The sequence below is a fragment of the Zalophus californianus genome, chromosome 10, assembly GCF_009762305.2.
Source record: "Zalophus californianus isolate mZalCal1 chromosome 10, mZalCal1.pri.v2, whole genome shotgun sequence".
Classification (NCBI taxonomy): domain Eukaryota; kingdom Metazoa; phylum Chordata; class Mammalia; order Carnivora; family Otariidae; genus Zalophus; species Zalophus californianus.
In genome coordinates this window covers 106,653,942-106,790,403 of record NC_045604.1, presented here as the reverse complement: position 1 = coordinate 106,790,403, position 136,462 = coordinate 106,653,942, and the positions used below count along the sequence as shown (strand labels likewise).

General features: G+C 49.2%; 7 protein-coding genes, 1 long non-coding RNA gene and 2 pseudogenes across 17 annotated transcripts; 6 read left to right on the top strand and 4 right to left on the bottom strand.

Annotated features, from left to right (window-relative positions):
* Positions 1-19,958: 19,958 nt before the first annotated feature.
* Positions 19,959-20,163, top strand: LOC113932267 (annotated as a pseudogene).
* A 6,604-nt stretch (positions 20,164-26,767) lies between these two features.
* PILRA (paired immunoglobin like type 2 receptor alpha) lies at positions 26,768-45,243 on the top strand. Of its 2 annotated transcripts, XM_035722331.1 has the most exons (7): positions 26,778-27,032; positions 27,365-27,754; positions 38,048-38,257; positions 43,759-43,789; positions 44,391-44,440; positions 44,648-44,703; positions 44,881-45,243. In XM_035722331.1, the coding sequence occupies exons 1-7, from the start codon at positions 26,978-26,980 to the stop codon at positions 45,013-45,015; spliced, it is 927 nt and encodes a 308-aa protein (XP_035578224.1). In that variant the 5' UTR covers positions 26,778-26,977; the 3' UTR covers positions 45,016-45,243. The 2 variants fall into 2 exon arrangements, with proteins under 2 accessions (XP_027468116.2, XP_035578224.1); XM_027612315.2 differs by lacking the exon at positions 38,048-38,257 and having other exon boundaries at positions 26,768-27,032.
* On the top strand, positions 38,279-43,752 carry LOC118356036 (annotated as a pseudogene).
* A 511-nt stretch (positions 45,244-45,754) lies between the features above and the next one.
* On the bottom strand, positions 45,755-78,161 carry ZCWPW1 (zinc finger CW-type and PWWP domain containing 1). Of its 4 annotated transcripts, XM_027612485.2 has the most exons (19): positions 77,731-78,161; positions 77,461-77,479; positions 75,378-75,454; positions 71,515-71,573; positions 70,656-70,879; positions 70,096-70,174; positions 69,157-69,241; positions 68,706-68,863; positions 68,380-68,502; positions 62,693-62,809; positions 61,828-61,948; positions 61,122-61,197; positions 60,612-60,716; positions 59,438-59,521; positions 58,525-58,591; positions 57,991-58,094; positions 47,646-47,706; positions 46,999-47,133; positions 45,755-46,243 (listed from the first exon to the last, which is right to left on the bottom strand). In XM_027612485.2, exons 4-19 carry the CDS (start codon positions 71,540-71,542, stop codon positions 45,936-45,938), a joined length of 1,875 nt encoding a protein of 624 aa, XP_027468286.1. In that variant the 5' UTR covers positions 71,543-71,573; positions 75,378-75,454; positions 77,461-77,479; positions 77,731-78,161; the 3' UTR covers positions 45,755-45,935. The 4 variants fall into 4 exon arrangements, with proteins under 4 accessions (XP_027468286.1, XP_027468285.1, XP_027468284.1 ...); XM_027612484.2 differs by lacking the exon at positions 77,461-77,479; XM_027612483.2 differs by lacking the exon at positions 77,731-78,161 and having other exon boundaries at positions 75,378-75,457; positions 77,461-77,688.
* A 127-nt stretch (positions 78,162-78,288) lies between these two features.
* MEPCE (methylphosphate capping enzyme) lies at positions 78,289-83,608 on the top strand. The gene is made up of 4 exons (XM_027612479.2): positions 78,289-81,120; positions 82,352-82,570; positions 82,749-82,875; positions 83,004-83,608. Exons 1-4 carry the CDS (start codon positions 79,417-79,419, stop codon positions 83,054-83,056), a joined length of 2,103 nt encoding a protein of 700 aa, XP_027468280.1. The 5' UTR covers positions 78,289-79,416; the 3' UTR covers positions 83,057-83,608.
* A 1,019-nt stretch (positions 83,609-84,627) lies between these two features.
* On the bottom strand, positions 84,628-85,823 carry PPP1R35 (protein phosphatase 1 regulatory subunit 35). Of its 2 annotated transcripts, XM_027612314.1 has the most exons (4): positions 85,509-85,823; positions 85,176-85,428; positions 84,960-85,096; positions 84,628-84,875 (listed from the first exon to the last, which is right to left on the bottom strand). In XM_027612314.1, exons 1-4 carry the CDS (start codon positions 85,725-85,727, stop codon positions 84,702-84,704), a joined length of 783 nt encoding a protein of 260 aa, XP_027468115.1. In that variant the 5' UTR covers positions 85,728-85,823; the 3' UTR covers positions 84,628-84,701. The 2 variants fall into 2 exon arrangements, with proteins under 2 accessions (XP_027468115.1, XP_027468114.1); XM_027612313.1 differs by having other exon boundaries at positions 84,628-85,096.
* LOC113932842 lies at positions 85,372-87,041 on the top strand. Its single transcript, XR_003523145.2, has 3 exons — positions 85,372-85,449; positions 86,673-86,795; positions 86,878-87,041. It is a non-coding gene; the product is annotated as an uncharacterized LOC113932842 (long non-coding RNA).
* Positions 87,042-106,014: 18,973 nt separating this feature from the next.
* On the bottom strand, positions 106,015-110,830 carry C10H7orf61 (chromosome 10 C7orf61 homolog). Its single transcript, XM_027612305.2, has 3 exons — positions 109,680-110,830; positions 109,174-109,491; positions 106,015-106,482 (listed from the first exon to the last, which is right to left on the bottom strand). Exons 1-3 carry the CDS (start codon positions 109,731-109,733, stop codon positions 106,249-106,251), a joined length of 606 nt encoding a protein of 201 aa, XP_027468106.1. The 5' UTR covers positions 109,734-110,830; the 3' UTR covers positions 106,015-106,248.
* Positions 110,831-110,983: 153 nt separating this feature from the next.
* TSC22D4 (TSC22 domain family member 4) lies at positions 110,984-121,825 on the bottom strand. The gene is made up of 5 exons (XM_027612304.2): positions 121,129-121,825; positions 119,673-120,706; positions 117,188-117,354; positions 112,027-112,075; positions 110,984-111,634 (listed from the first exon to the last, which is right to left on the bottom strand). Exons 2-5 carry the CDS (start codon positions 120,432-120,434, stop codon positions 111,425-111,427), a joined length of 1,188 nt encoding a protein of 395 aa, XP_027468105.1. The 5' UTR covers positions 120,435-120,706; positions 121,129-121,825; the 3' UTR covers positions 110,984-111,424.
* A 3,230-nt stretch (positions 121,826-125,055) lies between these two features.
* On the top strand, positions 125,056-133,521 carry NYAP1 (neuronal tyrosine phosphorylated phosphoinositide-3-kinase adaptor 1). Of its 5 annotated transcripts, XM_027613948.2 has the most exons (8): positions 125,230-125,422; positions 125,866-125,914; positions 126,442-126,593; positions 128,108-128,463; positions 128,926-130,443; positions 131,333-131,551; positions 131,766-131,875; positions 132,454-133,521. In XM_027613948.2, the coding sequence occupies exons 3-8, from the start codon at positions 126,526-126,528 to the stop codon at positions 132,703-132,705; spliced, it is 2,523 nt and encodes an 840-aa protein (XP_027469749.1). In that variant the 5' UTR covers positions 125,230-125,422; positions 125,866-125,914; positions 126,442-126,525; the 3' UTR covers positions 132,706-133,521. The 5 variants fall into 5 exon arrangements, with proteins under 5 accessions (XP_027469752.1, XP_027469747.1, XP_027469749.1 ...); XM_027613951.2 differs by lacking the exons at positions 125,230-125,422; positions 125,866-125,914 and adding an exon at positions 125,056-125,189 and having other exon boundaries at positions 131,336-131,551; XM_027613946.2 differs by lacking the exons at positions 125,230-125,422; positions 125,866-125,914 and adding an exon at positions 125,056-125,189.
* Positions 133,522-136,462: the final 2,941 nt, after the last annotated feature.

Below are 136,462 nucleotides of genomic sequence, written 5' to 3'. Positions count from 1 at the left end.
GAGATGCCTGACACACAAATGAGGTACATACAGTCAATCGATGCCTTCTCAGAGCCCAGGCAGAGTCTCAGGAAGGGGCCAGAACTGTATGCAAAATCTTGATGAGAAAAAGCAAAGTCCCAAATAAACAGAGACATATACCATGTTTATAAATCAAAAGGCTCCCTGTTACTGGTCTCAGGAATTCAGCCGGATAGGGATCAAACCATTCTGAACACCTACGAACTCAACAGGAGATCGAAGAAAAGAATAGCAACAACTCTCTGAACAGAAAAGCAACCACTTACTGGAAGGTAGGACGTGTGAAGTGAATCCGAGGCGATATTCGGGAGGATAGACAGCGGGGGAGGGGGCCTCGTCGGCCGCTTCTGGCAAGTGCTAGAGCCGCGGAGCACAAAATCGGAACTTTTAGAAGTCGGCTCCTCTGAGGGACGTTGCTCCAGTGGCTAAGCGGGGGGTGGAACCCTCGCGGGACAGTGTGGTCTCAGGACCCTCGGGGTCACAGAAAGACCGGGGGTGCCTGAGTGCGGCAGAGCTCCCAGGTATCAGAGCGGGGAAGCCGGCTGCAGAGACGGAGCCGAGGCGCGGGCTCTCAGCTCAGGGTTGCCATAAACTGATCGGTGACACAGTCGGGCCACTGCTCCTCCAGCAGGGACCCAACGAGCGGCAGATCCGGGGAGACTCCCCTTCCTCCCCCGGGAGGAGCGGCGCAGGAGCGCACCGCAGGGATCTGCTGGGTTTGGAGACTCCACATGGGGTCGGGTGCCAGAGATAGAAACGCTCGGTCACAGGCCGGGTGAGCACGGAGTGCGGCCAGAGACCGGGGAGAAGGGAGTGATTGGCTGCTTTTCTCTGGGGGCACACTGAGGAGCGGGGCCCCGAGTTCTCGGCTCCTCCCAGGCGGAGATTGGGAGGCCGCCATTTTCACTCTCGTCCTCCAAAGCTGTACCCAGAGCTTGCAGGGAACAAAAGCTCCTGAGAGCAAATCCGAGCAGATTACTTAGCCTGGACCAGGCAAGGGTGGGACAATTATGCCTCAGGCAAAGACATTTGGGAACCATGGCAACAGGCCCCTCCCCCAGAAGATCAGGAAGAACAGCCAGCCAAGACCAAGTTTACTGATCAAGGAGAACGGGAGAACTCCAGCGCTAAGGGAATACTGCACATAGAATTCATGGCTTTTTTTTTTTTACCATGATTCTTTAGTCTTTCAAAGTTAATTTTTTTTAACTTTTTTTTTAATTTTTCTTTTTCCCTTTTTCAACCAACATCTTATCAATCCCTTTTTTAAAAAAAATTTTTATTTTTCATTTTTAGAGGCATATTCTATCCCTTCATAATAGTTACCCTTATTTTTGGCATATATATATGTGTGTATATATATATATATATAGTTATCTCTTTAAAATTTTGAGATACAGTTTCCTCTAACAGATCAAAATATTCCCTAAATCTCTAGTGTATGGCTTTCTTCTAGTCTCCTGCCTGATCACATTCTCTCCCTTTTCTTTTTTTAATCCTCTCCTTACTTTTTTCAAACAACTTCTTATCAATTCCTTTTATAAAATTTTTTATAATTTTCATCTTTACAGTCATCTTCCATCCCTTCATATCAACCCTCATTTTGTACATATATAAGTCTTTCTTTCTTTAAAATTTTGGGAGGCACTTTCTTCTAACAGACCAAAATACACCCAAAAGCTAGTGTGTGGCACTGATCTATGCACCAGCCTGATCATATTTGATCATATTCTGTTTTTTTGTTGTTGTTGTTTTGTTCTGTTTTTGTTTGTTTTTATCTTTTTCTTTTTTTTTTCCTCTTTCTTTTTTCTTTCTTTCCCTTTCTTTTCCCCTGGTTTCAGGTCTTTTCTGATTTGTTTAGAGTATATTTTCTGGGGACGTTGCTACCCTGTTAGCATTTTGTTCTCTCATTCATCTGTTCCCCTCTGGACAAAATGACAAGACAGAAAAAATCACCTCAACAAAAAGAACAAGAGGTAGTACGATCTGCCAGGGACCTACTCAATATGGACATTAGTACTATGTCAGACCTAGAGTTCAGAATCATGATTTTAAAGATAGTAGCTGGGCTTGAAAAAAGCATGGAAGTTATTAGAGAAACCCTTTCTGGAGAAATAAAAGAACTAAAATCTAACCAAGTCAAAATCAAAAAGGCTATTAATGAGGTGCAATCAAAAATGGGGGCACTAACTGCTAGGATAAATGAGGCAGAAGAGAGAATCAGCGATATAGAAGACCAAATGATGGAAAATAAAGAAGCCGAGAAAAAGAAAGATAAACAACTACTGGATCACGAGGGCAGAATTCAAGAGATAAGTGATACCATAAGACGAAACAACATTAGAATAATTGGGATCCCAGAAGAAGAAAGAGAGAGGGGGGCAGAAGGTATATTGGAGCAAATTATAACAGAACTTCCCTAATGTGGGGAAGGAAACAGGCATCAAAATCCAGGAGGCACAGAGAACCCCTCTCAAAATCAATAAAAATAGGTCAACACCCCAACATCTAATAGTAAAACTTATGAGTCTCAGAGACAAAGAGAAAATCCTGAAAGCAGCTCGGGATAAGAGATATGTAACCTATAATGGTAGAAACATTAGACTGGCAACAGACCTATCCACAGAGACCTGGAAGGCCAGAAAGGACTGGCATGATATATTCAGAGCACTAAACAAGAAAAATGTGCAGCCAAGAATACTATATCCAGCTAGGCTATCATTGAAAATAGAAGGAGAGATAAAAAGCTTCCAGGACAAACAAAAACTAAAGGAATTTGCAAACACGAAACCAGCCCTACAAGAAATACTGAAAGGGGTCCTCTAAGCAAAGAGAGAGCCTAAAAGCAGCGTAGACCAGAAAGGAACACAGACAATATACAGTCACAGTCAACTTACAGGCAATACAATGGCACTAAATTCATATCTTACAATAGTTACCCTGAATGTAAATGGGCTAAATGCCCCAAAAGACACAGATTATCAGATTGGATTAAAAAACAAGACCCATCGATATGCTGTCTGCAAGAGACTCATTTTAGACCCAAAGACACCCCCAGATTAAAAGTGAGGGGGTGCAAAACAATTTACCATGCTAATGGACACCAAAAGAAAGCTGGGGTGGCAATTCTTATATCAGACAAATTAGATTTTAAAGCAAAGACTGTAATAAGAGATGAGAAAGGACACTATATCCTACTTACAGGGTCTATCCAACAAGAAGATCTAACAATTGTAAATATCTATGCCCCTAACATGGGAGCAGGCAATGATATAAGGCAATTAATAACAAAAGCAAAGAAACACATTGACAACAATACAATAATAGTTGGGGACTTTAACAGCCCCCTGACTGAAATGGACAGATCATCTAAGCAAAAGATCAACAAGGAATTAAAGACTTTAAATGACACACTGGACCAGGTGCCTGGGTGGCTCAGTTGGTTAAGCAACTGCCTTCGGCTCAGGTCATGATCCTGGAGTCCCAGGATCGAGGCCCACATTGGGCTCCCCCTCAGCGGGGAATCTGCTTCTCCCTCTGACCCTCTTCTCTCTGTGCTCTCTATCTCTCGTTCTCTCTCTCTCTCAAATAAATAAAATCTTTAATAAATAAATAAATAAATAAATAAATAAATAAATGACACACTGGACCAAATGGACTTCACAGACATATTCAGAACATTCCATCCCAAAGCAACGGAATACACATTCTTCTCTAGTGCCCATGGAACATTCTCCAGAATAGATCACATCCTAGGTCACAAATCAGGACTCAAATGGTACCAAAAGATTGGGATTATTCCCTGCATATTTTCAGACCACAATGCTTTGAAACTAGAACTCAATCACAAGAGGAAAGTCGGAAAGAACTCAAATACATGGAGGCTAAAGAGCATCCTACTAAAGAATGAATGGGTCAACCAGGAAATTAAAGAATTAAAAAAATTCATGGAAACAAATGAAAATGAAAACACAACTGTTCAAAATCTTTGGGATGCAGCAAAGGCAGTCCTAAGAGGAAAGTATATAGCAATACAAGCCTTTCTCAGGAAATAAGAAAGGTCTCAAATACACAACCTAACCCTACACCTAAAGAAGCTAGAGAAAAAACAGCAAATAAAGCCTAAACCCAGCAGGAGAAGAGAAATAATAAAGATCAGAGCAGAAATCAATGAAATAGAAACCAAAAGAACAATAGAACAGATCAATGAAACTAGGAGCTGGTTCTTTGAAAGAATTAACAAGATTGATAAACCCCTGGCCAGACTGATCAAAAAGAAAAGAGAAATGACCCAAATCAACAAAATCATGAATGAAAGAGGAGAGATCACAACCAACACCAAAGAAATACAAACAATCATAAGAACATATTATGAGCAACTCTATGCCACAAATTAGATAACCTGGAAGAAATGGATGCATTCCTAGAGATGTATCAACTACCAAAACTTAACCAGGAAGAAATAGAAGACCTGAACAGACCTATAACCACTAAGGAAATTGAAGCAGTCATCAAAAATCTCCCAACAAACAAAAGCCCAGGGCCAGATGTCTTCCCAGGGGAATTCTACCAAACATTTAAAGAAGAATTAATACCTATTCTCCTGAAACTGTTCCAAAAAATAGAAATGGAAGGAAAACTTCCAAACTCGTTTTATGAGGCCACCATTACCTTGATCCCCAAACCAGACAAAGACCCCATCAAAAAGGAGAATTACAGACCAATATCCTTGATGAACATGGATGCAAAAATTCTCACCAAAATACTAGCCAATAGGATACAACAGTACATTAAAAGCTTATTCACCACAACCAAGTGGGATTTATCCCTGGGCTGCAAGGTTGGTTCAACATACACAAATCAATCAATGTGATACAATACATTAACAAAAGAAAGAACAAGAATCATATGATCCTCTCAATAGGTGCAGAAAAAGCATTTGACAAAGTACAGCATCTTTCTTGATCAAAACTCTTCAGAGTATAGGGATAGAGGGTACATACCTCAATATCATAAAAGCCATCTATGAAAAACCCACAGCGAATATCAATGGGGAATAACAATATCAATATCAATGGGGAAAAACTGAGAGCTTTCCCCCTGAGGTCAGGAATGCGGTAGGGATGTCCACTATCACCACTGCTATTCAACATAGTACTAGAAGTCCTAGCCACAGCAATCAGACAACAAAAAGAAATCAAAGTCATCCAAATTGGCAAAGAAGTCAAACTCTCACTCTTTGTAGATGATATGATACTTTATGTGGAAAACCCAAAAGACTCCACCCCAAAACTGCTAGAACTCATACAGGAATTCAGTAAAGTGGCAGGATATAAAATCAATGCACAGAAATCAGTGGCATTCCTATACACCACCACCAAGACAGAAGAGAGAGAAATTAAGGAGTCGATCCTATTTACAATTGCACCCAAAACCATAAGATACCTAGGAATAAATCTAACCAAAGAGGCAAAGGATCTGTACTCAGAAAACTATAAAATATTCATGAAAGAAATTGAGGAAGACACAAAGAAATGGAAAAACGTTCCATGCTCATGGATTGCAAGAACAAATATTGTGAAGATGTCAATTCTACCTAGAGCAATCTACACATTCAATGCAATCCCCATCAAAATACCATCCACTTTTTTCAAAGAAATGGAACAAATAATCCTAAAATTTGTATGGAACCAGAAAAGACCCCGAATAGCCAGAAGAATGTTGAAAAAGAAAAGCAAAGCTGGCAGCATCACAATTCTGGACTTCCAGCTCTATTACAAAGCTGTCATCATCAAGACAGTATGGTACTGGCACAAAAACAGACACATAGATCAATGGAACAGAATAGAGAGCCCAGAAATGGACCCTCAACTCTATGGTCAACTAATCTTTGATAAAGCAGGAAAGAATGTCCAATGGAAAAAGACAGTCTCTTCAACAAATGGTGTTGGGAAAATTGGACAGCCACATGCTGTCCAAGAATGAAACTGGACCATTTCCTCACACCACACACAAAAATAGACTCAAAATGGTTGAAAGACCTAAATGTGAGACAGGAGTCCATCAAAATCCTAAAGGAGAACACAGGCAGCAACCTCTTCAACCTCAGCCGCAGCAACTTCTTCCTAGAAACATCGCCAAAGGCAAGGGAAGCCAGGGCAAAAATGAACTATTGGGATTTCATCAAGATAAAAAGCTTTTGCACAGCAAAAGAAACAGTCCACAAAACCAAAAGACAACCGACAGAATGGGAGAAAATATTTGCAAATGACATATCAGATAAAGGGCTAGTATCCAAAATGTATAAAGAACTTCTCAAACTCAACACCCAAAGAACAAATAATCCAATCAAGAAATAGGCAGAGGACATGAGCAGACATTTTTCCAAAGAAGACATCCAAATGGCCAACAGACACATGAAAAAGTGCTCAACATCGCTTGGCATCGGGGAAATCCAAATCAAAACCTCAATGAGATACCACCTCACACCAGTCCAAATGGCTAAAATTAACAAGTCAGGAAATGACAGATGTTGGCGGGGATGTGGAGAAAGGGGAACCCTCCTACACTGTTGGTGGGAATGCAAGCTGGTGAAACCACTCTGGAGAACAGTATGGAGGTTCCTCAAAAAGTTGAAAATAGAGCTACCATATGATCCAGCAATTGCACTACTGGGTATTTACCCCAAAGATACCAATGTAGGGATCCGAAGGGGTACGTGCACCCCAAAGTTTATAGCAGCAATGTCCACAATAGCCAAACTGTGGAAAGAGCCAAGATGTCCATCAACAGAAGAATGGATAAAGAAGATGTGCTATATATATACAATGGAATATTATGCAGCCATCAAAAGGAATGAGCTCTTCCCATTTGCAACAACGTGGATGGAACTGGAGGGTGTTATACTGAGTGAAATAAGTCAATCGGAGAAAGACATGTATCATCTGACCTCACTGATATGAGGAATTCTTAATTTCAGGAAACAAACTGAGGGTTGCTGGAGTGGGGGTGGGGTGGGAGGGGTGGGGTGGCTGGGTGATAGACATTGGGGAGGGTATGTGCTATGGTGAGTGCTGTGAATTGTGCAAGACTGTTGAATCACAGATCTGTACCTCTGAAACAAATAATACATTATATGTTAAAAGAAAAAAAAGAAGAAGAAGATAGCAGGAGGGGAAGAATGAAGGGCGAGAAATCGGAGGGGGAGACGAACCATGAGAGATTATGGACTCTGAAAAACAAACTGGGGGTTCTGGGGGGGGATGGGTTAGCCTGGTGATGGGTATTGAGGAGGGCGCGTTCTGCGTAGAGCACAGGGTGTTATGCACAAACAATGAATCGTGGAACACTACATCAAAAACTAATGATGTAATGTATGGTGATTAACATAACAATAAAAAAGGCTCCTTGTTAAAAGGTCTAGTCTCCCCAAATGATCTACAGAATCAGAACTTTCTTAATCAAAATTCCAGCAGGCTTCTCTGTAGACACTGACCAGCTGATTTTAAATTTTATGTGGAAAAACAAAATTACCTAGAAAAGCCAAAAACAATTTTGAAAAAGAACAAAGTTGGAGGATTCATGCTATTGCATTCAAACTTATGTAAAGCTAAAGAAATCAAGACAGTGAGGGAGAGGGGAAAGAATAAGCAGAGCAATGGAACAGAATAAAGAAATAGACATCTACCTACCTACCTACCTTTCTAGTCAACTAGGTTTTAACAAAGGTGTCAAGGTAATTCAACAAGGGAAGAAGAGTCTTTTTAACAACTGGTGCTGAAACAATTGGATATTCATGTGCAAAAAAATAAAAATGAACCTTGACCCATACTTTCCATTACATGTTCTAAAAACATAAACTAGATTGTAGATCTAATGTTAAGCCTAAGACTATAAAACTTCCAGAAGAAAAAACAGGTGAAAACCTTTGTGACTATAAGTTAGGCATAAATCTCTAAGATTCAACACCAAAGCCATGATCCATAAAAGAAAACATTGATAAACCAGCTTCATCAAAATTAACAACTTCTGCTCTTTGAAAGATACTATTAAGAAAATAAAAAACAGGGGCACCTGGGTGGCTCAGTCGTTAAGCGTCTGCCTTCGGCTCAGGTCAGGATCCCAGGGTCCTGGGATCGAGCCCCACATTGGGCTCCCTGCTCCACGGGAAGCCTGCTTCTCCCTCTCCCACTCCCCCTGCTTCTGTTCCCTCTCTCGTTGTGTCTCTGTCAAATAAATAAATAAAATCTTAAAAAAATAAAAAAAACCTACAGACTGGAAAAAAATACTTGTAAAACGTGCATCTGATAAAGGACATGTAACCACAACATATAAAGAACTCTCAATACTCAATAACCCAAATCTCAATTTTTACAAACTGGACAAAAGATTTGAAGAGATACTTCATCAAAGAAGAGATACAGATGGCAAATAATCACATGAAATGAACTTCAAAATCATTAGTCATTAGGAAAATGCAGATTAAAACCACAACAAGATACAATACCGAGAGCTAGTGAGGATGCAGAGCAACTGAAACTCTTGTACTTTGCCGACGGGGCTTCAAAATGGTACAAACCTAAGTTAGAGCAAGAACATTCCAGAGGCCCTCAGGCCCGGGGTGCTGAAGGGTGTGGACTCTGGATGCCAACGGAACAAAACAACAACAACAACAAAGGTACAACCACTTTGAAAAACATTTTGGCAGATTCTTATAAATGGTTAAGCGTCTGCCTTCGGCTCAGGTCATGATCCCAGGGTCCTGGGATCGAGTCCCGCATCGGGCTCCCTGCTCCTTGGGAGCCTGCTTCTCTCTCTCTCTCCCTCTGTCTCTCATGAATAAATACATATTAAAAAAAAATAAAAAAAAATAAATGTAAATACATATGCACATATAACCCAGCAGTCCCACTGCTGTGTGTTTACCCCACAGAAACGAAAACATGGTCTCACACAAATGGCATCCTAATGTTCACAGCAGTTTTATGCGTAATCACCCAAAACTGTGGGAAAAAAAAAAACAATTGTCCACCAGCCGGTCAACTGGTGACAGGATAGACAAGTCGTGGTACATCCACACAAGGCACTATGACCAGCAATAAAAAGGAATCAACCACCGGTGCGTGTAAAAATGTGAAGAAATCTCAAAAGTATTCTGCTAAGTGGAAGAAGCCAAACCCAAAAGGCTAAGATCCCATGTATACGACTGTGAAAATTAATAAAGGGTAACTTCACTAAAATAAAGGTGGGGGGGTTGGGAAGGGAAGCCCTCTCGTGCCCTACCTGGAGCAGCGAGCAGAGCAGCGTGGAGGCTGCGTTATCAATTGCAAATCCACCGGGAAGAGCCGGGCCTTTCAGGTGGAAGCTACTTTAATACCCCAGCAGCTGGAAGAAAGGCTTTCATCCCCTCCCCCCACGACAACCCAGACCATGAGAAGCCACTGTAGCTCGAACTCCCAGGTGACTCCAATGGACTTGTTTATAACAGCCTCCCCCAGCTTCCCCCTTTCCTCTGTTAAAAAAAAAAAGTGTTCCTCTCTTTTGTTTGATGGATTTGCCTCTGATTTTGCTATAGCTGGTTTGTCACAGACTGTAATCCTCCGCTATTCCTGAACAAACCCATTTTTGCTGGTAAAATAGCTGGCAGTTTTATTTTGAAGGTTAAATTCTAGAAAAAGCAAAATTATAGGGACAGAACTCAGAGCCCTGAATGCCAGGGCCTGGAGCTAGGGAGAGAGGATTGACTACAAAGGGGTGCGAAGGAGCTCTGGGGGTAGTGGAAATATTCTGTATCTGGATTGTGTTGGCAGCTATACAACGTTATATCTCTTTTTCTTTCTTTTCTTTTTTTTTTTTTTTGAGTGGGCTCCAAGCCCAGTGTGGAGCCCTACGTGGGGCTTGAACTCATGACCCTGAGATCAAGACCTGAGCTGAAATCAAGAGTGAAGCACTTAACGAACTGAGCCACCCAGGCACCCCCCCCCTTATACCTTTTAAAAACTCACTGCTTTACAATACCTGAAAAGGATACTGTATGTAAACCAGACCAGATTCAATTTTAAGAAAGACACAGTTATCTAAAACAGCAAACAATAAGGTAATAGGAATAAAATGAATAAATCTAACAAAACATACATAAGATCTTTTTGGAAAAAGAATATAAAACCATTGAGGGATGCCTGGGTGGCTCAGTCAGTTAAGCATCCGACTCTCGATTTCAGCTCAGGTCATGATCTTGGGGTCCTGGGATCGAGCCCCACGTCTGGCTTCCCGCTCAGCAGCGACTCTGCTTGTCTCCCTCTCCCTCTGTCTCTTTCTCTCTCAAATAAATAAATAAATCTTTAAAAAAATTTCTATAGTTCAAAGGCACGATAAAATGAAATAATAAGCCACAAACAGAAAGACAGTGTTTGCAACATATATAACTGACAAGGAATCAGGTATCAAAAGATCTATTCAATGGCAAATGAAGTTAAAAATAGATATAGAAAAGAAATAAATACAAAGAGGCATTCACAGAAGAAAAAATCAAAATGGCCCAAACCATAAGAAATGTTTGGCTCAGTCGGTTAAGCATCTGCCTTCGGCTCAGGTCATGATCCCAGGGTCCTGGGATCGAGCCCCGCATCGGGCTCCCTGCTCGGCGGGAAGCCTGCTTCTTCCTCTCCCATTCCCCCTGCTTGTGTTCCCTCTCTCTCTGTGTCTCTCTCCGTCAAATAAATAAAATCTTTTTTTTTTTTTTTTAAAGTAGAATAAGAAAGTAAGAGGATAAATTAAACAGCAAATTAGATACAGCAAGAGATAAAATTACTGGATGAGCCTAAGACAGATCCAGAGATATGATTAGAATGCAGCATGGAAACACAGAGGTGAAAAATATGAAGAAAAAAAATCAAACATAAAAGACAGAAGGTTGGATGCGTCTAATAACATGAACTTCAGAAAGAAAGACTGAAAAAATGGGGAAGAAGCAGGATTTGAAGAGACAATGGTTAAGAATTTTCCAGTATGGGGGCACCTGGGTGGCTCAGTCGTTAAGCGTCTGCCTTCGGTTCAGGTCATGGTCCCAGGGTCCTGGGATCAAGTCCCACATCGGGCTCCCTGCTCGGCGGGAAGCCTGCTTCTCCCTCTCCCACTCCCCCTGCTTGTGTTCCCTCTCTCGCTGTGTCTCTGTCAAATAAATAAATAAAATCTTAAAAAAAAAAAAAAAAAGAATTTTCCAGTATGGATTCAGGAAGCCCAATAAATTCCAAGCATAATAAATATGAAGAAGTCCACAACCAGAAACAGTCTGGTAAAACAGCAAAATACCAAAAACAAAGAGAGGATGTTAATAGCAGGCAAAATGGAAAGCAAAAACAGAAACAAAACAGTATCTACAGCGTAGCCACAAGCATACAGTTAACTTCTCAATGGAACCCAAAAGATAGTGCAATGTTGTCTTTGAATTACGAAGAAAAAATAATGTCTGCCTCGATTTATACACCCAGATAAATTATTTTTAAGAGCACTAGAAAAATAAAGACACTTTCAGACAAAATAAAAGTACCAGAAAGAAGTAAGTTCGGAGGTACAAAAGGGGGTGGGGAGAAGAAAGAAGCCTGTTAGTAAATCAAAACAAATGGAGCTTATCAAACAGCAACATCAATGCCTAATTCGTGGGATTTAAAATACCAAGGTAGGGGCCCCAGTGCTGGTTATGATGGAATAAGTAATACTCCAACCCACGTCTTGCACTATTACGACAAAAACCCTGGACAGGATACCCAAAAAGCAGCTAATGGAAGACTGAAAAGTAAGTAATAACAGACAGACTGGAGAGAGAAATCAAAACTCAAGGAAAGATATGGCAGTGAGCTGATGGTTTTCTTTGGTTTTTATCATCCCGTATCTCCAGCTCACACTCAGGGCATCCTGGATCCGGGAACTACAGAGCGGGCACAGGAAGAAAAAGCTCCAAGAGAAACTCTCTTTTTCTGGTCAAGGAACTAGGACCGAGAGAGTAGGGGAGGGAAACCCTGTTTTTATTTTTAATCCCACCCAAGCCTGCCCTGAGGCAAGGTCCAGGAGCAGACATGACTACACTGGCCTCAAGAAACCAGGAGACAGAGAAAAAAGCCCTTTGCCTGATAGAAACTGGCAAAGGGAAAGAGTGGGGGGTGGGAATCCCCCTTGGTTTTTTTTCTTCCTTTTTTCTCACTGCTTTCCCTGAGGACAGATGCAGTCACAGGAAGTGCACAACACGAAGTGCAAGAGGAAACTAAAACCTTGGCCTTCTATCTTTAAAAGGAGGAAGCTTGAAAAAGGGTTCCATCAGCTTTATATGAAGCATGAAGCCCCAAGCCCACCTCCAAGATAATGGCATTGGAACCATGGCCCACAGAAGGTATGTTGGGACTTGTGGTCTGAACTTAGCTCAATTGTCTGCCAAAACAGAGAAATCAACATTCTCCATAGATTTTTTTTTTTTAAGATTTTATTTATTTAGGGGCGCCTGGGTGGCTCGTCCGTTAAGCATCTGCCTTCGGCTCAGGTCGTGATCCCAGGGTTCTGGGATCAAGCCCCGCATCGGGCCGCCTGCTCCGCGGGAAGCCTGCTTCTCCCTTTCCTGCTCCCCCTGCTTGTGTTCCCTCTCTCACTCTGTCTCTCTCTGTCAAATAAATAAAAGACTTTATTTACTTATTTGACAGAGACAGAGAGAATGAGCATAAGCAGGGGGAGCAGCGGGCAGAGGGAGAGGGAGAAGTCGGGGAGCCTGATGTGGGGCTCGATCCCAGGACCCTGGGATCATGACTTGAGCCCAAAGGCAGATGCTTAATCGACTAAGCCACCCAGGTGTCCCTCTCCATAGAATTTTAACAGGACCCGGCACCACACAGAATAATAATACTTAAAAGGTTCATGTTATAATCCAACATTGGTTGACATACAAGGAAACAGGAAAACCTCAATAGTCCCCGGATGAAAGACACTAACCCCAAGATGTTGGGATTATTAGACAAAGACTTTCATTGTAGCTATTTTAACAGCATGCCCCATGAAATAAAGGTAAAGAGTCTTGAAATGAATGGAAAGATAGAAATTCTCAGCAGAAAATAAAAGCCATAAAAAAAGTCAAACGGAAATTTTAAAGCTGACGAATATGATAACTGAAACAAAAAGTTAATTAGAAGTCTGTCAATAACAGAATAGAGATAAGGGAGGAAAGAATCAGGAAACTTAAAAACAGATCAAAAGAAATTATCCAGCCTGAACAGCCAGGGAAAATAAGATTTAAAAAAAATGAAGAGGTCTTAGAAACCCATGGGACTCTAAAAAAGATCAAACATATATGTCATTGGAATTCTGGAAGAAAAGGAGACAGAGATCAATGCAGAAAGGAATATTTGAACAAACAATGGCTGAAAACTCAAATGCAGTGAAAAACATAAGTTTAAAGATTTAAGGAGATCTGTGAATGTCAGACAGGATCAACTCAAAGACATCATAATCAAACTATTGAAAACCAAAGATAAATAAATCTTGAGAGCAGCCAGAGAATAACAAAGCTTGCATTCAGGAGAACAATCATTCAAAGAACTGCAGATTCCTCATCAGAAATCATGGAGGCCAGAAGATAGTAGAACTGTTTCAAGTGTTCAAAGAAAGAGCCGTCAACCCAGAACCCTCTATCCAGCAAAAACATCCATTAGCAGTGAAGGCGAAAGAAAGATATTCTCCCATGAAGGAAAACTTCCCGCCAGCATACCTGCCACCAGGCACCCCAAATTGTATGCTTTAAATGATTGAATTGTATGGTATGTGAATCATGGCTTGATAGAACTTTCCTTTTTCAAATGGGACAAAAAGTCTTAGTTACATGTCCTTGGAAAGGAAGAGACATACTCTTAAATCTTAGATCAAAAAGAAATTAAAAAGGAAGTAACAAACTACTTGGCAACAAGAAGGGAAACACTGTCATAACAACACCGTTGGACGCAAGGAAAGTGTCCCTTCTTAAAGGCGTTTGGTATTAAAGAAGAAAAATAAAAAAAAAAAGAAAGAAAGAAAAGATAAAGTTTGAGGATTGAGACTGTTGCATGTTCCTCAAAGCTTAACACCTTTTCCTATGGGACACACAAAAAAGTGGGCCCCTATGTATGTTTCATGCATTTTTAATGTTTAATTGCTTTTTTTAAAGATTTTATTTATTTATTTGAGAGAGATCTTGAGCAGTGGGGGAGGGGCAGAGGGAGAGGGAGAAGCAGACTCCCCACTGAGCAGGGAGCCCTACTCGGGGCTCAATCCCAGGACCCTGAGATCATGACCTGAGCTGAAGGCAGACACTTAACCAACTGATCCACCCAGGCGCCCCTTAATGGTTAATTCTTAACAGAACATTCAAGAGTTGAAAAAATACTGAAACATTAAAAAGTAGGTCATTAAAACTCTCAAAACTATTTTAAGTTTAAATATTTTATTTATACCCCAAACAGAATTTGTTATAATTTACCTTCCTGGGTTTAATGGAAGCAAACTCATCAATAATACTTCCAAAATCTACTGAGTTTTTTGGAGTCCTCTTAAGGCTCTGAGCAGAAGTGAGTGCCTCACCTGTCTCATCCTGATCCTGGTCCCACACTTAAACACATTTCCTAGCCTGCCTCACAGACACATCGGGGTCAGACAGCCAATATCTAGCCTGTGCAGCGTGGGAACAAGGATGGATATTACCCCCAGAGAAAGTAATGTAAAACTCTGTCATGCAATCTTCCGCGCTGTTTTCCCCATTTGCCAGGTGAGTGGCGAGGAACCCACAGAACTAGAGGAGGTGAAGCTGCAAGATGGAAGGAGCCTGGGTTCCTGAATCACCGAGTACAGGAGGGACGAGTTGCTGCCCCAGAGTGCCTTGGACCAGGAACATCACACTGGGATGTTGTACAATCAAGGACTGACATTCATTGTCTTAAACCATGAGCATTTTCGGCTTGCTTGTGTCACAGCAGTGGTGGGATTTACTTTATCCCGTGCATCTCAGGTCCAGGAATGAAAAAAGTTTTTCCGGTCTACATTTTCCAACCTACATTGTGGTTGTCCCTCTCCTGTAGCAGTTTTCAGCAATCGATAGGACAGATAGCCGCTGAGCACCTCACCCTTTGTGTCTACTGCATGTTTGCCAACAACACATTCACACCCCACATGCCTTTGTCCCCTCGTGAAGCAGGGCAGACCCTGATGGGAAAGAGATGGCTCTCTCAGATGCAGGCAATTGGAACAGAGAGCTTAGGAAAGGAATGCTTACAGAGTATAGGAACACGCTATTGAGACAGAGTGGAGGCCCATGGCCACTCCAGTAAAGTCACCCATTGTACCTCCAGAGAGAGCAGCTAAGTTACCAGAATTCAGAGAGAGGTGGGGAGATCGGCTGCCTGCCGGGTTGTGACCAACACCACATCCAGAGTTAGGGATCCCACCCTGGCGCCAGGCTCTAGAAAGTCTTGAACCTAAACATACAAGTGAATTTATAAAAGACACACGAACATCCGGGACTCTAAGCCCCAGGGTTGGCCCAGTGCAACCTGGAGCCTGTAACACCCTTCTGGCCCCAGAGAAACCTGGCTCCCAGATTACCCAGCGCGCTGACACAGCGGGAACTGGACCCAATGCCAGGGGTGGGGGTTGTGGCCTGTTGACACAGAAAACTGTCTTTGCATGGGCCTGTATGAAGGAAAGGAGCAGAAAAGCCACCTAAGTAACAAAAAGACTAATTAACTTGTTAAATTTTTCCCTCAGATAACTTGCATGCAATAGATTTTTGTGTAACACTTGTCCCCTAGTTGTATCGAACACCCACTTTCTTTCTTCATGTTCCATTTCACAGTTCTAGAGATAACAGACTAGCATGCTCTAAGAGTTGCAAAAGTCAACTGCAAAAGTCAATTTATCTTTAAACAATTCTTATTACATATCCATTACTACATACATGTATATGTGCACGTACACATATATATATGAGTTTGACATATCAGGTATGAAGCAAGCTACCAAAGTTGCTTTAAAATGTGGTTAAAATCATGACGTAAGTGGTAACAACTTAGATCATAAAATTTAAACATTTTGTAATATTTTCTGTAACCAGGATAACTTGTGATATATGACCCCACCACAGCAGTGTATATATTGTGTAAAATGCATGACATTTCCAAATCTAAGTTTGCTTTAAGAATTGTACGGATTGCTGCCTCAACAGACAGTGGTTTCTCCAGATGGAGATAGTAGAACTATGTTTCAAGTGTTCAAGGAAAGTTGAACAAATGTGCATGGGGACAACACAAGCGTGTGCTGAGGGTGAGACCCAGGAGGACCGAGAGAGGGGGGGCTTGCATCTGAGACGAGCGCATGGGGGTGGCGACGGCAGCAAGGACCCCAGAGGGAAGAGGCTTCTCAGAGCTACAATGATCCAAGAAACGTGGTCTAATTTGGCATTACCACCCATATGAAACAAATTCTATGAGAATAATGATCATAACATATTTAGTGATTTTACGGGGAGATGTTAAAAACAATTTTGCAATATAAATATGAAATACTTGAAGAATTCCACGTCTTTAAAACTCCTGCAAATATCACCACCCCAAAACAGATCATCCAGGCTCATGTAATAATAATACGTTGTCTTTGTTTTGCTGACTTTCATTTGTGTAAAAACACATTTCTCACTTTTGTATTAGGAAGGTATACTTCTCTGGGCAGTGAGATATTATTTGGCAGATAATGATAACTTAAATATTTTGACGTAAGGCATGGGGCTCTGGTAGGGCTCTGGCCCAGGTCTCACAACTGATAGGGGCAAACCCACCATCTGAAAGGAAGGTGACCGGCCCACAGTGAACCTGACCACAGCCCTGCAGGGCGCACCCCCACTGGCCAGAGGGACCCCAGGCACCCCCACGTGACCGCACTCTCCTCGCTCCCCCGCCCCCCCCAATCAGGATCCTGCCACCGCTTCCATTGGCTCAGCACAAGGGGGCATCAGCCCATCAACCCCCGAGGAGCAGGTGGGACCAGCACTCAGGCGGGTGTGGGGGGGAGAACGGGCCCCGCGGGCCGACAGGAGGACTTGTGCCCTGCTTTGCTACAGGAAGCCCAACTCTGAGCGATGCCACTGTGCTTTTGGTATCTTCTCCGTCTTTCTTAGAATTGGCTTTCTTATGTAATTCATGAATCAGGCAGCATCCCATCCAGCACGTAGAGATGCTCCCTCTTCTCTGCCTTCAGAAACAACATTCACCAATATGTATGAAGGAACATGGCCTTTCCTTGTACCAAATAATAACTTTTCTCCAGAGACTGCAAGTTAGTCAAGCCCCGTGACAGACTGTGTGCTGGGCACAGGACTGCGGGGGGGGTGCTTTCAGCTACCGTGCCCTGACTCTGGAGAAGCCTCTTCCCTCTGGGGTCCTTGCTGCCGTCGCCACCCCCATGCGCTCGTCTCAGATGCAAGCCCCCCCTCTCTCGGTCCTCCTGGGTCTCACCCTCAGCACACGCTTGTGTTGTCCCCATGCACATTTGTTAACCACTTCCTCATAGTTTTTCACCCTCCAATGAACGCCCAGGGCCCTGATGCACTCTGCGTCTGAACTGGGAAATCAGTGAAGCCGGTCTTCGCTGAAAGGCAGACACAGGAAGGAGGGCCTGCCAGGTGCCAACCGACCAAGGACCTGGGAGACCCCTGTGAGCTCCAGAAGCTGGGAGAGGTGGGAAGGACGCTCTCCAGGGCCTTCAGAGGGGACACAACCCTGCTGACACCTTGAGTTTGGGCCTCTGGCCTCCAGAATGGTGAGAGAATACACGTCTGCTGTTTCAAACCAAACCACGTAAATACCATGGCTGGACATGCAGTGACATGAGGTTTTGGAGCTAACATGAACTGCAGCCCCACCTCAGCTGAGATCCGCTTGCCAGTTTCCTTGGGGGCACGGGCTCAGCTCAGATTACTAAAACCATTTTACAAATGAAGGAAAAAAGAGGAAGAGGACCTACGTGTCAATCCTAATTCAGCTTAAGTTAGAATTCCGTGAAATGCATATAAGCAAATTCATTTCCTGGCTTTTTCTTCTAATTTTGCTAAGTCACCTAATGACCACCCAGGAATCCCACAGAGGGAAGTGTGCTGGAGCTGACTGTTACATTTTGGGGAATGTTGTGAGCCCCTTTCCAACGCAGCCATTATTAAAATTTAAGTTTGTGCACAACACTCTAAGAGCCTAATGCCACTGAACTGTATACTTAAAAATGGTAAATTTCGTCAGGTGAGCATTATCACAATACAAAAATTGTAATCAAGAAAAAATTAAATATATAAACTCACAATAAATTATATTTAAAAAGAAGGAAGCTCATCCCTCTCTACTTATTTTACCACATTTTACTGTGCTCTACGCTCTCGCGGTTATTCCTGCTATTGTGTCTGTAGAGCGGGAAAGGTACACCGCTGCTGTGCATTTCTTCTCGACTCAGATTCAGCGACTTCACATTGGGAGTGGGAGTGGTCTGCTCGGGCCGCCACAGTGAAGTGCCACAGACCTGGTGGCTTAAACAACAGGAGTTTCTGTCAGTTCTGGAGTCCGGGAAGTCCAAGATCAAGGTGCCGGCAAGGTAGGTTGCATTCTGGGGTCACGGCCTGTGGCTTGTACGTGGTGCCATCTTGCTATGTGTTCACAAGGCCTTCCCTCAGACTGTGCACTTGGAGAGAGAGAGGGAGAGAGAAGCACTCTTTCAATAAGGACCCTGATCCTAAAGGATCGGCTCCCCACCCCCATGACTCCTTTAACCTTCATTATTTCCTTAGGGGCGCCATCTCCGAATACAGCCGCACTGGGAGTTAGGGCTTCAACATGTAAATTTGGGGGGTGGAGTGGGGATGCAAACATTCGGTCCACAGTGTAGTAGTTAACTCAGTACTGTGGGAGTTTTTACACCATGGAAATGGGCAAACGCTATGAATCGGGGCTGCTTTTCTGGAGAGCTGTTTGTTCAACATTTATTAGCCCTCCACTGCACTGAGGTCTCCTCTGTGAGCATCCTTTCTCTCCTCCCAGCTGGGAACGCAGCAAGGTCAGGGGTCAGTCCCTGCCTCCCAGGTCTCTGCCCTCTGTGCTCATCTAGAAGCTCAGTCTGCACGTGTCAGGTTGGTCAGGAGCTGGAGTGCAGCCAGGGGCCATGAGGAGGAGGCTGACAGGTGAGGAAGTCTCGGCCACATGACACACATGAAACGTGTGAATGTGACAGAGGCCGACTCCACAGAAGGCAGGCTCTGGGTCAGACAGCTGGGCAAATGCCTTCCCTTCCCTGAGCCCGTTTTCTCGTCTGTCAAGTGGGGATAACAGCCACCTCCCTTAGAGGGTCTGAGTGGGGACAGAATGAGGCAACACAGAAAACACTGCACACTGACTGGAGAGCTACATGGATCCTCAACGCCTGACGCCCACCCTTTAAAGATGAAGACCTCTCTGCCTTCTCTCCATCCACACAAGTCAGCCCTGACTGCCCTGTGCATAAAGCCGGTGACAGGGACCCAAAGCTCCATGAGCCAGTCTGTCCTTAAGCATCTCCCTGTGTAGCAGGAAGACAACCCAGACAAGGGAACCCTGGCTGTAATGTGGGTCAGAGGACTGTTGACTTCTGTCACTGCGTGGGGAAAATGTCACCGTGCACAAGAGCAGACCCCACACCACAGCGGATATTTACTGGCAATGTGACCTTAAGCGATGTTCATAGCCTCCCACGGGACCTCAGTTTCCTCTTGTAAAATGAGGACCGTAACAGACCCTGCCTACCTCCTGGGGCTTGGGGAGACTTAACTACTGTTTTAAAATAGAATTATAGGGAAGGGGGCCGAGGCCGGGTCACCTTTACCGGGCCGGGAAGGCAGGTTTGGCCCCGGCAACCGCGCTGCCATGTGGTTCGGGATCCTGCCCGGGATCGGGGTCATGGCCGTGTGCTTGGTCATCCCCGGCTATGCCACGGCGCACATCCACGGGTTCAGTAACGGGGGCAAGGAAAACAGGGTTGCCTATTATCCGTATCAGTGGAGTTAGATGCAAAGGGATAGGCGGATCTCTGGAGTTAATCTTTACAAAGGGTTTGGAGAATGTCGATTAAGGAAGCATTTTCCTGATTGATGAAAAATAACTCAGTCATACTCATCTACCCCTTCTAGAAGGTTATGCAGTGTGTTAATGCAGTGCGTAATAAAAACAACCAAAAGCAAAAAAAAAAAAAATTAAAAAATCAAATCAAATCGTATTTGGATTTGTTTGCATCGGGTATGGTAAGACACAAAGACGCAGAAATGACTGCCGTGAAATACGAATTCATGCTCACAGACCTCTAGAAACAGGAGGCACAGAATTCTGAGCGGGGCCATGTCGGGAGGCACCAAAGTCGGTCAGGAGGCCGAGGAAGTGAAGGGGAAACAGGGGCTGGAGACGTTATCACAGTGTCTGTGGAAAAGGCAAGGCAAAGCAGAATAAGCAGGCTTGGGACTGACCAGTGGGAATAATTTCAGCAGGTTCTGGGGATGAGGGGCTGCCCTGGGGGGAATGGGGTAGAGGAATATCGCCCTCCTGGAGCATCAGATAGAGGCGGTGGTTTGGAGTGTGGGCTCTGGACTGGCTGGTGTGCATATGAAAGGCATGCTCCTGGGGCCCCTGGGTGGCGCAGTCGGTTGGGCGTCTGCCTTCAGCTCAGGTCATGGTCCCAGGGTCCTGGGATCGAGCCCCGCATCGGGCTCCCTGTTTGGTGGGGGGGCCCGCTTCTCCCTCTCCCCGCTCATGCTCTCTCTCACTAGCTCGCTCTCTCTTAAATAAATAAAATCTTTAAAAATACATAAAATAAAATAAAAAGAAAGGCATGCTCCTGGGCAAGTCTTTGCTATCTCCAGGAGCTGGCTAACACTGCAAGGAGCAGTCTCTCCCTGGTCAGTGAGGCCCCAGATGTCAAAGCATCAAGAATACAGCAAACCGGCAAAACACCCAGCACCCAGGAAGTGGGAGGTGTCATCCCCACCTGTTCCAGCATTAACTTTGGGGCCTCCTTCCACTTGCTTCACATGGGGGAGTCTTCCCTTCCCAGCTGGGCTCTCATTTCTGGAGGGCTCACTGCATGCCTGCCCCCACCCAGGGCAGGACACATCCTCTCTGGGCCCGTCCTCCCTCCTCCAGTGGAAAACAAGAGGAAGTAAACAGAGTGCTGATGTCAGCCGTGGCGCACAAGCAGACATGCGGAAGAAAAGAGACCAAGATCTGGCCCCCGGTTTCTCCTCCTTCTCTGTTCTCAGAGACCCCTTCTCATCTTCCCATACCTCCATGGCCTGCCCCTCCTCACACTCTCATCCCTGCTGCCTTTCTTTCCCCAGAACTTGGCCAGTGGCCGGATGAAAGCAGCACTGACGAATGGCCTTCATAGGAAGGGCCGTGGAAGGAGAGAGAAGGTGGGGGAAGTTAGGCTGCTGGGGGAGTTGGGAAGAAGGACAATCATTTGGGAAATCACCAAGCTCACAAGACACACAGCCCTGAGCATTGTCCAGACTCTAGACCTGCCTGGTGGAGGGAACGGGAGTGATGCGGTGACCCCCCTGAGCCTTCATTTCTTCCTTTGTTGGGTGGGAATAAAATTCCTTTTTCTCACAGGATTGCCCTGAAAAGGAAAGGTAGCAGACAAGACAGGTCCTCAAAGTCCGCGTCCTTGCCCCAGGGCAGTGGTTCTCAAACTTCAACAGCTTGGAGTGGGGCCTGAGACTTTTCCTTTTTACGAGTTCCCACTTGTGGCTGGTCTGCACTGTGATATGAGGTACGTGTGTGTGTACCTGTAGTAGGTATATATTTAACTTTTTAAGGAATGGTGCAAATAATTGCACCTCTGTACATTCCCACCAGCAGTGTAGGACATTTCCAGTGGCTTCACTTCCTTGCCAACACTCAGAATGGCTGGTCTTTCAATTTGAGCCATTTAACAGATATACAATGTGATCTCCCTGTGGTTTTCATTCACATTTCCCTAATGACTAATGCTGTTACACATCTTTTCATGTGGTTGTGAACTGTATGTCTTTCTTTGACAAAGTATCTCTTCAAATCTTTAGCTCCTATTTTCAACTGGGATTTTTTTCCCACAAATTTTGAGGGTTCTTTGTATATTTGGGATACAAATCCTTTGTCAGTTATGTGATTTGCCAATATTGTCTCCCTGTCTGTAGCTTCTGTTTTCATTTTCTTGATGGTATCTTTTGAAGAACACATTTCATTTTGAGGGACTCCAATTTGTCATATTTTCTTTAATGCTTTTGGTGTTGAATCTAAGAAATCTTTGCCTAACCCAAAGTCTCAAAGATTTTCTCCTGTTTTGTTTTTAAGGTTTTATTTATTTATTTGACAGAGAGACACATAACGAGAGAGGGAACAAAGCAGGGGGAGTGGGAGAGGGAGAAGCAGGCTCCTCGCTGAGCAAGGAGCCCTGCAGGACTCAATCCCAGGACCCCGGAATCATGACCTGAGCTGAAGGCAGATGCTAAACGACTGAGCCACCCAGGTGCCCTGGTTTTTTGTTTTTTTTTCTTCCTTGACTTAATTTTAGGACTTACATTTAGGCTGATGATTCATTTTGAGTTAATTTTTGTAGGTAGTGCAAAATATGAATTCAAGTTCATTTTTTAAATCTAAATTTCCAGTTGTTCAAAAGACTGTAATTTCTCCACTGAATTGCCTTTGCATCTTTGTTAGAAATAAATTGACCACATAATTGTGAGTCTCTCTGTACTCCGTTCTGTTCCACTGATCTATTTATCTGTCTTGACACCAATACATCTTGATTACAGTAGCTTTATAGTAATTCTTAAAGGCAGGTAGTGTAAATCCTCCAACTATGTACTTCAATTTCAAGCTTTTAGTCATTCTAAGTACTTTGAATTTCTACAGGAATTTTAGAATTGTCTTGCAATTTCTACAAAACAGCTTACTGGGATCTGGTTGAGATTGTGTTATATCTACATGTTGATTTGGGGAGAACTGACATCTGAGCCGTATTGAACACTGTTCATACATATGTATGAAATCTCCATTCATTAATCTTTAATTTCTCTCAGTAATGTTTTATAGTTTTTGTGTTCAGATCTTGCACATCTGTTGTATTTGTTTCTAGTATTTCATATTTGGAAGCTATCATAAGTGATACCATTTTCATTTGACTTCCATTTTTTGTCATTAGTATATAGAAAAACAATTGATTTTCATGTATTGCTCTTGTATCCTGTGACTGTGCTTAAATCACTTAGAGCTCTAGTAGCTTTTTTTGTCGATTCCATTGGATCTTCTACATAAACAATCAAGTCATCTGTAAATGAAGAGTTTTTCCTCCTTTCTTTCCAATATGGATGCCTTTTGTTTTTTGTTTTTTTTTTAAAGATTTTATTTATTTATTTGAGAGAGAGAGAGAATGAGAGATAGAAAGCACGAGAGGGAAGAGGGTCAGAGGGAGAAGCAGACTCCCTGCTGAGCAGGAAGCCCGATGCGGGACTCGATCCCGGGACTCCAGGATCATGACCTGAGCCGAAGGCAGTCGCTTAACCAACTGAGCCACCCAGGCGCCCTGCAATATGGATGCCTTTTGGCTCAATTCTTATACTCACAGCGTTTTAATTTATACAGGTGACTGAATGATGACACAGAGAGGGTAATGACACTGAAGGAAGGTTTTTATAACTTCATTTCCTGCAGAGAAGGAAAATGCCATGCCATAGAGGGCCGGCCACCTGGGGAAGCAGTAGAGGAGGAAGAGGCAAGACCAAGGGGGAAGGCAAAGACCACACAACCACAGGGTTGACTCAGGGCAGAAGAAATATTGGCTTGGTAGGTGAGAGTTAGATAAAGGAGGTGGTTTAGAGTATGGGCCCTGGATTGGTTAGTTTGCATAGGAGAGGCATGCTCCTAGGAATGCCCTTTGCTCTAAGAATAGGCTAGCCTTGGGAGGGGCCGTCTCTCCCCAGTCAGCCAGGCCACAAGTGCCTAAGCATCAAGAATGCAGAAAATTAAAAAAATAGTTAATACCTGTGATAAATGAATGCCAAATACATAAATACAGAATCTAAGAAAACACAGAACACTTTTATTTCTTTGTCTTGCCTTATTGCATGGGCTAGAACCTCCAACATAATAAATGGAGGTAGTGAGAGTGGATATCTTTGCCTTACTCCTGGTCTTAGGGGGGAAAGCAGGAGCAAGGTGAGGTACCACGGAGGGGGAAAGGTAGTGATGGATGTGGCCAATGAGGAAGGGAGAACAGAAACTTAAGAGACCTTAGGGGGTAGATCCAAGGTAGTATTCTCAAAATATGGTCCACAGTTCATAGTCCTCACGCGCTCTCTTCTCCTCATCACGTGGCTTCTGACCCCCACCCCCATGGCCACCCTCTGGGCTAAAGAGCTGCATTTAGGCTCTGCCCATCTATGAATCATGAAACTCCAGGCCCTTCTCCCACCAGAAGCCCCCTCTGTGAGAGCCACAGCTCAAGGCTGATCAGTGGGCCCTCTCATTGCTGTTGGGAGAAGTGAGGATGAGCAAACCCAGAGACCACACACCATCTGTGAGCAGAAAATCACACCTCACAATTCCAGGCATCATGGGGATCCAACTGGGTCCAGGGGCCTGAACAGGACATGAAATGCGCAGTTTGCACCCAGGGAGGCCATATGTGGGAGCAGTGGAGCCTGAAGCACCTGGACAACAGGTACTCTGCCAAAGTTAATCTAGTAAACATTTGTATTTAGTAAATATGCCATGCTGCCCAACGGAATGGGCTGGGACACCCTCCAGTGGGTCCAGCCTCCTCCTTGGATGGCCTGGCAAAGAGGAGACTGTCCAGCCAGGTCCCACAGCTAGTGAGACAAGGTGGGAATGGAACTCAGGTGTCACCCCTCAGACAGGGCAGGCTACCCTCTAGAGGAGCTATCAAAAAGGCAGTTGTTCCCTTGTCCTGTCTTCTGTCCACCTTTCCAGCAGTTACCATTTACCCAAGCACCTTCCACAGCCCAGAGGAGTCCATGACATTAAGGCTCAGTTTCTTGACAATGCCTTAGTTTCCTGTTAGTGAAAATACGTCCACCACACAATGTTGTAGAGCTGAAAATGAGGCAATGGATGTTTAGGGCCTGGCTCAGATAAGGGGATCCCATGAAAATGTAGAACTTCTCTTGTCGAGCCTGGGAGGAAGTGTAAGAAACACAGACACGGGCGCCTGGGTGGCTCAGTTGGTTAAGCGACTGCCTTCGGCTCAGGTCATGATCCTGGAGTCCCAGGATCGAGTCCCACATCGGGCTCCCTGCTCAGCGGGGAGTCTGCTTCTCCCTCTGACCCTCTTCCCTCTCATGCTCTCTCTCTCATTCTCTCTCTGTCAAATAAATAAATAAAATCTTAAAAAAAAAAAGAAAGAAAGAAAGAAACACAGACACAGGGAAAGGGCAGGGGCTGCCTGGCTGGCCCGGGGAGACGCATGGCAGAAAACTGTGAGGTTTGAGGAAGAAACAGAAAACGAGAAAGGAAGTCACTCTGCCTGCTGCCACCTCCAGAATACAAGGCCACTTCCTGTGATGAAATCATGCTCTCCCACCCTCCCCATCTACTCAGTAAGCCAATGCCAACCTCATCCAGGGGCAGGAGGGAGCCCAGCCTCCTACAACCTGACCAGGGAGTCACCAAAGTTCCCAGCCCCACTCTCACCCCCACCCACCACCAGTCACAGGCTGGCAGTGCCCTCCATTGGAGATGGTCCAGGGACTGTCACCAGGGTGACTGTACTGCTCCGGGCCTTATATCGCCCCTGGTCAAGGAAGGTCTGGATTAGCCAAGGCTCTCACAGCTGGGGAGGGAATCATCTAAGGAGCATTATAAAAATAGAGCCTCCTGGGAGTCACCCCCCAGAACTCTGCTCTTGGGAGCTGAGGCCCTGAGGTTGTGTGGTGCAACCAGGCAGAAGCATCCAGGAAGAGCAGAATGCTCTGTGGACTCAGTGAGACTGGAGTTTGAGTCTTAGACCTACCACTTGAGAGTCATTCGACCTGGGGCAGGGCTTCTCTGAGCCTGGGTCTCCTCAACTAGAGTGGGGGACAGAAGGACCTGCAGATCCAGTCTTGCATCTTGGGGTCAAGGAGTGGCCTCCAGAAGGCCCACCCTCACCTCTTAACCCCAGGGAGGGTGTGAGACCCCACAAAAGGAGCTGATCAGGGCAGGGAAGGGGCCTGGAAGGCCTGGGTCCTGCACAGGACTGCCGGGGGCTGCTGAAGGGGAGCCCCTGCCGGGAGGGAGAAGAACCAAGAGCAAGCTAGGAGTCCTTGCTGCTGGGGCTGGAGGTCAAGGGCATCTGACCACCAGTGGCTCCCTCCTCCTCCTCTCTAGGGGGCTATAGCTGGGCAGAGACTCATGGCTGCCTGTCATCTTGCTGCAAGAGCTGGAGCTGGTCTTGCTGCCGCCCCTTCATCTGGGAGGACAGACAGAGGCCAGGAGACACTCAGCCAATGAAAAGGAGAGCTAGAGAGACAGACACTGACTCCTAAGGAGGTAGAGATGCTGGCAATGGCCAGGAGTCGAGGCAGAAGGGAGAGGCCACACATGGCCAAGGTCAGAACCATGGCCCTCAGCGTGAAGATAGAGGCTGAGGGCCTCTGTCGTGGCTCTCTGAGCTCTGACCACAAGGAAGCACTTTTGCAACGTAGGAAAAGAAGAAACCGGATTGATAAAGGAAGTGCTGGTAACTCTGGGTACGGGTGAGTTTGGGGAAGGCTCTCACCCTCCCTTGCTCCTCTGAAGAGGCCTGATCCACGCTCTCCAGGTACCTCCTGACTCCCCACGGAGGCACCCCCTAGGGCCTCCCCTCTGGCCTTGGAAGAGCTGCTTGTCTTCTCCTCCCCTGGGAGGAGAGTGAGGCAATGGGTCTGTCCCTGCTGCTGTCTCTGCTGCTGTTGCCGACATGTCTGCAGCCTGGTGAGTGTCCGGGACACCCTGGCTCTGCCCCGAGGCCCAGCGAGTCCCCAGGAAGGGCTGAGGCTCGGCAGCTAGAGAAGGGGTCTGCTGGGGTAGCTGGCCAGGCCTCCCAACCCCAGTAAGCGACGGGCTGGTCCCATAGTGCTAGTCAGCCCCAACCCTTCGCCCTCCCCCCTACCCCAAGTCTGGCGACGGGGACACCCAGGCCAGAGAGCCAGTCCGGTATACCATCTGTCACACTACTGCCCATGGTGAGGGTGTCAGAAGGTCTGGGGTTATCTTCTTCATCTCTCCCAGTGGCTTCAAAGTCTCTCCTCTCCCCCGTCCTGCAGGTAGGTCAGAAGAATGTGATTCAAAATATGACTATGGGATCGAGCAACCAGATCACCTCTCAGCCCCCATGGGTGGCTCCGTCCATATCCGTTTCTCCTTCTATTACTGCTGGGAGTTGGCCAAGGATCCCAGAGTGAGTATAGCCTTGAGACGGGGACAGTTCCATGGGCAGGTCATCTACAACAGTACTCAGAGTTTCATCCATGAGGAATACAAGAACCGCATCTCCCTGAACTTGCCAACGGGTCAGAAGTCTGGCTCCCTGTGGATATCGAACCTGCGGAAGGAGGATGAGAATATATACTTTTGCCGGATCCAGGTGAAAACACTAAGAAACGGCATGCAGGTGTGGCAGTCCCTCCAGGGGACCAGGCTCACCGTCACCCACGGTGAGTCCAGCTGCCCCGGCAGCCGCCACACCCACCCTGCTGAGGCTCTTAAAGGCCATGGTGCCCTCGTCCCCCAGGCCTGGCCAGGCCCCGATCTTCCTGCTCACCCCTTCTCTCAGACTCCTCTCCCCACACTCACCCCCTCCCTAGGCCTCTGCCAACTTTGCTCTTTCTCCTCCATCACCCCAGGCCTGGGTTGCCCTCCTTGACCACCCCCCTCACTGCCCGCTCCTGATCCAGGCCCCCCAGGCCCCGGCCTCAGCACCTCCTGGGCTTCCCAGTTACCCTCCCTTCTTGCTCCAAGCTGGGGCTCCAGCCCTGCCTCCCTACCCCCCCCCATGCTGTCCAGGTGGACTTGACTTCTTCAGGATGTGGGCTGCCTTCCCTTTGTCATGTGTCCGTGCATGCAGCCCCAGCCAGCCCTGAGTCTTACGTCTCCCCACAGCCATGGGCTCCGCCCAGCACACACAGCAGGTACCCAACGATGACCGAGAGCCCCGGTCCCCTGGCAACACCCCATTACCTGTTTTCCCAAAACCCCCACTTCCTTCTCCTGCTCTGCTCCTCGGAACCCGGCCCACAATGCTCCCCGCCCCAGCCCCAGCCCTCCTCTCCTTCCCCATCTCCCTCTTCCCCACCTCCATCGTCTTTACCCGCCTTGCTCCCCCATCCCTAGTCCCCACCTCTGCCTGTACTGTCCCCACTGCCCACTCCGATCTCGCTGCTCCGTGCTGGCCTTTGAGAGGCGCGTCTGCAGCAGAAATAGGGCAGCTCCCACTTACTGTGCACTGTGTCGGGTCGAGCAACCTGGTATGCATCGCCCTAGTTAACCTTCCCCACGACCCCACAGTTAACAGTAAGTACTGCTGTCATCTTCCTGTTAGAAATATATTGGGACGCTGAGGCTCCAGGAACCTAAACACTGACTTGCCCAAAGCCACAGTCCTGGTGCAGGCGGGACTTGAACCCAGTTTAAGCCCAGAGCCTCCACTCTTAACCAGTAGTTGCTCAGCCTCACCGGCTGACCTGATCATATCATTGTCTTGACCTATTGTTCACCCCATAATGGGATGTGTTACATTAATAGATCTTCCCATGTTACTCAGCAGGCCGTGGGAACTTGAACCTAGGTTTGTCCCCAGAGCAGTGTGGGGAGGGCGTCTCTCTGAGGAGCAGGGACTGGAGGGTGTATTGTCTGTAGACAGTTCCTTAAAAACTAAAAATCATAGGTTTGCTTTTTACAATCACTTGTGCTGCCAAGTCTGAGCAATGCATCACTGTTCCTGGTGGGAAGGACACTCTCTGTGTCCCCACTCTTGGTAACCACTGCCCCGTAGGACCACCATACTGGTTTTAGAGCAAATAGACAGTGGCTCACAACCTGAATTAGGCAAGACAGCCTTGGATTTATATTTCTGGCACCTCCTCCATCTTCCCTTAAATGGCCTTTTTGGGGAGATTTTGGCTCTCAGACCCCCCTTCCTCCTCCATAATCCTCCTGACTTTTCTCATTTTTCAGTTTCAGTCACGTTTGCTATGAGTTTCATCAATAAATTAATTTTTTTTAAGATTTTATTTACTTATTTGAGAGAGAGAGAATGAGAGCTAGAGAGCACCAGAGGGAAGAGGGTCACAGGGAGAAGCAGACTCCCTGCCGAGCAGGGAGCCCGATGTGGAACTCGATCCCGGGACTCCAGGATCATGACCTGAGCCGAAGGCAGTCGCTTTAACCGACTGAGCCACCCAGGCGCCCAATAAATTAATTTTTTCAATTAATGCAATTAATTGGATATTCATGCTCATATATATTTTTTAAATACAGGAAAGTAATAAAAAGAAATGTTTTTACCCAGGATAAGTATCACCATGCAAAAACATCACCCTAAAGGAATGTTTGCTGCTAATAGAACTGATAAGTTTGTGGTTGGCATAATAATGTTTTTTACATACAGATGTTTTCTCACTATACTCTCCTTTGTAAGTTCCTCTTTTTATTTCTTAGCCCAAAATCCTGTATTGTACTAGGAGCTGAAAATATTTTAATTTCTCCTGATTTTTATCTGCTTTCTTTTGACAGTAAAACTCATTAATGTATTGAGGATTTCTTTTGGTATATGGTTTGAGGTAAAGAACTAATTTGATCTTTACACCAAGAAACAAATCAATCATCCCAACTGCATTTATGGAATCTTTTTTCTCTTCTTCATTGACTCATAGGCCTGGCCTTTTTGCCGGATAGCACCCACTTCTGGTCTGTCAACTCCATTTCCCTGTTCTGTCTTTTATCTTGTTGCTACCACACTGTTCTAGAGATTGTAACTTCACATGTTTCAGTGGATGATAAGACTATGTCCATCAGAACCACGTTACTTCCTCAAAAACCTTATTCTTTTGGCCCTATTATTTCACATAAATGTTAGGGTAAGTTTGCCAAGTTCTGAAGAAAACACCAACAGGTATTTTTAAAATCAGAATTGCATTAAACCTATAAGGCAATTGACAGAAATGGAAATCAGTGTAAGTCCAATCTTCCCACCCAGGAATGGCCCCTATTTTATATATACCTCAGTAACCTTGGGGGAGTGTTCTTCTAAAGACCATGTAAATATCTCATGAGATGCTTTCCTCTAAATCTTTTATTTTTATACTAATATGCAACATTATTTTTTGAATGTTCGTTTTCTATTTTCTCTAGAAAATATTGCATAAATACTGGCCAAATGGTGGGTTATATGCACGTTTACTTCCTTTCTCTACCAAATCCTACTAAAATGACAGCAAAGGGAATTTTTTAAGACAAAATCTACAAGGACAAAAAATATGTGAGTCCTGTGGTCAGAAACAATATTTGGGAAGCTAGAAATACATAGACTAATGTAACTGGCCTAGGAGACCTGGGGAGCTTAGCCGAAAACTGGCAGTGGGGAGACCCAGAAGAAAGGCGATTTTTAAACTGCAAAAGGGCGACCGCAGACCTCCCGACAGTGGGAGTGAAAGGGGGTCAGAAAGCTAAAGGACTAGGTGAGAATCTATTTAAGAAGCAGGGAAACCTCTCTGCCCCCTCCCCACCCAGCAGAGACTGGAGATTTGCTTTTCAGAAAGCATGGACAAGAGGGACTCTGGGAGCAGTACCCCAGGCATACTGGGGGCAAGGGTTCAGTCCTTAAAACTGGAGATTTGGTGAATTGATGAGACACTAAATGTCTTGCCCCCCACCCCTTAGATGCCTCCCAGGACTCCAGCAACGCAGCTGGTATCCCCCACCGAACCAAGGGCAAGAAATCAGGAGATTCTTCTCTGGAAAATCTATCTGATGGGCCCAAAAGGATCTAGAAATCCTAACAGATCCTACAGCCCACTAGCTGACAAGCACTTTCTCCCAGACCACACACACAGCTTCCAATCAGCATGGCTCTCTGCATGCTGGCCGCCAAGTGGCCAAGGACATGGGGTCTCAGCCTCACACGGAATCCTCCAGCCCTGATGATTGACCCCTCGCTTCTGCTGTGCCTGGGATGCCTGAGGCTAGATACGCCATTTTAAAACTATGATTACATTGAACACTTAAGGAATCCTTCCCCCACGAAACACACAGCAAAACAAATGGGGAGGTGGGGAGCGAAGGGAAGTACCTGGAAGACACCAAAACAATGAAGGGAGAATAAAACTCAGATAACTACCATCTTCAGAAAGTTAAGACCACAAGCATGGAGCAACAGAAGGAGCTTTCCAAACAAACAAGGAGCTCTTGGGAATTTAAGCTATAATGGCAAAAATGGAAAACCTGGTAAAAGGATTGAGAGATCAACTTGACACAAATGTCCCAGAAAGCCGACAAAGAGTCATGGATCTGAAAACTGCAGCGGGTTGGATAGCAGCCCCCACAAAGACGTGTCCACATCCCAGCCCCCAGAACCTGGGACTGTTACCTTACATGGTAACAGATATGAGTCAGTTAGGACTTCTGAGGTGAGGAGGTTATCTGAGATTCTCTGGGAGGGCCCTAAATGCAAACACAAGCCTCCTTCTAAGAGGGAGGCAGAGGGAGACTTGTCACAGAAGAGAGGGCAGTGTGGCCACAGAGCAGAGACTCAGTGGTGCAGCCTCCAGAAGCTGGAGGAAGCAGGGAACAGAGTCTCGCCCAGAGCCTCCCGAGGGTGTGAGGCCCTAGTAACACCTTGCTCTCCGACCTCTGGCCTCTAGGACTGTGAGAGACTAAACTTCGGTTGTTTAAAGTCACCCAGTTTGTGGTCATTTCTTACAGCAGCCATAGGAAAGTAATATAAAGAAAAAATGAGGATTGGTCCAAGAGCTCCAGCCTCTGAATAATGGGAGTTCCAGAAACAGAGAAGAGAGAAGGCCATGGGAAGAAAACATTGACCAAATAACTCTAGAAATTTTCCAGAACAAAGGAGTCCAGAGAAATGGGTAAAAATAAAAAGACCTACCTTGGGACACAGCAACATGAAATTTCAAAACATCAGGGACAAAAAGATGATCCAAAAAATTTCCAAGGAGGAAAAAACAGACCACAGGAAACTTGGGAATCACAATGGCTTTGGCCGTCTCCATAGTAACAGAGGAAGCTGGAAGACAATGGTTGAATGCCTTGAAATTCTAAGAGAAAATTCATTCATTCATTCATTCATTCAACAAATATTGATTGAACACCTACTATGTGTCAGGTGCTAATACGGACACTGGGGAAACAGCAGGAAAGAAAGAAAAAAAAGCAAAACATGCTCACAACAATGCCACTTGCACATAAATGTGGAAAGAAGACGGAAAAGAAAGCCAACAAATTAATTCTGTGTGTTGAATGGTGGTGAAAAGAGAAAAGGAGGGAAATGGAGCAGGATCTGGGGGATAAAGGTTGCTAGGGGTGCTACTCTATTCAGCTGGAACGGAAAGGCCCCAGAGATATTAGTCAGAGCCAGGAGGAAGCAGCCACTGCAACAGGGGGACTGAGGAGAGTTTTGAGTAGAGCACAGGATAGGGAAACCAGTCAGGGATGGGAGACACCTGCAACCAACCCCATGACTGACGAGCAGGGTAGAGAGAAGGTACTAGGACCAGAGAGGAGCTGTAGCCTCTGGGGAGATAGAGTCAACATGTCTGGGATGGTTAGTTTTACGTGTCAACTTGAATGGGCTAAGGGATGCCCAGAGAGATGGTAAGACATTCTTTCTGGATATGTCTGTGATGGTATTTCCAGAAGAGTTTAGCAGTGGGTGGGCATCATCCAAATCCTTGAGGGCCTGAAAAGAACAAAAAAATAGAGGATGGGCAGGGACCTCTGCTTCTCCTGCCCTCAGACTTTGGAGCTTCTGGTTCTTGGGACTTTAGGATCACACTGGGGCTTACATAAATGGTCTCCTTGGTTCTCAGAACTATAGGTCTGACCTGGAACTAAAACCCCAGCTTTTCTGGGCCTCCTGTTTGCAGATAGCAAACTACAACTTCTCAGCTATCATAATCACACTAACCAATTCCTCAAAACTCTACATCTCTTTCTATACCCCATTGGTTCTATGTCTCTGAGAACCCAGATTAATACAAGACCCAGTGGAGAGGGGCCAAGGGCTATGCCATGACCTACCCTCCTCTCTCCCTCTCTCTTTTTTTTAGGATTTTATTTATTTATTTGAGAGAGTGAGACTGAGAGCATGAGCGGGGGTTGGGGGGTGGCGTGGGGAGGGGCAGAGGGAGAGGGAGAAACAGACTGCCCACTGAGCAGGGAGCCCGACGTGAGGCTCGATCCCAGGACCCCAGGATCATGACCTGAGCCGAAGGCAGACGTTTAACCAACTGAGCCACCCAGGCGCCCCTCTCCCTCTATCTCCTGATGGTGACTCCCACTGGCCACTGAATAGGAACCAGTGTGTGAGAGAGCCCATGGATGGAGTCCACTAAAACCAGCCTCCAAAGGCACAAAGCAGGTGGAGAAGAGTTGGGGAGTGGATCTAAGAGAAGCCAGCTGAGAAATCCAGCCTAGTCACAGATCTACAGGAAGTGAGGGAGAGGTCTGGAGAAGAATGTTCCAGTCAAGAGGGATCAGCAAGGGCAGAGGCCATGAGGTGGGACAAGTACAGCCGAAGCAGATGAAGAAGCTGATGGTGGCAGGAGGTGAGATCAGAACAGGCAGTGGGGGCAGGTCCTGTGTGGCTCTGAAAGCCAGGGAAAGAACTTTCACTCAGCGCAATGAGTCTAGTGAGGGTTTCCTGCTGTGCTCTGATGTGCATTGTACAAGTGTCCCTCCAGCTGTTGTATGGAGAGTCAGACTGTAAAGATGAGTAAGGTCACCAGCAGGGACACCAGTGAGAGGTGATATGTGTTGAATAGGGTGATAACAAGGGCAGGGGAGATGCTGGTTATATTTTGAAGACTGAGCAGACAGGATTTGCAGATGATGGGATGTGGGGGTAAGAAAGAGAAGAAGCAAGGGTGACTCTAAGGCTTTTGGCCTGAGCATCTTGAAGGATGGCGTTGCTATTTACAGAGAGGGGGACATGGGGGAGGAACAGGCTTGGGAGGAAATCAAGAGTTCTGTTCTGGACATCTGAAATTTGAGACATTATAAGACAAACAAATGGAGGTGTGAGTAGGCAGTGAGATGCAGGAGTCGGAAGCGTGGGGAGAGAGGTGGCTGGATATGTAAATTTGGGCAGGAATGGCATGTTGCTGGTAATTAATGCCATGGGACTGGATAAATTGTCTGGGAAGTGAGTGTAGATAGAGAGGGGGTCCTAGACTGAACTAAGGAGGTCCCATGACTGTTACAGGTTAGGGAAAGGTGGAATCAACAAGAAGACAGAAGGAGCTGCTAGGGACACAGGAAAAGAACAGAGAGAATGTTGTTCCAGAAGGCAAGTGAAGAACCCATGTCGTGAAAAGAACATCGGATGCTGGACTGTCAAGTAAAATGGAGAAAATGAGGGTGTGAGAAATCTAAATCCTCGATTTCAGTGGGAGGAAGTAAATAAACACGACTTGAGACAAGTCAAGCAACAGCTATATATTCATGTGATTTAGAAATACAAGGTTAGGGCGCCTGGGTGGCTCAGTCGGTTAAGCGACTGCCTTCGGCTCAGGTCATGATCCTGGAGTCCCAGGATCGAGTCCCGCATCGGGCTCCCTGCTCAGCGGGGAGTCTGCTTCTCCCTCTGACCTTCTTCCCTCTCATGCTCTCTCTCTACCATTCTCTCTCTCTCAATAAATAAATAAAAAATCTTTAAAAAAAAAAAAAGAAATACAAGGTTAATGTCAGAAGAAATAGCTAAGGGTGGGCTTATGCAGGGGCTACTGTTTTTATAAACTGTATGGAATTTGTGGACTCTTTAAATTATGTGCCTATTGGGGCGCCTGGGTGGCCCAGTTGGTTAAGCAACTGACTCTTGGTTTTGGCTCAGGCCCTGATCTCAGGATCCTGAGATTGAGCCCATGTCCTGCTCCACACTCAGCGGGGAGTCAGCTTGGGATTCTCTTTCTCCCTCTTCCTCTGCCCCCCCACCCCGTACTCTCTCTCTCAAATAAATAAATAAATCTTCTGGGGCGCCTGGGTGGCTCAGTCGTTAAGTGTCTGCCTTCAGCTCAGGTCGTGATCCCAGGGTCCTGGGATCGAGCCCCGCATCGGGCTCCCTGCTCCACGGGAAGCCTGCTTCTCCCTCTCCCACTCCCCCTGCTTGTGTTCCGTCTCTCGCTGTCTCTCTGTCAAATAAATAAACAAAATCTTTAAATAAATAAATAATCTTTTTTAAAAAATCAATTATGTGCCTATACAAGTTTGATAAATGTTAAATTTTGAAAATAATAAAGGTACTGGTAATACTTGCACATCATTAAAAAAAAGGTCAAACAATACAGAAGGGAGTCAAATGAAAACTATATTTTTTTCTCTGTACTTTATCTCCCCAGCCACTACTTCTTTCTGCAAAATGTTCTCTCTTACAGATAATAGATATAGACATAACACAAATAGAATCAAACCGTGTACTATTCTGCTCTACAACTTGTTTACATTTGCCCGTACCACAAAATATCTCTCCTTTCAGTACATGTACAACTCTGCTTTTTAAAAAAAAAAGGCTGCAGGGCGTCCCCGCTGCAGCAATGTATCACAATCTACTTACTCAGTCTTCTGTCTTGAGTTGCTGCCACATCACAAACAAAGCTGCAAAGAACACCCCTAAACACAGGCCTTTGAACACTTGCTCAGCATTTCCACAGGATAAATTTCTAGCACTGAAATCATTGGGTCAAAGGGCATGCCTGGGTATGTTACATTTTGCAAATGCACTCCCAAAGGTTGTGTCAACCTACGTTCCCAATGTGCCGGTCCTGGGTATTTTCCTCCCCTCAGATCAGTAAGAAACATAGGCCTTTATCATTTTAACCTGCATTAAAAAAAAAAAAAATTATGAATGGAAAGTAGCGTCAGGATTACATTATCATTTTATGAAATGAATTAGAATTGCATCGTTTACCATATCTCTCTGTGTTCTAGAATCTATTTGGGAATTATTTGTTCCTTAAATTTTCATAAGAATTTACCCATAAAGGGCACCTGGGTGGCTCAGTCGTTAAGTGTCTGCCTTCGGCTCAGGTCATGATCCCAGGGTCCTGGGATCGAGCCCCACATCGGGCTCCCTGCTCAACGGGAAGGCTGCTTCTCCCTCTCCCACTCTCCCTGCTTGTGTTCCCTCTCTCGCTGTCTCTCTCTCTGTTAAAAAAATAAATAAATCTAAAAAAAAAAAAAAAGAATTTACCCATAAAACCTCCTGAGCTTGGAATCCTAATTATGATAGGTAGTTCTTTAATAGAGTTCTCACTTTTTTTTCAAGTTTATTGTTTTAGCAAAATCTACCCCAGATGTAGGGCTCAAACTCATGACCCCCAAACCAAGAGTCTCATGCTCTTTTGATTGAGCCAGTCAGGCGTCCCTAAAGTTTTTACTTCTTTGTTTACCTATCACTGAAAGTGTACTACTTAACTCCATTTTCAAAAATTTTTATTTCAGAAAATCATCCAATTCAGTTTTTAAAATTTATCAACCTATAATTGAGCATACACTCACAAATGATTTCAGCAGGCTCTTGTTAGGTTTGCAAGAGTCTTGTCTATTTTCTTGTTTGTTTCTTGTTTTTTTGTTTGGTTTTCCCCTAAATAACTACTTCCTGCATTTATTTCTGTTGTCCTGATTCCTAATAAATTTATTCCTACATAGGTTTCATTACTATTTTCCTCTGAGTCTTCTTAGGGCTGGCTTCTTTGTGGTTTTGGTACTTTTTCTGAGGAATAATATATTCTGTTCATTCTTCAAATTTCTTCTTGTTTTAAATAATAAAAGCACTTAATACTATGAATTTAGCTTAGAGTGTGGCTTTAGTCACATTCTAGGAGGTTTTTTTTTTTAATATGTATTCCTCTGGTTTTTATTTTTCTAAATAGCATGTTATATACATTTGTTTAAGACTTTAAAATTTTTATCTCAATTAAAAGATGGTTTTATTATTCCTTTCTTATGAGGGTCGACAGAAAATTTGGTCCACACTAACCAGAAGATTTTATTGGAGTTGAATTTTTTCCTGTGGTTTAGCATTCTGTCAGTTTTTAAACAGTGCATTAAACATCTACAAAGGTACAATCTTTTTGTAGGAAGTAAAGTTCAATATATATTAATTTAATCTTAAAAACATATTCCTAACATTAACTAGGTGCTTTACAGTTGTTTTGTCACTTATTAAAACAATCTAGAACGGACAAATACTGTTTGGTTCCACTTATCAGAAGTCCCTAGAGCAGTCAAATTCATAGAGACAGAACAGAACAGTGGGTGTCTGGGGCTGGGGAAGGGGGTGCATAGTTAGTGTTGAATGGGGACAGAGTTTCGGTTTGAGAAAATGAAAAAGTTCTGGAGAAGGATAGTGGTGATGGTTGCACAACACTGTGAATGTACTTAATGCAACTGAACTATATACTTAAATATGGTTAAAACAGTAAATTTTATGTTAGCTATATTTTACCACAATGAAAAAATGTTTTTTTCTTCCTGTGATTTAGTGATCCCTATTTGTCGGCCATGAAATGAGGTTCTGAGGTCACACCACTGATGGGAGGTAGAGTCAGCATTTAAGCTGGGGTGATGTAAATTCATTACCCCCTCCCTGTGTGAGAGCTTCAGAGAGTTGCTCCCCACCCCCAATATTCCCCAAACTAGGGAACAAGGTGACAAGTTTCATCCAGAAACCTCCAGTCCTCCAGGGGAGAATCTGCTAAATTCTCATGTCTTCTCAGCTGCCGAGAAGACCACCGAGGGCCCCACCACCACTGCCCCCACCACCACTGCCCCCACCACCACTGACCTCAGTGTCTTGGAAGGCACTGGGAGTTCGGCGTCTTCACCCCTGAGTGTGGGAGCTGCAGTTGGGGTGGCACTGGCTGGTGCTGTGCTCATACTTGCAATTTTGGGACTGATACTCTACCTCTGGTGGAAGAGAAGCAAAGGTAAGTGGTTCTGGGCCACACCCCCCACCAAGCTTCCCAACTGAGTGCTTTTCAGAACCACCAGCATCAAAACGACCCCAGGTGCTGGTTAAAAAATGCAGATCCCTGCTGGGCTTGAAGTGTGGGTTTGGGAATCTGCATTTTTAAAGGTCTCATCAAGTGGTGTCTGTGTCATCAAGTTCGAGAACCACTGCTCCAGACCAATCCCTCTCCACAAGTTTGATCATTTTCTAGTTTTTGTCTTTTGACTTAATCATTTCTCATCAATCCTCACCTTTTGGTTCATTTGGAGGGGAGGGTCAGCCCTGGGAAGAGTAAGGCAAGAACAGAAGGGACAGGAAGTTGGCTCAGCTCATCAAGCATTGGTTGAGGGCCTATTTTCCAGGGGCTGGCTTGTAATTGGAGATTACAAATGTAAATAAAGCATAGGTCCTGCTTTCAAGGAACTCAGGGGTGGAGGGAGGGGAGAGGGAGTGACTGCCTCATTTGGAAAGAGCTGTGGTAGGTTGGGAGAAAGGAGGGGACTCAGGGAGGACTTCCCATAGGAAGTGAGCTTGCAAGAAGTCTCAAAGAATATAAGAGAATTGGCCAGGCAAACGGTGAGGGTGGTGAGGTCACTGTCCACGCTGGTGCAGGAAATCAGTGCGGGAACTCTAAGTAGCTCAGTGCTGTGGGGGAGGCTGGAGATGGGAGAAGAGAAGCTTGTAAATGACACCCAAGAGCCTCTGATCCCAGAGGCAACCTCAGCTCTGCCTTACAGATACATCAGTCTGTGGTGGAGGGGCCAGAGGTGGGCCAGGCGGGGCCAGTCTAATGCGGTGGCGGTGGATGGAGGGAGAGAGCCAGATCCTGGAACAGTTTAAGAGGGAAAACCAGTATGACTTGGTGATTGGACTGGTGTAGAGGTGAGGGAGTAGAAGAACTCGGGTGAATGAATCCATGGTGAACCACCAAGCAAATTAGAGAACACAGAAGGTCAAAGACCATGTTTGGGGGAGAACGATGGTTCTCTAGTTTGGGATATGTTAGAGATGCCTGTGTGGCATCTGAGTAGAGATGTCCATCAGAAATGTGGATGTATGCACTTACAGCTCAAGAGGACAGGGCTAGAGGCATTCATTATTTACACCCCAACACGCTCCAATATTGACTTGAAATTCCTCTGAAGAAAATTTTCAGTGAGAGGAGATTAGCCCCATCAGACACTAAAGCACAGAGGTGAAGAGCACAGAGTCTGGACTGCCTGCAGTCAAATCCTGGCTGAGTAAACTCTGGTGCAATGATACTATTACTCTGGGCCTCAACTCACTCATCAGTAAAATGAGAAGAGTAATAATACTTACCCCGGGGGTTGTCATGACAATTAAATGTAACGCATTGAGAATAGATCCTGGCACGGAATAAGGACCACATGAGCATTAGCGCCTGCAAGTGTTAAGTTGTAATAATTAAAATGACTCGATGCTGTCATACTGAAACACAGATGAACCAATATATGAAAAGAGAAAAGCCCAAATATAGGCAGGATGAAACAGATCAAAATACATTCAGGAATTTAGTAGGTTAACAAGTAGCATTTCTAATCAATGGGGAAAGAGGAGTCATTCAATACATGGCGCTGGAACAATTGAGCAGCCATCCGAGAAAATAATGTGATCTCATAATTTGTACCAAAATAAATTCCACAGAGATCAATCCAAGAGTTAAATGAAGGGGAAAATAACCCTAGTACTAGAGGAAAGCATGTGAGACCATCTTATATCCATGGAGTGGAGATGGCCTCCCTAAGTATGACATAAAACCTAAAAGCCATGAATAAAAATATTGATAAACTCAATGATATACAAATTGTTTCTAATTCTGCAGAGGAAAAAATCACAGTTGTCCCTAGAGTGAGGATGAGGGTCGGAGATGAAGAGCTGTGATAGTCACTGAGGGAATGGAAGATGGTATTTCAGGATTCCACCCAGATGAGAAGCCAGAGCTCTGTAAAAGCTTCGCGGCCCATGATCATGTTTCCCCTCGCAGTATTCAATCATGCAGGTTTAGAAACTTCTAGAACTTGTTGGTTAGAAGTTATGTTTTCCTGCTGGCACCAGAGACCAAAAATAACAGGGTTTACGTAAGACGGAGTTTCTTGTTTCCCCTCATATAAAAGGGTGAGGAGGCGGCCACACCGTCTTTGGGGTGTTCCGTGGTGGACGTTTTGAGGGCAGCTGTCCTGCGGCTTGCGCGCCCCAGACCGCCTCCTGTGGAAGCCTGAGCCGGCTGTGTAGCTTTCTCCCTTTGTCTCATAACCATGTCCACCAACGAGAATGCTAATTCACCAGCTGCTCGCCTTAACAGATTCAAGAACAAGGGGAAAGACAGTACAGAAATGAGGTGGCGCCGAATAGAAGTTAATGTGGAGCTAAGGAAAGCTAAGAAGGATGACCAGATGCTGAAAAGGAGAAACGTAAGCTCGTTTCCTGATGATGCTACCTCTCCACTACAGGAAAACTGCAACAACCAGGGCTACATGTAAATTGGTCTGTTGATGACATTGTCAAAGGCATAAATAGCAACAATTTGGAAAGCCAGCTCCAGGCTACTCAAGCTGCTAGGAAACTGCTTTCTAGGGAAAAACAGCCCCCCATAGACAACAGAATCCGGGCCGGTTTGATTCCAAAATTTGTGTCCTTCTTGGGCAGAACTGATTGTAGTCCCATTCAGTTTGAATCTGCTTGGGCTCTCACTAACATTGCTTCTGGGACGTCAGAACAGACCAAGGCTGTGGTAGATGGAGGTGCTATCCCAGCATTCATTTCTCTGTTGGCATCTTCCCATGCCCACATCAGTGAACAAGCTGTATGGGCTCTAGGAAACATTGCAGGTGATGGTTCAGTTTTTCGAGACTTGGTTATCCAGTATGGTGCAGTTGACCCACTATTGGCTCTCCTTGCAGTTCCTGATATGTCATCTTTAGCATGTGGTTACTTATGTAACCTTACTTGGACACTTTCAAACCTTTGTCGCAACAAGAATCCTGCACCCCCATTAGATGCTGTTGAGCAGATTCTTCCTACCTTAGTTCGTCTCCTGCATCATGATGATCCAGAAGTATTGGCAGATACCTGCTGGGCCATTTCCTACCTTACTGATGGTCCAAATGAACGGATTGAAATGGTTGTGAAAACAGGAGTTGTGCCCCAGCTTGTGAAGCTTCTAGGAGCTACTGAATTGCCCATTGTGACTCCTGCACTAAGAGCCATAGGAAATATCGTTACTGGGACAGATGAACAGACTCAGGTTGTAATAGATGCAGGAGCACTTGCTGTTTTTCCCAGCCTCCTAACGAACCCCAAAACTAATATTCAGAAGGAAGCTACGTGGACAATGTCAAACATTACAGCTGGTCGCCAGGACCAGATACAGCAAGTTGTGAATCATGGATTAGTCCCATTCCTCGTTGGTGTACTCTCTAAGGCAGACTTTAAGACAAAAAAGGAAGCTGTCTGGGCTGTGACCAACTATACAAGTGGTGGGACAGTTGAACAGATTGTATACCTCGTTCATTGTGGCATAATAGAACCATTGATGAACCTCTTAACTGCAAAAGACACCAAAATTATTCTGGTTATTCTGGATGCCATTTCAAACATCTTTCAGGCTGCTGAGAAACTAGGTGAAACTGAGAAACTTAGTATAATGATTGAAGAATGTGGAGGTTTGGACAAAATTGAAGCTCTACAAAACCATGAAAATGAGTCTGTGTACAAAGCTTCATTAAACTTGATTGAGAAGTATTTCTCTGTAGAGGAAGAGGAAGATTAGAATGTTGTGCCAGAAACTACCTCTGAAGGTTATACGTTCCAAGTTCAGGATGGCACTCCTGGGACTTTTAACTTTTAGATTGTACAGCTGAGGCAGAAAGTTGTTTGTTGTGTACTCTGTTTGGTAGAAGTTTGTCTTACTGTTTCTCTACTAAGAACTCTTTTTAAATGTGTTTTGTTATTGTAGCACTTTTTACAACAAAACTCTATTTGACCAGTTCCAAACTGTACAACCTGTATGAAGCTCTTCCTCAGTGGGTTTCTTATTTCTATGTAGAATCTCCTCTCTTGCAGTGTCCTGTAAATAAAGATTACATTCCAAAAAAAAAAAAAAAAAAGGGTGAGGAGGCGGATAGCAGAGGCCAGTGTCCTCAGGCACTCAGGCTTCCATCTTCCTGCTCACTGTCCTGGCTACTGGCTTCTATCCTGAAGGTTGCCTCATGATCCAAGATGGCTGCTCAGACTCCAGCCATTATTTCTGAATCCAGGCAGGAAACAGGAGGAAGGAAGAAAGGACAAAAAGACCACAACTTCCCCTTGAATTGTATTGGCGAGGATGTAGTCATGTGTCCCACATCTATCAGGAGGGGAGCACACTGCCACCCCAAATAAAATCAAGGTTCTGTAACTGAGTAAGAAGAAATGGATGGATATTGGGTAAGCAAATAGCACCCCCGCCATAGGCCACAGCCAGAATTAAAGATGTGTCAGCTAAGTGTGGCATAAGGACAGGGGAACAGGAGAGGTCAAGGAGCTTGTGAGAGGGGAGTGGAGAGTAGAGGATCAGCGAGGAGCTTGGACAGCCCGAAAGAAAGTGGATTATTAAGGCACAAGAGTTCATGGGGTCAACGCACAGGTATAGTAAGCAGGATGGTGGTAAGAGAAAGCTGGAAGGAAAGAAAGTTGTAGCATAAAAATGATGCTGGCGTTTAATATTTCAGAGTTCTCAGTCCCAGAGATTAAAAAAAAAAAAAAAAAAAGTCCAGGGTATGGTGGAGTAGAAGGCCCTGGAGTCTGGGAGACATAGGAGTCCCGTGTGTTCAGAGGGCTGTCTCCGTGGATGACGGGACCTCCTAGGATGGGGTGTTGGGTGATGGAGGGGATGTCTGTGAAGCACGGGCCAATCCTTGGGAGATGCCACCGAGAAATTCAGGAGGATGAGGGGGGAAGAGGGTGGGCAGACTGGTGGGTTTCAGTGGCAGAGGGTGGAGAGGAACGGGCTGCGGTTCAGACCCAGGTCCCCGCCATGAGGTTCACAAGGCAGGAGAGAAACCACCACCACTAAGGAAAGCACAAAAAGCCAGTGTTTCAGGGCAGGAGGAAGCAGAAAGTCTGAGACAAGGGTGGAAGGAGAGGAATGGGTGGGCAGGGCCTCAGCAGTGGAAGGAGCAAGGTTGAGGGATGCTTAGGGAATTCAAGGAAGGGGGAAGGAGACAAAGGGAAAAGTTGAGAGAGTGGGAGGGAGGAAGGGAGAGAGAAGGTGCAGGTAAGAGCAGCTCTCCCAATTTGGTGTTGAGGACAACCACAGGACAGGGTTGGGCAGCCTCAGGCATCCCAGGTGTGTTCAGCAGAGCTGCTCCACTGCCCTGGTCTCTCTGGGGGTTGGTCCCAGAGCACACAGAGCAGGAAGGCAGGGAGGAGAGGCGCCCTCTATGGATGGCACCCTGACATACTGCTGTTCCCCTACAGATCTGCAGACTAAAGCCAGAACTGTAGCCAGGTGAGTGCTTGTCCTGCTTGGGAAACAGGAAGTCCCTTATGGGAAGAGCACAGGGCACCTATCGCTCCGCTCTCCTGGTCCTTTCCCAGTGGGTGTCTCTTTTCTCAGAGCCACTTCCCTCCTCAGCTCCCAGCCTCGCCTCCCTCCCTCCCGCTGGAGCCCTCTTCCTCTCCACCCTCCCCCCTCTCCTTCCCTCCAGCCCATCTTTTCGACTTCTTTCCTTCTCTCCAGCCCCTTTCCTCCCCTCTCTCCCTTCCGGCCTAGGCACCCTCCAGAAGACCTGAGATGGGTGGAGCTGCTGTTCACTCTCTAGTTTGTACCAACACCGCAGGGCAGACAAGACTTCACCCTTTCCAGGGCTCTTCCAACAAAGCAGCTTCTCCAGGACAATCCGCCTGCAATGGGTCCTTGGGACCTCTGCTGGCTACACGGCAAACTGCCTCTGGATCTTCCAGGAGGCCTCTAGAGAGCTTCAAATGAGAGCTCACCTCAGAGTGTCAGGGGGTCGCAGAGCCCCCACACAAAGAACCAGCCCCACACAGGTTTGAATTCTCTTCTGCTCAGCCTCTAACCCACTTTCCGCCCTCTCCTTCCTATACAGGGGATCCTTCCAAAACACTGAGGAGAAATATGAGAACATTGGGATTAAAAGTAAGTTCTTATGGCCATCACTCCCCCACCCTCCACCTTGGCCTATCCGTCCCCACACACTCCCTGCTCACACACGTGCCCCACCCATCCCTCCTGCCTGACCCTGGTCCTTACGCAGCAGATGACCTCACTGCTGGAGGCCCCTGCCCATTTCCCTACCCTGGCTGGCATGCCACCTGACCCCAGCACACCCTGATTTTTTTCTAGGACAACAAACAGGGCCCCAGCTGGAGCCCAAGCTGGAGCCCAAGGTGGAGCCCAAGGTGAGCATCTCAGACTAGGGCCTTAAGGAATTAAAGAGAAGTTTGGAGAAGGTGGGATGGAGGAAATAGAGGGACTGCTCACAGCCTCGGTGGAACCCTCAGGTGCTGGGTTACTGCTCTCAGGTGGGGACAGCTCCCCTTTCACTGTCTCACCCCCTTCTCCTTCCTTCTCACCAGGATGAAGCCCAGAACAACAGCGGCATCCTCTACGCCTCCCTCACTCTCTCCAGCTCATCACTGGCAGCATCTCCCTGCATCCCTCCCAAGGAGAGGCCCCAGGAGGAGACCCTATACTCTCTCATAAAGGCCTGATGAGTGGGACTGAAGGATGACCTCCTTAGACTAAACTGCCCAGTGGGTCACAGCTTCTGATAATAACCCCGGCCAGACACAGAAGACTCAGAAGTCAGCAGGTGTGGAAGGCCACCAAGGACCGCAGAAAAACAGAGCCATCTGCTCCAACTCCCTCTCTGCCTTCCCAGCCCTTGCCCACAAGAATAAAAGTACCTAGAATTTGCCCCAAGGCATCTAAGGAGAAAACTGATGGCACCTTCCACTTCTGTCTTTTCCTTCTCACCAAAAATGAACTATAATAAAGAGTTCACACCCGAGATCCCTCCCCCAGTCCTGGAGTTAGGTGACTGCCTTGAGGCGGGGAACAGTAAACCCAGAACGCTGGTAGCCAGCCCAGAACCCAGGGTCTGCCCCTCCTCTACCCATTCTCCTTCCCCTCCGATCATAACGAGCATGTGTCAAGTGCACCACCTCATTTAAGCATCTCCAAAAAGCTGAGCCGGGACTGGACGCACTCACCTGAGGCGTGACAAGACCACAATGGTTAGCGCTTTTCTCTAGGCCACGCACCTAGTAAGTGGCTGAGCTGGGGTCTCAACCCAGACCTGCCCTTCCCGACAGCCTTCTCCCAGGACTTGGGTGTCCCCACCTTCCCAGATCCCTATACTGTGCTGGCCTCCCATGGAAACAGGGACGTGCTACAGGGAGCGGAGGGGAGGGAGGGAAGCCCAAGGGAAGCATGTGGTTAGAGACCAACTACGGAAAGCCATAACCTGTTTTATTAACATGGAAACTGCACAGCTGGGACTTCAGCCAGGTGACTTGTAGCCGATGAACAAGCGCCACACTTAGCAGCCTCTCAGGGACCCTCTGAGGGCCTCTCCCTGCTGCTGGCAGGGAAGGGAGTGAGAGAGCAGCAGGGAGGCAGGTGCACACAGCTATTCCTCGAAGAAGGCCAACGTGAACTCCCCAGGGTCATCTCCACACTGCGGCCCCTCCAGTTGCTCTGGCTCTTTTCCAACATCTTCCAGGAGTTGCTCCAAGTCCAGGTCACTGGAGATGTCATCATCAGGGGGGACACTTCCAGCCGCCAGAGGATACTTCCAGCCTTCTTTCCCCCCGACGGGACAGACCCCGTGATGAGCTGGTGGGGTCAGGCCCTTGGGCACCATTCCAGCTTCTTTGTCCTTAGACAAGCTGGTTCCTGAGGCTTTCCTTTGAGGAGCTTTAAATTTTTTCTTAGGGCCTGGATGAAAAAATGATGAAACTGAGAGTCCTATTAGGCCAGCTGGCCTTACCTTTTACAAGTCAAACTCCTAAATTCCTATTTCCAAAAAAATCTCTAGGAAAGATGACTTTTCTCAATAGAAAGAAAATGGGCTTTGGAGTTAGAAAGACCTGGATTTAAGCCACGGATCTAGCCATATGCTAGTCCTGGGTCTTGAACAAATTTTAAACCCTTTGGGCCTTAGTCCTCTTATCTCTAAAATGGCAACTATCTAGTCATAGAGATATTGAAAGAATTAATGGGAACCAGCAAGAAGTATCTAGCCAGCTCACAGCAATACTCAATAAACGTCAGTTTCCCCCACTCCTCACCATCCTCCTGTTCTTGGATCAAATGACATCAATAACCATTATGTGCTACACTCTGCAATCTGAGATACCTAATTTTTATTCTTTTTTTTTTTTTTAAGATTTTATTCATTCATTCGAGAGAGAGAGAGACTGACAGAGAGCACAAGCAGGGGGAGAGGCAGAGGGTGAGGGAGAAGCAGACTCTGCACTGAGCTGGCAACCCGACATGGGGCTTAATCCCAGGACCTGGAGATCATGACCTGAGCCAAAGGCAGACGCTTAACCTCTGAGCCACCTAGATGCCCCTAATTTTTATTCTTTTTAAAAATAATGAGAAGCTATAAAGTTAAGAAATGATCCAGGAAGTGGAGACATGGACTTGAACCTTGTTTCCCATAGTTTTGCCCAGGCCCTGAGCCTTACCTGGCTGGTCAGGCTCCGATTTCCCATGCCTTTCTTTCCTTCCTGTTATGGGTACAGGAGAGGCTGCAGATTTATTTCCCAGAGCTCTCTTCATTGTCTTCTTTTGCAGGGTCACATCTTGTCCATCTGTTAGGCCTGTATCACGCCCACCCCCCAACCATGAAGGACATTTGTTTATTTCTCTCTAAATGACAGTTTGGCAAGGGTCCATGGACTCCCCACAGTTAGTCTCTGCCCTGCATCCTCTGCTCATTCTCAATCTAGTGAGTTTTCTCAGTTCCTTCCTTTTTCCCAAATATTTCTCTTTTTTTCTCTCTCCCTCCCTCTCCACCACCCCCCGGCCTTTTTTCGTTCTGGACCTTCTTCTTCTTATGTTTTTCCTCATAGCCTGCCTCCTCCAGGAAGTCATCCTTCTTGGCTAAGAATTTAAGACATTCATTCCACATTTAACCTAAGATTTTATAATCAGAACAGAGAAGCAAGGAGGCTACAGCTTCCCTGGTGACACTAGTAGGAATCTTGACCATTTTTGCAGAGTTTAGAGCTGAGATAGTCAGTAAGATCCGGTGACCTGCAGACCCCTCCCACTGTCTGCTTCTGCTCTGCCTTAATGGCAACACATACCTGTTCCCAGCTGGCTTGCTTACCTCTTGCCTTGGGTTTTTTGGTCTGAATTTTGGCTGGCTTGGGACTGGACAAAGTTGGGTCCTGAGAATGGGAGAGAAAAAAAAGAAAATACAAATGAAGTCATATAACTGTGTTTTTAATAGAGTGGGATGCTATAGAAATGATGGGTGGTTAGGGGAGTCACATTGGGTTCTGTAGCCTGATACTGTTTAAATCAATGATAACAAAGATAAAACTGTTCTCCTTTCCATTCTATTTGGTATTAGTCAGTACAAGGCTTTAAGCACAAGAGAAAGAAATAAAGTTAGGCCATGAGCATGATTTAAAAAAAAACTGTTAAATTAAAAGTTAAACCAAAAAAAAAAAAAAAACCAAACCAAAACAAAAAAAATAAAAGTTAAACCAATAACTAGACTCTTAGTGCTGATCACTTTATAGTGCATATAGATATTGAATTACAATGTTGTACCCTGAAACCTATATAATGTTACAGGCCAATTTTTCCTCAATAAGAAAATAATTTAAAAAAGTAAAAAATCTGTATTTCAGGACTTCCAGTTTCCAGTTCTACATGTAAGGGTTTGGAAGTCATCACTCTGTTCTAACAACAAGTAAAAAAGCTGAACAGACTGAAAAATCAACAACTCTTTTTGTTTTGATCAAAGAGGGAAGGACACAGGGCCACCAACCCTGAAGAAACAGAGAGGCAAATGCAGGAAGTCATAACTTACCAGAGCACAGACTCAGAAGCAGAAGAACCAGTCCTTCTCACAAGAACCAGTTCCAGGGCAGGAAAACCTCAACAGTACTAAATAAATTGTTCAATGCAGACAAGTCTGGGAGTTAAAAACTCCAGTGGTGCCCAGTCTTATAGGTGCTCCCAGACTTTTGTGAGTTTGACCTCCAGGAATCTGACCAGGTTTTTACAGAAAATATCAGAGAAAAATCCCTTCATGCTTCCAGCAGGAGGAGCAGGAAAGGAACCACTTTGAAATATACCAGAGCACTCTATCCTTCTGACAAAGGCCTGTTCTCAGGAGAAACTAGTTAACCACAGCCTAATCTACCAGGATATTATCAGAGCCTGACTGTCCAGAGGGAAGAGAAATATTTAACCCCAGCCCACTGTAACCATCCTGTCCCACCTAATCGGGGGTCTGTGTGTGTGTGTGTGTGTGTGTGTGTGTGAAACACTAAGAAACACTTTGAAGTTCACAGTCTGGTGTGTGTGTGTGTGTGTGTGTGTGTGTGTGTGTGTGTGTGAGAAACACTAAGAAACACTTTGAAGTTCACAGTCTGGTGTGTGTGTGTGTGTGTGTGTGTGTGAGAGAGAGAGAGAGAAACACTAAGAAACACTTTGAAGTTCACAGTCTGGTGTGTGTGTGTGTGTGTGTGTGTGTGTGTGTGTGTGAAACACTAAGAAACACTTTGAAGTTCACAGTCTGGTGTGTGTGTGTGTGTGTGTGAGAAACACTAAGAAACACTTTGAAGTTCACAGTCTGGTGTGTGTGTGTGTGTGTGTGTGTGAGAGAGAGAGAGAGAGAGAAACACTAAGAAACACTTTGAAGTTCACAGTCTGGTGTGTGTGTGTGTGTGTGTGTGTGTGTGTGTGTGTGTGTGTGTGTGAGAGAGAGAGAGAGAGAAACACTAAGAAACACTTTGAAGTTCACAGTCTGGTGTGTGTGTGTGTGTGTGTGTGTGTGTGAGAAACACTAAGAAACACTTTGAAGTTCACAGTCTGGTGTGTGTGTGTGTGTGTGTGTGTGTGAGAGAGAGAGAAACACTAAGAAACACTTTGAAGTTCACAGTCTGGTGTGTGTGTGTGTGTGTGTATATGTGTGTATGTGTGAAACACTAAGAAACACTTTGAAGTTCACAGTCTGGTGTGTGTGTGTGTGTGTGAGAAACACTAAGAAACACTTTGAAGTTCACAGTCTGGTGTGTGTGTGTGTGTGTGTGAGAGAGAGAGAGAGAAACACTAAGAAACACTTTGAAGTTCACAGTCGTGTGTGTGTGTGTGTGTGTGTGTGTGTGTGTGTGTGTGTGTGAAACACTAAGAAACACTTTGAAGTTCACAGTCCAGAGCACAGATTCATTAAAGACATGAGCTCTAGGGCGCCTGGGTGGCTCAGATGGTTAAGCGTCTGCCTTCGGCTCAGGTCATGATCCCAGGGTCCTGGGATCAAGCCCCACATTGGGCTCCTGGCTCCGCAAGGAGCCTGCTTCTCCCTCTCTCCCTGCTCATGCTCTCTCTCTCTCTCTCTCTCTCTCTGTATCTCTGTGTCTCAAATGAATAAATAAAATCTTAAAAAAAAAAAAAGACATGAGCTCTAGGGTTGTCTGGCTGGTTCAGTCAGAAGAGGGTACAACTCTTGATCTCACGGTTGTGAGTTCGAGCCCCACACTGAGTATAGAGATTACTTAAATAAATAAAATTTTTTTAAAAAGAAAAAAGACATGAGACCTAATAGTAGGACTATAGAAAACATCCCCTCCCCTGACCCTTACCACCACATTACTAAAGGCATATTTAGGGATGCCTGGGTGGCTCAGTTGGTTGGATGTCTGACTCTTGATTTTTGGCTTGGGTCATAATCTCAGGGTTGTGGGATCAAGCCTGAGTCAGGCTTCACATTCAGCGGGGAGTCTGCTTAAGATTCTCTCTCCCCTGCCCCTATCCCCACTCACACTCTCCCTCCCTCTCCCCACCTAAAATAAATAAATAAATCTTTAAAAAATAAATAAAGGCATATTTACAACTGTTTCTTTTGCCTGGTACATTGTGTCTGGCAATCAAGAAAAAACTACAAGGCATATCAAAAGGCAAAAAACACAATTTGAAGAGACAGAACAAATATCAAAACCAGACACGGCATGGAATTATCAGATTGGAAACTGAAATCAAATACGATTAATATGCAAAAGGCTCTAATGGATAAAACAGCGAGGCAAGAACAGATGGGCAATGTAAGCAAAAGGATAAAAATCCTAAGAAAGAATCAAAAGGAAGTGCTAGAGATCAAAAACACTGTAATAGAAATGCAGAAAATGTCTTTGATGGGCTTATTAGTAGACTGAACATGGACGAGGAGGAATCCCTGAGCTTGAGGTTATCTCAACAGAAAACTTCAAAGCTGAAAAGCAAAGGGAACAAAGACTGAAAAAAAAAAACAAACCCCAACATATCCAAGAATTGTAGGATAACTGTAAAATGTGTAACATATGCACAATGGGAATACCAGAAGGAGAAGAAAAAAAGAAAGAAACCCAAGAAATATTAAAAACAATAATGATTGAGAAGCTTCTCAGACATTGGTCAGACACCAAACCACAGATTCAGGAAGCTCAGAGAACACCAAAAAGGACAAATGCCAAAGAACCACATGTAGGCATGTTATTTACAAACTATAAAAAATCAAAGATAAAGAAAAAGCCCTAAGGATTAAGGAATACACTTACTGTGATGAGCACCGGGTGATGTATGGAAGTGCTGAGTCACTAGAGTGTACACATGAAACTAATATTACACTGTATGTTAACTACCTGGGATTTAATAACCTTAAAAAAAGAAAAAGCCCTGGAAAAAGCCAAAGGAAAAGAACATCTTACCTGATACGCTAAGGAAGGGGAGAAAACAGAATCATATAAAATGCTCAGTTAAAAACACTTGTGGGGTGGGGAGGGGCACCTGGGTGGCTCAGTCAGTTAAGCATCCAACTCTTGGTTTTGGCTCAGGTCACGATCTCAAGCCCTGAGTGGGGCTCCACCCTGAGCATGCAGCCTGCTTAAGATTCTCTTTCTCCCTCTTACTCTGCCCCTCCCCACCACTTGCACACACACTTCTTGTCTCTCCAAAACAAAACAAAACAAAAAACCACTTGGAGGGTGCCTGCCTGGCTCCGTTGGTAGAACATGAGACTCTTGATCTCAGGGGTTGTAAGTTCAAGCTCCACGTTGGGTGTAGAGATTACTTAAAAAATAAAATCTTAAAAACACACACACACACACACACACACTTCAGGCAGAAGAAGAGTGGAAAACAAAAATAAGAAGAAAGAACAAGGGCAACAAATAGAAAATAGTAACAAATATTGTAGATATGAATCTAACTATATTAATAAATAATCTGAATATTAATGGTCTAAATACACCAATTAAAAGACACAGATTGTCAGAGTAGATTAAAAAACAGACCAAACTATATGTTGTCTACAAGAAGTCTACTTTAAACATAAAGATATATAAATACATTATAAAAGTAAATAGAAAAATACACCATGCTAATGCTAATCAAAAGAAAGCAGGAGTAGCTATTTCATTTCAGACAAAGCAGATTTCAAGGCAAGGAAAGTTATCAGGGATAAAGAATGGCATTACATAATGATAAAGGGGTCAAATCTCCAAGAACACATAACAATCCTTAAAGTGAGCCTGACAACAGAGCACCAAACTACATAAGGCAGAAACTGACAGAACTGCAAAAAGAAATAGTTGAATCCACTATCATAGCTGGAGACTTCAACACCACTCTATCAAAAATGGATAGATCCATGGACACCAGAATATCAGGAAGGACGTAGCTGAACTCAACAACACCATCAATCAACTGGATATAAGTGACATCTACAAGTTACTTCATTGTATTCAGTAGCAGAATACATATTCTTCTCAAGCTCACATGGAGCATTCACCAAAATTTATTGCATTCTGAGCCATAAAACAAAACTTAACATATTTAAAAGAATAGAAATCATACAGTGTCTGCTCCCAGACCACAACATGGTTAAACTAGAAATTAGTAACAGAAAGATAACTAAAAAGTCCCTAAATACATAAAGATTAAATTACATACTTCTAAATAACACATGGGTCAAAGAAGAAATCTCAAGAGAAATTTTAAAATATGGAACTAAATGAAATTTAAAATATGAACTAAATGAAAAGGAAAACACAATTTATCAAAATTTGTGGGATACAGCAAAAGCAGTACTTAGAGGGAAATTTAGCATTGAACACATATATTAGAAAAGAAGAGAGATCTAAAATCAGTAGTCGAAGTTTCAGCCTTGGGAAACTAGAAAAAGAAGAGCAAGTTAAATCCAAAGTGAGCTGAAGATTGAATGAAGTGATGAGAGATCCCTGAAGCTTTTTCTAAAAATTCTTAATTTCTCTGTGTGGCTCCTGACTGGACAGCACTTTCCCTATGGTCCTTTGCCCTTAATTGTTGAGCCTAGCAGGATGAAATTAAGTCTGGAAGGGCATTTAGAGGTGATGATGTCACCTGGCCTAATCTCTTCATTTTACAGATAAGCAGATCTGGGGTTTCAGGTATTGTGACTTCCCTTAGGGCCACACAGCTAGGCTGGCCTCTTGGCACTGTTTTCTGAAATTCTTCCAGCAAATACTGCTTGTTAGCAAAGCGAGCCTTGTGTTTCCCCACCACAATTCCCATTAGTGTTTGACTTGATTCCTCAAATAGTTTTTCACCTTCAAAAATCAAATAAATTAAGTTAAAATTTTAAAAAAGGTGAGCTGAAGAAAAGAAATAATAAAAATTGGAGTAGAAATTGATGGTATTATGAGAACAGGAAATTAGTAGAGAAAACCAATGAAACAAAAAAGCTGGTTCTTTGAAAAGATCAATAAAATTGATAAGCCTCTAGCCAAGCTAACCAAGAAAAAGAGAGAGAGGAAACAAATTACTAATATTGGAAAATATACTACAGAGCCCATGAGCATTAAAAGGATAATAAAGGAATACTATGAATAATTCTATGCAAACAAATTTGATAACCAAGAGGAAATGGACCGATTCCTTAAAAGATATAATCTGTCTAAATTCACACAAGAAGAAACAGACAATCTGAATAGGTCTATATCTATTAACAAAATTGAATCAGTAACCTGTAGCCAACCTTCCAAGACAGAAAGCACCAGACCTATGGGTTCACTGGTGAATTAGGGAAGAAATTATGCCTATTCTCTATAATCTCTTTCAGAGAAAAGAAGCAGAGAATACTTCTTAACTCATTCTATGAGGCCACCATTACCTGAATACCAAAACCAGTCAAAGACACTACAAAAAAAAACTATAGGCCAATATCTCTTATGAAAAGAGATACAAAAATCCTCAACAAAATATTAGTAAATTAAATCCAACAATGTATAAACAGAATTATACACCATGAACAAATGGGATTTATTCAAGGCATGCAAGACTGGTTTGACGTTTGAAAATCAATTAATGTAATCCATCACATCAAGGGGCAAAAAAAGAAAAATCACATGATCCTATCAATAGATATAGAAAAAGCGTTTGACAAAATCCAACACCCATTCATGGTCAAAACTCTCAGTAAACTAGGAAGAGAGGGTAACTTCCTCAAGTCGACAAAGAACATCTACAAAAAACCTATAACTAGGGCGCCTGGGTGGCTCAGTTGGTTGAGCCACTGCCTTCGGCTCAGGTCATGATCCTGGAGTCCCGGGATCGAGTCCCGCATCGGGCTCCCTGCTCAGCGGGGAGTCTGCTTCTCCCTCTGACCCTCTCCCCTCTCGTGCTCTCTCTCTATCTCATTCTCTCTCTCAAATAAATAAAAATCTTTAAAAACAAAAACAAAAACAAAAAACCTGTAACTAATATCATACTTAATGCTGAGAAACTAGAAGCCTTCCCCCTAAGATCAGGAACAAAGCAAGGATGTCTCCTCTCATTACTCCTTTTCAACATCATATTGGAAGTTCTAGCTAATGCGGTAAGACAAGAAGAAATAAATACAGTTGACCTTTAAACAGTGCAGGGGTTAGGGGAGCTGACCCCTCACACAGTGGAAAATCTGTGTATAATTTTTTACTCCCCCAAAACTTAACTACTACTAGCCTACTGTTGACTGGAAGCCTTACCAATAACACAGATGATTCACATGTATTTTGTACATTATATGTATTATATACTGTATTCTTACAATAAACGTAGAGAAAGGAAGATATTAAAATCATAAGGAAGAGAATATATATTTACAGTACTGCACTATATTTATGGGGAAAAAAATCCACATATAAATGGACCCGCATAGTTCAAACCTGTTCAAGGACCAACTGGAAAACAATCTCTGTTTGCAGATAACATAATCGCCTATATAGAAAAATCCAAGAGGATCAACAAAAACTCCAGAACTAATAAACATAGCAAGGTTGCAGGATACAGGTTCATATATAAAAGTCAATCACTTTCTTATATACCAGCAATGAACAATGGAATTTGATATTAAAAACACAAAACCCTTTATAGTAGCACCAAAAAATTTAAATACTTAGGTATAATTCTAACAAAATATGTACAAGATCTGTATGAGTAAAATTACAAAACTCTGATGAATAAAACCAAAGAATTAAATAAATAGATATTCCATGTTTGTGGACAGGAAGACTTAATATTTCAACAGTTTTTCCCAGCTTGATATATAGAGTCAATGCAATTCCAAACAAAACCCAAGCAAGTTATTTTGTAGGTATCAATAAACTGATTCTACAGTTATATGGAACGGCAAAAGACCCAGAACAGCCAACACAATACTGAAGAAGGACAAAGGTGGAGGACTGACCCTAGCCAACTTTAATACTTACTATAAAGCTATAGTAATCAAGACAGTGTAGAATTGGCAAAAGAACAAATGGGTCAATGGGACAGAACAGAGAGCCCCAAAATAGACCCATATAAAAACAGTCAGCTGAGGGCGCCTGGGTGGCTCAGATGGTTAAGCGTCTGCCTTCGGCTCAGGTCATGATCCCAGGGTCCTGGGATCGAGTCCCGCATCGGGCTCCCTGCTCCTTGGGAGCCTGCTTCTCCCTCTGCCTCTCTATCTCTCTCTCTCTCTGTGTCTCTCATGAATAAATAAATAAAATCTTTAAAAAAAAAAAAAGTCAGCTGATCTTTGACAAAAGAGCAAAGGCAATGACAGTTTTTTCAACAAATATGCTGGAACAACTGGACATCCACATGCAAAAAAAATGAACCTAGACATAGCCTTACACCCTTCACAAAAATTTACTCAAAATGTATTATAGATCTAATGTAAAAATGTAAAACTGTAAAACTCCTAGAAGATAACATAGGAGAAAATATAGATAACCTTGGGTATGGCAGTGACTTTTTATATACAACACCAAAGGCATGAAAGAAACAATTAATAGACTGACTTCATTAAAATTAAAAACATCGGGCGCCTGGGTGGCTCAGATGGTTAAGCGCCTGCCTTCGGCTCAGGTCATGATCCCAGGGTCCTGAGATCGAGCCCCGCGTTGGGCTCCCTGCTCTGTGGGAAGCCTGCTTCTCCCTCTCCCACTCCCCCTGCTTGTGCTCCCTCTCTCGCTGTGTCTCTCTCTGTCAAATAAATAAGTAAAATCTTTTAAAAAAATTAAAAATTAAAAATTAAAAAAATAATAAATAAATAAATAAATGTAAAAACATCCACTCTGCAAAAGACAATGTCAAGAGAATGAGAAAAACAGCCACAGACTGGGAGAAAATATTGGTAAAAGACACATCTGATTGAGGACTGTTACCTAAATATAAACAACTCATAAAACTCCACAATAAAAAAAATAAATAACCCAATTAAATGAGTGGACCAACCATTTTAATGGGCACGTCACCAAAGAAGATGTACAGATGGCCAATAGGAATATGAAAAGATGCTCCAGATCATACGTCATCAGGGAAATGCAAATTAAAACAACAATGAAATACCACTGCACACCTATTAGAATGGCTAAAATGTGGAACACTGACAACACCAAATATTAGCAAGGATGTGGAACAACAAAAAAATCTCATTCAATGCTGATGGGAATGCAAAATGGTATAGCCACTTTGGAAGACAGTTTGTTCTCTTACAAAACTAAACATGCTCTTACCATACAATCCAGCAATCAAGCTCCTTGGTATTTACCCAAAGGAGTTGAAAACTTATGTTCTCACAAAAGCCTGTATGCAGCAGTTCATAGCAGCTTTATTCATAATTGTCCAAATTTGGAAGCAACGAAGATATCTTTCAGTAAGTGAATGAATAAATAAATATGGTACATCCAGAAAATGGAAAAATTCAGATAAAAAAAAAAGATACAAGCTATCAAACCATGAAAAGACATGAAGGAAACTTAAATGTATATTTCTCAGAAGCCAGTCTGATTCCAACTATATGATGTTCTCAAGAGGGCAAAACTATTGAGACAATAAAAAGATCAGGGGTTGTCAGGGGTTGCAGGGAGAGGGGTGAATAGGTAGAGCACACAGGATTTTCAGGGCTGTGAAAATATTCTGTATGATCCTATAATGATGTATACATATTGTTCTATATTTGTCCAAACCCATAGAATATAACAACTCCAAGAATGAATCCTACTGTAAACAATGGGCTTTGGGTGATTATAATGTGCCAGTGTAGGTCCATCAACTGTAAACAAATACACCACTCTGGCGGGGGTGTTGATAATGGGAAAGGCTGTGCACGTGTAGAGACAGGAGGGATACGGGAACTCTCTGTACTTTTTTTTAAATCTGTATTTCAGGCTGGGGCGCCTGAGTGACTCAGTTAAAGCATCCAACCTTGGTTTCGGCTCAGGTCATGATCTCAGGGTCATGAGATCAAGCTCTGCACTGGGCTCCCACTCACCACAGAGTCTACTTGGGATTCTCTCTCCCTCTCCTTCTGCATCCCGTGTCCTCCTCTTCATCCCCCACACTCTCTCTTTCTCTCAAATAAATAAATCTTTAAAAAAATTATTTATTTATTTGACAGAGAGAGACACAGGGAGAGAGGGAACACAAGCCGGGGGAGCGGGAGAGGGAGAAGCAAGCCTCCCGCTAAGCCGGGAGCCTGACGCAGGGCCCAATCCCAGGACCCCGGGATCATGACCTAAGCCGAAGGCAGACGCTCAACGACTGAGCCACCCAGGCGCCCCTTTAAAATTTTTTTTAAAATCTATATTTCATATGCTTGAAAAGAGCCTAAGGAGGCAAGTGAATACTAATTAAGACACTTAAGATTAAGTGTCCACACAGGGGAGGACAGAGAGTGAAGAGAGGCAACCTCCTATTCGCTGAAATTGCTCCAGTAAGAACCAAAGCACTACATTAAGAACTGAGATGATAACCAAGAAATAAGTTCCTAGAAATGTGATATATTAGAGAGAATAAATGAGGAAAGAGGAGAGTCCCCTTCCCTGAAGACCCCTAAGAGATAAGACCAGCGAGTCAGGGCCACCCTAAGCCAGGCACAGGATGGTTCCCTAGTAAGTATAAATCCATGCCAACCAGATGTCCTACAGGAATCCCCTAAAAGCAATTCCCAAGATCAATCTTACTTTTTTCTCTTCCTCCTCTTCCAACTCCTTCGCCTCCAACTCTGACTCTTCCTCTTCTTTCTCCAAGCAGGAATCTGGGCTGTTAGCCCCAGAAAGCCTTAAGTCTAGAACAGGAATAGGAAGGAAAGGCTAAAGAATTTATCCAATAAATTAGATGATGATTTAATGGCACTGATCCCAGAGAAGCAGTCTTCTAACTCTGCCTTTCATGTCCCAGCGGCATTTTCTCCATAAAACATGGCCCTAGATTATCACAGCACCACCTTTTCCAAAGTCCCACCGCTCTTCAACATGCACCCTCCCTTCCCACCCTCTTTTTTTCTCCGTTCCTCTCTTCACCCATCCATCTATCCATCCATCCACCCTGGACACTTGGTCAATGGCATTCATGCAGAGCCTCCTGTTAGAATCCAGAACTAGGTGGATGACACTGGATGTAAAATAAAGGTTCAGTTGCTGCCCGCATGAAGGACCTCCCTCTCTATGTCCTCTCCTCACCTCCTTCTCTGGCCCTCATCCTCCTACTGAGCCTACCTTTTCCTTCCCCACGACTGTCAGATCCATTGTATCGGCTCCAGAAACCAAACAAGTTAACCCGTTCCTGAGGCAACCGAGAAAAAAAGCATCATCCACTATCTCCCAGGGATGATTTTTGCTGTCCTTAAGACTTTAGTTATGGACTTTATATTCATATTCTATACCATTTTTACTTGAAATTTCATGTTCTGTTTATCTCAATTTCTGTGAAGATTAACTATTATATTATCTTTATAATATTTATATTATGTTATATAATTATATGCTATATTACTATAATCTCTTTCTTCCAGTTTATTTATAATTCAGTTTGTCATTCTCCACTGCACCCCCAAAGGCAGAATTTGAGGGTAAACACTGACCCTGCATAAGAGAGAGGTTAAGACACATACATCTGAGATCTAAAGTTAAATAGGGAGGTAGGATGCCCCCTACTACAAACTGTCTCTCTGTGGGATGAGAGAAGATCCCATTTGTCCAAGGGTAGGGGAAAGAATAAATGATTTTTTTTTTAAGATTTTATTTATCCATTTGAGAGAGAATGAGAGAGAGCGAGCATGGGGGCGGGGGAGGGTCAGAGGGAGAAGCAGGCTCCCTGCTGAGCAGAGAGCCTGATGCGGGATTCGATCCCGGGACTCCAGGATCATGACCTGGATGCGGGACTCGATCCCGGGACTCCAGGATCATGACCTGAGCCGAAGGCAGTCGCTCAACCAACGAAGCCACCCAGGCACCCCAAGAATAAATGATTTAAGGAGTCAAGGGAATCTGGCCTGGGAAGAAAAGACTAATTCTAAGACTAAGACAGGATGATGGGAAAGTACAAGTCACTTTTCTGTAGTACAGAGTATATGGTTTGCTTTGTGTCCCAAGTCCCAAAGAGGAGCAGGTGTGTAGTCTGAACACTCACCTGTATACTGATCTGTTCTGCCTCTTGAGCCATCGTCAGGGCTGCTCCCAGCTTTTGGTTGCAGTCCTTGTTCCTGCACTTTTTCTGAAATAGAGGAAGATTAAAGTCAATGATAAATATTAAAGAAGTGACTCCTGGGGCGCCTGGGTGGCTCAGTTGGTTAAGCGACTGCCTGCGGCTCAGACCATGATCCCAGGGTCCTGGGATCGAGCCCCGCATCGGGCTCCCTGCTCAATCTTTAAAAAAAAAAAAAAAAAAAGAAGTGACTCCAACATACTGCTACTCACCAGACATGATCTTTAACTACATTTATTTCCAGTTCCTGATATTGATCTGATACTCCTATTCTTAATCTTTTGAGCTTAGAGACACAATCTCCCTTTATCCCCCCATAACAAACCTGTTACCAATTGCTAGCAATACAGTCAACCAACATTTTGGTGTCCTCTCCACAGTAAATCCCATGGAAATTTGGAGAGGCAAGATTAAAGGAGCTCAGGTGATTCCACTTTTAAGCTTCTCACAAATTTCTTTAGATCCAGTGACTTGATTTAATACTGCTTAATTTTTGAAGGCCCCAGAGCTGCTGGGCCTCTGCTTATTTCTAAGGCTGGCTGAACCCAAAGTGATTATAGGCAGGAAATATTATTTAGTTCATTCAGTGGTTCTCAACCAAGGAAGGTTTTTGCCTCCCAGAAGATATTTGGCAATGTCTAGAGACAATTTTTTTGGTTGTCACAACTGAGGCCAGGGGCAGTAGCATCCCCTGGCTAGATGTCAGTAGAGGCCAGGGATGCTGTTAAACATGCTAAAATACATAGGACTGCCCTCCACAACAAAGAATTATCAGGCCCCAAATGGTACCTGACTGAGAAACCCTGAGTTGGTATGTGCCCTCATTTCTGCCACACCTGCCTTGGCTAAACTGTAGAAAACTGCAGTCTTCAGGAAGACCCCCTACCTGCAGGCAAGGAAGGAGACTAAGAAAAATCATTATCCCGCTGCAATCCTGGTAGAAAGGAGAGTCCCTCATGAATAACCTCACCTTTGCACACTTGGTCAGACATGGACTTCCTCCCAACACAGCTTCCCCTGGGAGAAAATCAGGTTAAGTAAAAGGCAGATTTAGTTTTCAGGTTCCCTGTATCACAACTGACCCCCAGGGGTTGCTTACCACTCCAGCTAGCTCCAGGGACAGCTCCTGGAAGTTCTTTAGCATGTTGACTGGGATCCAAGCACGAGAGACTGTTTCTCCAAAAAATGTCACATGGTATTTAGACTGAAATAAAAAATGGTTTTCTTACGGCCTCTTGTCTTTCTCCTTGCTTTGGCCCTCTAGCCAGAAAAGGTGGGAGAAGAACTCAGCATTCATAAAAGGAAGGAGGTGCTGGGCCTCATCTGATGCCATAAACCTGACCCACCTACCCCACCTCAGTCTGTTCTTCCGTCCTGACCTCAGGAAACCTAAGCAACGCACAGTTACCAGAACCATAAATGTCCTAGTAATGATTAAATATTTAATTAGATACAAGTTGATTTTTATATGTGGGTAGTTATTTCTGTCTTTGTCACTCTAGTTAAGTGTCTGTTTCTGCTGATGTCTGCTGGCTACGTCTGCTTCTAATTCTGTACCCCTGTTAGGATGGATTTGCTCATTACTTTGGCCTGAGCCAGGAAAACTCACCGGCAGGGAATCAAGATGAGAAGCAAAAAGAAAATATTCCCCCAGGTCAGGATCAGATTCTACCATGCCTGGCCACCTGGAGAAAACAAACAGGTTTAGGGGACAGAAGAGGAAGGGTTCAGATGAACACAACATAAACTCATCAATACACATGTACAGAAAGGGGAAATATGTTTTGCAAAAAAAAAAAAAAAAAGGATCTCAAAGATAGACCCCTCCTTGTGGATCTCCCTCAGTAATCTACCAAATGACTAAAGAGACTTCTATCAGTGTACAAAGAAACTCAAAATCTTCCTAGTAAGAGTATCTTACCCTTCTAGGCCTTCCATCAACCCTGAGAAAAAATCTTCTGATTAGGGACATCTCCAGAGAAGAAACTATCCTACCCATCTTCATTCTCTCTACTTTATATGTATGTCATAACTCAATGTTTAAAAAATGCCTTAAAGCCACCTTCCTTTTTCTATCCACTCAGGGTAGCATTGGTAGACCTTTTCTTCCAGGGAGATACCTCCCTGTGAAACCTCTAGAAAATGCATTCTTTCAAAGCCTCCAGGCTTGGGACTTTATCTTTTCTCTCATCCCATGTTCTTTCTAAGGCAGGTACCATTTCCATTATAAATACTTTCCATTTCCTTCCCTCTCCGCTTGAATCTACCACCTCCAAGTTCATGAAGGATGCTCTGACTATGCCATGGTGCCCTACCAGGGGTAACCGTATTGCTTGGCCCAGATGATGGATCCTGGGATGTAGGAGGCATAGGCCACATCACTCTCACGCCCTGTCCAGGACTCCTCAGGGATGTCACAGCGATTGTACCTCGAGTCTGGCAAAAGAGAGAAGGGAAGGAAAGAACCCCATCAGGGAAAAATCTGGATGAGGGCAGAAGAGAGGACAAGAATACGCAGCAGGTGGGACCAAAAGTGCACCTGGGAGACAGGCATGGAGGAAGAACAAAGACCCGTGGAGGAAATGCAACTGCAGGTAGAGGAGTGCTGCCTCCTTGTACTTTACAGAGATTCTAAACCTGGGCCTATACCCCACATTATCTGACAGTGCTTCCATCTATATAACATCATGACAGTCATTTTTCTGAGACTCTGTTATCTCATCTGTGAAAATAATTGGGCTGGGCTTAGATCATCATAATCTCTTTCAAGTGGTTTCAAACGTTCTAGAATTCTAAGCGACTGGCTCTCTCTCACCTACTTTCCCCCCAAATATCCCATATCCCTTCTTATCCACCAACCCAATACCAACAATCTAGTCAGGATCAACCGGGTCAGACTAATGCTGAAGAAAGGGGAATTCACTCAGAATCTACATTTAGATCCCAGGCTCTTCCCACAACATAACTCTTCAGGGTGTCTTCTTCTAGCCCATTATGCCAGATTCATCTTGATATTACAGGATGATCCCTTCCTCTCTCCCAAACACTACAAGGACCCCTGGAATTATAACTACATTTATGACATATTTAATCTAAGGGATACATACAGAGAAAGAAAGGGAAGAACCATTAAAAACTAAAAAACAAAAAAGAAACCCAACCATCTCCAGTCCTATCTACCTGTATTCTGATCACAGGACCAATTATCAGGAAGCACTGAGGGGTCAATGTTCCCACGAAGCCGCCTCCACTTCTCACAGTTTGGGGAGGAACACTGGACCCAGACGAGACATTGACCTGCAAGAAGAAAAAAAAAAACTGAAATGAAACAAAAATATGCCCTTCCTTCTTCAGTCCAACTAAAATCAATTGTACTCCCTTCAAAATCACACAGCCTTAGGGATCAACCAGTCTAATCCTAGATTTACAAATGGGAAAACTAAGCTCAGAGAAGATAACTGACTTGCTGAAGATCAGTCTAAACTGGCAGCAGAGCTAAACTCGGGCCCCAGGTCTCACATATCAATCTTTCTCCTATGCCATACTATTAATCTCTCCTTCCCCTGAGGAGAAAAGAAGTGTTTCCTGTATTGACAGTTCTTGAAAAATTTGGCCAGCATCTTTCCAGCTAGTGCCTTGTTCTCTGCTGGCCTGTCACTACTGGAAAGTTCTTTTGAAGAGCTAACCAGCATCTCTTTTATGTACAACATCCAGAGTTCCTGAGTCCCAGCTGATTTACCTGTCACCAAATCACCAAGTTGCAGTCTTTGGGACCAACAGCCCTGAGTTTAACCCCTTCCAAAAGACAGAGATAAGCCTACCAACTCAACCAACTATTTACTTCAGGCCTTGCTCAAAGGCCAAGCATTCCTTTTATCCATTACCTTCCAAACCTTTACCCCCACCTTTCTTTATCCCAACATCTGCTAAATTGACCCAATGCCCCTCACAGGCTCTCCTCTCTCTGTTCCAAATCCTTCCACTATGTTCTTCAGAATTCTAGACAAGAGCAACAAAAAATCCACATATCTTCAACTTCTCTGAACATCCATCTCCTTTTCGAAACCTGGTGATGCACTAATGACAATGCCCCTACCCGACCCCACCCCACCCACAGCCCTCTAAGTGGAGTCTGTTCCCTCTCTCACACCCCAGGCCAGAGAGTAGTACGGTCAGCATCTTCCTTACTCATCACCACTTCCAGACCATTACTATCCCCCTTCCTATGGGCACCTGGGTGGCTCAGTTGGTTAAGCATCTGCCTTCAGCTCGGGTCATGATCTTGGGGTCTTGGGATCAAGTCCCGCATCGGGCTCCCCACTCAGACAGGAGTCTGCTTCTCCCTCTGCCCCTCTCCCTGCTCGTGTGCTCTCTCTAATAAATAAATAAAATCTTTAAAAAAAAAACAAACAAACCCTTCCTTCCTTGAGATCCATGCCATGGGACTACACCGCCCTCTCATCTCCCTTGAAAAGACGCTGGCATCTGGTTCAGCCTTCTCCTCCTATCCATCTCCTGCCCTCATTCCAGATGACTGCTGTTCTCAAGAGGTAACTCAAAGAAGCACCCCATTCTCTGAGTTCCTTGGTCTTTTCCTCCATGACACCTCAGTAATGCACTTCACTTCCGTGATGCACTCCCCTCCTGCATGCCCCACTCAGTCATCCGTAGGGACCTCACACACCCTTGAACCCACTTATCCAAACATCCCTCTCTGATAAAAAATGCCCCATCCTTCCACCTCACTTGCCCAAAGACCTCTAAAGAACTTTCACTTTATCTAGATCACCAATCCACTGCCCCCTAACTTCTTCCCAATCTAGTAGCGACCTCCCTTCTTCACTATACCTACTCAGGTTTGACTCCTTAGATTCTCTTGCAGACATCTTCAACTCCCTTGCCCTCTGTCCTTCCTCCCACCTAGCTGGCCCAACACAACCTTGAATGAACACATTCTACCTTTTCTGTGCCTACATTCATTCAACTGAGCATTGGCTAGAGAAATATCACATAACCAGGCACATGGGTCTACACCATACCATCACAATTAACAATACCAACCAATATGTTTCTCCAATGAGTTCACTTGCTCACTGTCAAGTTTTACCTTCCATGCCTGAATATAAGGGATGCCCTCCATCCCCCCGAAATCAGCCTCAGAGAAGCAGTTGACTTATATTTGGGTCCTTTCAAGGTAGTTCCTATTATGCATCACATTCTGAATTATTTTATTTTGAAGAAAAAAGCACTGGTCAGGAACAATACGTTAGTCTGAAAAGACAGCAGCAGAGCCTGGAACACACACGTGTGTGCGGCACCACAGCAACCACCGTGGGTCAGTGAGATCCACGCCTCCGGTAATGCTGGTAGGCAAAGCCTGCAGTGACAGGCAGCCATGCCACTTGGGGCCTGCCTTCTTCCACACTGCGCTCCTGGGCAGCCCCTCCATCGCTGCCACCACCCCCGTCCCATGATGATGAGAACGTCTAGCCCAAACAGATCTTTACCTTCTGCCTCAGCAACCAGAGAAAGTTGAGCAAGGACCAAGACAGAAGGACTATAATTCGGAGTTAGAGGCGGATGCCTCTGGGCAATCCACAGAGAGCCCCTGTGGACCTGGCTCAGGCACAGGCCTCCTGTGAGGGTGCCCACCAAGCCAGCCCTGCCTCTGGGCCAATGGACGGTGGTATCAGGACTCTGCACTGGCCCGGCTAGCCCAGGTCCACTGGAACCTTCTGTGTTGGCTTCCTACCTGGGTTTTCTTCTGATCACTATGTGCTGGCATCTTGTGTCTTTGATATGATAATATAAAATCTGGAAACTTTGTATACATAAAAACAATATCATCCAAAAAAGCCAAACCAGAACAAAACAAAACAAAAAGAGCTGCCAATGATAGTTTTTGATGTTTATAGAAGAGACCTAGCAAGACTAGAAAAAAGAGTGGGAGAAGGGGCCAGGGACCATAAAAGTAAACACAGATTTGGGGCGCCTGGGTGGCTCAGTCGTTAAGCGTCTGCCTTCGGCTCGGGTCATCATCCCAGGGTCCTGGGATCGAGCCCCACATCGGGCTCCCTGCTCTGCGGGAAGCCTGCCTCTCCCTCTCCCACCCTCCCTGCCTGCGTTCCCTCCTTCGCTGTGTATCTGTCTGTCAAATAAATAAATAAAATCTTTAAAAAAAAAAAAGTAAACACAGATTAATAAAATAAATGGTTGGTTGTGAAAATAATGAATATTCTGAGCAAGTGAATGGGGAAAAGTCATCCTAATGATGTAGAACTAGGTATGTGTGTGGCCTGGGATAAAATTTCTAATGACAGCAACACATGGTTCTTTAAAGTTTCCTTTCAAACAACTTAGAAGAGAGGATGATGTGCTCCAGAAAACTGTTTGAGGCTCACGACACAGCTCTATGATAATGAAGACTGATGTCACAGACACACAAAGAGCATTTCAGTGGACACCCGTTTCCTTGGGTTCTGTGATCCTTCCTCCTTCCGTCTCGCCCCCCCCCCCCACACACACACTCTTTCTGGCATTTTCCTCCTCCTTCACCCCTCAGTCTCCAAATGTTGGGGTCCCAAAGCCCAGTCACGGGCCTTTGCTCCCATGCTACACTTTCTCCTGAGGCGACCTCGCCCATTCCTACAGGTTCGAGACCCATCTCCACACCGACCACACACAGATGAATAATACTTCTAGCTTTTGTTCTGAGCTCCAGATTCCTACAGGCACCTCGCTCTTTGACATCACCATTTGGATGTCTCACAAAGATCTCAAACCTAACAGGCCCAAACCCAAATGCTTGATTTTACCCCACAATGTGTTCTTCTTCCACTTTTCCCCACCTTCTCTCATGTAACTGCTCAAGCCAGAAACCAATCATCTTTAACATATTCTCGTCTCTCTCTCTCTCTCACACAATATCCAATTCGCTACCAAGTTTTGACAAGTTTACCTCTAAAACATATCTTAAAACCATCCACTTGTTTCTACTTTCATCCTCCTCCTCCAAGCCACCAAAGTATCTAATCCTAGGACTCACTTGTCTACTCTTGTCCCTACATACTTCATTCGCCAATTAATCACCAAAGGGAGTCTCTTAAAATACTAATTTGATGACATCATTCCCCTGGTGAAGACTCACCGGTGGCTTCACACTGCACTGAGGATAAAATCCTCACTTTGTACCTCCCTCCAGAGCCACTTTCCTGCCTTGCCTCTCCTTGCTCTCCAAACTCCAATCACACTGACTTCCTCTTAATACGCAGCATATGCCAAACTGCACTCTCCCTAAACTCCTTCTCCTACTCCCTGCTTCTCCTTCAGATTTCAGCTTAACAGCCATCTCCTTACAGCTGCATTCCCTGACTGGCCCAATCTTGATTAGGTCTCCCTTATTTCCTGTGATGACACTCCATTCTTTTCCCTCACTTCATACAAATGGATTGTATTTATCGGATACCGCCCTTTCTCCTTCCTACTCCAGGAGGACCCGCCTGTCCCTGGCAACTGGAAGAAACAGGAAGAGCAGTCCATTTATAGCCAGAGGCTTACACATTCACGACAATTACAATTTGACTCAATGAGCGCTGCCTAAGGAGTGATTTCCATTTCCCAGTGAAAATCCAATCCTTGCCTTAATACCGAGAGGTGCAGGAGATGGAACACCGCCACCCAGACCACCCAATTGCCCAAATGAGACTTACACCTCCGGCTCCTTATGTTACCATGTCATCATAACACAAGAAGCAGTTTATTGCCTTGGACTATCCTGTGTGATACCTAGAGTTTTCTTTTTCTTTTTAAGATTTTTAATTAATTAATTAATTAATTTGACAGAAGGAGAGAGCGAGAGCAAGCACACAAGCAGGGGGAGTGAGAGAGGGAGAAGCAGGCTTCCAGCTGAGCAGGGAGCCCGATGCGGGGCTCGATCCCAGGACCCCGGGGTCATGACCCGAGCCAAAGGCAGATGCCCAACTACCGAGCCACGAAGGTGCCCCTGCCTAGATTTTTCTTTTCTTTCTTTTTTTTCTTTTTAAACATCTTCTGAGAGCAGGTTACCTTTTTTTTTTTTTAAGATTTTATTTATTTATTCGACAGAGACAGAGACAGCGAGAGAGGGAACACAAGCAGGGGGAGTGGGGGAGGGAGAAACAGGCTTCCCACAGAGCAGAGAGCCCAATGCAGGGCTCAATCCCAGGACCCCGGGATCATGACCTGAGCCAAAGGCAGACTCCCAACAACTGAGCCACCCAGGTGTCCCTCCTCTTTACTTTTAAAATAAAATTCAAAAAAATTTTTTTAATTAAATTAAATTAAAATTCCTTAGCCTGACATGTAAGGCCCTTGCATGCTTCTAGCCTTATCTCCCCCTATAACCTCCTACCCCCACATACACCCAAAAGCTACAACCATTAGCTCTCCTCCATAACTTTGCCAATAAATATCACTCTGACCCCCAACCCCACCTCGGTTCACCTGACTAAATTATACTTCTGACATATGGCTCAAACCGTATCTTTTCTTGGAAACTTTTCCAGATCTACTCCCAACTTGCAGCTTTCTTGTTTGCCTTCCTCACAAGCCCGCTTCCCTTCCAACAGGCATATATTAATTTCTTCTGAATTTATTCAGCACCTCCTAAAACTGCTGGTATATAGTAAGCACCCAACAACTATGGATTATACGCTGAATAAATGAATTAATGAATTCTTTCTCTTCCACAGCATATCCCTGACAAATAACTATGAGAGATAAATTACAGTCTTTGCAGAATTTCCTCCAGCAACCTGACCCTTGCCTCTCTCCATCTCTATCTTCAATTTTCAAGCCCAGGTAAGTTTTCCAAACCATGCTGAACTCACTAAAACCACCGTCTTCTCCTTTTTGTTGGTTTCTGGTCTGAGAATCATCTTGAACTGTTTTTTTCAGCTGGTTTTTCTGTCTCTGCTCATGTCCACTTTGGGCCTTTTCCATTTTCTCATTTTCTGGGAAGACAAAACAAAACATTGTAGGGGAGGGAGATGAAGAGAATGTAGATAGTAAGGGCCAGTGAAAGAAGGAAGAAGAATCATAGCCTAAGAGTTTCAAGCCTTGGGCTGAAGATTCTCTGCCTGCCCACTGTCCCATTCCCTAATTCTGTGCCATAGGTACTTGAGCCAGATGTGAAAGTATATCTGACTGTACTTACGAGCTCTCTTCTTTCCTTTGATTAGGGAAGGTCTACTGAATTTCTTCTGAGAGGGTGCAGGATCTGGCTGGCCTGGCTTAGATGTCTTTCTCACAGAGGTTACTCCAGCTTCCTCAGTGGCTGAAATCTCTAGAATATGAGGTACCATTACCCTCTCTCTGAAAATAATATTTTTTTCTTTAATGAAAAGGCAAGAAGGAGGAATTTATCATACCCTCCTTTTGAAAAACACCCAAGGGCAAAAGTCAGGATGATAGAAGAATCCTAGGCTCTCTAAGCCCTCCTGAGGCCATTTTATCCATCTACTTGCCTATTTTTCCCAATTCAAACAGTTATCTTTCCTGAGCTGAGAGAAATCCACAGAGATATGAGAACGACTAGATAGACAGATAACCATTTACCGATGCTAAGTCCACCCTGTGATCAACTTGCCTCACTGGGATAAACTTACCCATCAGCATCATCATTATCAGTAGAAGAAATTCCTCGTTCCTTGTCTAATTGGGTGCATCTTATGGGCTGGGCACAGGAAGTCTCTGCAAAATCAAGGCTAGATCCCATCTCTCCCAAAACAAAATACTATATGCAGAGAAGCAATTAAGAAAATACTGATTCGATTATTTCCAAATGGCAGCCTTCCTTTAAAATGTCTTCCACCTGTTGTCTGGAAGAGCCCACCTTTGGAGTTTTGTCATATCACAGAACTTCAAGTCTTCAAATTCTCAGAAAAAAACTACAAATCTGTATCTTTCGGCAAGCCTTTCCAGATTGATCTGCCTTATTCCAGGATGGTCAGGTAATGTCAATTTTATTTTGCGTACATACCAGAAATTTTACGCCACTGTGTTTTATATCATTTGTTCCTGATACTTTCTCTAAGAACAGAAGTACACCTAAGAATAGCTAAAAATGTCAAACTATTCCCCTTCTCCTCAGGACATATGGTGAAGTCCTCAGGGCCTGTACTATAGAGTTCTTTATTCCAAAAGTCAAATCCCTGAACATAATGTTAAAACAGTATTGGAAACAGGAATGTACAAGGGTAGATGGAAACTACGTTCTTGGAACCCGAGAAATACAATTTATCTTTTCTAAGTAGATTGTACACATGTAAAAATGAATTTAAGTTACATTTTAAAAAACAATCTGAGACTGTATTTTTATTCTGAAGTCAATGTAACTCACTTTTCTAAAAGCCTGTACCCCCTGTCTAAAGTGGTTTAGTTATAGTCCTGTTGGTAGAAGATGAACTATTCAAACATATTTCAAAGTCCATCTAGTATTTCCTTCCTTAGGAAACTGGAAGGAAGGAGAACAGATGTCAACTTACTCTACCCCTCAGATAACAGTTTGTCTAACCGAAATCTTCTTCTCTCCCTATAAGCCATACCCAAGCACTCCTGGAGGGACTTCTGTAGCACAATCTGGACAATCTCCTCAAATTCTGCATTGGTGAGACTTGCTCTTTCCTACAGAGACAAGGGCAGAAGAGGAAAACCACTCATCTATCCCGGGGTCTCTGGGTGGCTCGGTTGGTTGGGCGACTGCCTTCAGCTCAGGTCATGATCCTGGAGTCCCGGGATCGAGTCCCGCATCGGGCTCCCTGCTCGGCAGGGAGTCTGCTTCTCCCTCGGACCCTCCTCCCTCTCATGCTCTCTATCTCATTCTCTCTCTCAAATAAATAAAATATTACAAAAAAAATTTAAAAAATAAAAATAAAAAATAAAGTCTCTGACCACATCTACTCTCACCTCCATCCCACCTCAACCCCTACCCAGCCGCGATTTCCAGCTAAAGGCTTTCATCAAGATTTTTTGTTTTACCTCTTTGAGAAGAAAATAGAAGCCCCAAGAAAGGAATAAAAACTGAAAGTTCCCCGACATAAAAGATCGTTTAGACTGGGTATCTAGGAGAAACTGTCCCACTAGAACCCGTCAATGAGCCTGATACCTTTTCTTTCTTCTCTGCTTGCTTGTCTTGAGGCTTTCCTTTATTCTCCAGGCCACTGCTTGGACCATTTCCTGTGGTTGCTTTCTCTTCCTTCTTCTCTGACCTGGCCTTTGGGGAACTGATCCCCAGGGTCTCCTCCTTGGGTGAGTTAGGGCTATAGCACATCAAGCTATGCAATTTTTGTGCAGGTGGGGCAAAGGTTTTCTTTGGCCACTTCCCATATTCTGAAAGAAATTTGATTATCCAATGGAATTTATGAAACACAGAGTCTAGCACAGAAAGCATTTGCACTGCCCATTGACTGGGGATATCAGAATTATCGAGAGAGAGCTTTTTAACAAAATCAGATTACTAGGCCTCTCCTCTCCCACCCCACCCCACCCCCTGAGATTCAGATGAAATAGTTGGGAGTGAGGCCTAGGAATCTGTCATTTTACAAGGCCATCTAGATTATTCTGATGGAGTTTAGGAACTACTGAGTAGTTCAAAGGTGACAGATGTGAACATGCAGGAAGATGAGTAATTCAAATGGAAATTTTTAAAATTTGCTCATCTTAACTTTAAACAAAATTTTATGGCAAGTTAGAAAAATTGCGGGGGGGGAAGAAAACAAACTAGTACAATGAAAATTACACTGATCCTCACAGGTATAAGTAATATCTTTTTCTTCTCAGCTTCCACAACACTTCATGCCTCTCTGGTGGCATTTACCACATTCAAACTTGTGTTATAGATGTTAAAATATATATGGACTGAGCTTCCCTTTGGTGGCAAGGGCATCGAAATGACCAAGGACTGAGAAAGAAGGGAAAACTGAGAGAAACGTACAAAATGTGAACCTCCTTCACTCTTGACTCACCTTCTTTACTCTGCAATGTTGTCATCATTCAGCTCAGAAGCTACACTTTCTTTGTGCCTCTGTTAGAAAAAAGAAAGTAACTGCTAGAACTCCGATTGAACATGATTTTAAACTTTCTTCTCTCTCTGTCTTCTTGGGCTCAGGATCTTTTGCCTGGAACTCCTGAACTACATTTTTGGCCCTCTGGACTACACTTCTACCTCCTCAGCAGCGTCAGTCGCATACCAGGGGATAATGAGAGTTACTGTTTTAAAGATAAGCAACAATCCTCAGTGTTTTAAGTGCCTAGAGTCCTGTCCAACATAAGGCAGGCACTAGTCAATAGTGGAAGTGGTAGTGGTAGCAATGCGTTAAAAAAAAAAAAAAATTCACTGAATAAATTTTGAAGATATTATTGGCTTTATTCAATGATTCATGAATTGGGCAGCATCTGATCTAGTGGGTACAAAGAAACTCAGAGGAGCTGTACGAAATGAAAGACTTGTACTGGCAGGAGGAGCAGGAACAAGGAAGGTACACTAGGCAAAAAAGCGAATTAGCTATCCCAAGTTTACTTTCCTGTAGGAGATGGTAGGGGTCTCTTAGGCAGATTACCTAACTAGTGCTGATCAGGTGATTCCTGATGGGCTGTAAACTAAGATTCTATTTCTGGGAGAGCCAAAACTTTAAGTCTTGTTTTGGTGACATGGGGCTTAATAGAAGCAACTGCATTTTGGGCCTCCTGTCTTGTTGTTAACAGATGGAAGCATCAGTAGTTGTAGTAGGAACAGTCCTGGGAGTTAAAAAGTAAGAGTTTTCAGGGTGCCTGTGTGGCTCAGTCAGCGTCTGCCTTCGGCTCAGGTCATGATCCCAGGGTCCTGGGATCGAGCCCCTCATCGGGCTCCCTGCTTGGCGGGAAGCCTGCTTCCCCGTCTCCCACTCCCCCTGCTTGTGTTCCCTCTCTTGCTGTGTCTCTCTGTGAAATAAATAAATAAAATCTTTTAAAAAAAAAAGTAACAGTTTTCTTCAGAAGGATAAACTCATCTCACAAGGTTCTCCTAAATACTTAAGACACAAATAATCTGGCAATTCTCTGACCTAATTCAGAGGTCCCTCTGCCTAGAGAACCCCCCTTTTTAACATCACCATGATCTTTATCTTCCCTTTACTTAGATCTTCTAGTCCAATAAATTTTCCAATGTGCTGGATTCTAGCAATCTCTCTCTATTCGTGGCTCAAAAATATTTGGTAGAACCGGCAGAGGTCCCCAGGGAAGCTAGCAATAGGAATCTAATACCTTCACTCTATATCTTATAGCTATCTACTCGCAGATGTTCTATACTACATCAGTGTGCTTCATTATCATTACCAAAATCGTGACTAATAATAATAGATGACACTTATTGAGCACCAGCTATATTCTTTACCCTTTACATATGTCTTCTCATTTAATTCTCAGAGTAAATCTTTGAGATCGTACTTTTTTATACTTGGAGAAATTGAGGATTAGAGGGATTCAAACATAATAGGTAATTGATAGATGATAATTCAGGATTTGAAAGTCTGCACTAATTAACTGTGGCATGGTATATCCCAATAGTCTAATTCAGTGCTTCAAACCCATTTTAATATCACAGCACACATAGAAAGCATATATTAAAAAGACACGCTGAAATACACAGAAAATTGTATTTCCCGGTATTCTGGATTAAAAGGATCAGGCTTTTCACAGCCATAGACGACTGAAGGGTGGGAGTAGGGGGACCTCCAGCCACATCAAAGGCTGAAGAGATTAGTATCTGCACACAGCTATAAGCCATTTGCCGCCTAGCAGAGTGCCAAGGCTCATCTTGTGACGTTGCAATAATTTGTACATTTTTTTCCAATTTGCTTTCCACTATCGATACTATTTCTACTCTGCAATTAGAAGAAAAATGCCCTGGTTTTTTTTTTTAATTTTTTTTAAAGATTTTATTTATTTATTTGAGAGAGAGAGAGAGACAGAGAGAGCATGAGAGGGGGGAGGGTCAGAGGGAGAAGCAGACTCCCCGCCAAGCAGGAAGCCTGATGCGGGACTGGATCCCGGGACTCCAGGATCATGACCTGAGCCGAAGGCAGACGCTTAACCATCTGAGCCACCCAGGCGCCCGAAAAATGCCCTGGTTTTATCAGCTTAAACTTCTTAAAACCCTTCTACCCAGTTTTCTTTAGGCTCAACACATGTAAGCCATTCTTATTTTTATAACAAGCATTGTAGCTCTGGGAGGGTCTACAGAGGTCATAAAGTGCCAGCTCCCTTTTTTACAGATGAAAAAAATATATACAAAACGCAATTAAGTGATTTGCCCAAAGCCTCAGTGTTAATACATGGTAGAGCCAAGATGAACCCAGGCCTTTTGCCTCTAAATTCTACTAATAACACACCTATTCTGCTCAATGATCTTATTTCTGGCTGTTGGTTTTGAGTAATTTGAAGGCCCTGGAACTGAAACTCAATCTTCCAACTATGTCATCTCCCACTATAAAGAGACTCAAAAGCAGCATAAAATGGATCTTATATATAAGATATATACACATCCCTTTAAAGGATTTGAAAATTTTAGACCCTCAAATGACCAAACTATAGTGAACATTCAGTTGCTCAGGGTATAGAGTTCCTCCCTCTAGATCCTAAGATGAATTCAAAAGGTATTGGGGTTGCACCAAAAACTAATGATGTAATATATGGTGATTAACATAACAATAAAAAAATTAAAAAAAAAAAGGTATTGGGGGCTTGACTTAGTGTGTGTACAACATGGCTAAGTGTATTTTCAAATTATCTTTTGGTATTTTTCTGTTCCTTGTATTACTTCTATAAATGTGAATAATTCAGGTGTGCAGTTCTGCAGCAACTACTTTTCCTCTGTATTAAGGAGCACATTTCCTCACTATTTCCATCTTAACTCATCACCACCAACCCCTAAGTCGATTGACTCTGGGAAAAAAGGCAAGTGGGTAACTGGGGGAGAAACACAGCAGCAACTTGGTCTTCTTTATGATAATTCTAAATAGAAGCCAGAAACTGAATAAAATTAGGCTGCAAAATGAATATTAATTTGACCACAAATGACAAACACTTCTCTCAGATTCCAGAATTCCAAAAAAGATCATGAAAAGTCCCTATGAAGGTAATATAAATTACAAAGTGAGCTATACTAAATGGGGAAAGCAAAACGAAAATTAGTCTATTTGAGACGACAATATTTGATTTTTTAAAATGTGCATCTACATAATATGGTTGTTTATCCATAAACTATCTCTGGAAGAATACACAATAAACTGACAAAAGTGAGTCTCTAGGAAATAGAACTGGGTGGCTGGGGGTGGAAAAGAGCTTTTTACTGTACCCCCTTGCATATCTCTAGCATTTTTCTTTAAATTTTTTTATTGTTATGTTAATCACCATACATCATTAGTTTTTGATGTAGTGTTCTATGATTCATTGTTTGTGTATAACACCCAGTGCTCCACGCAGAACGTGCCCTCTTTAATACCCATCACCAGGCCAACCCATCCCCCCACCCGCATATCTCTAGCATTTTATAACCTGCCGATGTTACCACATCAAAAGTGATTTTTTTATTCCAAATTCTTTAAATAAAATAGAGTGTTTTGATCCACCTAAAAATGGAAAATTTTCCAGCATTTAGGTTCAAATCATTACCTAAACCTATACTGACCTCTCTAGGCCAAAGTATGTTACTGGCGCCCCAACCAACTGGATAAAATTGTGGATCATTGTTAATAAGATACAGTAAATTTATTAGCAGCATTATATAATAATTCCCCTTAATCTACAGTGTGTTTGATGAAGAACATTACTTTTAAAGAAAATATCTAACCTGATCAATAGAGAAGGGAAAGCCAAGAAGTCACTCTGACAACTCAAGTCTCTGCTCCTCTGTTTCAGATGAATTTTCTTCTTCCACAATAAGAAATATTAAAATGTAGTGCAGAGAGAGAGAAAACTTTTTAAAACCAGAAAGTTAATAAATACACAAAATACCACCAACTTTCATCTGACCAGCTACTAAATAACCAAGGGTTCTGGAGACAGGAATAACATATGAAGGTTTTTTTTGTTTTGTTTCTGCTTTTACCTCAGATGAGAGAAGGGGGAAAATCCAATAAAGTTTTAAGTATGAAGGTAAAGGAAAATTGCACTATCAGATCCTACCCACTCAACATAAGTAAGAAAGGTGAAAAGGGGAAAAAGAACTTGGAAATAACGAATGAAGGGAACTAAGGGAAGGTGAATGAGGTGTTCCAAAAAAGAGTAAGTTTTCTTTCACTTAGAACACTAAAGGTCATCACAGTGATTTTAAAATGAAATCATCTCCTTCAGCAGTTCTCGAAGTGTGATCCAAAGACCCCTGGGGGTCCCCTCCCCTTTCCAACTACATATCCATGTTAGGCTGGATTTTCTCATATACTTCAACCAAAACAAGCAATCATAACAGATTGAATTCAGAAACAGATAAAAATCTAGCTGTCTTCTATTAAGCCAGATATGAAAGAGACTTGCAAAAATGTAAAACACCACCATTCTTCACACTAAATTTCTTTCATTTAGGAAAATGTTTTTCATAAAAATATTTATACCAACATAATTAATTATATTATTTTAAAATTAAATACTTTGTGTTCTCATTTCAAGTTCTAATATGTTAATACCAATAGATATAAAAGATACATAGCTATAAACCAATCTTTAGAATCCTTCATAACTTTTAAGAGTATAGAAGGGTTCTGAGACCAGTAAGCTTGAGAACTGCTCTAGCTAAATAACAATTCAGTCATGTCAATATTTTTCAAAAACCATTAACCTTCCTCCCCCCATTTAGAATGTGTTCACAAATTTCTCTCTCCTAACTATCCAACTATTCCCTCTTTATATTGTTCCTGGAATCCTTGGTCTAAGAGAATACAAGTAAACCCTTTAGAATTGTCCTCAAGACACACAGTCTGCACAGGCTCCACGAGCGTGGAACAGGTTATTTAAAATCTCCTTTAAGCTGGAGCCTGATTTCCTTTTGGCATCAATGTCTAACGGCATGTGGACTCCTGCTTATTTTCATGCCTTCATTAATAACCATAGTGGGTTTTTTTTTCCTCAGCCAGCATAAATTCACAAGAAAGACGGTAAAAACAAGATTCCAGCTACCTTTACTAACCACACCTAACAAGACATTTACTGTGGTAACTTGCCTGAACTAAACCTTCTACAGAATCCTATCAATAAATGAACGGAGGCTTATTCGTTCAGAGGGCTTCTTAGCACCAAAACGCTGGTTTTCTTTCGTGAGCGCTGATTTCATTCTCACTCTTGCTATCTGCCAGCTGCAACACTTCCACAGGTGCCCGTTACCGACCTCTAACTCGACTTTGTGTGTTGCTTTCACTTAAAGCAGCACATTCCTATGAACTCCCAGATCCCTGCACCATTTCCCCTCACAAGGTCCCAAGGTCTGGAACAGTAAAAGTCCTAATTTCGCCTTTCAAACCAGAGGGAAGAATTTCTGGGGATCCGCATTTTCCCGCTCTCTTCCCTCACCAATTTGCTCTTAAGGACGGCAATTAAGATCGAAGGTACCAGAGCCAAAAAGTCCTTGACTCCCCTCAGTGGACAGAACAATGGCTTGCTAGCCTCCCTTTCACCTCAGGAACCCCCGCCATAATTTCCCCTCAGCTGCCTGCCCGCATCCCCACCCCCGGTGGAGGCACCAGCATCCTCATTCCCTCTCAGCCCGTCGTTGCCCGCCAGAATATTGGGTGACTTTTGTTTGTTGCGGGTAGGTTTGCGGTAGAGATTCTAAGGAGGGATGAGAGTTGGTTGAGCTCCTGAAGAGAAAACTCCTCAGGGGACGGGTGCGATGATTTGCAGCGCCTAGCACTTTCATCTGCAACCAGAAAAGAGCCAGCTACCTTCTGGAACAAGGAGAACCTAAAGGCAAGGAGCAGAATGAGCCACTGCAGCAATTCTGCAAACCCCTCCAACCGCGACCCAGTTTTCCCGCCACCAAGAAAAGGCGTGAGGACTCGCACTAGCTTCGCTGCCACCCCAGCGGTATGCGTCCAGGACTGAAACGCATGCGCAGTTGAAGCTGCTTCTGCGTTTGCGCAACTGTTACTTCCGCCATAGTCCACTCGAATGCCCCGTAAAACTACAAATCCCATAACCCTTAGTGGCCTCACTTTTTTAGGCGGCAGGAGCAGCGCCTGATCGTTCATGAAGCACATCTTTCTTTTACTAACTTTTCTTTCTACCCCAGACTGCCTTTTCCTTCTCCTTTTCGTTTCCTGATTCCTATTCTTCCTTTTAGTTTCCTTCACGCCCTGTCTTGATATTTTAGTTGAGACTATCCGCAACGCCACTCTCGCCTCTCCCGCCTTCTTCTCTGCCACAGGACCCACTCCCCAAGCTCTGTTGGCAGGGAGAACGGGCCACCTTAGCACCCTGTGGAAAGGGCGCCGAATAGCTTCTTCCCCATTGGCCGAGGCAGGGGGCCCAAGGCCGAACCCTCTTCCCCGCCCACACTCGTTTTTATATAAGGCTGCGTGAAGCCAGCGTGTGTTTGGGAAGGCCTGCGTGCGAGGTGGCGGTGGTGGTAGTGAATGTACTGCTATTGGTGGCTGTGGTGGGCGTCGGGTCGCAGTCCGCGGGCTGGGGGCTCGCGCGCAGGCGTCGGGTGGTGGGAGGAGGTGTTGGTGCTAGGGTTGTGGGTGTGGAGTCGGAGAGGAGGGCGTGGTGTCCCCAGGTGATCGCGAATGGGGTAAGGCGGAGGAGCGAGAGAACGACTCGGCCATTTCGGGGGAAGAGGAAGTTGGACAAGATCGGCTGTTTTAGTGCCTTTTTTTTTTTCAGTTCAGCAGAGACTATTTCCCTGGGGGGTGAGTTACAATGACTTATTGTATTTTACTGAGAACAGTTCGTAGGAAAACTGTCTGTACGCTCCTCTCCTTCCCTTCCTCTACTTTTAGGTTCACCCTCCGTTCCCTCGGAAGCCTTTCTAAGTAGGGGGGGTAATGGGGAGGAAGGCGACCAAATTATGAATAATTCATGAGGTCCGCCCCATTCTTTGGACACGCCCCCTCCAAGTCGTGCTGACGCACGTTGCGTGTACCAAATCTGAGGAAGCGACGTAACAGTCCCCGCCCCTAGGGTGGAGGGCGGGGCGTTAGCTCCAGCACGTGCTGTATCTACCCGCGCAAGCCTAAAAGGGTGTGCGCAGGCGCTGCCCGCTAGGGGGAGGAAGGAGGCGGGGTAGGGAGGTTGCTGGGTTTAGAGCCGGGCGGAGACCGCTGAGACTCATTCCTCAGGAACAAGGGTCGGGTGTCAAGGAGACCTTTTCACACCAGCTCCCCGTCCCCCGCCTACGGTGGGTGGGATCGCGCGGCAGAGACAAAGGATATCAGTAGGGACGGACAGAGCTGCGAAGGGAAGTAGGGTGTCAGTTTGGGGTGGTGGGCTTTTTGGGGGGGCTGAGGTGGGCTATATTTAAACTCCCGGAGCCGTTAAGTTGGTTCGTACTCATGCGCGCGCAACCAGGGTGGTGGCGGAGTGCGCATGCGTGATTCAGGGGCGAGAGGAACGCGCTCTAGCAGTGCGCGCTCGCGGCGAAGCGGTAGTGGTGGAGGAGAAAGAGGTCGGCGCACGCGCGGTTGATTCCTCGAGTTCGGTTCTCGCGGGCATCTTGTTTTGGTCTCGCGGGCGAGTGGGGCGCGCTTCGGGGGAGGTGCTTGGGCGCGAGACTAGGCGAGAAGAGCAGAGCTGCGCGCGCACTCGGGGAAGGGGGGGAAGGGAGCGGGCTCTAGGGAGGGGGGTTAAGCCCCCAGGCACCCCCCTCGTTGCCCTCGACTGGGACGGAATAAGGGGAGGAAATGATCGAGATGGCGGCGGAGAAGGAGCCGTTTCTGGTGCCGGCCCCGCCGCCGCCGCTCAAAGATGAGTCGGGCGGAGGGGGCGGCCCCACGGTGCAACCGCACCGAGAGGCCGCCTCCGGGGAGCTCTGCGGCGGGACGCAGCGTGGGCCGGGCCCGCGCGCACACTCGGCGGGGGCCCCGGCTTCTGGGGCTGGCAAGGAGAACCCTGGGGCTACATCCACTCGGGGAGGCCAGTCGCAGCAGCAACGAGGGGGCGGCCCCCAGGCGCAGTCGCATGGGGAGGCGCGCTTGTCGGATCCCCACGGGCGAGCAGCTCCCCCTGACGTGGGGGAGGAGCGACGGGGAGGGGGCGGAACAGAACTGGGCCCCCCTGCCCCTCCTCGACCCCGAAATGGGTATCAGCCCCACCGGCCCCCTGGGGGAGGCGGGGGCAAGAGGAGAAATAGTTGTAACGTAGGGGGGGGTGGTGGAGGCTTCAAACATCCGGCCTTCAAGAGACGCAGGCGGGTTAATTCGGACTGTGATTCTGTGTTACCCTCCAATTTTCTCCTGGGGGGCAATATCTTTGATCCACTGAACCTGAATAGTCTCCTGGATGAGGAAGTGAGCCGCGCACTCAATGCAGAGACCCCTAAGTCGTCTCCACTTCCGGCCAAGGGGCGAGATCCAGTGGAAATCCTCATCCCCAAAGATATTACTGACCCGCTCAGTCTCAATACTTGCACTGATGAGGCCCAGGTAGTTCTTGCATCGCCACTCAAGACTGGTCGGAAGCGGCATAGACACCGGGGACAGCACCACCAGCAGCAGCAGCAGGCAACTGGAGGGAATGATAGCCACTCTGTGCTCCCCCCAGCCCCCCTCACTCCCTCACTCCATGGGGAGGGCACCACACAGCAGCAGCGGCATAGGGGCCAGAACCGGGATGCCCCCCAGCCCTATGAACTCAACACAGCCATCAACTGCAGGGATGAGGTCGTGTCTCCCCTTCCATCTGCCCTACAGGGTCCCTCAGGCTCCCTTTCAGCCCCTCCAGCTGCCTCAGTTACCTCTGCACCCCCGTCTTCCTCCTCACGACATCGCAAACGTCGCAGGACTTCCAGCAAGTCAGAGGCAGGGGCTAGGGGTGGAGGCCAGGGTCCCAAGGAAAAGGGCCGAGGGAGTGGGGGAGGCCGCCACCACCACCACCACCACCACCACCACCATCACCACCACCACCACCTCCACCCATTACCTGCAGCAGGCTTCAAAAAGCAACAGCTCAAGTTCCAGTATGGGAATTATTGCAAGTACTATGGTTACCGCAATCCTTCCTGTGAGGATGGGCGCCTTCGAGTGTTGAAGCCTGAGTGGTTTCGGGGTCGGGACGTCCTAGATCTGGGCTGCAATGTGGGCCATCTGACCCTGAGCATTGCCTGTAAGTGGGGTCCATCCCGCATGGTGGGCCTGGATATCGATTCCCGGCTCATCCACTCAGCCCGCCAAAATATTCGACACTACCTGTCTGAGGAGCTGCGTCTGCCATCCCAGACTTCTGAGGGGGACCCAGGAGCAGAGAGTGAGGAAGGGACTGTAACCGTCCGAAAGAGAAGCTGCTTCCCAGCCTCACTGACAGCCAGCCGGGGCCCCATTGCTGCACCCCAAGTGCCCTTGGATGGAGCAGACACATCAGTCTTCCCCAACAATGTTGTCTTCGTCACGGTAAGAGGGTCCGAAGTCTCTTGGGATAGGGGCCAGGTGTGAAGATGAGATTAAATGGGAACAAGACCCAGGAAAGTTAAGACCCAGAGGGATTTCTGCATGCACTCTTTGCTAGAAGCAGATCCTCAAGGGTCTGAATCTCTGAGTGACTCTGCTGAGTGTCTCCCTTTCTATAACCTGGAAAGGTGGGGGCTTTCACCTGGGCTCCTTTGTCGTGACTACTGGCCCCAAGATGGGGCTGGACTCCTTTTGCCCTGCTCCCGGCCTGGACTGTAATCCAGACTAGTCCACCTTCCCTTACTGCTGCTGCTCACTCGGAGACTTGATCCAGATGGAAAGTTGTCCTCCAGCGCACTGAATGGAGGTGCACGAAAGGATAGGTGTCAGACACGGAATGCCTTGGGGTGGGAGCAGGATTTAGGGTAGTGCCTAATATTTTGATAGGGACTTCAATCCAGAGTTGGTTGAAGAATGTTGGTGGTCAGAACCCCAGGTGGCTTGGTCAACCTCATGTTGACCCTAGATAGTGGGATGGGGAAGAGTCAGAGTCCTCTGCAAGAGGGGAGGGTATTGTGTCTTCAGAGTGTCTGTCCCCTGACTGCACATAGCTCTCCATAGAACACTCCGGTTTGGCCATCCGCAGGAACAGTTGGTGGTGGCGGGTTGGGTTAAGCCTGCAAGAATGCAGGCTTTGCAGAAGATGTTGATGAGCTTATCATCTAGAAAAGGTTTTCTAAGGGCTGGGGCTCTTTTCTTCTCCCTGAGAAAGGAAATAGGCCTGGAACTTTGCCAGCCCCAACTCCAGGGAAGGAACCACAGGTTGGTTCCCTTTCAAACCTGGGTTAGGTCCCTCTGCGTAACATTGAGTTACTCAGCTTAATGTTTGTGGGGTGGGAATAAGTACTGGATGGGGTCTTGGGAGAACCCTTGTTCTTTGAAATTTTGGAGACCTCTTGGGTGCTTTGCTCAATTTAAAATTATCCACGCTCCCTTTTTATGTTTGGCTTACCACCAACAGAAAGCAGGGGCAGGAGGTTGTAAAGCAAGAAAATGAGAGTCAAGAGGGCACCATTTGGGAGTTAGTCTGACAAGTGTCAGAGAAGGTTGTGGCTGAGGGCTAAGGTAAGGCTATAGGACTTTCTGTCTTAGAGGCTGCAGAGCAGGTTTGGGGGGGGGGGGGCATGGTTCTTTTTATTGCCTCTGTTGACCTTGCCCCCAATTCTTGCTTCAGGGTAACTATGTGCTGGATCGAGATGAGCTGGTGGAGGCCCAAACACCCGAGTATGATGTGGTGCTCTGCCTCAGCCTCACCAAGTGGGTGCATCTGAACTGGGGAGATGAGGGGCTAAAGCGCATGTTTCGCCGGATCTATCGGCATCTACATCCTGGGGGCATCCTGGTCCTAGAGCCCCAACCTTGGTCATCCTATGGCAAGAGAAAGACTCTCACGGTGAGTTGGGATTCGGGTGGATATTGGGATATCCTTCCTTTAGTTGGGGCAAGAAAGGCCTCAAGGAAACAGAAAGAGAAGTACTTTCTGAACAAGGTGAATAGTTCCCCTAGATGTTCATCATTCTACACCAGGAGAGAACCAGCAAGCTGAAGTGGTTCCCTGCCCTTCTCCCTAGGAAACAATCTATAAGAACTACTATCGAATCCAGCTGAGGCCAGAGCAGTTCAGTTCCTACCTGACATCCCCAGAGGTGGGCTTCTCCAGCTATGAGCTTGTGGCTACACCCCACAACACCTCCAGAGGTAAGGTTGGCTGGCTTGGGAGAGGATGGGGGGCCACGGATGGTGAGGTGGGTCTTGGCAGAGAGGATGCAGATCCTGTAGAGTCTTGAAGTCCCGCCAGCCCTACTGATTGCACACTCTCTCCCCAGGCTTCCAGCGTTCTGTGTACCTGTTCCACAAGGCCCGTTCCCCCAGCCACTAAGTGGCCCCCTGAACAGAAAGTGTGAAGAAGCTGCCCACTGCTCTTAAGGACCTGGGGGGAAAGGAAAGTATCCCAAGATCTTTCCTTTTTGGCTCCAAAAAAGAGTTTTCTTTCATGGATCTGCAGAGAACGCTTTTCCTATGTTGCTGCCCCAGCCTCCTCCCTACACCTCTGGCACCCTAAGCAGCAAGCCCAGCTGTGCTGGAGTTACCAACATCTTCCTCTCTCCCCCAGCTCACTGGGCTGGATGGCATGGACTGTTTGCTGACCTCTGTTCTCCTCTGGTGTGGGGTGGCGGGTATCAAGTTCTCTAGCCTCTTCCTCCTGTTCTCCAAAGGAGATTTCCATTTCTCCTCAGCCCTTGTCCCTAGCTGCATCTCAGCGACCACAGATAAATGGTGGACTGAGGGTTAAGAGGGGGAAGTTTGGCAGGGAGGCATGCAGGTACTGTGAAAATCCTTCCCTCTGCTGACCCCCACTGGGAGAGGGGGTTGGGTTTGGAATGTAAGAACAGCACAATAAATTTGATGTTTTAGGGCAGTGGCCCCCACACTTGTGTCTGGCACTTTGTAGCTAATGGGGAAGGGATGGTGCCTCCCATTACAACCTGTGCTTCCTCTGCCCAAACGAGTCTCAAAAAGAGGACAGATTTTTCAGTGGTTGGGAAGACTGAGTATTGAATGCTAGTCAAATCTACACACAACTAAACAATCAGGAAGGAGGGATACAATGTAAATTTTTATGTGAAACTTGAAGCAAAGAGTCCATCTCCCCTCCCCCCTCCAAAAAACCCACTGACAATTATTTTGCGGGAGCTTTGGACAGAAGGCTAACTCTGGAAGAACTAACAGTGGAGCTGAAGTGGAGCTAGGAAAAGGCACTACTAATCAGACCACCCACCCACCTTTTTTGTGATGTGCAACTGGATGAATAGGCAATTAACAAGAAACTCTTCAGCAGCTCAAGTGTTCCTGGAACTTTGCACTTGATCTTAGCCAAAAGGCCCAGAAGCCATATGGTGTTCCTGGAACTTTGAATATTCATTCAACAAATATTAAGCACTCTTGGATCTGGTGTAAACAAGATGGGCATGGCCCCTAGAGGTAAAAGCAAGAAAGTAATTTCAATAACTGGGTGCAAATAGCCAGCTGCCTTGCAGGGTCCTTGAGCCAGGTAATTAGGGAAGGACTCCCTGAAGTTTAACAGACTGAGACCCACCCACATGTTAAAGTGATCAGAAATAAGTAGTGCAGGGGCACCTGAGTGGCTCAGTGGGTTGAGCATCAGACTCTTGGGAGTCCTGCTTCTGACTTGGCGCTGAGCGTGGAACCTGCTTGCGATGCTCTCCTTCTGCCCCCTCCCATCTCCCCCTACCCCTCACGCATGCTTTCATTATTAAAAAAAGTGCAAAGAAACGACGTGGACCTATGAACAAAGGGGAAGGGGTGGGACAGTGTTCTCAACTTGCCATCACTACCAAGTTCCAAAAAGGCCAAAAACTTGACTTCCAGACAGCTTTCATCCTGAGGCCTGACCCCATTTTAAGGCTCCCAAGAAGAGTCCCATTTGTTAGCAAAAACCACTTTATTCTGAAAAATAGTTTTAACACAAAAATATTAATTAGCAATCCAGGGAGCCTCCACGTCTACACTTCCCATCGCCTCAGTGTCCGGTGCATGAGGAAGGTATCCTCTGAAGGGCGGGGCCGGAGTTGAAGACGGAGAGGAGGCAGACCGTCCAGGGTCAGGTGTGGAGACTCATAAAATAATGTTTCTGGGTCACAAAGGATGGTCATGTCTGGCCCTGACCCAGGTGGCTCCTGTTGGGAATTGGAGCCCAAAGCCAAGGTCACACTCGGGAAAGGGAAGGGGGCACGACACAGAAACAAGCCCAGGTCCCTCACCTTTGGGGGCGGGGCTCGGGCCTGCGGTGGCAGGAGCGCCAATTTCTCCCTCAGCGCAGCGTTGAGAACCTGTTCCTCGGGCACCTGCAGGCTCACCAGGTCTCGGAAGAGCCGCTTGGAGCGCGGCACGTTCAGCCCTGAGACCGCAGTAGGGAGTGGGGGTGAGCGGCGCCTCTCATCCCCACTCCCGCGCCCCGCCGGCCGTCTCTCTCTCACCCTCGGCCACGCTCTCCTCCAGGCCGCAGCGGGTCTGGAACGACTTTCTCAGCTGTTCCTCCACGGCCTTCGCGGCATCGAACTGGCTGCCGGCTGCAGCCCGCGCCGCCTGCAACTCGAGGCTCAAAGCCAGGCTGCTCTGCTGCGCGGGCGCCCCCAGGGCCTGCGGTGCCGCGGCCTTCTCGCTAGATGCTGCGGCGGCCCGCGGCGGTTCGGAACGCACGGGGGAGAGCGGCGCCAAGCGAAAGCGGACCTAGGAGCAGAGAACGGGACGGTAAATTGGCGGGCACGGGCTTGTCTGCGGGCTGGCGGCCAGGCCTTCCCCCAGCTCACCTGCCGCCCCTTACGGGCCCCGCCCCGCCGGTCCGCCCGCCCCTTCCGCTGGCCGGGACGCTCGGGGGTCTCGGACCGCGAGCTCAAGCTCAGGTCCAGGCCAGGCTCGGGCACTGGGGCTCTGGGCTCCGGGGCGCGGGGTTCTGGGGGTGGCCCGGGGGCCGCCAATGCCCCCTCCCCTCCGACCGATTCCAGCTCGACCTCCCTACAGCCCATCATCTTGGTGTGGCTGCCGGGGTGCAAGGTCTCTAGAGGCCAGGGGTCACGGGACACGAAATCGCCACCCCGCCCCCTCAACCGCCCCTCCCGGATGCCGCTACCGGAAACCGCTTGCCCCTACCCAATGGGGCGGGAAGACCAGCCCCCGCTCCATCCCATTGGCGCTACTAAGCGTCATTTCCGTTGCTCGGCTGCCTGTCTCCCGCAGGCCCCCGCCTGCAAAGCCTCGGCCCCGCCCCTAGGCCGGAGTTTCGGAACCGCCTCCCGCGGAAGCCCTACGGGTCCTCACGAGGACCATTTCTCCTTCGGAAAGCTGGTTGTGGCGTCTGTGTCCTGCAGAGTCTTTACCTGACTTCTGCTCGAGTCCAGAGTGTGTCTGTCAGCCCCTTCTGTCGGGGTGCCAAATAGACAGCTTTAGGTCAGGAGGCCCCGCATTGGCCCTCCCTCGTCAGCGCCTCCGCAGCATCTCCTGGCGTTCCTCGGAACTTGGACCAGTTTCCCAGTATGACTGAGGGCGGGGCTCGCCGAGCCCAGCCCCGGGCCCCTTCCCGGGACTCTGGGCGTTCGTGGTTGCCCAGGGGCTAACTGCCTCGTTCCGCCTTAGGGCCTTTTGTGACTTTTCCCCCTTCGAGGGCTCCCTACAGTATTCGTCTCTGTAAAAATACGTATCTGTATGTTGAATACAGTTTTTAAAAAGAAAGTCTCGGTGGATTTATCCTGGACTTCTAGACTACAGGGCAGGAGACTGGATCGCTTGTCCGTTCCCTGTGTTCCTTGGGGCAGGTCCTCTCAGTTCTGTGAGCCTCTGTTTCTTCTTGTGCAAAATGTGCTAAGTCGGGCGCATGACTCTTGAGGCTCTCTCCAAAAGGGGTTAATATTCAGTCAACAGGCACGTTTGGGTACCACTTTGCAGTTTGATAGTTTTCTCGTGCTTTATCTTACCAGAAACTGCTGTGGAAGATCAGGTGGAATGCATAGCTGCCCGCATTTTACACACAGAAAATGTTCCCGAGGATCTCTGGGGTGAAACACTCTGCAGGCTTTCCTGCTGAAGAGAGGAAAAAGAAAGTATGAAAATTCCCTCTACTATTCATTTGTGAGAGTAGAGAGATACAAATGTAAATACTTGCGGGTTTTTCTTTTTTTTTAGGTGGAAGTATAATTCAAAAACTTTTCATGGTTACTGACGTTGAGAAGGCGAGAACAGAATAAAAGGAAAACAGGCTAGACTTTGAATATAGTTTGTTTTGTGTATTTGACTTTGGAAACCTATGTTTTCCATTATTATATGACAAAAATTAATTTTTAAAAATCAGACCCTTGGGCGCCTGGGTGGCTCAGTTGGTTGGGCGACTGCCTTCGGCTCAGGTCATGATCCTGGAGTCCCGGGATCGAGTCTTCTCCCTCTGACCCTCCCTCCTCTCATGTGCTCTCTCTCTCTCTCATTCTCTCTCTCAAATAAATAAATAAATAAAATCTTTAAAAAAAAAAAAATAAAAACCAGACCCTAGGCGCCTGGGTGGCTCAGTCGGTTAAGTGTCTGCCTTCGGCTCAGGTCATGATCCCAGGGTCCTGGGATAGAGTCCAGCATCTGGGTCACTGCTCAACGCAGAGTCTGCTTCTCCCTCTGCCTGCCACGCTCCCTGCTTGTGCTCTCTCTCTGACAAATAAATAAATAAAACCTTAAAAAAAAAAACCTGCCTTAAATTTTAAATTATATTCAGTAGTCATGTTAGGAACCTGTGAAAATGTGTAGGATAAAACATAATTATGTTGATATTATCAGAACTGGAATTTTGGCATAGCTGAAAAGAGTTACATACACAAAATCAATGGTGTTATACAAATTCCCTGTTGTCTTGAATTTAGGCAGTAGCTTACAAACTCTTGGTGTATTTTAGTTTAAATTGAAAAGTATATCCTAATTCTTTTTTTTTTTTAGATTTTATTTATTTATTTGACAGAGAGAGCACAAGCAGGGGGAGTGGCAGGCAGAGGGAAAGGGAGAAGCAGGATCCCCGCTGAGCAGTGAGCCCCATGCTGGACTCAATCCCAGGACCCTGTGATCATGACCTAAGGCAAACAGCCGACTGAGCCACCAAGTGCCCCGAAAAGTATATCCTAATTCTGTCCACTTGAAAGCCCTTCAAACAATGATGGACCCAGTAAGCACCTGTGGTCCCCAGAATGTGGTAGCTAATTCCATTTCCCTGAGCACTTCAAACCCTCTACACATGTTTATAGCAGCTTTATTCATAATAACCAAGAACTGGAAACAACCCAAGTGTCCTTCGCCAGGTAAAGAGTTAAACTATGGTCTATCCATTCCATAGAATACTACTCAGCAATCAAAATGAACAAACTATTGATATATGACAACTTGGATGAATTGGCTAGGTTATGCTGGGCAATAATAATAATAATAATAATAAAGGCCAATCCCAAAATACCACATGCCACATAGGTCCATTTATCTTAACACATTTCAGAAATGACAGGAGTTTAGAAACAGAAGACAGATTTAGTGATTGCCAAGTGCTAGGGATGAAATGGAGGGAGGGAGGTGGGCATGGTCATAAAAGGGCAATACCAGAGATCCTTTGGTGTTGGAACTGTTCGTTTCCTTTACTGTGGTGGTAGCTTCAGGAACCTACACGGGTGACAAAATTGTATAGAATTAATATACACACACAAATGAGTACAAAACTAGGAAATCCAAATAATTGGTGGATTATACGAATGTCAGTATCCTTGAGATAGTAGAGTTTTGCAAAATGTTGCTCTCTTCATCTGCTCAGGCTGCTGTAACAATACTATAGACTGGGTGGCTATAAACAACATAAATTTATTTTTCATAGTCCTAGAGGCTGGGAGGTCCAAGATCAAGGTGCTGGCAGATTCAATGTCTAGGAAGGAATGGTTTCCTGGTTTGTGGATGGTTTGTCTTCTCACTTGTTGGAAGGGCAAGGGAGTTCCCTGGGGTCTCTTTTATAAGAGTACTGATTGCCTGATCACCTCCCAAAAACCCCACCTCCAAAGACCAACACACTGGGGATTAGGTTTCAACATATGGATTTAAGGGGGAACGCAAATATTCAGTCTCCAGCGGTTACCATGGGGGGAAACTAGGGAAAGTGTACAAGGGATTTTTCTGTGTTATTTCTTACAACTGCATGTGAATCTACAAGGATCTTAATAAAAATGTTAATTAAAAGTAATGTTGGTTTGAAGAAGAGGAGCAGTGTGTGAGGGTGGTTGTGAAGAGGAAACAGGACTGGCCAAATGTGGGTGATTGTTGAAGACAGATGATGGGTACGTGGGGGGTTCTTATACTATTTCTTTTACTTCTGTATATATTTGAGCATTTCTATGATAAAAAGTTGTGTCTGGGGGCGCCTGGCTGGCTCAGTCGTTAAGCGTCTGCCTTCTGCTCGGGTCATGATCCCAGGGTCCTGGGATCGAGCCCCGCATTGGGCTCCCTGCTCCGCGGGAAGCCTGCTTCTCTCTCTCCCACTCCCCCTGCTTGTGTTCTCTCTCTCGCCGTGTCTCTCTCTGTCAAATAAATAAATAAAATCTTAAAAAAAAAAAAAGTTGTGTTTGTTTGTTTAAAGGAGGCTGAGATAGCTTTTGCACACAGGAAGTGTTAGAGCTGAAACTTGAAACTAACCCGCAGGCCTTGGTTGCTAAGGGATATAAAGGCCCTACAGGAACCCTAGCCATGAATTCAGTAAGTTCAGTTGCTCAATTTCAGCCTTAAAATTTAGCCACTACCTCTTCCTAGGTGCAGACACAGAAATAAGAACAAGCCATTCTATTTGCCAGCTTATGGGTGGCCTCCAGGAAGTGGAAAGTTCACCACCAAATGACATTACAGAAACAATAGAATGTGAGGATGGGGAGTGGAGGTGAGGGAAGGAGGGGGTCTTGGTCCTGCTCCCACTCTTCCTAAGATATTTTTTGGCTGGACCAGCTGAGAGGCTTAGAATTGCTTTTCCTTTTAAAAAAATAAACAACAAAACTCCCCTTTAAGAAGGTACTGACGAGGGGCGCCTGGGTGGCTCAGTCGTTAAGCGTCTGCCTTCAGGTCAGGTCATGGTCCCAGGGTCCTGGGATCGAGCCCCACATCGGGCTCCCTGCTCAGCGGGAAGCCCGCTTCTCCCTCCCCGACTCCCCCTGCTTGTGTTCCTGCTCTTGCTGTGTCTCTCTCTGTCAAATAAATAAATAAAATCTTTAAAAAAAAAAAAAAAAGAAGGTACTGACAAGTGACTCCTTCTCTATCCTTAACTTTAGAGTCCCCTCATGGGGGCGCCTAGGTGGCTCAGCTGGTTAGGCGACTGCCTTCGGCTCAGGTCATGTTCCTGGAGTCCCCGGATCGAGTCCCCGGATCGAGTCCCGCATCGAGCTCCCAGTCTGCTTCTCCCTCTGACCCTCCCCCCTCTCATGTGCTCTTTCTCTCTCTCAAATAAATTTAAAAAAAAATCTTAAGGGCGCCTGGGTGGCTCAGATGGTTAAGCGTCTGCCTTCGGCTCGGGTCGTGATCCCAGGGTCCTGGGATCGAGTCCCACATCGGGCTCCCTGCTCCTTGGGAGCCTGCTTCTCCCTCTGCTTCTCTCTCTCTCTCTCTCTGTCTCTCATGAATAAATAAATAAAATCTTAAAAAAAAAATTAAATTAAATTAAAAAAATCTTAAAAAAAATAGAGTCTCTTCATGGTGGCATGTTCTAGAGCTGGACCCTCTTCTGCAAAGAGGGATTTCAATTACATGCCACACCAAACCAAGCCCTGTCTGGGGACAGCAGAAGGTGAGAAGGGGGAACCCTGGAGGAAGGAGTTAGGAGAGAAATTTAAAATATTGTCCAGTAACTGCCCCCACCCCTCTACTCTAAGCAAAAGAGGGGAGAAGCAGAGAAGTTTCCCTGGCCCCACTACTTGAGATTGCCAAGTGAGGGGGCCGTGCCCAAGCTCTCATCAACTAACCGCTCCCCTGCCCCCCACAGGCTGGGCAGCTCCCACTTCTGCATCATCTCCCATCCAGGGAAGGGTGGGGAGAGGAGGGAAGAGGGAAAGAGACACAGGCCCCCAGAAAGAGGTCACACTTGAGGCCCTTAGGTTCTGTCTTGATGGGTTAGACCCCACCAGGTATTGATGTTCCCTTTAGTCATCTGAGAGGGGTGATTCCAGACCTGGATCCTTGTTTGGGGAAGGTGAGTCTGAGTGCTGGAAGGGGTCATTCAAGGTCATCCTGAGCTTCTGCTGGGCCAGATACTATGGGGGGTTAGGTGGGACCGGAGACAGGATAGGGTCAGAGGTCCTTCAAGGGACCATGCTGGTGAGTGGCAGTGGGAGAGCGCCAATGCAGTGACCCACGGAGTGGCTGGGACCATTGCAGAGGGCAGCTGAGGAGTCCTGCCAGGGAGGAGAGGGCAGGGGAAGGGCAAAGGCCCCACAGGAAGCTACCGTCCAGTATAGCCAAGCCAAGTCAAAGAAATGAGGCAACCGCCCTCGCCCACCACCCTCCCTCTGCAAACCCTACCTGCAGGGACCCTCACTTCCCATCTCCCATTCCCCACCTGGCTGCTGCCTACAGGTGGGGGCCAGCCCAGAGACATTTCCACACTGTGTCCCTGTCACACAGGGAGTGACAGAGGATGGGTTGCTGACCTTGCACTTCCAACAGCTGTAACCCACCCTCAGCCCCACACACACCCATGCTCCCTGCCCCCCTTTCCCATCCTGCCTGATCCCCAGGGCTGGCAGGATAGACCCCCCTCCCCACAGCAGAAGGTCAAGCCTGAAGTACTGGGGCCTGAGCCCACCACTCCTTTCTCCTGATCCAGAGAGGAGAGCTCAGGCTGCAGCCCAGCACACTGACTCCAAGCCCCCTGGCCTGCCACAGAGAGAGAAAATAAATGTCAAATAAGAGAAAAGTACTCTTGGGGTGTCTGGGTGGCTCAGTTGTTGAGCGTCTGCCTTCAGCCCGGGTCATGATCCCGGGGTCCTGGGATCGAGCCCCGCATCGGGCTCCCTGCTCAGCAGGAAGCCTGCTTCTCCCTCTCCCACTCCCCCTGCTTGTGTTCCCTCTCTCGTTGTGTCTCTCTCTGTCAAATAAATAAAATCTTTAAAAAAAAGAATAAGAGAAAATTACTCTTTTCACGTTGTAAACACTATCCCTGATTCTGACAATTTGGGATTTGTGTGATGTGATGATTTTTTTAAAAAGACTTTATTTATTTATTTATTTGAGAGAGAGAGAATGAGATAGAGAGCACGAGAGGGAAGAGGGTCAGAGGGAGAAGCAGACTCCCTGCCGAGCACGGAGACCGATGCGGGACTCGATCCCAGGACTCCAGGATCATGACCTGAGCCGAAGGCAGTCCCTTAACCAACTGAGCCACCCGGGCGCCCGATTTTTTTTTTTTTTAATGGCCAAAATATCTTTGACACTCCTTTCCTTGAGAGGCGAGGTCTGTGTCCCCTCCCCTTGAATCAAAGCCGGCTTGTGACTCGGTTGCAGCTTTGCTGAAGAAACTGTGCTTCCCACAAGCCTCTAGCTGGGAGCTGGAGCGGGAGAGGGCCAGCCCGGGGGTAGCCGCCCTAAGGGTTCCTCCTAGGAGCTCGGACGCCTCCTTTTGTTATGTAAATTAAGGAGCTCTCCAGATAGTAACCATCCCTTTCATCCTCTGCCCCCCTGCCGCTGGGGGGCTCAAGGCCTCAGTTTGGGCCCTGCCCCGGCCAATTGCAATAACTAACCTTGGCCTAGGTTTCTCTCCCTTCTGGACTTAAAATGAATGTTAACACCTACATCACAGGATTGCTGGGGGAAATTACAAGAAGAGATTGAACATCTTTCAGAACCTAAGCTAGGCGTTGTGCACGCTGCTTAAAGCAAAACCCCGTGGGGTGTGCTGATTCCCATTTTGCAGATGAGGAAATGCATCCGTGTGCACAGAGGCCAAGCATTTCATTCGTGGGCACACGGCAAGTCAGCATAGGAAACAGACCGTACCCTAGTGCTCTTTTCAGAGTTGGAAAAAATAATGCATGTGTGAAAGCACGAAAAGCAATGGTTTCCTTCCTTCCATCTGTGAGCTCGTCTCGTACAGCCCATCCAAAACACCCCTTAGCTGGGGCCTTTCTCACCCTGCACTGTGAACATCAGTTTACTCCTTCTCCACTGTGACCTGGCAAGGTCAGGGACTGTGGGGAATTACCTTTCACACCAGGCAGGACCCAAACTGACTCAGTAAATGTTTGTCGAGTAAGTGAAAAACACCATTCATACTCCATTATTACCCATTGGATAGCTCCTTCATTTATGCTACAAATATCTATTGAGCAGCTACTCTGAAGATCCAGGCATGCAGTAAGTCCTCCGTGGACATAACTTCTTTTAATCCTACCAATCACTGTATGTTTGCTTTAAGTCTTATTCACATTTTTTTTAATGATTTTACTTATTTGAGAAAGAGAAAGCCCGTGCACAAGAGCAAGCAGGGGGAGGGACAAGCAGATTCTGCTCTGAGCACGGAGCCTGATGCAGGGCTCCACCTCACAACGCTGAGATCATGACCTGAGCCAAAATCAAGAGTCGGAGGCTTAACCAACTGAGCTACCCAGGCGCCCCTTTATTCGTGTTTTTCTAAATGAGGAGTTGAAAGTAGTGGTTTCTCCCAACTCCAGCTGCATCAGAATCTCCTGGAGGGCTTGTTAAAACACAGAATGCTGGGCTCCACCATGAAGTTTCTGATCTAGTAGGTCTGTAGCATGGCCCAAGAAATTGCATTTTTTTTTTTAAGATTTAGTTATTTATTTAGAGAGAGTGCACATGTGAGCAGGGGAGGAGCACAGGGAGAGGGAGATAATCTTAAGCAGACTCCCCACTGAGCACATAGCCCAGTGCAGGGCTGGATCTCAGATCTCAGGACCCTGAGATCATGACCTGAGCCAAAACCAAGATTTGGACGCTTAACCGACTGCGCCACCCAGGCGCCCCTAGAAATTGCATTTCTAATAAACTCCCAGGTGATGCTCATCCTGCTGGCGTGGCGCACACTTTGAGAACCACAGCTGGGGTCTGTCTGAATACCCAGGTTTTTACCCACAAACCCTACCGCTTCCCAACCAGCAGGTGGGGCAGGGGGCATGAAAGAGGCCTTTGGGCAAATACTATTGGGGATGCACAACTTGGGGAGAAATGTGGCCGTCCCCTCCAGGCTTTGCTGGTATAGGATGCTGCTGAATAATGACCTCCCAGAAATATGAGGTCCCATCCCAAATGTCCTTAAAAGAGGGAGGCAGCAGGAGACGTGACACAGAAGAGAAGGAGACAATGTGACAGAGATCCGAGTGATGTGGCCACCAGAGGCGGGACGAAGCAAAAAAAAAAATGGATTCTCCTCCAGAGCCTCGGGAGGGAGCACAACTCTCCTCACACCTTGATTTCGGCTCAGGGAAACGGATTTCAGACTTCTGGCCGCCAGAACTGGAGGAGAATGAATTTCTCGTGTTTGACACCACTGAGTTTGTGGCAACTTGTTCCAGAAGCCCCAGAAAACTAATACAGCTGGGAGGACAGGTCTGGGCTGCACCTCGGACTCTGGTCACCATGTTCCCCGGGGTCCCACCCACACACTCATCTTGGCAGCATCCCCATCCCTGGAGAGCTGAGACTGGAGGCCCCATAGTGGGAAGGATTTGGTCTTGAAGGATCATCTTGTCCTGAGAGGGCTTTCCCAGGCTCCACAGAGTTGCCAAAGGAAACAGCGAGGAGGCGGGCGGAGCATTGGAGGCACTGGGGAGGGGAGCCGGGTGTTGACATTATAGAGGAATGACTGACCGGGGGTCCCCCTGTGCGGGAGCCACGTCAGCTCCATGTGAAGAAGTTAATGGGGAGGGCCTATGTCCAGCCATGCCCATCCAGTGGCCTCCAACAACTTATAGGCCCGGGGTTGGTGGGGGGGCCGCACAATTGGTCTCTGATCGTATCCAAAGTATCAGGTGGCCGTGGTGACCAGGAAGCATGCTCAAGGAACTGAGGCCTTAGACACTGAGTTTTAGGAGAGCGAAACCTGGGCTGCAAGCAGAGCCCTAGGAAGCAGCACCGGGCCCCCTCCTCACAAGTTCGTCTCTGCCATGCGCAGTGTCGGTCCTTCGACCTAAGAAAACCCCCAGAGGCCCAGTGCATTTCCTACCCACGTCCTAGGCTGAGGGAAGGCTTGTTGCTCTGGCGCCAGTGGGATGAGCAGAGAGCTGGAGTCGATTGGTGCTGGGCTTGGGGGGGTGGAGGGGGCTGCCAGCGGGAACGGGGTAGCCCAGCAAGAAGTGAACGTGGCAGAGAGAGGCCTTCCACACCAGTGCGGGGCCACCGAAGAAGTGCATGTGCACACAGATACCACATTGCAGCCCCCGGTCCAAAGTCTGTTCTTGGGGACAGAGAGAGGAGTAGGAGGGACTCACATCCCTCAGAGGACTGGGCCTGGGGCCAGAAGTCAAAGGACCGCCCTCCCACCCCCCCAACCCCCTCCAACAACACCACCTCTCTCCTCTTTGAGCCTCAGTCTTCTCATTTTTAATGGCGGGGCTATATTAGTTGATCTCTGAGCAGCTTGTGTTCCAGACAGAACAACCCCTCCCCAAAACACCACACACACACACACACACTCACACACACTCACACTCACACACACTCACACTCACACACACACACACTGAGTTCACTCTTTTGCCGCCACCCAAGAGCTGGTCCCCTCCCCTTGGCATCCCGGGCAACCAGCCTCTTGCCCTCTCCTGCCCAGGATCCTCACTTCTCAGGACTCCAGCATCCGCCCCACCCCACTGGCCAAGGCAGCCTCCCCATCCAGCCCCCCAAGCCTCACTCCCAGCCAGAAGCAGCAGCTCAGGATGCCTGTATGGATGTGCCCACAACAGCCAGGCCCACCAGGCGCGGCAGGAAGCAGCAGGTATCCTGATGCAACTTAAAAGAGTCAGGCCTGAGGTCCTGGCTGCTCCTTGGCAATAGAGAAAAGCCTGGAAGCATAACGTGGGTGCAGTGATAGCTGGAGGGGAGCAGCAGGTCCTGTGCTGTGGGAGTCATCCATTGAGCAAGGAACTGAGGTGTAAGACAGGGTGCAGGCTCAAAGGGAGGAGCAGAGGAAGCCCTGGAATGGGAAGCCACCATTCCAAGAGAGCCCCACCACCGCCTGAAGCTACGTTGGGACATTGGGCACCCAGACCAGGGTCCCCCAATCCAATCAAACTCTCCTCTTCCTTCTCCACCCTCAGGCCGGGGGTCCCAGCCTGGGGTGTTCCCCCTTGCCCAGTGCAGCATAGGTATCCCTCCCCTCCTCCACTTCCAGGAGACTGGCCCTCCATATCCTTTTTTTTTTTTTTTAAGATTTTATTTAAGGGCGCCTGGGTGGCTCAGTTGGTTAAGCGACTGCCTTCGGCTCAGGTCATGATCCTGGAGTCCCGGGATCGAGTCCTGCATCCGGCTCCCTGCTCAGCGGGGAGTCTGCTTCTCCCTCTGACCCTCCCCCCTCTCATGTGCTCTCTATCTCTCATTCTCAGGGGGGAGGGTCAGAGGGAGAAGCGGACTCCCCGCTGAGCAGGGAGCCCGATGCGGGACGCGATCCCGGGACTCCAGGATCATGACCTGAACCGAAGGCAGTCGCTTAACCAACTGAGCCACCCAGGCGCCCTGGTCCTCCATACCCTTCTCATTCTCTACTCCAGACACCAGGCCAGCTTCTGTCACTCCACTCCCAGCATCATCTCTGCCTCACTTGGTGCTGGAACCATCCATGCAACGAGCTCAGTGCTCCTGAGACCATGTCTATCTTCTCCAGATCCCCCCCGTCCACCCTCAAAACTGCAGGGTGCCCAGTGTGTCCCTGGGAAGGGGAGAATTCCTCCTCTTAGCCCTTAGAGTAACAGCTTGGAAGATCAACATGCCTGGTTCATAGGGCTCATCCACCTGGCCTGTACCTCCCAAGGAATCCCGCCAAGAAAATCCCATCTTGCTCACGAGACACTCTCACCTGTAAGGCATAGTTATGGCCTGGCAGATGCGGTGACCCCCAACACACACACACACAAGCATGGATTTATTAATAGGTACAGATCCCACTGAGGAGTAGTGTCATGCCATGTCACCTGAGATTAGATACCTTGCTTGGGCCAGGCTCCTGCAGAAAGCCAAGGGCGGCCGTGGAATCTTTTTTTTTTTTTTTAAGATTTTATTTATTTATTCATGAAAGAGAGAGAGAGGCAGGGGGAGAAGCAGGCTCCCAAGGAGCAGGGAGCCCGACGCGGGACTCGATCTCAGGACCCTGGGATCATGACCCGAGCCGAAGGCAGACACTCAACCATCTGAGCCACCCAGGCGCCCACGGCCGTGGAATCTTGATGCCAGATGCACCTGCTGGGAAGAGGAGAAGCAAACTTGGGGAGAAGGTTGCAGGGACACTGGGGCAGCCCAGAAAGCAATTCTGGGCAAATTAGAAAAGTGCGCCCCGGGCGCCTGGGTGGCTCAGTCATTAAGCGTCTGCCTTCAGTTAGGGTCCTGATCCCAGGGTCCTGGGATCGAGTCCCACATCGGGCTCCCTGCTCACAGGGAAGCCTGCTTCTCCCTCTCCCACTCGCCCTGCTTGTGTTCCTGCTCTCGCTGTCTCTCTCTGTCAAGTAAATAAATAAAATCTTTTTAAAAAAAAAAGACAAAGAAAGAAAGAAAAATGTGCCCCTCCTGCAAAGCCCTTCACTGCCATGGGTTGGAAAATTGCCCTAATGGTTCCATACGTCTTTGTTGATTATAGAGTTGTGCAGTGCACAACCTACACAACAGTAGAGGGTGGCCCTGAAGGATGGAGAGGGCTCCAGCCTGGCAGACCTGTGTCCCGTCCAATATCACTGTGAGCTCTTAGAGGAGTTACTGAACCCCTCTAAAGGGTAATTTTTTGATTCGGAAAACGGCAGTGACGGCTTTCGGGCCTAAGGAATGGTCTGCCTTCAGGACGAAATGAGATTATGGATGCAAAGCTCTGCTAGGCCTGAAGTAAGGGGCCCCGTGATGGTGGACATGGCAACAAGAACAGGAGCCGCCGACACACGGGAGGAAAAGAGGGTTGGCTGTTCCCGGACAGCGGACGGGTTTCACTAGCTTGCGGAGTAGTCGTTTTAACTAGAAATGCACTGTCGCGTGGAACCAGGGTGCCACGGCCCACGTCGCCATGGCGGGCGGCCCCTCCGCGGGCTAACGCCGTCGGGGGGCTCTCAGAGGGTCCCCTCCCTGTTCGCGGACACGGCCGCCTCCGCCGCCGCCAGCTCGCGTCCCGGGGGAGGCCCGGGCAGAACCCGCGTCCGCGCACCGCAGCGCCACCTGGAGCCCAGGAGCCGTTCCTGCTGTCGTCCCACCCGGAGCGTGGTGCCTTCGGGGCCGGGCCTCTCCCCCCACCTGCAGCCGCGGGACCGAGAGAGGAGGCCGGGGACAGCCCCGGACGGCCAGGGTCCTCGGGCTTGTGGGGTGATGTCCCGGGGTTGGGCGGGTGGCCGGGTCTGACACGCACTGCCCTCATTGCGTACCCGTCCTCCTCCCTCTTACTCAGCGACTTCAGGGTAAAGTGCAAATTCCTTCAGTTTCCAGCTTTATATCCCCTCTGCCACCCGATGGGAGTCCTCAGCCCCCGAGGGCTGGAGCTTTCGACTACCTGAAGTGCCTTCCATGACCTTCCCCCAGGGCAGCCTCTGGTGCTCGGCCCTCCCCCCAACCTCAAACTCATCTCAGGTTAAAATACAGTTCCCAGGCCTCACCTCAATCCCTGGCTTTCAGGCCAGGAATGTGTATTTTTAACAAACTCCCAGGTGATTTTGATGTGTCCTAGACTTCAGAATATGACGGTCTGCATTCCCAAAGTGGCAGTGATTCTCAAACTTCATCTGTCTCCTGAAAACAGATTGCTGGGCCCTGCCCTGGGAGTTTCTGATTCAGTGGGTCTGGGGTAGGGTCTGAGAGTCTGCATTTCTGCCAGCTTCTGGGGTGCTGGTCTGGGACCACACCCTGAGAACCACTTCTCCAATATAGTTAGAAGAGCTATTCACCCGTTGCCCATTCGCTAGGTACCAAGCCCTGAGCAAGACACTTCACATTCCTACAGCCACGTGAAATAAATATCTACCGTATTTTCTGGGTAAGGAAAGTAAGGTTCAGACAGGTTCACTCACTTGTCCAAGGTCACACAACCAGGAAGGACAGGATTTGAACCCAGGTGTTTCTGAGTTGGCCCTGCCTCCTGTGAACTGCTAATTACCTGCTCCCAGGGGCTCGGTCTGTCTCTAGAAGTCAAGCCGGCACCCCTTGAAGCCGGAGAAGGTACCGGATAGGGCTTTGAAGTCCCCCTCCCACACTGCCCTGGGTTCAGGGGACTGACTCTGCTGGGTGCCAGGTTCTCTGTGCAGAGAGCTCACGGAGAGGGGACAGAGAAGCCAGCCTGTGGTGTGTGCTGACCCCTCCTTCCTTTGCTCGCATCCTCTGCCACGATCCTCTGGCTTCTCCCTGGTTGGCTCCAGAGTTTCTGGGACATTCACCAGGGAACGGGAGAAGGGTGGGACACCAGAGGAGGATGGAGGCAGGGCTGCTGGGTCCTGAGAGGAGAAAGGAGGGGTCAGTGTCGCACAGGTGCCTGGGGAACCTGTCAATGCTGTCTGGAGCTGTTGCCCCAACAGGGCCTGAGGAGCACCCTGTCCTCAGGGGCTGTGGATGGGCTGGAGAGGCAAGCAGGTAGAGGACAGTGTGTGTGGCGGGGGAAAGAACGAGTCTGGATGGGCTTTTAGGGATGAGGGGGGTTCTCCCCCGTGACTTCCTCCTCGTGTCTATTTCACACCGCGTCCTTCTGGTCAGTCCTTATTCTCCCCCGCCTCTCCCTTGCAGCCCCCAGCTTTGTGCTTTGCCCTGCTTGCCTGTGGGTCTTAAAGATCTTCTTGGGAAAGGGGGCCCAGTCAGGGAGCCAAAGGCAGGACCCCAAAGGGAGTGAGTCTGAACCCTGAAGCCTGAACCCTGAAGCCCATGCTGAACTCATCGAGCGGACAGGCCAGGACCAAGGAGGGCATTCCCTACCCCAAACATCCACTGAGCACCTCTGCAGGCCAGGCTCTGTGCTGAGGTAAGCCCTGGGACACGGCCCAAGGGACAGGGTGGGCAGGGACTCCGGGAAGGCGTCTCTGAGGCAGCTGGAGAAGCAGCAGCTCTGAAGGAGGATAGAGAGCCAGCCAGGAGAAGAATGTGGGGGAACAACTTCCAAAACTGAAGAATCAGCATTTGCAAAGGCCCGGGGGTGGGGTGGGGGGTTAGAGGAAATAAATGGAAACCAGCCAAGCACCGTGGAAGTGACAGCACAGGCAAACCTGGAGACATGAGGTCAGGCAGGTGGGCAAGGGACCCCAGCCAGGAGCTGAGGTAAGGAGATTGGATTTCATCCTAACTGCTACAAGACACCCTGGGAAGGTCTTACTTAACGGAGAGATGCCGCGCTCCCGAGTTACACCACAAAGATCTCTCTGACCCCATGAAAAATTTCACAACTCGGGACACCTGGGTGGATCAGTCGGTGAAGCATCTGCCTTCGGCTCAGGTCATGATCTCGGGGTCCTCGGACCGAGCCCTGCATCGGGCTCCCTGCTCAGCGGGGAGTCTGCTTCTCCCTCTGCTTGTGCTCTCTCTCTCTCTCTCTGACAAACAAATAAATTAAAATCTTAAAAAAAAAGTCAAAACTCTGTATGGTAAAAAATAAGAGGAAATAACCTCACACCTGTTAGAATGTCTGTCATCAGAAAGACAAGAAATAACAAGTGTTGGTGAGGATGTGGAGAAAAGAGAGCATTATTTATAATAGCATTACTTACAAGCTCATTGGTGGATGAATAAAGAAACTGTATATATATATAATGGAATATTATTCATCCATAAAAAAAGGAAATCCTGCTGTTTGTGACCACATGGTTGGAACTTAAGGGCATCCTGCTAAGTGAAATCAGTCAGGCGGAGAAAGGCAAATACCATAAGATCTCACGTTGATAATGAATATTTTTTTTAAATGAAGTATATATGCCAAGTAATTTTTGTAAAGATTTCACGTCTACGTGGGAAAACTGGATGTTATTTCTGATGACTGCATTCTAATCCACATTATTCCAAAATAAAAAGTTAAAAGAGAAAACAGAAGACTGTGTTAAAACCTCTGCAACTCATATCCCACAAAGGGTTAACACCCTTGCTATATCAAGAGCTTCTAGATATCGATAAGAAGTAATAATAAAAACAAGCATGTCTATAGCACATAATATGTGGCAAGGACTGTTCTAAGTTTTTCTTCTGTGCCTTAATTCGTTCAATCCTCACAACATCCCTACATTACCTCCATTTTGCTGCTGAGGTGACTGAGGCACCTCAGTGGGCAACTTGGGCAACTTGCCCAAGGCCATATAGCTAGTAAGTGGTAGAGCCAGGACTCAAAACCTGGTAGTCTGGCTCCAGAGGGCAGGCTCTTAAACTCTATATTGAACTCCGTGGGCCTCTAGAAAAGACCCATAACCCAGTTGAAAAAGTGTCAGAGCATATAAACAATAAAGGAAAAACAGCTGGCTCTTTAAGTTGGAGGGGAGAAAGCAAGCTGGCGAAGCGTGCTTCGGAGCCCCTGCATCCCGGGGACCAGCCTTCTTAGGGCCTCCTCTGCCCCAGCTTGAGCCAGCCGCGGCCACACCTCAGTTGTACACTCCTCCTTCAACACAAAACACCAAGCCTGTCTTGCAAAACCTGCCCCTCTACAGCCACTCGCCCCGGGAGGCACTGAGGGAAAGGGAAATAGGCAGATGTCCATGACTCAGCTACGGCAGGGACACAGACCCGAGCATCCCCGGTGAGGTGGGCAGGCAGGTGTGGGACGGGTGGGCTCAGCTTTTGAGACAAAGAGGACTGAGACAGGAGGAGATCCCTACCCTTGGTCCATTTCCCCCTTGGAGATCTTAACAGGCTGGCTGCCCAGTACCCCCGGAATTGACCCAAGGAGCAGACAGGCAGCTCCAGCAAAGGGGCAGACAGCATTAGCAGCCCTCTAGTTAATCTCGGTCATGCCACTCCTGAGGGGGAAGGCGGGAACAAGTCAAAATACAGCCACAGATACCCACAAGTGCACACAGGCGCGTGCTTCTGCACACACACAGCCTGTCTGCACCGTCAGAGAGTAACTGAGGCCGGAGCCTTCAGCCTTCAGGCCTGGGTCCGGCCCCCAGTGGGGCTCAGTCAGGGCTGGCTCTCCCCCCAGCGGTCAGATAGGAGAGCAGATGAGGCCAAAGGGGAGGGAGTGACGTGGGTCAAGAGAAGACCCGCTGTCCAGGGCTGAGACTTTGTTTCTGGGTTCGAGGGCTTAAACCAAGAATGTTTTCCCTGGGTCGACCCTCTTCGCGGCAGCTTTGGGCTCTTAGGAGATGGGGTTGAGGGGAGTTGAAGGCACCATGTGTCCCCAACCCTGAAGACTATGTGGTGGATAAAGGGAGCCCAGGGCTCAAACCGGAACCCCCGGAAGCCGGCAGGGAGCAGAACCATTTGCTTCAACCCATTATTTTATTCGAAGAGCCCAAGGCCCAGTGGCAGCAATATTGAGTCCAGAACCAAGGGCTTTTGGACTCTCTGTCAAGTGCTCTTCCTGCTACTCGCTGCACATGGCATTTCTGGTCACTTCCAAAATGGCGTGGCATCCAAGACACAGCTGGTCGGAGTGGGCTTCCCACATACTACATGAACGTTTTTTTTTTTTTTTTTAAAGATTTTATTTATTTATTTGAGAGAGAGAGAGAGAATGACAGATAGAAGGCACGAGAGGGAAGAGGGTCAGAGGGAGAAGCAGGCTCCCTGCCGAGCAGGGAGCCCGATGCGGGACGCGATCGCGGGACTCCAGGATCAAGACCTGAGCCGAAGGCAGTCGCTTAACCAACTGAGCCACCCAGGCGCCCTACATGAACGTTTACTTTGTTTTATTCAGTACTGTTTTAGGCCATGGGGATAGAAACCGTACACCGTACATCGTAACCATTATCATAATCATAGCAGCTAACATTTACTGAGTCCTTGTGTTGTGCGGAGCATCATTTCCTTCATTCTCATGACAACCCGGTGATACAGGTACTACTTACTACTTTCCCCATTTTACAGACGAGGAAACCAAGGCTCAGAGAGGTTAGCCGATTTACCCAAGGTTACACATCCGGAAAGTGTTAGTTCAAATCGCTTCCCATGCTCTTCACCACTACATTGCACGGCCTCCCAAGTATACTGGCCAATAAGTAAATATAATTTCAGATACTGTTAAGTACTACGCGAAGACAAAGCATGGCGAGAGACAGAGGATGGCCAGGATGGTGGGTCTCTCTTGATCTCTAAGTCAGGCCATCAGGGAAAGGGTTCGGGAAGACGTGTGGCGACATCTGTACAGAATCCAGACTGGCAAGGAGCTCACGGTGCCAAGATCTGAGAGAAGGGCATTTTAGACAAAGGGAACAGTATGGATTTTTTTCCAAGAAGGATGGAAAACTATTGGAAGGTTTCAGCGGGGTATGACATGTTTTGCTGTGTGGTGGAGCCGGACAAAAGATTTGAAATTTTCAGGCAATCAGATGATGATGGAGGAGAAGGGGAGATGGCGCAGAGAGTGAGGGCATCGGGGACCAGCACTCTCATGTTGCTCCCCACATTCCTAGGGCTCCTCTCTTTTGAAAATAAAGGACGACTCTGGTCCCAACTCAGCCCACCCATAGCCCTACTACTTTGGCCTCATGCAGTCGAGCAGCTTTGGGGGAGAAGTGCCTGAGGTCTGATGGGGATGGGAGGGGAGGGTGTCCAAGGTGGGAGTTTTTCACAAGACTGTCATCAGGAGGCAGATTTCTGCGGGGGTCACTCTGTCCTCCGCTTATTTCTACCAGGAGAGGGCTGGGGTGAGTAAGCATCCTTCCCTGCAAATCACTACCCCCAGGAGATTCCTTATGCTTCCCTCCCAGTTGGAAAGTTTCTCCCCAGGCCCCACCACAGGGCTTCCGCCAGGGCTCTGGGCTGGATTACTTAGGATGGGGAGGAAGGAGGCCACCTGGGTGCAAGGAGACATCTAGGCAAAGCAAGGTCTGTGGACTTCTCTTCCATCCTGCCCCCTTCTCTCCTGCAAGTCTCCATTCCCCTGCTTGGCCAAGCCCAGACAGGACTCCATCATGTCTGGGGAGGGAGGGAGCGGTGGGAGGTGCCAACAGCTCCCTTGGCTGCTGGCTGAACTCACCTTCTTCCTTTCCTCCCCTCCCACTTCCAAGATGCTAAAGAAGCCAAAGAAAAATGAAGGCAGTATTCCCTCCCACAAGCCTCCAGCCTCCAGCCTGGATTGGCTCTTGGACCTGTAGCTACTTGCAAGGCTATTTACCGGTGACCCTCCAGGCCACCCTTCACCCTACCCCACCATCCTCCCACTGAAAACCTTAAGGTCCCCAACTGGAAGAGGAGCCTGTCTCTAAGGACTTGGGAGGGGCTGATCTTGAATCTCACAGTGAAGCACCTTCCAGCCTCTGGGCACCCGGGGACACAGACCCTGCGCCACAATGCCATTGGGCCCCAGAATGGTTCCCGGCACACAGGGAGAGGTGAGGAATAATTGGTGATTGAAGGCCCCAGAAATGAGCCACTGTGTATCAGCCTGTTTTGAAGCCCCACCCGAACACAGGCTTTGCCTTCATGCTAAACTCAAGACACATTCCCAGTGAAGCCATTTCATGTACTGAACACCTGCAGTGTAATGTGTATGTGTGCATGTAACGTGTATGTTACATGTCCAGTGTGACCTAGACTCATCAGTTGGATCAATGAAAGCTGCATGATCTTATTAAACATGACCTTTCTGTCCCCCGGTTTTCTCCTCCAAAAAACAGAAGCAGTAATACTCCATCACAAAGCTGTTGTGAGAATTACTTAGAAGAAGACCTAAAAGTAGTCACAGTAGGAGCTTAATGAGCGGTGACAGGTATTCCTGTGGCTGGCAAGGTTGAGGTGCGGTGGACAGCTAATAGGCTCAGGGTAGCAGGGCTATAGGGCTGGGCAGCCTGGTGCAGTTCTGGACTTCTGGGAAAGGCAACCCGGATTCCCAGCAAGGGGGCCCAAACTCTTCCAGAGCAGTGGGGGGTGAGGAGGGGGTTCTGGGGGAGGCGAGTAGTTTGCTGACTTCTCTAGGGAATTGGGTGCTTCCAACAATCCGTCCCCTTTGCTCACTACCCCAGCTTTGCTCACGCCCACCACCTGCTTGCTATTCGCACTAACTCCCCGAGCCAGACCCAGCAGCACAACCAGCCGCACCCTTCCTCCTCCTCCCCCTCTCCATCTCTCCCCCTTCCCGGGGGCCTCTGCTGGCATCCCTTCCTCCTTCCCCACCGCACCCCCAAGCCCTGTGGACACTGAAATGCCCTAATTTTGCAGTCTTTGTGAAATATCCCTGCTTTTCCGCTGCGCCTTCGTGTGGCCGGGCAAGAGGACAGACTGAGTCCGAGAGGGGTCTTCCTTCGTGTTGCCTCCCGCCCCCCAGCCTCCTCCAAAACGCCACGGCATCCCGCCGAGCCCCCCCCCCCCCGCCCCCTGCACTCCCCCCGCCCCAACTCCCCAGGAGCCAGGCGGACACCCTCGCCCGCAGCTGCACGCTCGGCCCTCAGGCGCAGACGCGCGGCCGCAGCCCCGCCCCCGGCGCCTTCCGGAATCCTGGGAGGTGTAGTTTTCGGCCGCTCTCGGCAGGGGCGCGGCCAGCAAGCAGGGCCTGCAAGCCTTCCCCACCGATGCGGGTCTGGCTGCCGCCACCGCCGCCGCCGCGTCAGTCTTCAGACCCACTGACCTCGCTATGGGGGAGCCCCAGAGGGCCAAAGGGGCGTGGCAGTGGGCAGTTTCCAGCAGGTCTTGTTTGCTCAAGTCCCTCAACCTCTGTAAAACGCCCGTCTTTGTAGGATTGCCAGGGAGAGCATGGGCTCAGGACCTGGTAGGCGCCACATATCTTCAGTAAAGGGGTGCTGCTGCGGACAGGATGCCCGGAGTTGCTGGCCTGGCAGAGTTGCCAAAGGCAATCAGTCCCTGGAAGTGGGTTTGGGCCCAGGGGGCCCTGGACGTGGGGGTCCCCCTCAAGCCCCCAAGTTACTCCCACACGTTTGGGCCAGCCCCTGAGGTGCCCCGCCCTCCCCCACCCGCGTTCCCCTCATTGCCTCTGGCTATACACAAACACACTCTATATTTACTCCGAAATATCTGATATTTATTTCCCAACATTTTGATAATTTTTTTTTACAAAGTGAATAAACGGAATGAAGGGGAATAAGTGGGACCCCGGGCCTGGACTTGGGCTCCCGATGAGAGGTGACAGTACGAAAACTTCTCCTCACCCACCACTCCTGGCCTGCTGCCCTAACCTCTCCTATCAACCTTACCTAAGAGTGAGGTGGGGCTTTTTGGAGGATGAGGGGCTCCCCCCTAGAGGGGACTCCGGGCATCCTGTTTCAGGCCCTGAACTGCGTCAGGTTCGGGGCCAGCGTGGGCCCGGACGTGGCGCCGCCTCCGCCTCTCCTGCCTGCGAGCAAGCTGTCGAAGCTGTTTCCGGATGGCCCACAGTACCAGGTACACTTCCCGCAGCATCTCAGCCTCCGGCGTCTCCAGAGGGGACCCAGACCTCATCTGGGAGGAAATGGAGGTAGAACTCACAGAGGACTACGAGAGAGAGAGAGAGAGAGAGAGAGAGAGAGAGAGAGAGAGAGAGAGAGAGAGAGAGACGTGCACACGTAAATAGCTTCGTCTAGGGAGAAATCGGGGATACAACCACTGCCAGATGAACAGCAAAGGCTTTTCTAGAGCCAAGTCCTCCCATCAGGCCTAGCTCAGGAGCCACCTCTTTCAGGAAGCCTTCCCAGGCTGCATTAGGTGTTCTTTGTGTCTACCCTTGTGTTTGCCTCAACATTTGGCATGACACCCGCTCTTTGTTCCGCAGACCTGTCTGTTTTCAACACTAGAATTCGAGCTCCTGAAAAACAGGCACCATGTCCCACCCATCTTTGAGACCTCACTAGGGTTTCCTGGAGATTGTGTTAAAATGAAGGGCAGGTTTGGGGCGCCTGGGTGGCTTGGTCCGTTAAGCCTTCAGCTCAGATCATGATCCCAGGGTTCTGGGATCAAGCCCGGTGTGGGGCTCCCTGCTCAGCAGGAAGTCTGCTTGTCCCTCTCCCTCTGCCCCCCACCCCAGCTTGTGCTCTCTCTCACTCGCTCGCTCTCTCTCTCAAATAAATAAATAATCTTAAAAAAAAAATGGGGCGCCTGGGTGGCTCAGTCGTTAAGCGTCTGCCTTCGGCTCAGGTCATGATCCCGGGGTCCTGGGATCGAGCCCCCCATCGGGCTCCCGGCTCGGCGGGGAGTCTGCTTCTCCCTCTCCCGCTCCCCCTGCTTGTGTTCCCTCTCTTCACTGTGTCTCTGTCAAATAAATAAAATCTTAACGAAAAAATAAAATGAAGGTCAGAATGGCCCCGACCTCCATCTCTAGTCCAGAGCTCCCTCCACATCTCTAGGCCTGTATATCTCACTGTCTCCTAGATATCTCCATGCAAATATTCCACCAACATCTCAACTCATCTTGTCCCAATGCCCTCAACTCATCAGTTGCTCCCCTAAGTCTGCTCTTGTTCCTTCATTCTCCACCCCAGTGAATGGCTCCAGCCTGCTCTGACTTCTCTCTCCCTCCCCCTTCACCGTCACCCAATCAACCAGCTGGTACAACAGTTCTACCTCTTAAATACCCTGCCTCTCTTCTTGTCCTTTTCTGACCTGCCCATCACAGGGCGCCAAGTGAACTTTATTATCAGTGCTGTAATACTTCATTCAAGGCCAAAATAAGTTGGTTTGGTAGTGATCTAGACACTTCCCTTTTTAAAATTACGTTTCTGACTCTGAGATAATTGTAATCAGATGCAGTCAGTGGTGAGAAATACTAGAGTCCTTGTATGCTCTACACCCAATTTCCCCCAACAGTAAAATCTTGCGAAACTATAATATAGAATCATGGTCAGGACACTGACACTGATACAATCCACTGATCTTATTCACATGTCCCCCTTTGCTTGCACTCAGTTGAGTGTGTATTAAATTCTACCCAATTTTATCTCACATACGCAGGTTCATGTCGCCAACTGCCACAGTCAACACACAGAACATTTCCACCATCACAGGAATTCCTCATTCCTTTTATACCCAACCTACCTGCTAACCCCCAACCCCTAGACCCTGGCAATCACTAAACCACTAATCAAGTCTCCAGTTCTATAATTCTGATATTTCAGGAGTGGTATATAATATAAATAGAATCACACTATATATATGTGTGTGTGTGTATATATGGGTTGGGGATTGTTTTCACCCCGCATAATTCCAGAGACTCATCTAAGTTGTTGGGTGCATCAATAATTTGTGTCTTTTTAAGGCTGAGAAGTATTCCATGGTATGGAGACATCACAGTTTAACCATTCAACCACTGAAGGACATTTGGATTGGTTTTGGCTATTACAAATAAAGCTGCTCTGAACATTCATGTGGAGACTTTTGTGTGAACATAAAGTTCCATTTATCTAGGATAAATGCCAAGAGTATGACTGCTTGGCATATGATGATTACAGGTTTGGTTTGATAAGAAACTACCAAACTGGGGTGCCTGGGTGGCTCAATTGGTTAAGCATCTGCCTTCAGCTCAGGTCATGGTGTTGGGGTCCTGGGATCGAGCCCCGCATCAGGCTCCCTGCTCGGCAGGGAGTCTGCTGCTCCCTCTGACCCTCTTTCCTCTCGTGCTCTCTCTCATTCTCTCTCTCTCAAATAAATAAATAAAAATCTTTAAAAAAAAAAACACAAAAAACCCAAACTGCACAGATGGCTAACCACTCTGCCTTGTACAAGCTGGCCCTTGGCCCCAGGACTGCCCAAACCCATCACGTTGGGCCAGCACCCCCCCACCCCAGCCCCCTTGCTATTCTGTCTTCATGGAATGCCCCCCTTCACTTCCTCCCCACCCCACTCCACCCCAAGGCAGGGCCAATCCTTCAGGTCTCAGCTTCACCCTCTCTTCTGCTAGGAAGGCCTTCCTTGACTCGCCAAGTCTGCATGAGATGCTCCTCCTCTGGGCTCCCACAGACCCCTGACCTCCCCTGTCATACCCCTAAGACACTGAACCAACAATGCCTATGATCTTGTCTGTAGCTCCCTTAGTCTGGCTAAATCTTGTTCACCGTGTAGCCTCAGTTGCCCGCCTCAGTGCCTGAGAGGCCGACAAAGTAAATGTCAATCAAGTGATTGGAGCGGGGGAGGAGTCATGGGGGATCAGGGAGGGTGGTAGGACCACGGGGAACCAGGTAATAGGGTGCTCACCTTCCAGCTGAACATTTGCCAGCCACTGTGCAGGGCCGAGACCATGAGTGTGGAGACAGACTTGATAGCTGTCCGGGGCAGCTGCAGCAGGGACCGGCCCACACGTTTCTGTTCCACCTCATCCTTATCTGTTGATTTGACCAACGTGAAGGGATCAGCCACCTTGGGGGTCTCTGCTGTCTTGGAGACCTTGGCCTCTTCGCAGGGCTCAACCAACTTGAAAGTCTCAATCACCTTGGGACTCTCCTCCTCTACACTTTTCTGGGAGTCATGGTGTTCCAAGACAGCTGACCTAGCTTTGTGTTTCCAGAAGAAAACCTAAGAACCGAGACAGGGAGAGGAGAGACAAGAGAGGGGCGTGTGGTTGGCAAAAAGCAATCACAGAGGGGTAGGGGCCGTGAGTGTCCCCACCTCCTCCCCCAAATGGGTTTCTGTGACCTAGAGGTCACTGAGCAGCACCTCCCACCCCAGCATGTCATGAGGAAGGGGCACTCTCTGAAACTCACCCAGCGAGTAATCTTTTGCCAAATCCATCGGAAGAACCGCATTACCACAGCCATTTCTCCCAATACACGAACACCAAGCAGGGGGAAGGACAAGCATTTGGTACAAAGGGGGGAGGGGAACAGGCTGCAGGCCAGTGGCCACCACCTGAGAGGTCCCTTGGGAGCTTCAGGCACAGCCGAGAAGAAAGAGAGAATCCAGGGGGAAAGCCTTCACCAACGACTCATCCTAAGTCTTTCCTCCCCTCCCTGAGACAGGGAGAGGAGTCAAAGCGGATAAGAACTCAGAGGAAGGCAGAGTTCTAGCCCATTGTGAGAGCCTGCCTGGCCCTGACCCCAACCCCCAAGGCCCTTCCAGGATCCGCGGAGCCAATCCCTGCGCCCTCAGCCCTCCTTCCCCCAGGTCCAGGGGAGGGAAACTAAGCAGGCCTTGACGGAGGAGGGAGGGCTTCTGAGCACCTGGTCCTCCCTGGACATTCCCCACGTATGATGTCACATAATCAGCAGAGCGGCCCTCCGGTAGGTATTTTACCCACGAGGAAGCTGAAGCTGAGATGCAGACACCACAAAGAACCTGCCCAAGGTCGTAAATCTAGGGAGCTATAGGGCGGGAAGTCCAACCTGGGGTGGCCTCCAGTATCCCACTCTTCACGGGGCCCCTTTAGTCTGGGGCCCCGGGTGCTCTGAGCGGAGGCTGCTGCTTTCCCCCCTTCCCCACTAGATGGGGTCCTTCTCCCTACCTGCCTCTGCTGCCCCAGGGGGTGGGAGCCCAGCCCAGGCTGTCAGGGAGGGGGCCCCCCCCTCACCCACAGGGCCCGTCCTCATCCAGCGGAGGGTGGAAGCCACGGAGGCTGGCCAGGCCTGGCGAGGGCACCGTGTGCCCGGGGAACCTGGCCCACACCCAGCGCTGAGACAAGGGGCCCATTCAGGGCCCCCAGCCCCGCCCCCCCAAGCCGCCGCCACCGGGATCCAGCCCACAGAGGGGACACACTGGGAAGCTGGGGGTGGATCCTGCACAATCACCAAAGGCCTCATTGTTTCCCTGGCCCCCCTCAGCACGTGGGCTGACGCCCCCGCCCCCCCACCACCCTGCCTGCCCCTTCCCAGGACCCAGGCCGCTGACTCCCCTTTGGGCCCTTGGCACACCCCCCCTCTCAACTCTTTTGACCACTGTGTCTAAGCCACATTCAACCTCCCCAGTCTGGACAAGATCTCCAAGGGAGTCCACAGCTCCGTCTTTCCCCCACACGTGGAAATGCCACTGCAGGCCACATCTGGACACAAGCAACGAGATGCCAACCTCCAGATTCAAGTTTCTCCGGATTTTTTAATTATAATTATTATTTTAATAACAACCTGAATCCCAGAACTTGCAGACTGTCCACACTCCCTCCCCTGGGCAGAGGAGAGGGGGTACTTTGAGGGAACAAGGTGGGGATGGGGTGTCTGCCAGGGAGACTCCCCCAGCCATCGACTGCCAGGGGTCCCAGAACACTGACACCTTGGGAGGCAGGAGGGGGGCTCCATCCAACACCCCATCCTGAAGCCCTCCCTCCTCCTTCAAGGCCTGGGGGTGCCCCCGCCCAGTCCCTGGGCACTAGGGGGAGACTGAGGAAGAATCGGGGGGACAGGCCAAGTCTGAGCCTTCAACTCCCATCCCCAGGGATCAGGAGGCATTAAAGCTGCATAGGAAGGGGGGCAGGCAGCCGTGGCAGCCCCCCAAAGGCACATTGTGAGGGAAGGGAGGCTCAGACGGAGGGCCCGTTGGGCGCAGGGGGCCCAAGCCGTGGGACTCCCGAGGAGGGCAGCTGGGCTAGCTGCTCGGGGCTGGCCAGGGCACGCAGCAGTCCGTTCTCCTGCTCCAGCGCGGCGTTCCGCTCGGCCAGGTCTCGGATCTGCTCCTTCAGCACCTCTACCTCCTCCCGGACCGCAAACATGAGGTGGGACTTCACCAAGTCCTGGGGGCCCGGGGACAGACAAAGAGTCAGGGGTCCCAGGCCACCCCAACCTCATCCCTGCCCAGGGCCTCGAGGGCCTGGGTGTGAGAGATGCCCCTGCCTGCTCCCAAATGATGAAGGACCACCGGAGAAGCAGCAAAGCAGGGAAGAGGCCAGGGGGTGGGGGTGGGGGGGTGGGGTTCGCAGTGTGCAAGGATGCCGGACAGAGGCAAGGTCAGGGCTTGAGGACAGAGATGGGGGCCAGGCCAGGGGCCAAGGGAGATCGGGAGTTCAGGTGGAGACAGGAGGGAACCCAGCTGGGGAGTGGGTTGAGGAGCTAGGAGGTGGTATTCCCTGAGGAGGAGAGCAGGACATGAGCTGGAACCTCCCGGGACCAAGATGGCTTCTCTTACCATGGCTTGTTCGATCTTGTTGTCAATGCCAACCAGGCTTCCGGAGCCGCTGGAGAGACACAGGGAGTTGAGAGGTGAGGAGGAGGAGTAGGTGCCAAGCCAGGTGTCTGGACACCCCAGCCGGCTGCCTTCCAGGTGCTTCTCAGAGCAGGCTCTGGCCACCTCCACAAACCCTTCACTGCAGCCTCCCACCCACACCCCTGCCTGTACCTGTGACAGAGAATCAGGGAGAGGAGAGTTTTGTCCATCCCCCGGCGGGGTGAGGGCCGTTGCCCAGGCCCCCCCAGGCCCCGGCGGGGTGGGGGTGCAGATGCCCCTCGGACAGGGGATGCTCCCCGAGGGGAGCAAGGAGAGGAGACACAGCCCCTTTTCCGGGGAGGCCCCGGTGCCATCCCCACCACTCGGGTCTCATAAGATGACACCAGGGACTTGACAGAGGTGCCCGGCTGGGCCATCCCCAAAGGGAAAGGGCTTGAGGCCCCCTCCAAAGGGAGAGGGCTCTATCAGAAGGACTGCCTGGGGGGCTCAGAGCCCCCCGGGGCACAGTGGGGTCTGGCTGGTGCCAGGCAGGCAGAGAGGAGACAGTGCCTAGGGGGTGCTGGTCTGCAAGATATACGCCGCCCCCCAGGGCAAAGCCTGGCTGCTATTGGCTCCTCGGGGACACGGGGACCCCCTCCCACCGACTCCACGGTGGGCGGGAATTCCCAGACTCGGTCAGTGCCAGTGTCCCCTTCTCACCCTGGCACCAATCCCAGAGCAGAGGGAAGGGGGCAGGCCGAGGGAAGGCAGCTGGTGGGCTGGGTCAGGGGAGGGGCTCTGAGGCCAGAGGCCTGGGTCGGGGTGGGGGGGTGGGGTTGCGAATGGTGAGGGAGACCTACCCCTACCTCACCCCGTCCGCCCCTCTGGGCTAATACTGGCCTCCCTCAAGCTCTCAGCTCCACTCAGTTGGGATAGCGGGCGTTTCTGATAAAACTTGTCACCTTCCTTGGACTGTAAGTATCGCCCCCCACAACCCCCCCCCCGGCCATCCCAGACACAAAGCCCACATAGTGGCTGATGCCTGGGGCCTGGCCAGAGAGGCTCTCCCACCTCCCATGGTGAGGGAGAAGAAAAATGGAAAGGTCACCAAAGCAACGAAAACAGCCCTGAAAGGCAAGCACAGCCTATGGATCTGGAACCTGGGTCTCGGGGCTGGGGTCTTAGAGGGAACAGAGGCTTGAGGAGAGGTAGGGAGGCTGGAGGTGGGACATCGGGAATTGAAGATCCTTTGAAGATCCTTGAGAGCGAATGACAGGGGAGAACCTGTCTGGCTGCAGTTTGCTAAATGGCCAGCAGAGGCCGACTCAGGCCCAGCGAAACGGTTCCCAGGGCCAGCCTCTGGATCCCTCAAGCATGTCTTGCCTCTCCGGGGCCAAGGGCCTGCACAAGCCTTTCTGCCTTGCCCTCCCCGCCCCCCTCCCCGCCCCAAGTCTCCCTCTTGTCACCACCCAGGTCTCAGGCTCCTGCCTCATCCCAAGGCTCATGATCCACCCGGGTCCAGCTTCTCCCTCAGCCACGTCAGCCCTGTGGCCAGCCCTACACCCAGGCCTCCCTGTGCTGCAGGATCGAGCCTGTCTGTCCTCCAGCCCCCAGCTTCGCCTCTCTCAGAGTGGGTGGTCTCAACGTGCTGCATCCTGCACTCTTTGTGCTCCCTTGTCGAGCCCTCTCTCCTGATTGTCGGCTCCAACTCACTTCCCCGTGGGGGGAATGAGCACTCAATTCAAGGTGACCCTTGGATGAGGCCCTGCAGCCAGGAAGGGAACACAAGGGAGCTGGGAATTTTCCATTTCCTGTCCAAGCTCTGGGTGCAGAAGGCGCTGACAGGTGGAGTAACCAAAGGGGTGGCCAGACCTGAGAGAGCAGGACAGGGTAAGGTGAGGAAAGGACACTAGGACTCCTGGGGTGGGGGTGGGGGCGGGGGCGGGGGGAGACGACAAACTGAAGAGTGGAGGGTGAGCCGGCCAGCTGGAAAGTCAGGGCAGTTTTTAAGCTATTTCAATCTGAGACACCTGGGTGGAGTCTGGGCGACCACAGGGCACACAGCCCGTCCCCCCTCCCCCCGTACACACAGACACACAGAGACCAAAGAGGGGAAGATCCACAGGAATAGGAACACCGGCCTTGCTTGGCGGACACTCAGGTAAAGATGCCAAGTAAGTTGTTTGTTCTTGCCAGAAATAAAGGAATAATACAACAATAAACATTTGTTGGCTGATAGATGACTATCTCCTGTTTGTCTAGTGCTGGAGAGTTTCTGACAGCACTTTCCACTGTCACACTCTAACGTTAACACTTCAAGGGACCAGGACTCTGGCAGGCAACTCAAACCCACCCTTTGAGAGCCTCCCCCGCCCCACAGTAAGTAAGCGAGCAGAGGGCACTGTGCTGGAATTCCCCAGGCAGAGTCAGGACCCCGAAACTTGGAGCTGGCTGTGTGGGATCAGCCCCCACCACAAGCCCAAAAGGTGACCGTGTGCATTAGAACAAAATGCCCCCTCCTTCAAGACACTTACTGCCATCTTCAAGAAAAATGTCATGACTTTAAGTGTCCATGACAATGACTTCAAATGTGAGTGGCGCCCCCTGGGGTTGGGCCTGCAGGATATGCACAGCTGAGGACTCTTGCCCTGCAGGAGGACTCTCCGGGCCTGGGACAAGGACAGCCCTAGAGACTGGTCTTCCTTTTTGAAGGTCAAATGAAACAGCCTCTTAAAATGAGGGTCAGACGAAGAAGCAGGACACCTGGGAGAGGTGGCAAGGTTCTGATCCTGGGGACAAGGGCCAGCCCCGCTCCCTAGCTATGCTCTGAGGAGCCTGCAGGGGATGGGCCTGAGGCCAACAAAGTGGCATCCGGCTGTCCTCTCTGCACTACTCCCTCCCGGATCTGTGGTGCCTTTGGGGTGGGGCCAGGCCAGAGTTGGGGGGGGGGTGGCTCCTTGCCCGGCTTAGGAAAGCTGTCCCTGCCCCTGTCCTGGAGAGAAAAGGCATCCTAGAGATGACTGCCTCCTCCTCGTGGGACGTAGGCATTTCAGTAGGAGAATGTAGAATGTGACTTTGGGGTCAGACCCAGGCTCTGCATGCAGCCCTAGCACTTACTAGCCTTACTAGCTCGGTGAACTTTGGCAAGTTTCTAAAACCTCCCTCCTCTGAGTTTCAGCTTCTTCACCTGGAAAGTGGGGATCATGGGCTTGCTTTAGTGAGATAAAAGGTAGCACCTGACCCAAAGGAGGCACTGGATAAATAAATGTTTTTTTTTTTTCTTTCCCAAGTCCCTGGGATTCATTCCCTATAATGCCTGGATCCCCCATGCTGGCCATCTACCCACCCATCCACTCGTCCATCCATCCACTTTTTCAAGCACCTTCCAACTGACAGGCCGTGTCAGGGACACAAAGGTTCTTGCCAGCCAGGAGCACGTGAGCATTCACCATTCACCAGGCACCCTCTGTTCTCCCATCCCCAGATTCTGAGATTGGCAGGTATTATCCCCAATTTCCTAACTGGGATCCAGGCACTTAACTCCCCAGCCCACTCTCCCTCTTGAAAGGGAGATTCCATGCCACTCAGACCCTGTTCTCCTGCCAGCTCTGGGCATACCAGAGAGATGAGGTGGGGGCTACATGCCTCATTCCAGGGGGCCAAGGGGGTGGCCCAACCCAATCCTACCTACTGGCCCAGCAGGGTGGGGCAAGAGAGGCGCTGGGCTAGAGCAGAGCCCCCGAGGCTTGGAGTGGAGCAGGACAAAGTGGAGGCTGGGTACCTGACCGGTCAGACTGGGGTGTGGGGAGGGGTGGGACAGAGGGAAGGCACGAGCCAAAGAATAGAGCTGAGGAGGCTCCTGGAGGGCAGAGCCCTCTAAGAAGCGGGAGGCTGGGCTCTGAAATCAACAGGGGTGGGGCGGGATAGGGAGCCCTCGCGCCAGGGAACCTCCCAAGTGGGAGGGAGTACGGGTGCGAAGCGCCGAGAATAGCAACGGGGGCAGGTGGACTCGCCCAGCCCTGGCCCCCTCACACCTCACACACTCCTGAGAGCTGGGAGCCCAGAAGCCGCACTGCCCTGCCCCACTGTGTCCCTCATTCTCCACCAGCCGCCACCAGGTCCCTCGCCCTCCACCCCACCGGCCCCGCCACCCCTTCTCTTTCCTCTCTGCCTCAGGCTCCCCACAAGGCCACAAGCCCTTTTCTATGGTGAGACTTAGTCCCTCATTCCGAGGGGTGAGGGTGTGGGGGCGGGTGCCACGCGAGGGGCAGGCAGGAAGGAGAGACTCCCTCCTGGGATGGGTTCCCCCATCACCCACAAAACTCAGGGCTAAGCCCCACCCCTTATTTCCTTCCAAACAGGAAGTCCCTCCCCCGAGCCTCAAACAGGAAGTCCCACTCCTCCCTCCAAAATAAAAGTGGTGACTCCCTAGCCCTTCTATCAGTCCACGGCCAGAAGGGAGCAGCCTGCCTATCGGCCTCGCAATTTCGTTCCTCCCTTTTCAGCTTGCTGACGTTCCTCTGTCGAAACCTGGCCCTTGAAACAGGAAGTTCTGCCCACCGTGCCTCTGAACGGAACGGCCATTCTCCCCTGGAGGGCAAACCCCAGCCGATCCTGCCCTCCTGTGCCTCCCCTGTGTCCCACAGCCATCCTGTCCCGGCTCCGGCTTGGCACGGAGAACAGAACCCCCGGGATGCACTTTCTTGGTACCAGAGGTCCCAGGAGCCTAAAGTAGTGCGTATGGTCCCTAAGGATGTTACTCCAAAGGCAGGAGTTCCATTCCTCTCAGTAGGGAGAGGGAGGTGCGAGCCCGGGAGGAGACCCGCTGATCTTTTCCCCTCTCGAGCGCATTTGCCAGTAAATTCTTAGGGTTGGCCAAACGATCGCTAAATCTGCAAGAGCTCTGGAATTTGACAACAATGACTCCCTTCAAACTCTAAAAAAAGTCTACGATTTTGACAATCCTAAGCCAGGGAGTCCTACCCAGCTCTCTCCACAGAGAGGGAGTGGGTCCCAGATCAACTTTGCCCAGCGGTTGTGCCCAGGCCAGGTTTCTCTGTTGGAGAGGTCCTCTCCAAGCTTAACTTGGGGGAAAGACACCTATACCGGGCAGCTTCATGCGGCTATCCCAGAGCCCACCTACCTATCATCATCGCTGTCCAGGTGGCCACTGATGGCCAGCATGGAGCGGGCCAGGCTGAGGCTCTGGGCTGCCGCTGCTCCAAAGGGGTCTGGAGACTTGTGAACCAGACTGGCATCGGGGAACAAGTAGAGGGCTGGGGAGTCGGGGCGAGAGTCGAGTGGGGGCACCTGGAGGCAGAGAGGTAGGAACCATCACATCAAGGGCAAGAGAGGAACCAGCCACCTTACAACCTGCCTAGTACTCTGCCTCCCCAGCTCTCCCCATGTACTTCTGCTCTCTTCTGAGGACCCAGGAGTCCTGCCCCAAAGGCCCCCTCTCCCCCAGGTCTGGTCAAGGTACTAGGCAGATATTGGAGGCAAGGAAAACAGTGCCCATCCTGAGGACTGGGTGAGTAGCTTCCAGAAAGTGGCCCATGGGGTATCAGAGTACCAGAGAGGGGCTCTAGTCTGCACTCCAGCACCCTTCCACCAGCTAATCCAGGAACCCCCAATCAGAGGCTAGTCAGAGGGTGTCTGCCTTCTGCCCCCTGACTTATTAAAGCGATTCAAATGTCACTTCCTCAGAGAGGCATTTCCCCATCATTCAACTAGTGAATTCCACCGAACTGCTCTATTTTTTTTTTTAGAGCACTGAATAGTATCTGAAATTAAAGTATTTTTGCTTCCCTGCTGCTAGAAGGTAAGCTCCAGAGGGTAGAGCTTAGAGTTTGTTTAATAGCTATTTGTAGAATGAATGAATCCTCAGAAACTGGTCCTCCCCCACCCCCCAGCCCACTCTATCCATTCTAGCCTCTTCGCTCAAACTTCTCGGATTCAGGTGAAGTTCTGCTCCTGTGCTGGGCCCTGGGGCGGGGAGAGCGGTTGGGTTGTGGAGATGGGGGGGGGGGGAGGCGGAGCCTGGGCATAGACCCACACAGCCTAACAGGCGCTGGGGGTGGCTGCAAAAGGGCGGGGGCCACAGGAACAAGCCGCCTCTGTGAGGCCCCAGGAGGCCCCTGCTTCTCGGAAAAGCCAAGAACAGAGAGTCCAGAGTGGTTAGAGGGACAGAGCAGAGGAAGGGGGCCCAGGTGGTGTCCTCCCGGCCCTCCTCCCAGCCTCTCTCTTGAGAGAGAAGAGACATGGTGGGGGTGTGTGTGGAAGGGAGCCAGACTTCAGGGCCAGGAAACGGCAGCACAGATGCATGCACACAGGAAGGGATCAGGATGTGCACACAGGAAAGGGGTCTGGGGGCGCTGGGGAGAGAGGGAGGTGTGCAGGCCCCTAGGGAAGCTCAGGCAGGGCTTAGGGACACAGAGAGACTGGGGCAAAGGAGGCTTGCTTTGGAAAAGCACAGGGACAGGGACCAGTAAAGAGCATCTTCTCCCCTAGGGTAGGAACTGAATGAAAGCTCCAGAAAAGTAGGGGGCGCAGCATGAGAGATGTGAGCTTGAGGCCAGGAGGGGGTGGGGGGAGCCAGTCCTGACCGGTCCTGACAGGGCCCAGACATCCAGTCCCAGGTTATTTTTATACTGTGGTTTGTGCCCAAGGCCAGGAAGGGGGAAAAGTTCTCATGCTCACACTCCCTGCCTTTCCTCCTGAGGTCCAAGGTGTTATTTTCTCCTTCAGGACAGACACATCCATCCCCCACATCCCTGGTTGCCCACCCCCACCCGAGGGACCCAGGCATCCTGCCCCCCAGCCCAGACTTGTTCCTCTTTTGGAGACAGGAAGCAGAAAGAGCAGAGGATTTAACTCTTTCTCCACTGCTTCCTGCCTCTCACCCACTCCCTGGTGGCCACCCCGTTATCAATCGTGGAGAGGCCTAGATGCAGGGACCACAGACAGACACCTAGGGGTGGAAAGGACAAACGACCAAACCCTCTATCCCACCCAATCCTTCAGGTCCTTGGAGAAATCTGACTCGGGACAAAGCTGCAGATGGGGCTGGGATGGGCGGCTAATGAGAAGACAGACCCCCACCTTTGGAATGGCGCTGCCAGGGAGACTGACAATGGAAAGCCTACTTTTTACCCCTCCCCACCAACCCTGGCAGCTCCTCTCCCAGAGACCCAAGCACCCAGCCCCACCTGGGACCGCCACCCTCAGTGCCCGAAGCCAGAAGACGTGAAACCAAGACAGAAGGTGAGGGCCAAAGTGAGGAAGGCACATCTCTGTGATGGGGGGACAGCAGGGGGCTATATGGAAACGGAGACGGGGGTCAAAGGTAACAAATTAAAGGCCAAAGAGAAAGAAAGAAGGTGCAGAATGTAGGGGCAAGGGGAGCCTGAGAAAGAAAACAAGGCTGTGTGAAGAGTGGGATCGACTTCCCAGGGAGAGGGCAGGAAGAGAAAAGAGGGGCTACCTGACCTGACACCGGTGTCGAGGGAGTGGGGAGAGGGCGGTATGGAGGTGGAGGCAGGAAAGCCCAGGCTGGAGGTTAGGCCCAGACTGAGAGGAGCCAGCACCACCCCTCAGGTGTCTCCCCCACCCCAGAACCCAGCTCTTACCTGCCCCATCTCCTCTGGAGCAGCCAACTCCATTCTCAGCCGCAGGGCTCCATCCTTTGATCGGGACAGTGGAGGGGTCCCAGTTGCTGAGCCCCCAGCCTCCACTTCCACCCTCAGGGAGGGCAGGGGCGTGGCAGCCCGGGACGTGCCAGCGCTTTCCCCAGTCCTGGGCTCTGGGGGGCGCTGCTGGGGTGGGGAGGCTGACAGAGGGGGTGTCTCCACCTTGGCCTTGCCAGGCACCGCCAGCTGGCCCAGCCCCCCGGTGAAGGAGCGGGCTTGAGGTCCAGGGGAGGTGGGGGGCGGACGGAGCCAGGAGGTGGGGCCCTGAGACAGGCCTGGCTGCGGGGTCGGGGCACCAAGGCCCAGGCTGGCCAGCTCCAACCTGGAATCCAAAGATCTGCCGCCGGTGCCTCCCGAGGCCCCTCGAACTCCCTCCAGGAGCCGGCTGAAGCCAGGGGTCTCCAGGTCTCTCTCGTAAACATCCACACACGTCCAACGGCCTCGGCGATAAGGCTCTCCCAGGCCGTGGGGCAGCTTTACCACCCGGAAACGGGAGGCGGGGGCCCCAGGCGGTGGGGAGCCGTTCCGGGGGGTGCTCTTGCCCCCTGGCTCGGGGTTGGGCTCCCCGTTAGGTAGACGGGGTGGGGGCCCAGTGGGGGCCGGCAGGGCAGGGGGCTCGGAAGCCCCTGGGCTCCCTGGGCCCTCATAGTCCGTGGTGACGCTGGTGATTTGGAAACTACTCTTCTTCTTGCCCCCACTCATGGTCCCTGGGGCTCAGGACTCGGCCAAGGTGGGCGGGGGGTGCAGCTGGGGCTCCTCCAAAGGGCTCAGGCACCCCTGGAACAGGGGGGCCACATGGCGGGGGCATCAGGGCCCCTGGGGACATCTGGGTCCGACATGGCAGCAGGGCCTTGCGGGAACTGGGGGTGCCTGGCTGGTGAAGGGGGCACGGCAGGGGAGGTGGCGGTAGATGGGGGCAGGGGCAGGTTTTTCCTGCCGCTGGCGCTGCCCAACTCCAGAGCTGAGTTTGCAAACTGGAAAGAGAGAGAGAGAGAGAGAGAGAGAGTGTGTGTGAGTGTGTGTGTGTGTGTGAGAAAGCAGTGGGCAGGCCACCTCCGGGGCTTCCTCTCTGGGGAGCAGGATGGGGGAGGAAGGGGAAACCACCAGAGACCCAGAGACCCGGAGACCCCAGCAGTCCCACAGAGTAGGAAGGGGCGGCCCAGACCCAAAGTTGGGTATTTCTTATCTGGGATTCAGACTCACAGGACCCAGTCGCCCGACGGCAGCGGGGCTCCAGGGCCTTGGTTGAGCAGGGGTGAGCAGCTCCTCAGCCTGGCCCCGCCGCCGAGAGGCCTCTGCTGGGTGTCCAGCGCCCCCCCCTCGCACCCCAGCTCCCCCATCCCTGGGGCAGTCCCTGCCCCGCTGCCCCGGCGCCCCGCCCAGCCCAGAGCCCTACCTCTCGGCCTCGGCCACCGAGCTGGGGCCGGGAGTCCCGGCCGCCGAAGATGTCGGGCTGTCCTTCCCCTGGGGCCTCCTGGCCCCAGCAGCGGGGGGGGGGGGGGGGGGGGGGAGGACGCAGGCGGCGATCAGAGGCTGTCCAGTTCTCTTCGGGGGCCGCACTTCGCCCCGCAAGGCATCTCAGTAAAAAGTTTGCTCTCCGGAAAAGGAACCCCCGCCTCCTTGGTGGAGCCCAGGCGCGGCCTCTCAAAGCCCCAAGGGTCTCCGGACTGGTGCGGGAAGAGGCGGCTCTGCGCCCCCCGCCCCGAGCCTCCAGGTGGAGCCGCCTGGGTGGTTGGGGCGAGTGGGTCTCCCAGATCTCCTCCGCGTGGCCGGGCTGCGTCTCTCTCCGCTCCCCAGGTCCTCTCGCTTCGGTCTCTGCCTTTCTCTTTCTGGGCTGTTGACAACCCCCACACCAGGAAGTCCTGCCTCCTCCGGCCTGCTGACTGCTCCTCTCCTCCTCCTTCCCCTCTTCCTCCCCTTCGTCCGCCCTCTCTGCCTCCTGGGGCTCCCGGCCAGCTGGCCGGGGGCCAGACCTGCCACCACCGCTGTTGGTGCAGTTGCTGCCGCCGCCGCCGCCGCTACTGCTGCGACTCCCCGGGGCCCCCGAACGGGCTTAACCCCACACCTGCTGGGCCCCAGTCCCGCGCTTCCTCGGAGGGAGGGGCCGTGGAGGGCGGAGTGAAAGGGGAGGAGTTTGCAGGGAGGCCAGGGATTCCCTTACTTGTAGGCGCTGGCTGCCATTGGCCTACCGAGCCTGCGAAGAGTGGGAAGCAACTTACCAACCCCGGGCTGTAGTGGGAGCCCGCCACCCCGTAAGCACCGCGTACCCGTACGGGTGCTTGCTTCGCTGTTATTGGCGTCTCTTCACTGGTTTTCACAGTAACTCTATGAGGAAGGTGCTGTTGCTCCGTCCTCTGTACTTACTTTAAAAAAAATAAGGATTTTTTTTTTTTTAAAGGGGGATTATGGTGACAATTTGCAAACAGGCCCCCAAGTAGAGAGAGAATATGGTGGACTCCCAGGTCCCCATCGTGCAGTTTCAACATGAAAAACTCACAACCAGCCTTGGTTCATCTCGACTCCCAGTACCTTTTGTAGTGTTGTGCTGGAGTATTTGAACCACATCTCAGGCACCGTACTATCCCCCTGCTTAGACGTGGATATTGAGACCCGGAAGGTTCAGAAAGACTGTCAGTGGTACAGCTGGAACATTCTACACACTCAGGTGCGCCCTTGTCTGGCCCCCACATAGAGAAACAAAGAGATCTGCCCAGAAATGTGCTGACTTGCACTTTCTCTCCAACCCTGGTCACATACACATTTATACATCATGTACACACACTCCCCCACACAGTTGCAGGGGAAGACAAACCCGGCTGGCCCAAAGCACCCCACCTCTCCCATCCCATCCCTCCTTTGCTATTGGAAGATCTGCACACACGCATGAAGGGCCTACTGTGTGCTTGGCGTGAAAAAATAAACCTCCAACGGCCATTTTCTCTTTTTTGGCACCCTCAGCCGACAATCTGAGCAAAAACAGGGTCTAAAGGCCGCATCTGGGGGCGCCTGGGTGGCTCAGATGGTTAAGCGTCTGCCTTCAGCTCAGGTCCACATCCCAGGGTCCTGGGATCGAGCCCCATGTTGGGCTCCTGGCTCAGCGGGGAGCCTGCTTCTCCCTCTCCCTCTGCCTCTTCCCCTGCTCATGCTCTCTCTCTGTATCTGTGTCTCAAATGAATAAATAAAATCTTTTAAAAAAAATAAATAAAGGCCACATCTGCCCTCACTCCTAGCTTCAGAAGGAAATGGATTCTAATTAATTTTGGTCATATGGAACTATTCTTGAGCACATCGAAAATTCCTCATATTCGGGGCGCCTGGGTGGCTCAGTCGTTAGGCATCTGCCTTCAGCTCAGGTCATGATCCCAGGGTCCTGGGATCCAGCGCCGCATCAGGTTCCCCGCTCGGCGGGAAGCCTGCTTCTCCCTCTCCCACTCCCCCTGCTTGTGTTCCCTCTCTCGCTGTGTCTCTCTCTGTCAAATAAATAAATAAAATCTTAAAAAAAAATTCCTTATATTCGTCTGCTTTATGTAGTTATCGCAGATTCTCAAAACAGCCCAGGGCAAGGGTGGGGTAGGTTTTAAACTCCAGTGTTTCTGCTGAGGAAACAAAGGCTCACAGGCATTTGGTTATTTGCCCGAGGCCTCAGAGCTAGTAGTAGATGGCATTGAGACTAGGACTGGGGCTGACACATCCCTCTTCCTTCAGCTTTAGCTCATGGAAATTTTTTAACCACTCTTTAGGGTTAGGGAAAAACAAAATGGTGCCTCCTGCCTCCACATTTATAGATTTATTCTGAATTTCTTGGTTAAAGTGCATCTGCACTCCTCCCTTCATAGTAACAGTGGCTACCACGTCCAGGTCCTAAAGGCCTCCCAAGTCCTGAGGTCCAGGAAGCAGCCTCCCACACAACCCCCACCCTCCAGCTCTATCCCCTCTGGCAATATTCAGAACACTGCCCTGCTGCTCCACCCCCAGATCCTCCCTCCTTCAGCGCTGACTCGCTACAAACTATTCAAAATTTATCTTTGGACCCTTCCCTTCCCACCAACTCAGACACTCAGCACCAGCTGGGGACTCCTCCGTGTCTGCAGGCCCTGGGACACTGCTGGTCTCTGCAGAAATGTTTATTGAATGAATAAATAAAAATTCATTCACACTAAGGTGTAAATGTGAAAGGATTGTTTTGTACTTTAATGTGTTCCCTCTCCGGGGGGCAACAATAGCCCTTTTAAGTATTTTACAGCTTACAAGGCTCCTTGTATTAATTCCTTTGCTGCCCACAACTTTATGGAGGTAGGTGTGAGATGAGGCATCTCTCAGAGAGGTGGTGTGATTTGCCCAAAGCCACACAGCGCATCTGTAAAGATTTGCCTCATAAAGTAAAAGTGCACAGGTTCCGGGGATTAGGGATGGGTATCTTTTGGAGGTCCGTTTTTCAGCCACTTAAGGGTAGAACCCAGATCTTCTTGCAGCTAATGTTCGGCACAGGGATTTCCGAGGGAGGATTTCTCGGAGCTGATGAGAAAGGTGATGGGACATTGAGGAGGGGGGCGCGAAGTCGCGACCCTGAGCGGCTGCCTGGACCGCACCCAGGGCCGTTGCCGCGGTGGTGCCACTCAAGAGGCCAACCTCCGGGGCACCCAGGACCTGGCGGGCGCCGCCGCGGAGTCAGAGGTTACCGGGAGGATGACTTGAGCCGCCAGGGCGGACAGGCGGAAGCCTTTGAGCCCAGGCCGTGAAACGAGGATCCGGGTGCCCTCCCCGCACCTAGGGGGCGGCAGGAAGATGGGGGGCAGCCAAGGGAATACGCCCCCTGCTGGGCAGAGACGCGGATGGTAGAGCTCACGACTCTCCCGAGCCCCTCGGCCCGGAAAGCGGCACCCCCTGCCGGTCTCGCCGGCTCACTGCACTCAGGGCCCCGCAGCCGCAGCCTCGCCCCGGCCGGACGCGGGGTGCGCACCCAGGGAGCGCCGGGCGCGCGCGGGGTACGCGCGGGGGGTGCAGGTCCCGGGCTGCCACCGGGGGGCGCCGCTAGGCGCGGCGCCCCGCTGCGCTCCGCCGGGGCCTCGGACACCGAACCGAACACCGCCCGGCCGGGCAGAGGCCGAGGGGCGACGAGGAGCTGACGCCTCAAAGCGGGGGCGGGCCGGCGGCAGGTCCCCCGCACCCCGCGGCCTTTCTCCGAGTGCCCCCGCGAGCTCCGCGGGCTCTGCGTCCCCCGCGCCTCCCACCCGAGCCCGGCGGCGCAGCGCAGCCCGGCCGCTCCCACTCCGTCCTTGGAGGGTGTGGAAGGGTGGGTTTGGGGCCGGGGGCGGGTCTGGGGGCGGACCCGGAGGCGGGGCTGTCTCTGCGGCAGGGCCCAGCTCGGCTCCCCCCCGGTCTCTCTCTGTCTCTCCTCCTCCCTCCTCCTGCTCCGGGCGGAGCCCGGCATGGGGGGGCCGGCGCCCGGCAGGCCAGGTACGGTGATGTGGAAATTGGGGAGCCTTGGTGCGGGGAGGTGTGGGGGGCAGGGAGTAGTGAGGATTGGCGGGGCGAGAGGGACGGAGAAACCCAGGGTAGCAGGACAAGGGGAAGGGGAGGGGTGCCCGGGAACCTGGGGCCCTTGGATGGAGAGGGGAATGAAGCCGCCAGGTTTGGAACAAACAGGGAAGGAAGAGGACGGCGGGGAGGAGGGGCGCCCAGGAGGAGAGGTGAGGCCGACGGCGAAAAGGAGAGTGTGTTTGGGGGGAGGGAAACCAGAGCAGGTCTGGAGGCCGAAGCTCAGAAGGTAGCTATGGGGCCAGACCGGAGACCCCTGGGTGGGATTGAGGGCAGGGACTGGAAGAGGGCAGCCGGGAGCCTCTCAGATCCTGGAGGAGGAAGAAGGGGATCTGGGCCATCGTCGAGGGAGGTGGAGCCGGTCACTGAGGGGCCAGGGCGCAGGAATAGGGGTGGACGGAGGCCCCGGGCCCAGCACAGGACTGGAAGGGGGAACTGCCCGCAGGGAATGGAAATAGGTGGATGGGTCGTATTGTAGATGCCCAACTCCGAGCGCCCCCACCCCTTCGCCAGCATCCCCACCCTGCCCTCATGACACCCCCAGCCTCAGGGCCCAAGAGGGGGTGGGGATTCTGACCATCTCCCCCTTCCCCAGTGGGGTGCAATGTACGCAAGTAGGCCGTAGCAGAACTCCTTGTCTGTAGGTATGTCCAGTTCCCTGTAGCCGGGTGTGTGTGTCTGGAGGTCTGTGTGTGCTGTGGGTGTGTCGGGGGTGTTTATGTCTGTGTGTGTCTGCCTGTTCCTAGGTTGTGTTTACCCATGCTGATCTATGTGTCTGGTCCTCTGTTTGTAGATACGGGTCTGTGGCCTGGTGGTTTGTGTGTCTGAATGTGTGTTTGTGGGGCCTGTCTGTGTGGTAGATCGGGATGTATTTACAGGATGGGAGTCTGTATCAAGCTGATCTCTCCGGGATGTGTATTTGTGGCTCTGAACACCTTTGTCAGGGTGTGTGACTCTGTGTACACATAGCCTTCCGTGTCTGTCTGTCTATGGGTCCTAGAGGTAGTGTTGGGTTTTCTCTGCCTCCATCTGTTTTCCACTCTCTGAGGACCCAAGTCACATCTCCGCTCCTTTCTCTCTCTCTCTCTCTCTCTCTCTCTCTCTCTCATTCATTCCTGGCCCCCACCCACCCCACATCTTTCTTTTTTTCCTTCCCATCTCCCCCACCAAGTGGATCCGGGACCCAGGGAGGGCCGCCCCCCGGGCCTGGTGGCGCTGAGCAGGGCCCCCCAGCCCCCACCTCCTGCCCCACGACATGAACCTCCTCTACCGAAAAACCAAGCTGGAGTGGAGGCAGCACAAGGAGGAGGAGGCCAAGAGGAGGTAAGGCTGCAGTCCCAGATTGCCCTCCGGGCTGTCCCACGTCTGCTTCCCTGCTGGCTGGGGCCACTTCCCTCTGCCCTTCCCGGGTCCAACAGCCTGGTCATGAGTCTGATCTTAGAGTCTGTGCTCAGTACAGAATTGCTGGGATTGCATACACCCTGTCCCCACCCTGCTCCTGGCTCCTGGCTCTAGCCCTTGTCCTGGCCTCTTGGGGGGGCTTCCAGCTCAGGAGCACCCTGTTGGCTCTTCCCCACCCCTGGAGGCCCGAGTCACTCCTTCCTGACTCACCTCTGGCCTATAGTCTTCTTTCTGTCAATGTGGGGTTGGCTCCAGGCTCCAGGTCACCTGACCTTGGAAGGGGCAGGCCCTGTTGCCCTCCTGGTCCAGGGACGGGGTCATTTGCGGGGTACCCGAGAAGATCTGTTTGGCCCCCTCCCCACCACGGCTGCTGGGGGAGGTCAGTGGCCAAGTGACAGGGGTGTGTGTGTGTGTGGTGGTGGTGGTGGTGGTGGTGGTGGGACAGGTGAAGGCTGGGCCCTGCAGAGGGGCCAGGGCTGGGGATCTCCCCCTGCTTGCCCTCTCTCCTCTCGCTCCCCGGGACCTGGACCCTGGCCTCTCCCCTCTCGCTCCCCTCTCTCTTCACCCCCATTGACAGCACAGCCTCTTGGAGCCTGAGTCAGAGCCACCTCCCTGCTCCCTTCCTCCTCGAAACTGTGGAGTTTAATTCTTGTTGTTAATTAGATTAATCAGAGCTATGACTGCAGTGATCTCTCCCTAATGAAGGGTTAGTAGACAGGGCCTTAATGAGAGCCCACCCCACAGTGGCTCTCCCCTCTTCCCTACCAGCCGCCCCTCCCTTCACTCACACGGAAGCTCAGGGACAGTGAGAGGGAATGGGGGTGAGCCTGGGAGGGTGACAGAGAAAGGACAGCACCGAGGGAGAGGGAGAGCGAGGGGAAGGGAGTAAAAGAATCAGCAGGGGGAGGCTGTTCTGCCAATGCGGCTGCACAGGCCTCATCTGGGAGCGGAGGCCGCAGGAGCCGGACACGCTGGGAGGCCGGAGGCCAGAGGCCAGAGGCCAGGTGCCAGGTGTGGGCCGGCGCGCGCGCCAGGAGCAGAGCCGTGGCGGCGGGTGTATGTGCCAGGCGGGGCTGTGCTGCCTGTCTGCATCTCTACCTGCGCATGAAGCTGTCCACACAAGCGCCGCGTGCCAGATATGCCCAGGCTGGGATCAGACAGCTCCAGGGATGCTCCCCTGCACACGTACTCATCCCTTCGCTCATCCCTACTCGCCGTCCCTCCCCAATGTCCTTGTCTGTTTTAAAGCCTAAGGATTCTGCCTGAAGTTTCTGCTTTGGTGCCCTAGACCTTCAGGCAGCCTCCCATCCCCACCCCAGGCCCCTTCCTCCTCCTCCTGGGAGGCCACAGGGTTGCACACCCCCTCTGAGGGTAGAGGAGGGGGAGGCCCAGGCCTGAGGCCCAATCTCTGTTCCATCTTGGCCTTCTCTCCCCAGCTCCGGTAAGGAGGTGGCTCCTGCAGGCCCCGCAGGGCCTGGGGCTGGCCCGGGGCCTGGGGTCCGTGTGCGGGACATCGCCTCGCTGCGCCGCTCCCTCAGGATGGGCTTCATGACAATGCCAGCCTCCCAGGAGCACACCCCCCACCCCTGCCGCAGCGCCATGGCCCCACGCTCACTCTCCTGCCATTCAGTGGGCAGCATGGACAGTGTTGGGGGTGGGCCTGGGGGGGGAGGTGGGGGTCTCACAGAGGACAGCAGTGCCCGAAGACCCCCTGCCAAGCCCCGGAGACATCCCAGCACCAAGCTCAGCATGGCAGGGTCAGGGGCAGAGATGCCCCCCGGCAAGAAACCAGGTGAGACACCCCCAACCTTCCCCAGGGGCTGGGAGGATCCATTCCAGGCCGAGAAGAGGCCTACAGGGGAGGGTTCATTCAGGGAAGAACCAAGGAAATGGAAGGTTCCATTCTCAGTGGGAGTGGTGGGGGGGTGGTTTCTTTTTGGAAGGGCCTGAGATGAACCATTCAAGGGCAGGGGAAGCTCCCTGAAAAGTCCATTCCTGGGAAAGGGGTGGCCTTGAAGGGGCATGAGGGTGGGACAGAACTTACGGCGGGAGCTGCAGATTCTGGGGAGTTCATCAGAAGGACTGAGAGCAGGCTGGTAGAAGAGGAACCCACTGTGCTTTAAGTTGGGGAATGTGGGGAAAATAAAGACGCACGTGTGCCCTTGCAGATGGGTTAAGAGACCAGAAGGGGGTCTGCCCATCTCCTTCCCGCACTAAGAGCCCTGTTTGTTGTTCTCCTTCCCATTCTGCCCAGGCTCACAGAAGCCAACTCCAGAGGGCCGAGAGTCCAGCCGGAAGGTTCCTCCACAGAAGCCCAGGAGAAGCCCAAACACCCAGCTCTCTGTCTCCTTCGACGAGTCCTGTCCCCCAGCCTCCTCTCCTCGGGGGGGGAATCTGCCCCTTCAGCGCCTCAGTAGGGGGTCCTGCGTAGCTGGGGACCCTGAGGTGGGTGCCCAGGAAGAGGAGCCCGTGTACATTGAGATGGTGGGGGATGTCTTCAGGGGAGGAGGGCGAAGTGGAGGGGGCCTGACTGGGCCCCCTCTTGGGGGTAGGGGCCCAACCCCTCCAGCTGGCGCCGACTCGGACTCAGAAGAGAGCGAGGCTATATATGAGGAGATGAAGTACCCGCTGCCCGAGGAGGCAGGGGAAGGCCGGGCCAACGGGGCCCCTCCAGTGACCGCGAGCTCCTCGCCACACCAGCCTCCTGCCCTGCAGCCCCACACCCACCGTCGGCCAGCTTCAGCCCTCCCAAGCCGGAGGGACGGGACGCCTACCAAGACCACTCCTTGTGAAATCCCCCCGCCCTTCCCCAACCTCCTCCAGCACCGCCCTCCGCTCCTGGCCTTCCCCCAAGCCAAGGCTGCTTCCCGAACCCCTGGCGATGGGGTCTCGAGGCTACCGGTCCTCTGCCACTCGAAGGAGCCAGCGGGCTCCACCCCAGCTCCCCAAGTGCCTGCCCGGGAGCGGGAGACGCCTCCCCCACCGCCTCCGCCTCCTGCTGCCAACCTGCTGCTGCTGGGACCCTCGGGCCGGGCCCGGAGCCACTCAACACCATTGCCACCCCAGGGCTCTGGCCAGCCCCGGGGGGAGCGGGAGCTCCCCAACTCCCACAGCATGATCTGCCCCAAGGCGGCAGGGGCGCCGGCAGCCCCTCCTGCCCCGGCCGCCTTGCTCCCTGGCCCCCCCAAGGACAAGGCTGTGTCTTACACCATGGTGTACTCGGCAGTCAAGGTGACCACGCACTCCGTCCTGCCAGCTGGTCCGCCCCTAGGTGTTGGGGAGCCAAAGACGGAGAAGGAGATCTCAGTCCTCCACGGGATGCTGTGCACCAGCTCGAGGCCCCCAGTGCCTGGGAAGTCCAGCCCCCACAGCGGGGCCATGGGCGCAGCAGCTGGGGTCCTCCACCATCGTGGCTGCCTGGCCTCCCCACACAGCCTTCCGGACCCAACCACAGGCCCCCTGACTCCCCTCTGGACCTACCCAGCTGCAGCAGCTGGGCTCAAGAGACCCCCTGCCTATGAGAGCCTCAAGGCTGGGGGGGTGCTGAATAAGGGCTGTGGAATGGGGGCCCCATCCCCCATGGTCAAGATCCAGCTGCAAGAGCAGGGGACCGACGGGGGTGCCTTTGCTAGCATCTCCTGCGCCCATGTCATCGCCAGTGCAGGGACACCGGAGGAGGAGGAAGAGGAGATGGGTGCCACGACATTTGGGGCAGGCTGGGCTCTGCAGAGGAAGGTCCTGTATGGAGGGAGGAAGGCAAAAGAGCTGGACAGTGAGTGAGGGGTGGGAATTTGGGGGTGGGGGACTCGGGATGCCTGGGATGATTTCGGGGAAGTGTTGGAGGGATTATTTGGAAGGCACAACCCATTGTCCTGAAGTGGGAAGTTTTCAAGGAGACTGGAGAGTAAGGGCATGCGGCAGGCTGACGGGGCTGGGGTCCCCATGTGTGTGCTGGATGGGCAGGAAGGTCTGCGATGGGGAGGGGCTAGAATCTGGCCCCAAGGGTCGCCTCCTCCTGCCCCGTCCCACTCTACTCTCTGCCCTTCCCTTTGCTAGGCTGCAGGGGTGTGTGTTTGTGAGTGTGCGCACACTAGGAGCTAAACACAGCTGCCTCCCAGCTGTTGCCATGGCAACCCATCCAGACAGGAGGGAGAGGAGAGGGAGGCCCCTACCGTTGCCTGGCAACGAAATGCTCTGCCAGGCCTCCTCTCTGAGCTGAGCTTAGTTCACTTGCAGCCCTTCCCCCAACACCCCCCCTTTCCACTTCCTGGCTCAGGATTTGGGATCTCCCCCTCCTGGGGGAACAGTGCTCCTGGTCTATGTTTCAGAGGAGGGTCATTGTGGCCCTATCGGGCCAGAGGGGCTCTGGAGCTAAAGCTGGGGTAGGGGAGACCCCTATGACCACAGAAAAGGGTTTGGCAGCAGCAAATATTTGTGTCTCAGGCCAGAGATGATACCAACGGGTGGAAAGGAAAGTGGCAGTATTGGGGTCCCTCCTGTGTGTTTGTGTTTGGGGACTGTGAAATCGGGTCCCTCCCTTCTCTGCTGTGACTTGCAAAAGGGCAGTCACTTCTGGTCCATGCATGCCGCGGTGTGTGTAGCTGGGGGGAACAGCAAGACCCTTCCCATGTGCAGGCACTAAGCTCTCCTTGTCATCCCAGCAGAGGTCGAGGATGGTGCCCGGGCCTGGAATGGCAGTGCCGAGGGTCCAGGCAAGGTGGAGCGTGAGGACAGGGGCCCTATGGCATCAGGGATCCCAGTGAGGAGTCAGGGGGCAGAGGGCCTGCTGGCCAGGATCCACCACGGAGGGGACCGAGGAGGGAGTCGCACAGCGCTGCCTGTACCCTGCCAGACGTTTCCTGCCTGCCACCGCAATGGAGGTGACATCCCGCCCGTGCCCGGACAAAGATGGGGCTGGAAGGGGGGGAGATCTCTCAGGGTCCACGTCCTGGGCCCTTCTTTTTAACACCACATCACCATCCCCTTGCCTCCCCTGCTGAGTCAGGGGCAGCCTGGAAGGGGCTGCCCTCTGGGAACTGCAGAAGGGGAACCTGGAGGCCCCTACCCTCCTCACTTACCTTTTCTCCACCTCAGACTTCACGGGAGGCTACCGCCTGGGGCGCTCGGCCTCCACCTCTGGAGTCCGGCAGGCCGCGCTCCATACCCCCCGGCCCTGCAGCCAGCCTAGGGATGCCCCAAGCCAGGTGAGGAGGAAGTCGAAGTTGGGTGTTCTTTTATTTGTGAAGGAGCAGGTGGGGAAGAAGGCCTGGGTGTGGGAAGAAAAGTAGGAGGTCAAGCTGGGGCCTGGCATGGTCGAATAGGGACCCGGCGTGGGGGGGAGGGTGGGCGTTGATCCTGGGAAAGGGCTGTATTTGGTGGGGACAGCCAGCCAGGCAGCGCCACCTCTAGCTGACCGTGTGCCTTTGTGCATTTAGAAAATGGGGGGTACCAATTTGAAAAGTGCATTCTACTGGGAAGACAATGATTTAAAGGTGTCCATTCCTCAGGGTGAGATGGGCCCAGCCTGGCACCAGGGCTCCCTGCCAGGAAGAGGGTGCAAGAGCTGGGTTTCTGTTCCTGTCCCACCCACCCCCACACACACACACACCCCCAGCCAGGGGGAGAGGACAGAGGCCTGGGGGGCAAGAGAGGACTTGTTTCTGGGGGAAGACATTGGTCTTTGCGGTGGGGGACAGGGCCTGGTCACCTTGAGGTCCTTGACCCGCCCCCCTTATTCCTTTCTCCCCTCGTCGCGGGCCGGCGGCGGGAGGAAGGGGCACAGACCCACCCTGCCCTGCCGCTGCCCCTACCGCCTCAGCCCTCCCGGGAGCGCGATGGCAAGCTGCTGGAGGTGATAGAGCGCAAGCGCTGCGTGTGCAAGGAGATCAAGGCCCGCCACCGCCCAGACCGAGGCCTCTGCAAGCAGGAGAGCATGCCCATCCTCCCCAGCTGGCGGCGGGGGCCCGAGCCCCGCAAGTCCGGCACCCCGCCCTGCCGCCGGCAGCACACTGTCCTCTGGGACACTGCCATCTGAGGAGGCCGGGAGGCCGGGGCACCGGACTGGGGAGCGGGGCGGGGGTGCCCGGCTCTCCGGGAGACTTGCCTTGAAAGAGGGACACTTGAAGGACCAGGTGAGAGAAAGCCAGGGAGAACCCCCTGCCTTCCACCCTAACCCCCGGAGATGGGGAGTCTGCCAGGCCCATCGGGCATGGGGCGCCAGCCGCACCCCCTGAAATTTGGGGGAGGAGGGTTTGAGGTTCGGAGTGAGGCCCTCCGCTGCTCTTCCTCCTGGGCGAGGTAGACTCCTTCTCCTCCTGAGAGGGCAAAGGCCGAGCCAGAGGTCAGCATGGGGGAGGAGGGAAGGGTAGGGAGGACAGGGGGCGGGTCAGGTGAAGGACAAGGCTAGAGAGTGTGAGGTAGAGGGGCTCTTTAATAGAGCCGGGAGTGGGGAGGGGGTATTTATTTCGTTATTTATTTTAGTTGGGAGGGCAATTCTGGGCTCTTCTGACCTACTTCTGGGCAGGGAGTAGGCAGTGGTGGGCAGTTAAAGGGAACCAAGTTTGTGCTCTCCCCAAAGCCTGAAGGCCCCACCATCCACGCCCACCCTGACGCTGGGGATTGGTCTGGACTGGGGAGCCAAGCAAGAGAAGGGAGGGACTCCGGTGAGCTGAGGGCCGCAGACTCATTTACAGTATTTACGAATGACCAGAATTTGGTAGTGAGTGTGGCCTGCTGTGAAACAGGCATCTTATTTAGCTCTGGGGTGAGGGTCTAGCACCAGGGATGGGCGGGATGATGGGGAAGGAGGGAAATTTTAGCGGGTGGGGGGAGGGCGGGGTATTTATTTAAATTTTAAAAAAAATCAGAAGAGATGTCAGGAACTTTTTTTTAATTCCTTTCTTTTCAGAATAATATATTAAAAGACTAACGATCCTAGAACTGGCTTCTTATATTTCAGTGTGCTCTGCTTTTCTTACACCTGTTTCTTTTCCCTCTTGCCCATGGTTGGTGGGAGTTGGAGGTGGTGCAGGGAGGGGTGAATGGCTGTGGCAAGTAGCAGGGAGAGGTGGAGTTTGAGGTAAGTCTGGGAATGCCACCATGCCCTGACTCAGCAAGCATTTACTGAGCCAGCCTCTGTGTGCTTGGCAAAACACCCATGCAGGGGCGCCTGGGTGGCTCAGTTGGTTGGGCGACTGCCTTCGGCTCAGGTCATGATCCTGGAGTCCCGGGATCGAGTCCCACATCGGGCTCCCTGCTCGGCAGGGAGTCTGCTTCTCCCTCTGACCCTCTTACCTCTTGTGCTCTCTATCTCTCATTCTCTCTCTCTAATAAATAAATAAAATCTTTAAAAAAAAAAAAACACCCATGCAGAAGGAGCATTCAGACTAAAGCCTGTCCTCAGGCAATGTACAGTCTACTCAGGGTGATGAGACACCTGGGACAACACTGGATGTTGCTACAGCAGTAAAAGGGGTGGAGGTGGGGACGGAATCATCTAAGAAGACTTTCTAGAAAGTGAGCCTAAAAGGACAGGTAAGGTTTGGATGAGCAGGGGGAGGAGGGAAAGTCCCAAGGTCACACACACGGTATGATTGTCCGCAGAACAGAAGATGGGGATGGGGCAGGAAATGTGTTTAAATAACGCAAAGGGCAATGAGGCAACCACGATGAAGCTGATTCAGAGAGATAGGCATCAAAGCAAGATTCTGATCCTTAGGAAGCAGTCAGGGAGGAGGATAAAAAAAGTGTCTGGGAGAATGGAGGGCAAGGGACAGTTTGCAAGATGCAGCTGAAAGAACATCCTCGGGTGGGGAATGAAGGAGTTGAATGGGGCATCCTCGAAGCCCAACTTTGGAACTCCTGTGATTGGGGAAATGATCACTTTGACAGAGCAAAGCAAGGGGGTGAGAGGGATTTTGAGGGAAGAACTTTGAATGGGAAGCAATGTTAGTTAATATCCGGGTGGAAAGGTTTGTTGCCATCTAGAACAGACTTTCAAAAAGTATGGTGGATGATACAAGAGATGTTTTTAAGCAATCTGAAGAAGAACATTTTTTTGCCTTTTTTTCTTTTTTAAAGATTTTATTTTTATGGGCGCCTGGGTGGCTCAGTCGTTAAACATCTGCCTTCGGCTCAGGTCATGATCCCAGGGTCCTGGGATCGAGTCCCACATCAGACTCCCTGCTCAGCAGGAAGCCTGCTTCTCCCTCTCCCACTCCCCCTGCTTGTGTTCCTGCTCTCACTATGTCTCTCTCTGTCAAATAAATAAGTAAAACCTTAAAAAAAAAAGATTTTATTTTTAAATAATCTCTACACCCAACATGGGGCTCAAACTCACAACCCGGAGATCAAGAGTCGCACGCTCTACCGACTGAGCCAGGCAGGTGCCCCAAGAAGAATGTTTTTATTTTTTATAAAGATTTTATTTATTTGAGAGAGAGAGAGAGAGAGAGAGAGCACATGAGAGGGGGGAAGGTCAGAGGGAGAAGCAGACTCACCGCCGAGCAGGGAGCCCGATGCGGGACTTGATCCCAAGACTCCAGGATCATGACCTGAGCCAAAGGCAGTCACTCAACCAACTGAGCCACCCAGGTGCCCAAGAATGTTTTTTTTTTAAACTTTAGTAGTTTTCTATTTATTTTCATTCCTATTAGAGAAATTATAACTAGCACATCAAAGTACTTGTTAACTTCATGGATATTATTGCACAAGATAAAGCTAAATTTATTTTTAATGAGTTGTTTTAAAGAAAAATGTTAAATAAATAATGGTACAGGTGTGATATACAGAATATGGAAAATTATGACAGCAATATGAGAATTTTTGGAATTTAGGAAACACCAAGTTGTAGAGGAAATGAGAGTTTGGGAAAGATGAGAAGACTGTAGACATTAGGAATCATCAACATAGAAATAATACTCAGGGCCTAGACTGAGTTGGATAAGGGAGAATTGGATAAAGATATGAGTTAAGAACAAAATATAAACAAGAAATAGTTTTCTACATTTTTTTTAAAGATTTTATTTAATGGGCGCCTGGCTTTCTACATTTTTATTTTTTAAATTGAGATATATCGGGGCGCCTGGGTGGCTCAGTTGTTAAGCGTCTGCCTTCGGCTCAGGTCATGGTCCCAGGGTCCTGGGATGGAGCCCCGCATTGGGCTTCCTGCTCCGGGAAGACTGCTTCTCCCTCTCCCACTCCCCCTGCTTGTGTTCCCTCTCTCACTGTGTCTCTCTCTGTCAAATAAACAAATAAAATCTTTAAAAAAATAAATAAATAGAGATATATCAACATACAACATTATATTAGTTTCAGGTGTCCAATATAATGATTTGATGTATGTATATATTGTGAAATGATCATCACAATAAGTGTAGTTAACATCCATCCCCACACATAGTTACAATTTCTTTCCTTGTGATGAGAACTTTAAAGATCGACCCTCTTAGCAACTTCCAAATGTTACTGTTAACTATAGTCACTATGGTGTACATTACTACTCTAGGACTTATTTATCTTATAACGAAGTTTGTACCTTCCATCCACCTTCACCAATTTTGCCCACACCCCAACCCCATCTCTGAGAACCACCAATCTGTTCCCTATGTCTGTGAGTTTTTTGTTGTTGTTTTAGATTCCACATCTAAGTGAGATCATAGAGTATTTGCCTTTCTGTCTGACTTATTTCACTTAGCATAATGCCTCAATGTTGTCACAAATAGCACAATTTCTGATACCTTTTTAATAATCAGTTAGAAAATTAATGGAAGTAAATATCCTACTTATAAGAG

What these genes read in the sequence shown, in the direction of transcription:
- NYAP1 (XM_027613946.2), top strand. Translation starts at nt 126,526, where the DNA reads ATGAACCTCCTCTACCGAAAAACCAAGCTGGAGTGGAGGCAGCACAAG. An exon ending in GAGGAGGAGGCCAAGAGGAG is followed by an intron (nt 126,594 to 128,107) that starts GTAAGGCTGCAG and finishes TTCTCTCCCCAG; the next exon opens with CTCCGGTAAGGAGGTGGCTC. An exon ending in GCCCCCCGGCAAGAAACCAG is followed by an intron (nt 128,464 to 128,925) that starts GTGAGACACCCC and finishes CATTCTGCCCAG; the next exon opens with GCTCACAGAAGCCAACTCCA.
- C10H7orf61 (XM_027612305.2), bottom strand. Translation starts at nt 109,733, where the DNA reads ATGGCTGTGGTAATGCGGTTCTTCCGATGGATTTGGCAAAAGATTACT. An exon ending in GGCAAAAGATTACTCGCTGG is followed by an intron (nt 109,492 to 109,679) that starts GTGAGTTTCAGA and finishes CTCGGTTCTTAG; the next exon opens with GTTTTCTTCTGGAAACACAA. An exon ending in GGCAAATGTTCAGCTGGAAG is followed by an intron (nt 106,483 to 109,173) that starts GTGAGCACCCTA and finishes TCTCTCTCGTAG; the next exon opens with TCCTCTGTGAGTTCTACCTC.
- TSC22D4 (XM_027612304.2), bottom strand. Translation starts at nt 120,434, where the DNA reads ATGAGTGGGGGCAAGAAGAAGAGTAGTTTCCAAATCACCAGCGTCACC. An exon ending in CTCCAGAGGAGATGGGGCAG is followed by an intron (nt 117,355 to 119,672) that starts GTAAGAGCTGGG and finishes CTCTGCCTCCAG; the next exon opens with GTGCCCCCACTCGACTCTCG. An exon ending in ACAAGATCGAACAAGCCATG is followed by an intron (nt 111,635 to 112,026) that starts GTAAGAGAAGCC and finishes CCGGGCCCCCAG; the next exon opens with GACTTGGTGAAGTCCCACCT.
- PILRA (XM_035722331.1), top strand. Translation starts at nt 26,978, where the DNA reads ATGGGTCTGTCCCTGCTGCTGTCTCTGCTGCTGTTGCCGACATGTCTG. An exon ending in TGAGAACATTGGGATTAAAA is followed by an intron (nt 44,441 to 44,647) that starts GTAAGTTCTTAT and finishes ATTTTTTTCTAG; the next exon opens with GACAACAAACAGGGCCCCAG. An exon ending in AGCCCAAGGTGGAGCCCAAG is followed by an intron (nt 44,704 to 44,880) that starts GTGAGCATCTCA and finishes CCTTCTCACCAG; the next exon opens with GATGAAGCCCAGAACAACAG.
- MEPCE (XM_027612479.2), top strand. Translation starts at nt 79,417, where the DNA reads ATGATCGAGATGGCGGCGGAGAAGGAGCCGTTTCTGGTGCCGGCCCCG. An exon ending in ACAATGTTGTCTTCGTCACG is followed by an intron (nt 81,121 to 82,351) that starts GTAAGAGGGTCC and finishes TTCTTGCTTCAG; the next exon opens with GGTAACTATGTGCTGGATCG. An exon ending in ACCCCACAACACCTCCAGAG is followed by an intron (nt 82,876 to 83,003) that starts GTAAGGTTGGCT and finishes CTCTCTCCCCAG; the next exon opens with GCTTCCAGCGTTCTGTGTAC.
- PPP1R35 (XM_027612313.1), bottom strand. Translation starts at nt 85,727, where the DNA reads ATGATGGGCTGTAGGGAGGTCGAGCTGGAATCGGTCGGAGGGGAGGGG. An exon ending in GGGCCCGTAAGGGGCGGCAG is followed by an intron (nt 85,429 to 85,508) that starts GTGAGCTGGGGG and finishes CTCTGCTCCTAG; the next exon opens with GTCCGCTTTCGCTTGGCGCC. An exon ending in GGAGGAGAGCGTGGCCGAGG is followed by an intron (nt 85,097 to 85,175) that starts GTGAGAGAGAGA and finishes CTGCGGTCTCAG; the next exon opens with GGCTGAACGTGCCGCGCTCC.
- ZCWPW1 (XM_027612485.2), bottom strand. Translation starts at nt 71,542, where the DNA reads ATGATGACAACATTGCAGAGTAAAGAAG. An exon ending in GATAATGATGATGCTGATGG is followed by an intron (nt 68,864 to 69,156) that starts GTAAGTTTATCC and finishes TATTATTTTCAG; the next exon opens with AGAGAGGGTAATGGTACCTC. An exon ending in ATCGGAGCCTGACCAGCCAG is followed by an intron (nt 46,244 to 46,998) that starts GTAAGGCTCAGG and finishes TTTTTCATCCAG; the next exon opens with GCCCTAAGAAAAAATTTAAA.